General features: G+C 41.0%; 2 protein-coding genes, 1 long non-coding RNA gene and 1 pseudogene across 4 annotated transcripts; 1 reads left to right on the forward strand and 3 right to left on the reverse strand.

The window, feature by feature from the left end:
• Window positions 1–3,737: 3,737 nt before the first annotated feature.
• Window positions 3,738–17,429, reverse strand: LOC308534428. Its single transcript, XR_013997193.1, has 3 exons — window positions 16,755–17,429; window positions 15,230–15,307; window positions 3,738–6,088 (listed from the first exon to the last, which is right to left on the reverse strand). It is a non-coding gene; the product is annotated as an uncharacterized lncRNA (long non-coding RNA).
• A 6,556-nt stretch (window positions 17,430–23,985) lies between these two features.
• On the reverse strand, window positions 23,986–72,828 carry CHP1 (calcineurin like EF-hand protein 1). The gene is made up of 7 exons (XM_081112949.1): window positions 72,529–72,828; window positions 57,207–57,279; window positions 50,118–50,198; window positions 42,538–42,665; window positions 32,527–32,588; window positions 27,027–27,149; window positions 23,986–26,881 (listed from the first exon to the last, which is right to left on the reverse strand). The coding sequence occupies exons 1-7, from the start codon at window positions 72,593–72,595 to the stop codon at window positions 26,828–26,830; spliced, it is 588 nt and encodes a 195-aa protein (XP_080969075.1). The 5' UTR covers window positions 72,596–72,828; the 3' UTR covers window positions 23,986–26,827.
• A 390-nt stretch (window positions 72,829–73,218) lies between these two features.
• On the forward strand, window positions 73,219–120,911 carry EXD1 (exonuclease 3'-5' domain containing 1). Its single transcript, XM_081112936.1, has 12 exons — window positions 73,219–73,445; window positions 80,444–80,629; window positions 87,866–87,934; window positions 92,506–92,563; window positions 93,182–93,306; window positions 99,916–99,974; window positions 100,413–100,499; window positions 109,378–109,482; window positions 109,565–109,645; window positions 113,558–113,701; window positions 114,437–114,628; window positions 119,349–120,911. The coding sequence occupies exons 2-12, from the start codon at window positions 80,497–80,499 to the stop codon at window positions 120,003–120,005; spliced, it is 1,710 nt and encodes a 569-aa protein (XP_080969062.1). The 5' UTR covers window positions 73,219–73,445; window positions 80,444–80,496; the 3' UTR covers window positions 120,006–120,911.
• On the reverse strand, window positions 86,731–87,178 carry LOC308527574 (large ribosomal subunit protein mL42-like; annotated as a pseudogene). Its single transcript has one exon. The product of its transcript is annotated as a large ribosomal subunit protein mL42-like (transcript).
• Window positions 120,912–141,614: the final 20,703 nt, after the last annotated feature.

Below are 141,614 nucleotides of genomic sequence, written 5' to 3' on the forward strand. Positions count from 1 at the left end.
ATTCAAGCTATTGGTTTAAGTCTCTATTGCTTCATTAATAAATGCATATATAATTACTATTAACCACTTAATACTAGACATTTTCAATCATGCATTAAAATATTAGTACTCTAAAATCAGAGTTATGGGTCTGCCACTACTGCTTGCACTTTCATCCAGACTCAGTTTTAATAAACATGCAGAGTAAACCCCTTGATTTATAAGAATTAGAATAACAAAGATACATGCAAAATTTCAACCAAAAATGGATATTAATAAAGTGATTGCTTAGAAATGCAGGCAGATGCTCCACATCTATCACAATGCTACTTCAGAATCCAGGTACAAGAGTCACGCACAGAAGTTAAAATTAGGACTACTATTCAGTTATAAAGGCTTAATTGCAAATCCTGGTCCTACTGGGTAGAAAATAATGCAAAGCTTCTGGGAAAAGAAAGAGAATTGAGAGATGTACAGTCTTCTGGAATTTTCTTGGCCATTTATTGACTGCTATAGAATAGAGGAGCATGTGGTTTAGGGATGGTGAAGATGCTCTTAGAATAGTTTCTTCTTTTTTCTGATTCACATTAAGAGCATAACCTACACAGCTCCCAGGGGAAAAGGAGTTTAAAAATAGCAGAGCTAATATAATGTAAACTCAAAATCAATGCCCTGAAATTTAGCATAGCCCTCTGCTTCTAAAAACTGTTGATCAAGGGATCCTTCCAAATATGGTATGACTAAATAGCCAAGCAATGTTCTGAATAAACTAGAAATAATTTGCTCGCACCAGCAGCACCATGATAATGTAAACTCCTGGAGGCCAAGGGTCTCTTCATATTTTGCATATCACAGATACACTAAAGTAAACATGAGACCACAACACTGAAAACTAATTAACTGCATACTTTGAAACTACAAAAATTTGTAGCATATTTTAGCATTTGGAACTATTGGCTGTTAAGGGTAATCTTTAATTGTTTAAGTAACTAAATTGTTGACATCACAGTAATACACCTGGTGTCTCATGATCATGCAGATGTCTGAATATTGCTTGGTTATTCCAATGTTTTTAACACCAACTGATGGTTTAGGACATTTAAAAAGAAGCTATAATCAATTTAATATAGCCTCCCTATCCTTTGGAGTTGCCATGTAAGAATTAAATATTCAAGAGGCACTGTATTTGTTGATCTTCTCCACTTATATTTTAGTTGTTTTTCCCCTTGGAAAACAAGGGAACATAGACTACATCTTTTCAGGGATCTTCAAAGTGCTAAATGGCCAAGATGACATGAGGTAAAAGGGAGTAAGAAGTCACCTTCATTCTACTCTTATATCCTGATGTGAGCTGCATGATTCCTCATCAAGAAACTAGTTTGCTGGGTTCTTGTTAAAGTAAGTAGTCACAGGCTATTGGCCTAACACATCTACTTTAGACAAGGTTTAAAAACAAACAAACCCAACATACTGTCTCTGGCTATTTCCTTTAATCCTTTTGTTTTATACCTTTAAATCTTAACTCCCTAACCAGTGATGGCGAACATTTTGAGCTCGACGTGTCAGCATTTTGAAAAACCCTAACTTAACTCTGGTGCTGTGTCACATATAGAAATTGTTTGATATTTGCAACCATAGTAAAACAAATATTTATATTTTTGATATTTATTTTATATATTTAAATGCCATTTAACAAAGAAAATCAACCAAAAAAATGAGTTCGCATGTCACCTCTGACACACGTGTCATAGGTTCGCCATCACCGCCTTAAACTAACCATAGGCATGAGGTTACCAGCTATCCAAGTTCTTGTTAACCCTAAATACATATACACAACAAACTTTTCCTTTTTAAAAATGCACCCAGGAAACTAATGGAGAAAGATAAGGTGACAAAGCAAAAAGTATGCTATTAGTATGATGCTAAAAAAACATCATAAGCAAGATCCCCACATGATGGCTTCAGTGGGGTTTCTTCATCAATAAGAGAAGAAACATTTGTGTCCAGGTTAAGCAGTAGAAATAGTTCATTCAATGGCTCTAACCCTCTGTTCTAGAAAGCAAATAGGATCTTTAACCTTTAATTTACATAAAAGTTGCTATTTCTCACTGACATATTCATACACTCATAGTTTTTGAAAGTATCTTTTATATGCTCTTTACCTAGCATCTTTTTCCTTTTGTACAACTCTTGACCATAGAGCCTCACAAACTCTAGTAATACTTATTCTACTGTACAACCTTGCTAATCCAGCTTACTATACATGCTAAAATTGTTATTGCTAAAATTCTACCTCTTGAAATTATTAGTTCGTTTATGGCTTTTTTTTTTTCCAATAGGAAATATCCTTTCCTATATACTGTGCTATTTTGTATTCATTACCTTTTCAGAGGTATTAAAAAAGTATTTAAATACTTTTCAGAAATGGATTCTCGCAGGCACTAAACTACTTGATCCAAGAGTACAACTACTTAAAGTACACTATGAGCATCTAAATCTGGGTCCCTGGAGATCTGCTGCAGAAGAGTCTATCTGTCTAAGCTTGCTTCTACATCAGACACACATTAAACTAGTTTTGCATTTCCTATCATGCTAACTATAGAACCTGTGAATAAATCCTGGACTCCCCTAAGAGATTTAAAAATCACCTCAGAAAACTGCCATTTACAAGTTCTCAAGGCAGCTTTTAGAGGTAGGAATTTCTTTTCTACATGACGCTATCTTATGCTTTCAGAATAAAAATAACTTTTATATCTACAAGGAAAGTAGAAAAGTGAAAGCTGTCTGAGGAGGCTTACTATAACCAAGCAAACTTAGTTATTACATGGCAACTTAGGTAGGCTCTATTGGCTGTATTTCCAATTCCATGAAAAGGTCTAGAATCCCAACAATACACAATTCAGCAAATTTGGAAATAGGAAAAGCCCCTGACAAATTAATCTAGGACACTCTAAACTACTGACACATGGCATGCTGCAGACAGGAAGTGTAAGTAGACTGCAGATTAGAAAAGCACTCAAGCAATGAACACAGCATCTCAGTAAGACGTGCAAACTAATTTCCTGATGCAAAAGGAGTGGGAAAATTATAAACCTAAAAGACATAAAATGTGAAAAAAGCATAAGAACAATCTCACCTAAAACTGAGCAAAGCAGAATCATGAAATGGGGCCACATTTTGATTTGAGGTTTCATAAGACACACAGACAGCTGGTTTCCAGCTACCTCATGAAAAGCTTAAATATCCTCAAACACAGTATTTCACATTGTGACCCCACATTACTATTCATAAATGAGTCTTTTTGGCCTAATCTCCTCTCCCCAGGGAGAATATCATGGATACAGAAACTTATGAAAGAAAAGTTCTAAATTTTCCACTTTTTACACTATTGGTTATTATAATAATTCATCCTGAAGTTTAAATTGTTACTAGGCTCATGCACTAACCCCTAACATGGCACTACAATATGCTACCAAGCACTAATGCTTACAAAACTATACACATCTCAAAATGGAAGACATTGGTGATTTTGTTGTTCTGAAACAACTTGTAACATTTGTCCACAAGTATTAAAATATACATATATATATATTTCTATTGCACATATCCCGTTTTAAACTTAAAAAAAACAAAACAAAAACACAAAAAACAATTGCCAGCTAACGTGGATGCACAAAGGAAAGGAAGCAGGCACAGCTATCGATTGAGTCCTGCCGAAAATGATAACTTTTGCCATCAAGAAGGGGACCAAACCAGGAAAAAACCAATGTAGATGTATTAAATAAACACTGGGCAAATACAACTGGAAAATACGCGTTTTGTTAAATGCCATCTGCTGACAAGATGCGCAACAACTTGAAAGAACATTAAACAGTAGTTTCCTTAGCTATGAAATGAAAAAAACATAAAGCAACTAAGGAAGTTGAGTCTGATACATATTTCAAACAAGTGAGCCAGAGATGTTTTCACTGGTTCTGATTGTACAGGGTTCCTTATTTCTAGCCAAGTAGTTAGTTCTACCTAAAAAGTTGCCAAAAGGACACCAGGAAGATGGGTAATAGACAGCTGAAGATAGAAATTCTCCATTTGATATTCTCAATATACCAACAGGACCCAAATGGAATATGTAAATTCCATTCTGCCATTAATAATTCCAAAATATTAGGAATCAGGAAGTGGCTGGGAAGTTACGTAGAGAAAAATTTAAACTACCTTTATCCAGTTACTTCTATGCTTTACCACTCAGTAATTGCCCTCAATTAAGGAAAATCACATTTTATCTATGTAATTTTTACTCAAAAGTTTTCTTATGCCAATTCAGATTGGTTGACCAATTAAACTAATTATCAAGGGTGCTCAACATTTCTATTCTGGGCCAGTCCTATCACTCTCAAAATTGGTAAATCTGCCTGTTTTCAGTGTTAACAGCATGTATGGCCCTGGGCAAGCAGTCCCTAAATAACAGACATGACCTAAGATGATTTGTTCCTAAGAGGCTTTAAATTCTTTCTCAAATAACAAAGACCCATAATGGTTTCATTCTTCTCATGTAAAGACCTGACAATTCATACACTGGTCCTCTGCTGATCTTGAAGCAAGAACAGCTTTATACTATAGCCTATTCACCATATAGTGTAAGTTTTAAGGGAAAGGAAGATCCTTATTTCTTATTGGAATTATTTTTTTTTGAGGTTTTCTTTAGACCTGAATTTCTTCTAAATTTATACTGATCCAAAAAATGTTTGGGAACATTGCTTCTGAGGCCCATTCTCTGATGAAAATGGGGAGTTACCTGAGTCCCAGCCTTTTCTGCCTAACATTACAGCTATCATCTAGAAAAAGCAATCAAACATCCAAGTATTGATCTTGGGTCAAAGGAAAGTTATTTATACTTTTACAAAAAAACAGAGCTATGAATGTAAAACGCCATAAAGCCAGGTGGATGTATAAGCCTTTTTTGCTTCATTTTCTTAGGAGAAGGGAGTTATATGAAAATTTTCTCATTCCCTCCTCTCTCCTCCCCCCACCCCCCCATGTCCAAAGTTGAAGGCAGGTCATACAGGAGGGTCCATCACATCTTCTGAACAGAAAATCTACTTATGTCACCTTTCTTCCAGCCTTAGCAATAGGGAAAAAGTCCCAAGTGCTATATAAAACTCCACAAAAGAGAATGAAGTAATTTGTAATACAGCAGCCTCTCATCCCAAGGAGGTGAAAAGAGTTCCAACACTGGACTCAAAGCTTTTGTTTCCTTTATCAACCTTCAGTAAACCCAAGCATGCATTCATTGGGTTAGCACAATATGGTCCTTCCTTAGAAGAAAAAAATTTTTTTTACAATACCAAATGTCCAAAGACTTCTGAGAAAGAATAGGTTCCTTCTCTGGGAAGAAAATCCCTCTTCTCATTAAAAAAAAAAAAAAAAAAAGTGGATTTACATGTTAAAATATATATATTTATACAGAAACTGTGATGGCTTATTCATATATGAAATTAACTTTGTGATATTCTGTTTTTGTGCTTCTTTATCACATCAAAGGTTTCACTGCAAAGCTGGACCTTTGTTCTTATCCAGTTCATCTATGTCACAGGTTGAGCCAGGATTTACATATATATGTTAGCATCTCTTTCATTTCAAATCACAACACATCTGAAATTTACTGCTGCAGTCTCGACTGTGTTTATGATAGTGGCTAAAATGGGAAGACATTAAAAAAACCAAACAAATCCTGATGTCACACCCACACTAGCTATTTATATAGTCTTCTTGCTGGGAATAAAAGGTAAAGAATTCACAAATACCACCATCTAAGCACCAGTTTCAAATTAAACATCACCCTCCAGCTTGCAAAATAATTTCTTTACAAGTAAGCAATTGGCAGAAGAAACATGTCAGTTGCTTCTTTCTTCTTGGAGAAGTTGGCATGATGACTGCATCCTAGGAGCTTCTCTGTGTTAAATTTGAGAGGTGGGAAGAAAAAGAAAAGCAATCTTTTGCAATCCAAAACATGGAGGTAAAATGTAGAGGAGGGATATCCGCATTTCAAGATACGGAAGTGGGTAGACAGAAGAAGCAGGACTCCCCACTCCAGAAGACAACACAGAAATACCTAGAAATACAAAATAAAAACAGAAAGATTAAAACAGGTACTTCTGTATAAGCTTACTTTTAAAAATAGTATTTAACACAGAGAAAAAAAATACTTTGAATTATACACTGTCTAAAAGAAAATGTGCAACCATAACACCCAATTCAGTATCATCACCAGAAAAGCAGAAGCAGTAGCCAGAAAAAAATATGTAAGTATGATACAAAAAAGATTTATACAAAAACTTATATAAAATGAGATATACACATTAATTTCCTCTTATGCAAATAAAGTAATATACTCCAAGTTTTTACAGTCAAAATGATTTTATGGCTGTAAATATTTGTGTTTAAAAGCAGTATTGTGCCGAAACCGGTTTGGCTCAGTGGATAGAGTGTCGGCTTGCGGACTGAAAGGTCCCAGGTTCGATTCCGGTCAAGGGCATGTACCTGGGTTGCGGGCACATCCCCAGTGGGAGATGTGCAGGAGGCAGCTGATCGATGTTCCTCTCTCATCGATGTTTCTAACTCTCTATCTCTCTCCCTTCTTCTCTGTAAAAAATCAATAAAATATATTTTTAAAAGCAGTATTGTACTCCAAATTTGATGTCTAAATACTCAATTCTCAAAATCATATGAATCATCTTATTTTGAATTATCTTGAACTATATAAGACCAACTTGAACAATAAAATTTTATAAAATATAACCATACATAAAAAATATGTACTGGCCGAAACCGGTTTGGCTCAGTGGATAGAGCGTCGGCCTGAGGACTGAAAGGTCCCGGGTTCGATTCCGGTCAAGGGCATGTACCTGGGTTGCGGGCACAGCCCCAGTGGGGGATGTGCAGGAGGCAGCTGATCGATGTTTCTCTCTCATCGATGTTTCTGGCTCTCTGTCTCTCTCCCTTCCTCTCTGTAAAAAAAATAAAAAAAATAAAAAAAATAAAAAAAAAAATATATATATATATTTTTTGGTTTTGGCCAATAAAATATATTTAAAAAAAAAAAATATGTACTGTATGTATCACAATCACAAAATGCAAGCATGTAAAAACATTAGCAGTTGCCCTAACCGGTTTGGCTCAGTGAATAGAGTGTCGGCCTGCGGACTGAAAGGTCCCAGGTTCGATTCCGGTCAAGGGCATGTACCTTGGTTGCCCGCACATCCCCAGTGGGGGGTGGGCAGGAGGCAGCTGATCGATGTTTCTCTTTCATCGATGTTTCTAGCTCTCTATCCCTCTCCCTTCCTCTCTGTAAAAAATCAATAAAATATTAAAAACAAAACATTAGCAGTTCATTGCTGCTAAACATAACACTCATTAAATTGCAAATCTCGGCAAATGTCAGACAAAAAAGAACAAATATTGTATAATTCCACTTACATGAGGTACCTAGAATATGCAAATACATATAAACTGAGAGTGGAATAGAGGTTACTAGGGGCTGGGAGAAGTGGGATGGGAAATTACTGATTAACAGGTACTGATGTTTGGGATAATGAGTAAGTTCTAGAAATAGTGGTAATGGCTGCACAACAATGTGAATGCACTTAAATGCCACTGAATTGTACATTTAAAAATGATTACAATGACAAATTGTATTTTATGTATACTTTATAATAAAAAAGTCAGCCCAGGCCAGTGTGGCTTGGATGACTAGAGTGTGGTTCATATATCAAAAAGTTGCAGGCTCAATTCCCAGTCAGGGCACAGACAGAAGGCAACCAATCAATGTTCTCTTTCACATTGATGTTTATTTCTCTACTCCCCATACTTTCCTTCTTTCTAACCAATAAGTGTATCATCAAGAGAGGATTAAAATAAATACATAAATAAGTCAAATACATATCAAGAGCTTAAAGTACTTTGGCTTACAAAAATGGCCAATTGCAATTAGTCTTCCTAACCCTCTATTTTAAAAAATTTATTAGCTACCTTGATAGGATTGACCCTCCATTTGTAGTATGTCATATACAGGGTGTCCCCAAAAAATGTATGCACACTTTGAATAATTATAAAGGCAGTGTTTATTAAAAATACATTTCATTTTCAAAATGTAATAGAATCTACAGACATTGTGTATACATTTTTGGGGGAATACCCTGTATATATAACACCTCAGCTCTAAACTGAATTTGAATAACCTCTTTTGGTTGAAGACAAGACAGTTCTGATTCAAAACATATGACAGGCAATTGTAAATTAATTCAGAATTATATCTAAAGGAAGAGAACTGCAGAATTTGCATTTGTTGCCAAAGCAGCAGAAGGAAAAAATATAGCCAATACACAGGCAGGCCTTTAGAACCTTATGGGCAACAGGGCTATCCTATCTAATAATAGACAAACATGGTAATTGACCGTACCTTTGCTACACTTCCCATGGGCTAATTAGAGTGATATGCAAATTAACTGCCAACAAAGATGGCGGTTAATTTGCATACATAGGCACAATGCTGGGAGGTGAAAGGGGAAGGATGGAAGAAGCTGCCTGCCACTGACTGGTGATCGGAAACCCAGCCCGTGATCGGAGAACTGGGGCTGCCTTTGTCCGCCCCCCCAGCCGGTGATCCATGATCAGAGAAGCCGGGTGGGGCAGGGAAGAGGTGGCTGCCAGCAGCCGCCTCTTCCCTGCGCCCCCTCCCGCCCGGGCCAGTGTTCGGAGAAGTACCTGTATTTTTATTTTTTTTAAATATATTTTATTGATTTTTTACAGAGAGGAAGGGAGAGAGACAGAGAGCCAGAAACATCGATGAGAGCGAAACATCGATCAGCTGCCTCCTGCACATCCCCTACTGGGGATATGCCCGCAACCCAGGCACATGCCCTTGACCGGAACCGAACCTGGGACCCTTCAGTCCGCAGGTCGACGCTCTATCCACTGAGCCAAACCGGTTTTGGCGAAGTACCTGTATTTTATTTTTATTTTTTTATTTATTTATTTTTTTAAATATATATTTTATTGATTTTTTACAGAGAGGAAGGTAGAGGGATAGAGAGTTAGAAACATCGATGAGAGAGAAACATCGATCAGCTGCCTCCTGCACATCTCCTACTGGGGATGTGCCCGCAACCCAGGTACATGCCCTTGACCGGAATCGAACCTGGGACCCTTCAGTCCGCAGGCCGACGCTCTATCCACTGAGCCAAACCGGTTTCGGCATGTATTTTTAATAATTTCTTGACATGGTAAAAGAATTTGGGTCAAGGGCATGTACCTCGATCCCTGGCCCTGGTTGGGGCGTGTGAAGGAGGCAACCAATTGATGTGTCTCTTACACTGATGTTTCTCTCTCTCACCCCCTCTTCCACTCTCTCTAAAAATCAATGGAGAAAAAACAAAAAGAGATCTCAAAACAACAACCTAACTTTATATCTTATGTAACTAGAAAAAGAATAAACTAGCCCTAACCGGTTTGGCTCAGTGAATGGAGCATCGCCCTGTGGACTCAAGGGTCCCAGGTTCGATTCCGGCCAAGGGCATGTACCTTGGTTGCGGGCACATCCCCAGTGGGGAGTGCGTAGGAGGCAGCTGATCGATGTTTCTCTCTCATCGATGTTTCTAACTCTCTATCCCTCTCCCTTCCTCTCTGTAAAAAATCAATAAAATATATTTTAAAAAATAAAAAGACTAAACTAAATGGAAAGCTAGCAAGTAGGAAGGGGGAAAATTAGAGCAGACTTAAATAAAATGGAAAAAAAATACAGATTCAACAAAACCAAAAGTTGTTTTTGACAGGGTCATGGGAACCCCGAAATTTGCAGAGTTGAACAGAAATTCAGGTGGCCTGGGAATCCTCCAATGTGTAACTGGCACTTAAAAGAACAGTGCCCTGGCGACATGACTCAGTGGTTGAGTGTCAACATATGAACTAGGAGGTAATGGTTCAATTCCTGGTCAAGGCACATGCCCGGGTTGTGGGCTCAATCCCCAATGTGGGGTGTTGAGGAGGCAGCCAATTAATGATTCTCTATCATTTATGTTTCTATCTCTCCTCCCCCTCTGAAATCAATAAAAATGTATTTAAAAATAAAAAATAAAGGGAGGGCAGCCCAGCCAGTGTGGCTCAGTGGTTGAGTGTTGACCCAGGAACCAAGAGGTCACCAGTTTGATTCCTAGTGAGGGCACGTGCCTGGGGTTGCAGGCTCCATCTCCAGTAGGGGACGTGCAGGAGGCAGCCAATCGATGCTGTTTCTCTCTCACTGATGTGTCTATCTTTCGATCCTTCTCCCTTCCTCTCTCTCCCTTTAAAAAAAAAAAAAAATCAATAAAACCTAGCCTATCTAATAATAGAGAAACATGGTAATTAACCGTAACTTCGCTACCCTTCCCATTGGCCAATCAGGGTGATATGTAAATTAACTGCCAACCAAGATGGCGGCTGGCAGCCAGGCAGCTGAAGTGAACAGGAGGCTTGCTTGCTCCAGTAATAGAGGAAGCCAAGGTTCCCCACCTGCCTCTGCCGGTCTCTGAGCTTGCACTCTAAGCAACTATGTTGCAATTATAGAAGCTAAACAATCCCCAGAAACCTGCTTTCAGCCGTCAGAGCTGGAGCGAGCAGGACCGCAACAGTGTTACAATTATAGAACCCAAACAAACCCAGATACCTGCTTTCAGCAGCCGAGGTCTCAGAGCTGGAGCCGAACCTCAGAGCTAAAGCTGGCTCTCAGCTCCAGTGATAGCCATAGAAGGTAAATAAATCCCAGAATTAAAAAAAAGATAAAAAGGAGAGGTTGGGAGCTTCAGTCACCCGCCAGCCTGAAAACAGCCCTCAGCCCCTCACCCAGACTGGCCAGGCACCCCAGTGGGGACCCCCACCCTGAAGGGGGTGTGACCAGCTGCAAACAGCCATCATCCCCTCATCCAGGCTGGCCAGGCACCCCAGGGGGAACCCCCATCCTGAAGGGGGTGTGACCAGATGCAAACAGCCATCATCCCCTCATCCAGGTTGGCCAGGTACCCAAGCAGGACCACCACCCTGATCCGGGACACCCTTCAGGGCAAACCAGCCGGCCCCCACCCGTGCACCAGGCCTCTATCCTATATAGTAAAAGGGTAATATACAAAATGACCCTAACAGCAGAACGACTGGGAATGACTGGTCACTATGACACACACTGACCACCAGGGGGCAGAAGCTCAATGCAGGAGCTGCCCTCTGGTGGTCAGGGTGCTCTCACATGCGAGGAGCTCTGCTCAGCCACAAGCCAGGCTGATGGCTGCCAGTACAGTAGTGGTGGTGGGAGCCTCTCCTGCCTCCTCAGCAGCCCTAAGGATGTCCGCTGCAGTTTAGCCTGCTCCCCGCTGGCAAGTGGACATCCCCCAAGGGCTGCCGAGCTGCCAGAGGGATGTCTGATTGCGATCTTAGCCCCAATCCCCCGGGGAGCGGGCCTAAGCCAGCAGGTGGTCATACCCTCAGGGTCCCAGACTGCAAGAGGGCACAGGCCGGGCTGAGGGACCCCCCTCCCCTCCGAGTGCACAAATTTTTGTGCACCAGGCCTCTATTCTATAATAAAAGGGTAACATGCTAATTAGATCGGACAGCTGAACAACCTTCCGGATGTCTTTCCGGATAAAGCCACTGCAGCAGGGGCTAAGGCAGAGGTGGTTAGGGGCGAGCAGGCAGGCAGGGCCACAGTTAGGAGCCAGTGGTCCCGGATTCTGAGAGGGATGTCCGACTGCTGGTTTAGGCCCGATCCTGCAGGAATCCCTGTGGGATCTGGCCTAAATTGGCAGTCGGACATCCCCCGAGGGTTTCCGGATTGAGAGAGGATTCAGGCCAGGCTGAGGGATGACCCCACCACCACCACCACCACCACCCATGCACAAATTTCGTGCACTGGGCCTCGTTTTTTAAATAAATAAATTAATTAAACAAACAAACAAACAAACAAACAAATAAACTTTAGGGCAGCCCTGTCTAGCGTGGCTCAGTTTCAGGTTTGATACCTGGTCAGGCACGTACCTAGGCTGCAGTTCCAGTCCAGGTGAGATCAGGAGGCAATCTATCAATGTTTCTCTCTCCCTCTCCCCAACCCCTCTAGAATCAATGAAAAACATACTGTCTGGTGAGGAACAAATAAATAAAATAAATAAAGCAAGGGCAGTCTGTTTGGGACCATTCCCTTTAGACTTGTGGGGTCTGCATTAACTCCAAATGGTATCAGAATTGTATCAAAGTATACTAGTTGGTGTCAAAATAGTAACCAATAGACCAAGGAGAAGGAGGAGGAGGAGGAGGAGGAGGAGGAAGTAATAGTGAGTAACTTTTGAGGCAAGGTCATAGATGGAGAAGCCATATATTGTATTACGATGGCACCAAGCAACCCTGGAAGAGACCGACACTGGAAAGACCTGAGGTTTTCCATCACCAACATGAATTTGCCAGCCATGTGAATGAGCCACCATGGAATTAGATATGATGACTGCCACCCCAGCCAGTATCTAGACTGCAACCGTGTAAGATACCCTAAGACAGAAACCCTCAACTAAGCTGCTCCCTAATGTTTGACCCACATAAATTTCTGAGATAATAAATGTATAATGTTGTTTTAATCCACTAAATTTTGGACAATTTGTTATGTCCAATAAATAACTAATACACTTTGCTTCCTTTAATGACATGCGACTCAAGTACTCCTTTCTTACTTTTCTATGTAAATAGTAAATTTAGAACATCTCACAAAACACAATGGATATCATTGTCATTCAAATTCTATTTTTAAGTGTCTTATTAAAAAAAAGTACTAGGCTTGCTGGACAGTTTCTATTCCCAGATATGGATAGACTCTACTACTGTAAAATTACTGCCTAAGGCAAAAACTTAACTTCTCAGTCATTTATCAATTATTTATTGCGTGCTTCTTTCTTTGGGTATTTTTAATTATTTCCTTGAAAGATGACAAATGCACATGATAGGAAAAGGTGAAATAGAGTATACAGTTGTTTGTTTTATGTGCCCCAAGCATGAAAAAGGTGGATGTCTGATTTCTAAAACTGTGAGACAATAAGTTTCTGTTGTTTCTATTGGCCCCCAACATAGGCATCAAGTTAGTATGAACTAAAGACTACATATATCTACTTTTCCCTTGACTTATGTAAGAGCAACACTACCAACCGGGTGTCTCTTTACCCACTGCCAGGGGGTGGTATAGAGTATTTACTGTATATCCTTTTAGAGATATTCTATGGTTACATAACATCTGTATAAGTAACTTTATTTCTTCCCCACAAATGAAAGCACACTATACACCTGGTTCTGCACCTTTGTTTTTCCCTTAAATGTATACAAGATCATTCCGTATCCAGTATTCAAGCTTCCTGTGAGTACAGAAGCACCTACATCAGTTTCCTTAGCTGGGTATGTAAATCAATATTGTGCTATACCAATATCAAGTTGCTATTTCTATCGACCTGGACTTAAGGTTCTAAATCCAAGCAATAAAGCCTTCCCTCTAAAGGCATATGATAAAGATATCACCTAAAGGGAATTTTGCCCCATTAATTTTTATTCCTTTTCTTAATATTGACACATACAGTTGGAGTTTTTTTACTTACTTTTTTTACAATATTTTAAAATTATGGTACAATACATATAACATAAAATTTATCATCTTAACCTTTTTTAAGAGTTAGTGTTATTAAGTAAATTCATGTTGTTGTGAAGCCATCACCACCATCCATCTTCAGAACTCTTTCATCTCACAAAACTGAAACTCTGTTACCTATTAAATAACTCCTTATTTCCCTCCCTGCATCCCCTGGCAATCATCATTCTACTTTCTATCTCTATGGTTTTGACTACTTAAAGTACCTTATGAAAGGGGTTTACAAGATTTTAATCCTTAAAGCAGTTGTACATTGAATGATTTCATACAACACAATCAAGGCATATGACTAAGTAGATGCTATGAGCTAAACTGTGACCTCCCCAAATTCATGTTAAAATCTTAGGCCCCAGTACCTCAAAATGTGACCTTATTTGGAAATAACCATTGCATATGTAATTAGTTAAGATGAGGTCCTTATAAAAAGGAAAATTTAGAACACAGACACACACAGTAAGAATACTATGTGAAGACTAGAATTATAGCCCTGGTCATTTGCTCAATGGTTAGAGCATTGAGCCTGGGACCAAAGGGTCTGCAAGTTCAATGCCTGGTCAAGAGAACCTATCTCAGTTGCAGGCTCGATCCCTGGCCCCATCCCTGGCCCCAGTCAGGGTGTGTATGCGTGTCTCTCACATCAATGTTTCTCTCTCCTCCCTCCCTTCAACTCTCTCTAAAAAAAACAAAAACAAAAACACAAACACAAAATAAAATAAAAACAATGGAAAAAATATCCTTGGGTGAGGATTAAAAAACAAGCAAACACGTGTAGTTATAATGCCATACGCCAAGGAACTACCAAAAGCTAGAAGGCCTGGAACAGATCCTTTCCTAGTATCTGATTTCCAAAACTGTGAGATAATGAATTTCTGTTGTCCTAAGTCACTGTTTGTGGTACTTTGTTATAGCAGCACTAGGAAACTAACACAGTAGTTAAGAACCCTATTTTACAGATAAGATATTGTCAACTGAGTACATACTGCCTCTTGCTCTTTGAGGCAGTATGTTCTCTCATATAATACAGATGCCTGATAGTATTATACTTTGCAACCCCACCACATTACACAAATTACACTAATAATTCCCAAAACTCATTCTTTCCACAAAAAAACACACACCTACTTCTGCAGTAAATTCAGAAGATATCAACACTTGGCACAGAATAGACTCACACTAGGGGAAAAAAGAAGTACTGAAAAGCTTTAGAAATTAAATATTATAGTATCAATACTTACCTAAAATTAAAACTTAAGTGAATATATTCTAAAATTTGCCTAATAACATATTTTATTAGTCAAACTCTTTCAATCTAATTAAATCATTCTTTTTTACCCAGTAAAATGGTTTGGGCTAATGATTAAGTATCTCTTTTCTTTTTTTTTACTTAATACATAACCATTACTGAAAATAAAAGGTTAAGCTTGAATATCAATTATTTGTGGTCACTTTTGATGTTCATCTTCTGTTGGAGCCAATGGATTCTTGTTCCACTTCTATCTAGCTATTTTCAAGGTGATTAAACAGTATTTGGAAGCATTAGCCACTATTACTCACTTGCCAAATCCTGAGTTCAGAATTCTTTCTTTTCGAGATGAATATAAAAGCACCTGAAAGTCAAGGAAAATGTTCTTCCTGTGATAAGAAAAAATAAAAAGAGCATTACAGTAAGGATACAGCCCTCACTTGTGCTATAAGCATTCTTGTGCAAAATTACTCAAGTGAATCAAGCTTTTCTAAAAAACATAAAACATCATCACTATCAAACACTATTCAGAAGGAATCATCAGAAAGAAGTTACTACTGTCCACCTGCACGGGCATTAATTGGATAAATATGCAAAGCTCTTGGAGCAGCGGTTCTCGGGTTACTTCGGAACAATGTCCCCTTTAAAGATGATGCTGCGGACCCTCTTCCCCACAAAGGACCTTTGCTTCAGTGCAGATGGCCACTCCCCTCTGAAAGGCAGAGGGAAGAATGTTCCTCCTTCCTCTGCCCCTATCTTCTTGATGAAATGGAAAAAAAAAAAAAAACCCAAAAGAAAGATCTTATTTAAAAGTCCTTTACCCGGTATTTTCAGCTCTGCTAAAGCCAGGGCCGGCAAAGAGCACACCAGAAACATGCGCTTTATTATGACCTGTCATTTGAACTGGGCCCGACTCACAGGCCACTTTTCAACGAGCTTCACCAACTCACAGCCCCGGTAACAGGAACTCTCCCAGGAGTTCACCTCAACGACTGACCGCAGGGTTACAACAATCCAAATTACAACGAAGAGCTGCCCCATAATGTTAAACAAGAATCGAATACAGATGCCTGACAGTATTATACTTTGCAACTCCACCACGTTACACAAATTACAGTAATAATTCCCAAAACCCATTCTCTCCACACACACACACACACACACACACACACAAGTAAAAACTGTACGCTGACTCTAGTTCTGGAAAACAACAAGGAGAATTCCACCGAGACGCAGAGTCGGCCGCGATGAATGCGCCATCAGGGAGCCGTCAGGTCACCCAAGGACAAAGCTGCTGCCCGTCCTTCCCAGTCGGACGTGGGAGGGGGACGGACGGACGCAGGGCCGGCGGCCGGGGACGTGCGCCACACGGACTCCGATTACAATCCGGGGGCGACTCGTTCGAACCAAACTCAAGGTCAACGGACCACACACACAAAACACTGAGCCGCCACAGGCGCGGGTGCACGCCGGCGCCTCAAGCACAGCAGTGACTACGAAGCCGTGAGGGGGGACTCTAAATAAATAAAAAAAGCATATTCTTCGAAAGACAAATCGCCGGCCAACGCAGCGGCTGCCAGATATACATCTGCGTGGGCGCAACCATGCGGGCAGCCAAAGGCATGGTGCTGAGGGGAACGGCGGCGGGTCGAGGGCCGAGTGGTGATGCGACACACCTGGAAGGCGAGCGCGGTCGCCCTGGGCAGCTCGGGAGGAAACCCACGCCCGGCCGACGCCCGTGCCGGCTGCGGGCAGGCTCCGGGCGCTCCTGTACCCGCGCGGAGTTGGGCCGCGCCACTTCCTGCTTGTCCCCGATCGCTGGGCTCCTCGGCTTACCTCGCAGGAGCCAGCAGAAGCACTGGACCGGCCAGGAGCCGGCCCCCCGGCGCCAAGGCCGGCGCGCCGCGGCACGCCTCAGGCCGCCATCTTTGCTCCTTCAGAAGTCCGCCAACCCTGCGGGGTCCGTTTCCGCCAGCCTCGGCCCCTCGGCACTGATTGGAGAACGACTTGCGCAGGCGCGCTCTCCTTCCGTTGGAGGTTGGTTGTAACGCACGTCAATCAAGAGTCCTAGTGCACTCGTTCCATCCCTTTTTGTTGGATTGGTTCCCAGGGTTGAGGTAATAAGGAAAAATGCTTTTGTAATTCATTCGTTAGGAATGTAACATTTCCGCGTAGAAGCAGTGTCACTTGCTGGTAAAGTAGTTTGAGTAGGCCGCATGACTATTTTAAACCACCATTAGGCTAAACAGTAGCACTAATAATTTCCTTCTGTGGACGAGAAGGGGACACATGCTGACCTGAGGAGCTCAGGGAAGGCCTGTGTGGCGGCCTTGCAAAGTCAGAGACCTAAAGTAACCTCAAAGGATAGTCTGAAATTAAAACTTTTTAAACTAAAAAGCGGTCTATGGTGGGTAGTAATGTCCTAGGCTGGTCTCTTCTCTGACAAAAGTCCATGTTTATTTTGAGCCTGCCTATTGTCTTTTTGCATCTATGATAACATATCGTTGGTCAATGCAACATTAATGGAATATTTTGAAGACTTATCACCCCCTGCCCCCCAACACAGATATTATTCTTCTTGGGACCCAGGCAACTAGAGAAGAACCAAAAACAAAACCATAAAATAGTGTCAATGGAGATAATAGAGATTGTTCTCATTTATTTCCTCTTTGTTAACAACCATCTCCCTCCATGTTTAAAAATTCTCTCCAGAGCCCTAGCCAGTTTGGTTCAGTGGATGGAGTGTCAGCCTGAGGACCCAAGGGTCCTGGGTTCGATTCCATTCAAGGGCACATACTTTCGTTGCCGGCTCCTCCCCAGCCCGGGCTCTGGTTGGGGCTCCTGCAGGAGGCAACCAATCACCAAGCATGTGTTTCTCTCACATGAATATTTCTCTGTCTTTCCCTCTTTCTTCCACTCTCTCTAAAAGTCAATGGAAAAATATCCTCAAGATGAGGCTTAAAAATAATAAAAATTCTGCGGATCCAATGGTATTCCCCAAACCAACGACAAACACAAAAATTTTTGTAAAATGCTACTACTATATTTGCTTGGAGAAACTAGTAATTATATTATGAATCAACAAGCAGGAATCCTAGATCACCGAGGTAAACCTCTGTTGTAATTTAGAAAATCTGAAAAATTTCTGACAATAAAAAATGGTCAAAGACTTTGCTTAAGCCTGTGCAGCGACTGCTGGGTACCCCCAGTGTTCTTCTACCTTCTTCCTTATGAAAAGCGATCATATTTCCCAGGCTTCCTCACTGGTAAGGTGTGGCATGTGACTAACCAAGTGAAAAACGGTCATTCAAGATTTTGCCTAGCAACCAATAGCTAGGGAATGCATTAGCTTTGGGGATATCCTGTTCTTCATTTGAATAATTATAATTATTAAAATATTCTTCCTAATTAAAATAATTTGGAATCAGTCAACCTACCACTTCCACTCATCATTAATCTTATAGCATAATGTGCCCTGGTTGGGGGTTCAATCCCAGGTCAGGGCACATACAAGAAGCAACCAATGGGGAACATTATCTCAATTCGTTGAGGTTCTGTTTCCTGGCATATGTCTACAGTTTGGCTCAAATAAACTCACAAAAATTCAAAAAAAAAAAAAAGAAGAAGCAACCAATGAATGCATAAACAAGTGGAACAACAAATCAATGTTGCTCTCTTTCTCTCTCTCTAACAATAATAATAAATTAATTAAAAATATAAAAAGAGGGCAATATAATTCTATGGTGTTAAGTTTGAGAAATGGAGAAAGGCAAAATAAAAAAATTCTTGTATGTTTAGCATGTGTCAGACACTCATTTAATCCTCACACCAACCTATGACTTACTGTTATCATCATCATCATGACCCTTATTTTACAATTAAGAAAAAGGACACAGAAGAGTTATGTGAATTGCCCAGTTCATGTGCTTGGTTAAGTAGCAGAACCAGGATCTGAACCCACCCGATCTGTTTCCAAAGTATGTGCTCTTAAGTTCCACATTAAACTATCTAATTATTTCCTCTAGAAGAATACAGGTAACAGTGAGACTTTCAAGAACAGATCTTTAGCAATCTGACGATATATACTAAATATTTCAAGAGAGCTACTTTCTTTTCTCTAGGTTAAAGCCTCAATTCCTACAATTGCTCATGAAAATGTTACCCTGAACCTCTCACCATTTTGCATCTTAGCAGCAAATAATTTTATCGATGTCCTTCTTAAAAGGTGATGGTCTTTAAACTTGTGATATCTTTTTTTTAATTTTTTATTTATTTCAGAGAGGAAGAGAGAGGAGAGAGATAGAAACATCATTGATGAGAGAGAATCATTGATCGGCTGCCTCCTGCACGCTCCACCCTGGGGATTGAGCCTGCAACCCAGGCATGTGCCCTTGACCGAATTGAACCCAGGACCCTTCAGTCCTCAGGCTGATGCTCTATCCACTGAGCCAGACCAGCTAGGGCTGGTGTGAGGCAGAGGTCCAACTTCAATCCTTTGCATGAGGATATCCAATGGCCCCAGTTATACCAAAAGACTACTGTTTCCCCCATTGGATTGCTTTGGCAGCCTTGTCAAAGATCAGTTGATTATAAATGTGAGGATTAATTTCTGGACTCACAATTCTAGTCCATTGCTTTATACTCTGTCTTTGTGCCAGTATTGCAGTGTCTATTTTCAAATTGGGACATGTGAATCCTCCAATTTTGTTCCTCTTTTTCAAGACTATTGACATTGATTTTTAGATTCTTGTTATATGGTTATTCAACTGCCATCTTCAAATATGTCAGCTATAATCAACCCAATTTTTTCCACCTTAACTATATAAATATATGAAACATAGGCATGTGCTTTGCAGAACACTGTGTCTATCTCAGTGATCTGACATATAAATTTAATCAAGCCTTGAAATAAGTGAAGGGAGAGAAATCCAGCATAATTATTTGCCAAACACATCAGTATCCTGGTGATCATCACATTCTTTTCCATGGCTTCACAAACCATGTAATGACCCATTCTAGTAGTCTGCTGGGGAATAACGTCAAATAGGTGAGTGGATCATTTCTGAAATCTGCCCTTTTCCCCCTCTGCAAACTTTGCTAGTATATGCCTCTTTCTCTAATCTCTCCCAAATCTATGTCTCCATGACTATGAAGCTACCAAAATTGCCCCTGATCTCATGGGCACAAGGTGAGGAGTTTATAGAATGCGGCCATCTGTTAGAAACACAGAATGTTACTATTTCAGATTTTTTATTCTGGCTCTACAATGCCAGAAGAGGCAACAGGCAGCAAAAAATACATTTCAAATTTAGCACGTGCGTTCTGCTAAAATTGAGTTGTTTTTTTTTAAAATATATTTTATTGATTCCCCACAGAGAGGAAGGGAGAGAGACAGAGAGTCAGAAACATCGATGAGAGAGAAACATCGACCAGCCGCCCCCCGCACATCCCCCACTGGGGATGTGCCCACAACCCAGGTACATGCCCCCGACCGGAATCGAACCCGGGACCCCTCAGTCCGCAGGCTGACGCTCTATCCACCGAGCCAAACCGGTTCTGGCTAAAATTGAGTGTTTTTACTCAGAAGTTGAGTCTTGAGAAAATGTTTCATAAAATATGAATGTCTCCATGGCAGCCTTCTCCCAACTGACATCCTGTAGAAGTATTTTTCTCTTTTTCTTTTGTGCAGGAGATATTTTAATAGCAGCGAGAAATTTGTTATTCTACTGGCAAAGAAGACGAATTCCTACCCTCAAGAAATTTTGCATTATGGATAATATAACGCTTTTTGTTCCCATTGTTCAAAAGGGTATTTGCAAATATAAGCTTCTAATCCATGTTACATTTGATGTCATCAACAATTTCTTTTTCCAAAGTGATAAGGAAAAAGATGTGACATCTACAGAAAACCAGGCAAGAAATCACTGGACTCAAATCAGCACATGTAGTATTAAGTTACATAGATCCAGGTACAACTTGAATTACATGCAATTCATATGAATTTTATGAATTACATTAAAATAACATAATCTTAAAATTATCAGGAATGTTTCACTTAATTATTTGGTCTCTAGTGGAATGGCTGAGTTACTTGGTTTTCGTCTTGTCTTCTCCTTTGTGAGCTATCCTCTTTTTAAATAAAACTTATTGATGAAATATTGTTATTTATCCATTGCTGGTTGATTCTTGTATGTGCCCTGAGGATCTAACCTGCAACGTTGGTGGATCAGGACACTCTAACCAAACTGAGCTACCTGGCCAGGGCTCAGCTGCCCTTCTTGTCAACATACCTATTTATATATTTCCAATTTGTTATGGGCTGGTTGACCAAATTAATTAGAATTATTTCTAAAGAAATTGTGTATGTGTTTAGGGGCAAGAAAAATTTTCTTATGAATAAAACACTGAAACTCCTTAACAGTGTTTGCCTTCTGTTGTAGTGGCCCAGAGACATTCTTTAACAATTCACCTACCTGTTTCAGTTTGTTATTCCACTTATTTATGCATTTATTGATTAACTCCTAATATGTGTCCTGAGCAGGATCGAACCCACAACCTTGGCGTATTAGGACAATGCTCTAACCAACTGAGTACCTGGCCAGGACTATACCTGGTTAGGTTCTTGAACAGACTGCAAAGGGAGGTGGAAAGTGTCAAGATCATGTCTCCAAATAAATCGTCTTGCTAGTTTTGATGCACGATCAGAATCTAGTGCTTAGAACACTGTCTTGGCATCTCAAGACCAAGTCTTTGATTAGCTCTTACCTTATGTAAAGAAGTCAGGCTACTTACTTCATCTTAAAAGACATGAAATTCTTCATTGTTCTATGTTCCCTCCAGAGCTGTGTAGAAATAGTCTGCAGTACCTCACAAACTTAACAAGTAAATCTCCCATCACTGCTTGATGTAGAGGGAAGAGTAAAATCTCTAAATTGTTGTTTCTACTAGATGTTAAACACATATAGGGGCACATACCAGCCATCTGTAGTATGAATCGCTGGTTGATTCAAAGCTCAGCTAAAGTACTCTGAATTTAGAGGTCCATTAGTAATGATTTCTTTCCAAGCAATTCTGCTCTCAGTGTTTGAGGAACAGGATACATATCTAGTTTTTAGCATAAGAAATCCAGTTAGTAAAGATAGTTCTCTCTGAGGCATCTCTGCAGTAAATACTTTCTCTAAATCCCAATCAGCACAAACTATTCTACTAGTGTTTTAAATATAAAACTTGATATTGCCCTAACCCAGTGATGGCAAACCCATGACACGCGTGTCAGAGGTGACACGCGAACTCATTTTTTGGTTGATTTTTCTTTGTTAAATGGCATTTAAATATATAAAATAAATATCAAAAATATACATCTTTGTTTTACTATGGTTGCAAATATCAAAAAATTTCTATATGTGACACGGCACCAGAGTTAAGTTAGGGTTTTTCAAAATGCTGACACGCCAAGCTCAAAAGGTTCGCCATCACTGCCCTAACCAGTTAGGCTCAGTGGACAGAGCATCGGCCTGGGGATTGAAAGGTCCCAGGTTCGATTCCGGTCAAGGGCATGTACCTTGGTTGCAGACACATCCCCAGTAGCAGGTATGCAGGAGACAACTGATTGATGTTTCTCTCTCATCGATGTTTCTAACTCTCTATCCTTCTCCCTTCCTCTCTGTAAAAAAAATCAATAAAATACATTAAAAAAATAAAACTTGATATGATTGTAAAGTCAATTTGAAGACAAGTGACTATACAGGATATTCTAAAAAGGACATTCTAAAGGTAATACAGAGTAATTTGATAGCTTGTGGCATTCATTTATTTTGGAACCTATAAAAGCTGTAAGATATGGCTCAGTGGTTGAGCATTGACCCATGAACCAGAAAGTCATGGTATAATTCCTGGTCAGGGCACATGTCCCAGTGACAGGTTTGATCCCCAGTAGGGGGCATGCAGGAGCCAGCCGATTCATGATTCTCTCTCATCATTGATGTTTCTTTGTCTTCTTCTCGGAAATCAATAAAAAACATATTTAAAAAGAAAAAGAGCCCTAGCTGGTTTGGCTCAGTGGATAGACTGTTGGCCTGCGGACTGAAGGGCCCCAGGTTCGATTTCGGTCAAGGGCACATGCCTGGGTTGCAGGCTCGATCCCCAGTGGGGTTGTGCCAGAGGGCAGCCAATCAATGATTCTTTCTCATCATTGATGTTTCTGTCTCTCTCCCTCTCCCTTTCTCTCTGAAACCAATAAAAATATTAAGAAAAAGAAAAAGTTATATGCAGAAAGGCATTCATTGTATCATTTAAACAAAATTATTTTAAAAATTATTTTGAAAATTAATGGTTAAATAAATATTACATTAGTTGGTAAAATATAATGCAACCATTAATATAAACTAGAAAGAACAGATAACATGGGGAAATATAATGTTTTCAATTTTTTGGTTTTTTTAAAAATTAAATTTACTGGTTAATAAAATTATATAGGTTTCAGGGGTAAAATTCCATAATATACCATCTGTAAATTGTGTGTTCACCACCCCAAGTCAGGTTTCCTTCCATCACCTTTTATCCCTTTGCCCTCTTTTACCTGCCCCACCGCCTTTCCCTTTGGTAATAACCATACTGTTGTCTATGAGGTTGTGTCCCCCTACTTAATCCCTTCATCATTAAACAATATTTTATTTTTTATATATTTTTATTGATTTGAGAGGAAGGAAGAGAGAGAGAGTGAAAAAACATCAATGATGAGAGAGAATCATTGATTGGCTGCCTCCCGCACACCCTACACTGGGGATCTAGCCCACAACCTGAGCATATGCCCTGACCAGGAATTGAACCGTGACCTCCTTTCCATAGGTCGACGCTCAACCACTGAGCCATGCCGGCTGGGCCTCTTCATCTTTATACAATGCCAATTTTTAAAGCCAGTATAATCTTGTGGTATGTTACATTTATGTTCAAATACATAAATAGGTAGAACAGAAGGAAACAAGGGAAATAAAGTTGGTTAAAGAGATTCTTCTCAAACTGTACTTGTTTTTTGTTTTTTAAATATATTTTATTGATTTTTTTTTTTACAGAGAGGAGGGGAGAGGGATAGAGAGTTAGAAACATCAATGAGAGAGAAACATCGATCAGCTGCCTCTTGCACGCCCCCTACTGGGGATGTTCCCACAACCAAGGTACATGCCCTTGACCGGAATCGAACCCGGGACCCTTGAGTCCGCAGGCCAATGCTCTATCCGCTGAGCCAAACCGGTTAGGCCTCAAACTGTACTTAATGTTCGAATGATTTTATAATTTTTTTTTGCAGTATTGTTTTATTTTAGTCACAGATTGTTATACCAATAGACATGGTCAGTAACATTAAGGTTCTTCCAAAATTGCCTATATGGTCACTCCATTCATTTTGTTTTCCTAAACCCTAAAATTAGACTCAAAGTGAAGCAAAGATGAAACATCATGCATGTAATTTTGAATGGATTTTGAGGCAGAGGGATAGCAAAAGGAGGATTATCATGTTAGAATTTATATGACCAATGATTCCAGCTATTACTGCGTTGAGTCTTGTGGCATGCCACTAAACCTTAAAATAAGAAGAGATGCTCATACCCTGCACAGACTAAGTCACTAAAGTTTGGAGATGTGAAAATACCATCTCAGGTTTGCTGGGTGCAATATGTCACTGAGGTTGCACATGAATTAGGGGGGGGGGTAGATATCTTAATAACAAGCAATAGATAGATACCCCATTATTAGGTCTTTTCTACATTTAAGGAGCCAGGAGTCAAGAACAGAAAGTGAATCTTCCTTGAAGTGGTAAAAGGCTGACAAAGCTGTGCTCAGAGGCACACAGTGCTGGTCCCTAGATGAATGCCCCCACCAGGCAGACACTGAATAGACCTGCATTTAATAGCACAGACAAACCTAAGGGAAACACTGTGATTTCAAACTTGAAGAAGGTGGTTTACTTACATACAATTCTTGTAAAACACATGAGCAAAATCAACCAAGTTATATTGTTTTAACTACAAGAATTTATTATTGATGGATCGGAGAATACAGTTTCAATGGAACAGTAAGGCACAGCTGTGGATGAAAACAGTTTGCAATACAGCCAAAAGGAGGAAAAAGCCATAATCTTAGAACTTTAAATATGCAAGTCAAGGAGCCTTTGAAGTACCTCTGTAACAGATCAGTGTCTGTCCTTCCCTTTTATATGATTCCCATAACTACATCACTTGATCACAAAGTCAGACTGACACTTCACCCAGAATTTCTCAGTCATTTATCCTTGAGTCATGTAGCCTGGACACTCCTGTTCCCCACTCTGCCCAATCTCTTTGCATTTATTTTTAAAGCCATTTCCTTCCTAAAGTATTATGTATCCATCTTGGATAGCCTTCCAAAGCAAGGAAACAAGCAAGCATGCAATGAGTCAGACAAAATCAGCCAAGGGCAGTTATAAGGATGAGCAGACTGATAGACTGTTAAGAGATGTTAGGATGATAACAGGCTTATTCAACGAGGTCTATACTAAGTTGACTTAGGCAGAAAAGTTGTTCTGGCTTGTGCAAAGGGCTGTAATACCATCTCAGGTTTGCCACCAGTGCCAGACCCCTTGTTTCTAAAGGATTAGCAATGGTCTAAGAGAGGAGCTGGGAAATAAATGATACAATACACTCAAAGCTTTGGACCTGTATTAGGAGCTGACTATGGCTTCCAGCATTAACATTTGCCAAGTGTAAAATTCATAGAGAATTTTGTGCAAAACTTCAAGACACTGAGGACAAATTTTAAATATCTTGGATGGGAATAAGTAGGCACTTCTGTAACACTAACCTTTCTATTTGGAAGTGTGAAGTGAAAACATTTCAGGGCACATAACATTGACGCATAAACCATGCTGCAGAAGTGGGGCTACATGAGGCTTTTAGGGTGCCAGCCTCCTTGCTCAAAAAGCCATGGGAAAGTCCCCAAGCATATTGTCAGAGCAGCCATTCTGGTGGTGACAGTGTCCCAAAACTAAGCAAACCTGCCAGCATATGGCTGTTTTCTGAAAGTCAACACTGTACTAACAAGAGTAGCTACATAGATATCCATGTTGAGAATCAGAGGCCAGAGGTAGAGTGACCTGGGCAAGTCACCTGAAAGTCTTTGCTCTACAACTCTCACCACAGCACCACCTTTCAAGAAGAACATCTCTAATTCACAGCCCTTTGATGACAAAGCAGAGTACAGGGGACCAAGAGGCGATCACATTCTTCTGGGAGAAGTTCTCAGTATTGAAAAGCTCCTAGAGAGGCAACATCCCAGAGACCTATTTAAGAGTAAAGGTAGTTCAAAACGGCCAGACCACTGAACTATCCTGCCAACTCAGAAATACACTGAACAGGCATAGCTTGGGATGCTAAGTAGAAGAAATTGAAACTTAATAAAAAGTGGGGAGACTGAAAGATTAATGATGTGTTGGGTAAAAAAGAAGTAGAAAGCAAATGACATATAAAAAAAGATCGAGGAGCATGCCAAAGCCTTGAGGGAGGGAAGACAGCGTGGCTATAGTCTACCCAATGAAAGAGCTATGCTGGCTGGTTCTTGACATGATTCCGTCTCTGTCAGACGAGATGCACATGTGGCATTCAGCAGCCGAAGGGGAGTGGGGAGAATATTGAGAAATGGAGATAATCGGCAAATGATATGGAACAAATATAGACCAGGTGTACCATTCTGTAATGCCCTGTTTATATACCAAAGGCAGGTTTATGTTGGCAGACACATTGGGGGTTGTCATGCAACAGCAGTAGTACTTTGGGAGAAGACGAATGATGGGGTGGAGGTGGGGCTGGTGGACAGGAGGACTCCCAAGTTCCAGTTCTTAAATACTAGAAAGCAAGGAACAGTTTAGTAGTCTCAGTCCTTTAGTGAAGAAATCGGATGCTCATTTTCTGTTCTACGTCCACTTTCTCCAAAACCTGGGGGGGCGGGGGAGGGAGAGAGAAACAGTTACAGTTATGAAGGTCACAACAGGAGATACTGTCCCATGCTCTTATCTCAATGTTTTTCTCCCTCCCTCCTGTGCAGGATTTAAGTTTTCAAACCATGAGATGACTGACTGACCTTAACAAATTCTGTGAAAGATATAGCACTGTCCCCATCTTGATCAGCCTCCTGGATGGTCCTGTCTGCGATGCTGCCTAGCTGTTCATCTGAGATATTCACTCCGACCATCATGCGTAGCACCTGCAGGACCAAGAGCCAGGCTTACAGGGGACTTGGGGTCAGGGGGACACTTTACCAAGATTAAAGATAAAACCACCCCAACCCTCTTCTCCTTTTTCTTTTTTTAAAATCTATTTTATTGATTTTTAACAGTGAAGAAGGGAGAGGGATAGAGAGTTAGAAACATCGATGGAGAGAAACATTGATCAGCTGCCTCCTGCACACCTCCTACTGGGGATGTGCCCGCAACCAAGGTACATGCCCTTGACCAGAATCGAATGTGGGACCCTTCAGTCTGCAGGCTGACGCTCTATGCACTGAGCCAAACCGGTTAGGGCAACGCTCTTTTCCTTTGATGTCCTTAAATGTAACAGCCAGAAAGCTGAAACCCTTATCTTCTTATGTAAGCCATTCTATTTTTAAAAATATTATTTTTATTGATTTCAGAGAGGAAGGGAGAGATAAGAAACACCAATGATGAGAGAGAATCATCTATTGGCTGCCTCCTGCAAACCCCCTATAGGGGATCAATCCCTGACAGGGAATCTAACTGTGACCTCCTGGTTCATAGGTCATCGTCCAACCACTGAGCACCGAGTGACATGGGCCTGGATCATTTAGGCCATTCTAGACAATGACATGAACAGAACTCTGGCAAGTTCATTGAATAGGAAAGCAAACCTCACTGAGGGAGAGCCCTTTGCATTTTGTTTTTGCCCATTCTTCCTGCCTGGAATATAGAGATGCCTGGTGTTGTAGCAGCCATCCTGGGACCATGAGGTGAAAAGGCATATGCACTATGAATGCCAGAGCAATACAGAAGAAGCCTGGTTCCTGGACACCATTTAGTTACTGTATCAACCTGGATAATCTATGCCCAGACTTCTTATTGCATGAGGCAAACTAATTTTTCTTTCTTGTAGTGAAGGAGAAAACTATTCACTACAAAACAGCTCAATTGTGATACAGCACAGTTATGAGGCAGCCCTGGGGCCAGGCCTCTCTCCAGTTAGACAGCTCTGCTCTGCTCCTCCATGATCTGCTTAGCTCTGCACCATGCTGGTATGTTTTGCACTGTACCGTTCTGCTCTGCTCCGGTGAGACATCATCAGTGTTTCAGCTCAGCCAGGGAGCAAACTAGTTTCTTTTTGGATTTAAGTAAGTTTGGTAGGGCTTTCTGGAATCCCACCCAAATGCAGTCCTCTTTGAAGTGGTGCACTGACCCACTATCCCTAAAGTATGGCCAAGAAACATAAAGATCCTTGAAGGGTTAAATACTAAATCCATCCCCTCCCCTCTTTAAAAACTATTTTTTAAAATTAATTAATATTATTGATTTTTTTACAGAGAGGAAGGGAGAGGGATAGAGAGTTAGAAACATCGATGAGAGAGAAACATCGATCAGCTGCCTCCTGCATACCTGCTACTGGAGATGTGCCCACAACCAAGGTACATGCCCTTGACCGGAATCAAACCTGGGACCCTTCAGTCTGCAGGCCGATGCTCTACCACTGAGCCAAACCAGTTAGGGCTAAAAACTATTTTTTTAAAAATTGATTTCAGAGAGGAAGGGGGCAGAGAGAGAGAGGAGAGAGAGAGAGAGAGAGAGAGAGAGAGAGAGAGAGAGAGAGAGAGAGAGAGAGAGAGAAAGGGAAAGATCAATGATGGGAGAGAATCACTGATCGCTGCCTCCTGCATGCCCCACACTGGGGAAGGGAATTGTGCCGCAACCCAGGCATATTGAACCATGATCTCCTGGTTCATAGGTCGACACTCAACCACTGAGCCATGCTGGCTTAGCCTAAATCCCCCCTTTTAGAAAAATAACATTCTAAGTGCTATGAGAAGTGCAGTAAAGTAAATTTAACACAGTTTCACAAAATGTCTCAAGCAAAAAAAAATCCACCCCCTCCCAATTCTGCTAACATTTTTAGATGTGAATATCCTTTGAAAATTGCTACCTTAAGCAAAATAAACAACTTTAATCATATGAACCTTAGTATGAAATGGGGGAAAAGATGCTTTGTGATGCCTCACATCACTGTAGTCAGCCACCTCTGTCTTTAAAAGGTAAGAGCATAGCTTTTCCACAGGAAAGAAAGGCCTTCTAATCCAGCTGTTCACAGGTCTTCCTTTCCCCCACTCCTTTACAACCTTCTCCTATCTCATGAAATGATTTTAAAAAGTAAATTACAGCTCTAGCTGGTTTGGCTCACTGGATAGAGCGTCGGCCTGGGGACTGAAGGGTCCCAGGTTCGATTCCGGTCAAAGGCATGTACCTTGGTTGCAGGCACATCTCCAGTAGGGGGTGTGCGGGAGGCAGCTGATCCATGTTTCTCTATCATTGATGTTTCTACCTCTCTATCCCTCTCCCTTCCTCTCTGTAAAAAATCAATAAAATATATTTTAAAAAAAAGAGTAAATTACAGTTTCTCTGAAGAGTTAAAATAATGATTTGCATCAACACTAGTCATCCCCCTCCTCCCCCAGCAAATCAATTGTAGAAAATTGGAAGTTGTACATTTTGGCGACAAATATACACAAATTGAAGGAATAATAAAAAGAAGCAATGCTAGCAAAAATAAAAAGTAGCCAAGCCTTTGCCATCTTTCCTGATTGTGTATGGCCGACTAGACAAATCAATCTATCCTCAAACCTCTCTAACAGATCAGATCTCAGTCCAATTATTCTCGAATGTGTTTTTTATTTTTAGAATTATAAAACTGAATTGTGCATGTGTGCTGTGGGTGCATAAGGGTGGGGATAAGAGTGGTGGTGTCTTAAAACTCATTCACCCAAGCCCTAACTGGTTTGGCTCAGTGGATAGAGCGTCGGCCTGGGGACTGAAGGGTCCTAGGTTTGATTCCGGTCAAGGGCATATACCTTGGTTGTGGGCACATCCCCAGTAGGGAGTGTGCAGGAGGCAGCTGAATTGATGTTTCTTTCTCATCAGTGTTTCTAACTCTCTATTCCTCTTTCTCTCTGTAAAAAAATCAATAAAATATATTAAAAAAAAAACCTCATTCACCCAGTCCCTTAATAAGGACATGAGGGTCTCAAAGTGGCTTGATACAGGCCCTGAGCTGTCCACCAGGTCTCCATTCCGAGCCAGTGTGCTTTCCACCTCTCCACAGTATCACTTACAGGTCCAGTCAGAAGTTTATTAGCAAATGGGACTTTCATTATTACTATTTTTAATGTCTGGTGAGGTTTTTTTTGTATATACCCTTTACCAGTTAAGGAAAGCTCTCTCTTTATCTCTGTTTTTCTAAGACTTCTTTTAAAAATTATGAATGAATGATGAATTTTATAACATTTTTTTTCTATGGAAAAGATCATTGTTTTTATTTTTTAATCTGTTAACATGGCAAAATACATTGACTAATTTCCTCATTTTAAATGAACTTTGAACACCTGGTATAAACCCACATTGGTTATAATATATATATATTATACTTATGTATTCAGTGTGTTAATATTTTGTTTAGGACTTTTATATCTATGTGAATGAAAGAGAATGACTAATTTTCTTTTCTTATACAGTTTACAAAGATTCCACATCAAAGGTATGCCAACCTCATAAAATGATTACAGCAACTACCTTTATTGAAGTGTAACTGATATATAATAAACTATACACTATGATACGCTTTTTGACATATGTACATACCTATAAAACCATCATCACAATCAAAATAATGAATTTTTCCATCTCCCAAAAGTTAAACCAGGACTTTTAAAAAGATCATACCAGGCCCAGCTGGCATGGCTCAGTGGTTGAATGTTGACCTATGAAATAGGAGGTCACAGTTCGATTCCGGGTCAGGACAAATGCCTGTGTTGCAGGCTCCCTCCCTAGTTGGGGTCATGCAGAAGGCAGCTAATCAATGATTCTCTCTCATCATGAAGTTTCTATCTCTCTCTCCCTCTCTGAAATCAATAAAAGATATATTTTAAAAACATCATACCAGGAAACCATGACCACTCTTCCTTTCCTTAGGATAAACTGACCACAGACTTTTTAACATCCACTGAGTAGTTACGAACTGCATGCCACTAAATGTTTTAGAAATAGCAGTGTCTAGAAAGGTAAATTTTTTCTCCTCATTTTGGTAAAATGTTTATATCCTCTTCTTGCTAGGATAAAACTAGTTCACCTCAACAGTCCATGAGCATATATATCTTAAAGGCATTTCAGGCCTAACGAATATTCTAAGGGCACTGACTGGCACCCTGGCCACATGATCTCCTCCCCACTCCCTGCCTCAGGCTTTTTTAATCCTAATAATAGAAAAGAAATCAACCCTCCTGAAAGGTAGACCGTTTCAGTTTTTGTTCAGACATAGAAATGTAGGAATATCTTGAGTTGGTTTAATCTAGCCTGAGTAATCTTAATTTAGAGAGTTCTCAAAACACTGAATAAATTCAGATTTACTTTGGTTTGAATGAAAACCACTTTCCTTTTTAGGTGTCTCTTCAAACAGAGATATTTCCCCACAGAAAGTCCTGAATGTGTTAGCCTCCTAGCGCCCTCCAGGCTTATAAATAAAAATACAAAAGGGAAGAATTTTCTCTCCTTCTAAACTCGTATTTGGAGGAAGGGGGAGAGGAAGAATAGAAGGGCAATGACTAATAGGATGAAATGCCAGTCACTGCTGGTAGAGGACAGGGGAGCAACAAAGGACAATGAGCAATCAGCTTGGTGTAACCAACCCAGCAGCAGGTCCTTGACTCTTATGTCAAGGACAGGTGAAATAGCGGTGATTATCCCAGTGTCACCAGAATTACCCAGCTGCCAATAAACTGACTGGACACTAACAGAACATTTTAATCTAATTCATCTCACATATTTTAGTTCTGCCAGTCAGCACCTAAAAGACATTTAGTTTACCCTTTTTTGGGGGGTGGGGGGTGGGGGGAAGTTGATTAATCCTCATCCAAGAATATTTTTTTTCATTGATTTTTAGAGAAAGGAGGGGGGAGAAAGGGAAGGAGGGGGAAAGGATAGGGAAGGAAAGAGAGAGAGAGAAATAGAGAACATCAATATGAGAGAGACACATTGATTGGGGCCAGGGATCGAACCTGCCACCCAGGTGCAGGCCCTTGACAGGGAATCGAACCCGAGAATCTTAGGTGTGGGGCTTACGCTCCAAACACTGAGCAACAGTGGCCAGGGCAAACTGAGTTACCTTTTAAATAGAGACATTTGTCTTTGAGAAATCAATGAGCCATTTCAAGTTTCCCCAAATTATGTGCTCTTCCTTATATGTAGGATAGAACTGCACACAGCAGGTGTTAAGTAAATGCTTCCTGAAGGAAAGTATAATTCCTGCCCACATGAATAAGCAGGCAGGGCCCAAATACAAGCTCTCCATGTGCATGGGAGCTCTCCACATACCTGTAACAGCTCATCTCGGGAGATTTTGTCATCTTTATCCAAATCATATAGTCGAAAAGCAACTGGTAGAGAAAAATAAGAAGTTAGTGGAAATTCAGTAATGTTTTTCCCCTTCTCAAGAAACTAAATATGTAAAGGACACTAGACAGAAAACTGAAAGTGAATTAATAGTTTTTCCAAGAGCCACTGCTATTACTTGTAGAGCTTTTAAAGACATTGTAAATTGTAACAGTTAAGAAATTGAGATACATCTCATAATTGATGGCATCTTAGCTTTGATGAAACATGGAACCCTCCTGGAACAAAACAGAAAATGTCCTTTTTCTTTTGTTGTTAATCCTCACTGGAAAATATGTTTTCTATCACTTTTTACAGAGAGTGGGAGGGAGAGAGAAAGAAACATTGATATGAGAGATACACATTTATTGGTTGCCTCCCACATGCACCCTGATTAAACCTATGCTCTAACCACTGAGCAACCAGACCGGGACAAATGTCCTTTTTCTTATCTTAGAATTTAAAAAACCACCACCCAGCCTGGCCGGTGTGGCTCAATGGTTGGGTGTCCACCTATGAAGCAGGAGATCACCGTTCCATTCCTGGTGAGGGCACATCCCTGGGTTGCAGGCTCAATCCCCAGTAGGGGAAGTGCAGGGTTGATGATTCTCTCTTATCATTGATGTTTCTATCTCTTTCTCCTTCGCCCTTCCTCTCAGAAATCAATAATATATATTAAAAAACAACAACACATAAAACAAACCACCACCCATAAGTGATTCTGTAAATTAGGTCATCTCACACAATCCATCAAGTCTACTATGCACTGCTCAGGGGGAGCCAACAATCAGAGCCATATAGCTACCAAATGGCTGGCTACACCAAATATTGCCCTGGGAAAATGGTCACTTCGGCAAATTTGAGCAAATTTCAAATAATTTTCTACTACTTGGAGTTCTGTAGGTAAAGAGCTTCAGTTTCAAATAAAAATGCCAAGAATTTGATGGTCTTCTGACCTTATCATATTTCTTTTTAATAAGATGTAAATATTCCAGAAAGTAGGCTATATAAGAGAACTCAGAAGAGCAAAAATCATTCAGCCATAGTGCTGAAGGGCTACCAAACAAATCTTCTATAACAATAAAAGGGTAATATGCTCATTAGACCGGACATCTTCCGGACGTCCTTCCTGATGAAGCCGGGGCCGGAGGGAAGCAGCCTGGGGGGAAGGGCGGCCTACTCTTGCACAAATTTTCGTGCCTCGGGCCTCTAGTAGTGTGATAATGATGGATGATATTTTTTTTACTGTAAGAGAACATTTATTGGGTTCCTAGAAGAAATGGGTTACAAGTTATAGAGGTAAAGGAATGGCACTTGGAGATTGGAAGTGAGAAGCTAATGGTAATGTGAGTGGGGGGAGGGTCAGGGAAAGACAAGGGCGTGCTCCTGGGAGGGAGCGCGCCAACAATGAATGAATTTATAGGCACTGTGAGAAATCCTCACACTGAGGAAGTGACCGCCTCCGTTTTGAGGCTTTGAATCACTTCAAGTATGCCACTAAGATTTTTGGTTTTCAGTAGAGTGCTATGAATACTAAAAGGCCAAAGGCTCCAGAGTTATTATTTTTTAAGACACTCAGTGTTTATTTTTAATTTTATTTTTAATATATTTTATTGATTTTTTACAGAGAGGAAGGGAGAGAGATAGAGAGTTAGAAACATCGATGAGAGAGAAACATCAATCAGCTGCCTCCTGCACACTCCCTATTGGGGATGTGCCTGCAACCAAGGTACATGCCCTTGACCGGAATCGAACCTGGGACCCTTCAGTCCGCAGGCTGATGCTCTATCTACTGAGCCAAACCGGTTAGGGCTCAGTGTTTATTTTTATTTAATATGTTTTTTATTGATTTCAGAGAGGAAGGGAGAGGGAGAGAGATAGAAACATCATTGATGAGAATCATTGATTGGCTGCCTCCTGCTCGCCCCCCACTGGGGATTGAACCCGCAACCCGGACATGTGTCCCCAACTGGAATTGAACCCGGGACCCTTCAGTCCTCAGGCAAACGCTCTCGCCACTGAGCCAAACCAGCTAGGGCTCCAGAGTTATTAAGAAACACAGATTTAGAGCTTGTCTTTAGAAACTCATGATCTAGTGGAGAGCAACATGCACTTCTTACTTTATTTTTTAAAAATATATTTTTATTGATTTCAGAGAGGAAGGGTGAAGGTGAGGGAAATATAGAAACATCAATGATGAAAGAGAACCATTGATCCTGCACAGCCCCTACTGGAGATTGAGCCTGCATATGCCCTGACTGGGAATTGAACCGTGACATCCTGGTTCAAAGGTGGCTGCTCAAGCACTGAGTCACATAGGCTGGGCCGCATTACTTACTTTAATATATGCTAAGTGCTATCATATATCTGAAATTTAGGGGGACAAAGCAAGTAGCAGATATGCCTTTCTGATTCAATAACATTTGAACAAGTCTGACAAAGAGTGGCATTCCAGGCAGAGCTAGCACTAGGTACAAAAACATGAGCACATGGCTGAGCATTGACCCATGAACCACGAAGTCACAGTTCAATTCCAACGGTTGTGGGCTTGATCCCCAGTAGGGGGCATGAAGGAGGCAGCTGATCGATGATTCCCTCTCATTGATGTTTCTCTCTCTTTCTCCCTCTCTCTAAAATCAATAAAAAAGTATATGTTTTAAAAGGTTATATATCACACACCCCTAAAGGAGTGAGTTCTCTAAAAGTCAAAGCACTCTGGCCAGTGTTGTTCAGTGGTTGAGCGTTGACCTGTGAGCTAGTAGGTCACAGTTCAATTCCCAGTCAGGGCACATGCCTGGGTTGTGGGCTCAATTCCTGGTAGGTGCACTGCAGGAGGCAGCCGATCAATGATTTTCTCTCATCACTGATGTTTCTATCTCTCTCTCCCTCTGAAATCAATAAAAATAAATTTAAAAAATAAAAGTCAAAGTAAAATTTTAAAAAAAATCTAATTTACTCTTTGTAAGGTACATATTAGAATTCTGGAGGGGCAAGATTTTCTCTGATGTTGTCTGTTCTTAATTTGGTTAGTTGAGTAACTATCTTTACCAAATTTGAAAATTTATATGCTTAGATGGTTTAGAGCAATGATGGCGAACCTATGACACGTGTGTCAGAGGTGACACGCGAACTCATTTTTTTGGTTGATTTTTCTTTGTTAAATGGCATTTAAATATATAAAATAAATATCAAAAATATAAATCTTTGTTTTACTATGGTTGCAAATATCAAAAAACTTCTATATGTGACACGGCACCAGAGTTAAGTTAGGGTTTTTCAAAATGCTGACACGCCGAGCTCAAAAGGTTCGCCATCGCCGAAACCGGTTTGGCTCAGTGGATAGAGCGTCGGCCTGTGTGGACTGAGAGGTCCCGGGTTCGATTCCGGTCAAGGGCATGTGCCTGGGTTGTGGGCACATCCCCAGTGGGAGATGTGCAGGAGGCAGCTGATCGATGTTTCTCTCTCATCGATGTTTCTGGCTCTCTATCTCTCTCCCTTCCTCTCTGTAAAAGATCAATAAAATATATTTAAAAAAAAAAAAAAAAAAAAGGTTCGCCATCACTGGTTTAGAGTTTAAGGGAAAGGAGACAAAGATCATAAGTGTTCCTGCAGAAATGTATGTTTAATATATTCCCTAAACTAAACACACACACTTCTGAATATGTTGTCACCTTAAAGAAATAGGATAAAATGTGTTATCTACTAAGCTATCTTCAGGATGATTTTGGGATGGGAACCTGTTTGGTATATAACCCGTTAATATCTATTTCTGCATTTCTTAATTGGGTAACTGGAATATATATGCCTTTCTGCTAAAGTATTTACAGAAGCCTGAACTGCTAATTCTTTTTTAAAGTTAATTGGGGTGACTGGTTAAGAACATTATATGAGTTTCAGGCGTGCGATTCTGTAACATACCATCTGCGTACTGCATTGTGTGCTTACCACCCAAGCCTAGTCTCCTTCCGTGACCATTTATTTGACTCTCCTCATTCTTCCCCACCCTCCTCCTCTTCTGGTAACCACCAGATTGCTGCCTGTGTCTATGAATTGTTTGCTTACTGCTTTCTGTTTTATATCCCACATATGAGTGAACTCATGTGGTTCTTGTTCTTTTCCATCTGACTTAATCTGCTTAGTATACTTTCAAGATCCATTCATGTTGTTGCAAATGGTAGTATTTCATCCTTTCTTATAGCTGAGTAGTACTCCATTGTATATATGTACCATATCTTTATCCAATCATCCATCAAAGGATACTTAGGTTGTTTCCATTTTTTGGCTACCATGAATAATGCTGCACCAAACAGAGGGAAATATATACCTTTACAAATAAATGTTTCCAAAATTTTCAGGTTGATGCCCCAAAGAGGGACTGCTAAATCATGTGGTCTATTCTTATTTTCTTGAGGAACCTTCACACTGTTTTCCATAGTGGCTGTACGAGTTTACTTTCCCACTAGGAGTATATGAGGGTTCCATTTTCTCCACATCCTCTCTAACACTTGTTATTTCTTGTCTTATTGTAACAGCAATTCTAACAAGTATGAGATGGTATCTCGTAGTTTTGATTTGCATTTCCCTTATAGCCAGTGAAGTTGAGCATCTTTAATGTTTTTATTGATTTCAGAAAGAGAAAGGGAGAGAGACAGAAACATCAATGATGAGGGAGAATCATTGATTGGCTGCCTCCTGCATGCCCCCTATTGGGGATTGAGCCCATAATCAGGGCATGTGCCCTGACTGGGAATTGAACCATGACCTCCTGGCTTATGGGTCGATGCTCAATCTCGGAGCCACACCAGTCAGGCAGATTGAGCAGATTTTATAAATTTGTTGGTTTTTGTAGTGAACTGCTTATTTTGAAACCCAACTGCCATGGAGTAAAGATTTGTGTCCCCACAAATTCATGTTGAAGTCTTAACCCCCAATGCAATACTATTAGGAGGTAGAGCCTTTGGAGATAATTAGTGTTAGATTATATAATGAGGGTGGGGCCCTCATGATGGAAGGAGATAGATCTCTTTCTCTCTCTTTCTGTCTCTACCATCTTCTCTATGTGAGGATATAGTAAGAAGATGACTGTTTGTGAACCAGTAGAGGGCCTTCATCGGGAACCTGACCATGTGGCCCCCTGATCTTAGACTTCCCAGACTCCAGAACTATGAGAAATGTAACTGTGAGAAATGTCTGTTACTTTCGTCACCCAGCAATGGTATCTTGTTACAGCAGCCTGAGCAGACTAAGACACCAGCAGAGGAGTAACTGAAGAGATCACCCAGTAGGACGTTTTAGAAAAAACTGCAGCAACAGTAGTTATTTTTCAAGTGACTTGGATTCCTGTCAGTCAGCTCTGGCCTTGAAACAGAGGAAACACTTTCCTCAAGATAACGAACGGTCAAATGCACAAATGACTGAGCCATTTTGTTAGGTTCTCTCTTTCCGGATTCTTGGTCCATGACTCAGACTCTCGTCTCCAAAGCAGCCTTCTGGAATCTCCAGTTCCACGGCTTCAAATGCCACCTAATTCTGAATACTCCCAAACATGCAGCTCCAGTTAAGACCTCTTGCCTGAGCTCCTCAGTGCTATACAACACAGGGTTAAGACTCTGGCTCCCCTGAATCCTGGCTCTGTGATTAACATTGTGACTCAGTTGCCTGAAGGGTGCACAATAAGAACAGAATCCACCTCATAGGGTTCTGAAGACTGAATGAGTTAGCACAGGGAAGGCACTTTATTGTTGTTGTTTTTTAGCTAATGATAACATGCCTGGGGCAGGGAAGGGAAGAGGAAAGGGAAAGGCATGAGCTCCTGGGAGGAGAGCCATGAAAGGCACTTTAAATAGTGTCTGACACACAGTAAGAGCTCAATCAATGCCATTTACTTGCCATCACCTCTCTACCCTCCTCCCATACCACTCACTTCTTTCTTGATAATGCTTCTTTGTTCTCTGAACACACCAAGTACTAATTAAACCAGCTGTTCCCTTTGCCTAGAGCTCTCCTGTTCTTCACATGGTCAGCTCAGTCTTAGCTCATATTTCAATTCCTCAAAGAGTTCACTGACCACTCATTCGAAAATTATGACAGCCCCCTAACACTTTCTAATCTCACCTTATTCATTTCCTTCACAGAACTTGCCATGCTCTTAATCTTGTTTATTCATTTGTCTTTTTCCATAGTCTGTCTCCCATATTAGATCATAAGCTCTATGAAAGCAAAAACCTAATCTGATTTATGCATCATTATATCCTGGGCCTAAAATAGTGCTTTGCACATAGTAATTACTCATACATTTGCTTAATGAAGACCAAACTAATGATCTCAGTCAAACCTTTACCTTTTAATCACTGTTTATTCTTCTTTTAAATAAAATATACATAAAGCCGAAACCAGTTTGGCTCAGTGGATAGAGCATCGGCCTGCGGACTGAAAGGTCCCAGGTTCGATTCCGGTCAAGGGCATGTACCTGGGTTGCGGGCACATCCCCAGTAGGAGATGTGCAGGAGGCAGCTGATCGATGTTTCTCTCTCATCGATGTTTCTAACTCTCTATCTCTCTCCCTTCCTCTCTGTAAAAAATCAATAAAACATATTTAAAAAAATATACATAAAATTTACCATTTTGACTCTTTGTAAGATTAGTTAAGTATTTTCACATTTTGGTATAACCATCACCATGATCCATCTCTAGAACTTTTTCAGTTCTCCCAACTGCAACTCTAACTCATTAAACATTAACTTCCATCTCCCCCCATTCCCAGCCCCTGACAACTTTCTCTCTATGGAGTTGACTACTCTAGGAACCTCATATAAGAGTATTCAAACAATATTTATCCTTTAGTGTCTGGCTTATTTTAATTTTTAATTATTTAATTTGAGAGGAAGGGGCAGAGAGAGACTGATTTGTTGTTCCACTTATTTATGCATTCATTAGTTGATTCTTTTTTTTTTTTTAATATATTTTATTTGTTTTCTACAGAGAGGAAGGGAGAGGGATAGAGAGCCAGAAACATCGATGAGAGAAACATCGATCAGCTACCTCCTGCACACTCCCCACTGGGGATGTGCGCGCAACCAAGGTACGCACCCTCGACCGGAATCGAACCTGGGACCTTTGACTCTGCAGGCTGATGCTCTATCCACTGAGCCAAACCGGTTAGGGCTCATTAGTTGATTCTTATATGTGCCCTGACCAGGGAACCCACAACCTTGGCATATCGGGATGATGCTCTAACCAACTGAGCTACCCAGACAGGCCCATGCCCTTTTTTCCTTCAACAGGAAATTACTACTTTTTCTGAGACAGTCCGATCCATACATGAGTATGTCTCTTTTAAAAATTCTTCCTTCTGTTGAACTGAACTATATCCATGTCCTCATTGCATAAATTCTTCTCCACACCATAAACTTTCATATAGTTGAAGAAAAATCTCTAACCCAGTCTTTCCTTCTTCTGACTTTATGCCCACTTCTTTCAAAATCTTTTTATGGGGGGAAAAGGGGAATTTAGTGAGCACAGAGTTTCAGCTTTGCAAAATAAAAAGTTCTGGAGATATGTTTCACAATAATGTGAGTATATTTAACATTACTAAACTGGACACTTAAAAATATTTAAGATGGTAAATTTTGTTATGTGTTTTTTACCACAATAAAAGGACTCTTCCTTATGATAATGATTCATGTGGTTGTCAGTGCCTTCAAACTTCTAGTTGCTTTCTATATATACTAGAGCCCCGGTGCACTAAATTTGTGCATTGGGCAGGGGGTGGGGTGACTCTCAGCACAGCCTGCACCCTCTCCAATCTTGGACATCCCTCTCACAATCCAGGACTACTGGCTCCTAACCACTCACCTGCCTGCCTGCCTGATTGCCCCTAACCACTCTGCTGTCTGCCTGGTCGCACCTAACTGCCTTCTCCTGCCAACTTGGTCACCCCTAACTTCTCACCCCTGCTGGCCTGGTTGCTACTAACTGCCTCTGCCTTGGCCCCCACCACCATGGCTTTGTACAGAAGAATGTCTGGTCTAATTAGCATATTACCCTTTTATTAGTATAGATGCTCTAGTACAACCCCTTTGGCGGTCGAATGACCCTTTCACAGGGGTTGCCTAAGACCATCCTGCATATCAGATATTTACATTAAAATTCATAACAGGCCGAAACCGGTTTGGCTCAGTGGATAGAGCGTCGGCCTGCAGACTGAAAGGTCCCGGGTTCGATTCCGGTCAAGGGCATGTACCTGGGTTGCGGGCACAACCCCAGTAGGAGATGTGCAGGAGGCAGCTAATCGATGTTTCTCTCTCATCGATATTTCTAACTCTCTATCTCTCTCCCTTCCTCTCTGTAAAAAATCAATAAAATATATTAAAAAAAAATTCATAACAGTAGCAACATTACAGTTATGAAGTAGCAACGAAAATAATTTTATGGTTGGGTCACAACATGAGGAACTGTATTTAAAGGGCCAGAAGGTTGAGAACCACTGCTCTAGTATATCTCCAGAATCCAAACTAAAATATGGTTCCCAAGATGTGTTCTCTTTAGTACAGAGTGGGATTACCACTAGTCTCATTATGATACATTTCTCTACTCAAAGCCTAATATTATATTACTCTGATGGTGGTGGTTGGAGGTTTGGAGGGGCGGGGGGTAGGGATGCTGCAGGCCAGACAGTTGCAGTGCATGGTGGCTTCATTTAGTCTCAGACAGTATTTAGTCTTGAAAGAAGCAATTAAAATTCACCAATACAGTATCCAGTAAATTTGATCATAAATCATTAGAGTTCTATTTTCTTCTATATCTAGTTTTGTTTATATTTAAATGTTGTGCTCTTCATTAAGGTACATGACCTTATGTACAGAAGAACAGTATTTCATTATTTTGGTTAAAAAAATTTCCCTACCCTATATAACAATACTTATTTCAGTGCTTCTTAAACCCTTTTCCTGAATAAAGGAGTGAACTCATACTCCTATCCTATAGACAGGGAGACCAGGGTATGGGCCAAGGGCCACAAATAAAAAGTTTAAGTCTTACACACCATTTAAAAAATATATGTACATTTGGCATGATAGTCTATACTTCATCTATATTTGTTTCAATATTAAAAAGTCTTTTCACAGACCTCTCTGTATACCACTGTGCATCCTTGAAGAGAAGCTTGAATTCAATCAATTCAATACAATTTCAATCCCAACTGTGACTGTGTTAAATGAAAAGAGAAATTACATTTTAATTTCTTAGAGAAGTTTTGTAAGAGATTGGGCAATATTATACATGAACCAACAAGGACAGAGGGAAATCTAACAAACATCCAAGGAAAGGAGGCAAAAGGCATGGGGACAAAATTTAATCTTGCACAAACCCGGCTGTCTGCTCCCACTTGAGTCATATCTAATACCTATGGAATTCTAAGATGAGCTGAGGATTGTCATTCCTTACAGGTGGGCCTGGGTCTTTTTCCCATCCCAGCACTAACCAGGCCTGACACTGCTTAGCGTCCAAGATCAGAGATCAGGTGCATTCAGGGTGGTATGGCCGTAGACGTGGCTAAATCTTTTTCACTGTTGTCACCCTAGCACTTACTACTGTTCCTGGTACACAATAGGTATTCTATGATTTATAAGTAATATTAGTAGCTAACTCATTGCCAGGCACTATTTGAAGTACTTGACATATGCTAACTCACTTAATCCTCACAAACATCCCTAGGAGAAATCCTTTAATATTCCTCTTTACAAAAGAGGAAACCGAGGCCCAAAGAGTTGAATAACTTGCTCAAAGTCACATGGTCAAAAAATGGCAGAGCTGGGATTCAAACCCAGCCAGTTTAGTTCCAGGGTCTGAGCTCTTAATCACTATACTCTTATGTTTGTTAAATAAACGAATGAGTAAATAATTTGGAAGAAATGAAAAGCAAATGTTTTAAACCAGAAGACTTTAGCTCCTTACAGTGTAGTTTGTTGCTTCGGCTGTTGAGTGGTTCTGGTCCATTCACATCTTTACTCTTTTCATTATCCTCAATGGGTCGGAAATGAGCCAAAGTTCTCATGAATCCACGAAAGTTTACCTGGTCCTCTCTGATTGGGAAATATAACAAACAGAACACCATGTCAATCAGGGTGATAATTTCTTATGAATTCAATTTATTAGCAACAGCTTAAGCTAAAGTGGCAAGAAATTCCATCCAACGAGGTCTCTTTCCACATGCACAGTACTAGTACTTTAGTGTTCATATAATATCTTCATTTAAGTCTCACCTTAACTTTGTGAGGTGGGCATTGATGTTTCTATCTCTCACTCCCTCATCCTTCCTCTCTGAAATAATAATAATAATAATAATAATAATAATAATATATATTTTAAAAATATATCTTATTGATTTTTTTACAGAGAGGAAGGGAGAGGAATAGAGAGTAAGAAACATCGATGAGAGAGAAACATTGATCAGCTGCCTCCTGCACCCCCCCTACTGGGGATGTGTCCGCAACCAAGGTACACGCCCTTGACTGGAATCGATCCTGGGACCCCTCAGTCTGCAGGCCAACGCTATATCCACTGAGCCAAACCAGTTAGGGCAAAATATATATATTTAAAAACAAAATCACTGCTTTGGAATCTGCAGCAAGCAGCAAGGTGGTCATTTCAACGGAATGACTTCCAACCACCTCCTGTGTCTCCTCTGTAGTCACATATACCTAGTGATATTTTAAGGTTAAGGCATACCATGAAAAAACTTTTTTTAAAAAATATTTTTTTAAAAGGTGTTTTTATTGATTTCAGAGAGGAAGAAAGAGGGAGAGAGAGAGAAACATCAATGATGAGAGAGAATCATAGATTGGCTGCCTTCTGCACACCCCCTACTGGGAATCAAGCCCGCAACCCAGGCATGTGACCTTGACTGGAATGGAACCTGGAACCGCCTTCAGTCTGCAGGCCCACGCTCTATCCACTGAGCCAAACCAGTTAGGGCTGGAAAAGCTATTTTAAAAATAAATGTTACTTAGTTATAAAAGCAATAAATACATTTTTGGAAATTTGGGGGGGGGGGAGGGGAGTAGAAAAAAAAACAAAACAGTCCTAGCTCTACCAATCAATTACAACCATCATTAATAAATTTTCTTCCAGTAATTTTTCTATGCTGTTAGGATAATTGTGAACACACTGCACAAGTGATTATTTTTTCCACTGATTTTTAAAGCATGAAAGGGAGGGAGGCAGGTGGAAAGGGAGGCTGGGAGAGAGTGAGAGAGAGGGAGAGAGAGGGAGAGAGAGGGAGAGAGAGGGGGAGAGAGAGGGAGAGAGAGAGAGAGAGAGAGAGAGAGAGAGAGAAACATCGATGTGAGACACATTGATTAGTTGCCTCTCATTGTGCCCCAACCAGTGTCAAGGATCAAACCTACAACCCAGGCACAAGCCTTTGGACCGGAATCCAACCTGTGAGCCTTCAATGCCTGGGCCGATGCTCTTAACCACTGAACTACATAGGGCAGGGCTATTTATTTACTTTCTTTTATTTTTCAATTACAGTTTACATTCAATATTCTTTTGAATTAGTTTGAGGTGTACTGCATAGTGGTTAGACAATCATATACTTTACAAAGTGTCCCCCCGGATATCTCCAGTAACCAGCTGGCACCATACACACAGTGGAGCAAAAGTAGGTTTACAGTTGCTTGTATAGAAAATATAACAATTAATAAACAATAAACTCCGTTTCACTTACAATATAAACTTATTTTTGCCTCACCCTGTAATTATTACAATATTATTGACTTTATTCCCTATGCTATACTTTACATCTCCATGACTATTTTATAACTACCATTTTGTAGTTCTTAATACCTTCACCTTTGTCACACAGTCCTCCAACCCCCACCCCCCGTCAACTATCAGTCTGTTCTTTGTATGTATGAGTCTGTTTCTATTGTATTTTGCTCTTTAAAACTTTTAAGCATGTCTCCAATGAATCTTCTACAATAACAAAAGGGTAATATGCTAATTAGACTGGATGTCTTCCAGACGTCCGTCCTTCGTCCTTCCTGACGAAGCCGGGGCTGTGGGTGGCCCGGGGGAAGCCAGCCCGGGTCCTGGGTGCCTGCTGGTGGCTGAAGGAGAAAAGCCTGGATCCCGGGTGCCAGAGGGAAGCCGGAGTTGGCAGCTGGGGGAAGGAAGGCCTACTCTTGCACAAATTTTCGTGCATTGGGCCTCTAGTATAAATATAAAAGCATAATTGTGTGTCTGTATCATGATTCTATTATTCCCTCATAATTGGATAGATCACCCTTACCTCCTCATTTTTCATCATACAATGTTTTGAAAGACCTTTTTGTATAAAAAGCTTTTTTTTGGTAATCAGAGAAAAACATTTTTATTGTACTGCAGGCCACTCAATAATCCTTTAAGAAATAATTCTAAAATTTGAATAAATGAAGAATGTTCTTTAATATTAAAAAAGAATGTCCCATGTGACATAGTTATTTGCTTAGGGCAGTACTGGAAAGAACAGTTGCCGGTTCCTAAGAATAAATGCCAGTCTTTGTATGTCTCATTGGTCAGATGAAGCATGGAAGGTCTTTATAGACATACAGATCAGAGACCTGCTAAAGGTACAACCTTCTAAACCACCAACTGGTTTCCTTAAACCAGCGGTCGCCAACCTTTTGGACCTCAAGGACCACCAGTGGTCCACAGACCACCGGTTGGCAACCACTGTTCTAAAGAATAACCTTTAGTTCTTAAAAGTAGCTATACTACTAATGGAGCAGTATCTTGAAAAAATTTAAGATCTGCCCTAACTGGTTTGGCTCAGTGGATAGAGCATCAGCATGCAAACTGAAGGGTCCCAGGTTTGATTCCAGTCAAGGGCACATGCTGGGGTTGCTGGCTTGACCCCCAGTGGGGGGCTTGCAGGAGGCAACCAATCAATGATTCTCTCTCATTGATGTTTCTCTCTCTCTCCCTCCCTCTTCCTTCCTCTCTAAAATCAATAAAAAATATATTTTAAAAAAGTAAGATCTGAGGAATCAAGTAATATGAAATAAGATATGAGTTATATGCCAGAACAAACAGGTTAGTAAGTACATATTTTATTGCCATAATGTCTCTGAGTTAAAAGTAACTAAATACCACCCTAGCCCGTTTGGCTCAGTGGATAGTGTCGGCTCATAGACTGAAGGTAATTGGGTTCGATTCTGGTCAAGGGTACCTTCCTTGGTTGCAGGCTCGATCCCTGGCCCTGGTTGGGGGGGCATGCAGGAGGCAACCAATCGATGTGTCTCTCTCTGTCTTCTCCCCATCCCTTCCACTCGCTCTAAAAATCAATGGAAAAATATCCTCAGGTGAGGATTAATAACAACAATAAAAAATTGACTATATACCAATGTTCCACTTTCAAATAGAAACACTGATCTGCTGCCTCCTGTATGGCCCCCTCTGGGGATGAAACCCGTTACAACCCTGGTATGTACCCTAACTGGGAATCAAACTCCCGGTGCATGCATTGGATGACATTCAACCAACTGAGCCACACCGATGGGGCAAATCTCATTCTTTTAATATGTTTTTTTAATTGATTTTTCTTGAGAGAGGAAAGAAGGAGAAACATCCATCGAATGACTCCCACACATACCCTTGACCAGGGACTGAACCTGCAACCCAGACATGTGCCCTGACCAATTGACCTGGCGACCTTTCAGTGCACGGGATGACGCTCAACCAACAGAGCCACACCAGCCAGAGCTCAAATCACATTGTTTAAAAAAAAGATTCCAGCCCTGGCTAGTGTGGCTCAGTTGGTTGGAGCATCATCCTGTATACTGAAAGGTTGTGGATTCGATTCCCAGTCAGGGCACATACCTGGGTTGCATGTTCGATCCCCGGGCACGTAATAGGAGGCAACCGATTGATGTCTCTCTTGCATCAATGTTTCTCTCTCTCTCCCATAACTTCCCCTCTCGCTAAAAATCAATAAAACATGTCCTCAAGTGAGAATTAAAAAAAAAAATCCACTTGCATAAGACTAGACAAAAACATACCTTGTAAGCTAGATATTTATATCTTACTAGAAAGAGCAAGAAGCAGAGGTGCAGCTTGCTAAGAGCCCAGCAGTGCATCCCAGTGTGGGCCTCAGCTTCCTCATGTACATCTGCCTACTGTCCTTAGCAGCAGATCCCTGGGTAGGATGGTGGACGATACTGCAGTCACAACAAAGGTGGTTTGGCCTTACAAAACACTTTCCACAAGCTGCTGCTTCAAATAATCAAGGGTGCCTGAGGAACTTTGAAAAAAAGTTGGCAAAATGACTCTATAGAGTTTACTTTTCTCTGCAAAAGATCTGAAACATAGCTGTGAAAGGTCTCTCTGGAGAAGTTCAATGTTCTGCAAGAGCTAAAAGAAGAAGTAGAAAAACCACACCTAAAACAAACAGGGCAGTTCAGGGAGAGAAATGGGGGAAAATGAGGAAGGGTAGCAGATTACTCATGGTCAACATGAATCTGAAAGAGCAGGTCTCAGTCTTCATACTCCTGCCTTCATATAAATTGGCTGCTAGTGTTCCTCTGACTATCACTCAGATTTACCGAGTATCCAAATTCTCAACCTGCAAATTCCTTTGCTCTCAATTCAGAGTTCTAAAATTTCTCCAGGCATTTTATGTGATAGTGTTCTCACTGATACTTAGTCTCATTATTAAGAACTCGCAACCACATAACTTCTTAAAGTCCTTTGGGTCATACAGACAAGCCACAAGGAACCAGGAAGAGATTGTTTGCGATTACTTAAAACAAGATTATATGACTAACTTTATTCATGAAAAGGTACCTGATCAAATCAATAAATATTGACTCAGTACTTTGAAGGCAGTGTATTAGGTAGTGGAGCATATCAACAGCCTAGTTTTATATTAGACAAACTTTATATTTGAGAAAGTAAGTGCGTATGAGGTGGGGACAACTGTATTCTTAGTCAATGTTGTAAAAAAAATACTAACAAAACAAAATAAAACCCACAAAAAGAAACAAAGGCTGTGCAAATATTCCAAATTAAAGAAGGCTAAAGATACATGACAGCTGACCCACACTGCATTCTGTTATTAAAGGGGGCAAAAGTGCTATAAAGGAGATTATTGGATGAACTGATAAAATTGGAATATAAATAATATATTAAAACTAGAGGCCCGGTGTACGAAATTCATGCATAGGAGGTGGGTCCCCTCAGCCTGGCGTGCACCGTCTCGCAATCTAGGACCCCTTGGGGGATGTCTAACTGCCGGTTTAGGCCCGAACCCACAGTGGGATTGGGCCTAAACCGGCAGTTGGACATCCCTCTCACAATCCAGGATGGCTGGCTCCTAAGCACTCACCTGCTTGCCTGCCTGATCGCCCTAACCACTTGCCTGCCTGCCTGATCGCCCCTAACCACTCTGCCTAACTGATCACCCCTAACCACTCTACCTGCCTGCCTGTCTGATTGCCCCTAACTGCCTCTGCCTTGGTTCCTACCCTGGTGGCTTCATCCGGAATGACGTCTGGAAGGTCGTTTGGCTGTCTGGTCTAATTAGCATATTACACTTCTATTATTATAGATAAAATAGATAATGGGAGGAATGAGCAATGGTAATAAGATGAATAAGTTCTGGGTTGTAATGTACAGTATGGTGACTATAGTTAACAATACTATATGTTTTATATTATGTGTGTTTTTTAAAAATATATTTTTATTGATTTCAGAGAGGAAGGGAGAGGGAGAGAGAGAGATAGAAACATTAATAATGAGAGAGAATCATTGATTGGCTGCCTCCTGCACGTACCCCACTGGGGATCAAGCCAACAACCCGGGCATGTTCCCTGACCGGGAATCGAACCATGACCTCCTGGTTCATAGGTCAGCACTCAACCACTGAACCATGCCAGCCGGACTGTACTATATATTTGAAAGTTGCTAAGAGAGTATATTATAAAAGTTCTTACCACATACAAAAAAGTTAACTATGTGAGGTGATGAATATGTTAACTAATGTCATTGTGGTAATCATTTTGCAATAAAATCTATAAAATCACTGTTGTATATCTTAAACTTACACAATGTTATATGTCAATCATATCTTCAATAAAGCTGGAAAACAAAGAATAAATTACCTAATATTTTATATGATTATAGCATTTGGTAGGTGCTGTAAGTGTAAATTACACAATGAATTTCAAAAACGTATTTTAACACATTGTATGCGGGAGACGAATTTTATAGACGCGGGATACGTTTTTTTATAGACTAGCGGTAGAATGCGGGTAACGTATAAATACGTAAACTAAAGTTATCGTAATTTTACTGAACGTTGCCATTTGCGCAAAAAATTAGCAAAAATGGCCCGCGCCACCTGTTAGCGTGCAATAAAAACTACCAGCAATGTGTTAAAAAAGAATGTTGATATATTAATAATTTTAAAATACTAATTACATGTTGAATGATACTCTGAATATATTAGATTAAATAAAATATATATTGCTGAAGTTCATTTAACTTGTTAATTTTTACTTTTAAATGTGGCTACTAGAAAATGCATAATTATGTCTGTGTCTTGATTATATTTTTATTGGTTTGGACTGAAAGACAGAAAGTACATGCAAATGAAGCAACATGTTAACAACATAATAATAGATGTGTCTGGGTAAAAGATATACAGGTGTGCTTTGCACTATTTTCAATTTTTGCAACTTTTCTGTATATTTGAAATAATTTCCAAATAAAGTTTTTAAAGAGTTTAGTTTTATATCAAAGATAAACAGGGATTAGCCCTGGCAGGGTGGCTCAGCTGGTTGGAGTGTTGTCCTGTATACTAAAAAGGTTGGAGGTTTGATTCCAAGTCAGAGCACATACATAGGTTTCTGGTTTGATCCTTGGTTGTGGCATGTATGGGAGGCAACTGGCCAATGTTTCTCTCATATCGATGTTTCTCTCTCTTCCCTTTCATCTCTCTCTAAAAATCAATAAAAAAACATCCTCAGGTGAGGATTTAAAAAAATAATATAAAAAATAGATAAACAGGGATTAAAAACAGAATTTTAAAGACGGGCTTATATACCTGTTTAAAGTTTAAAAAGGGAGGAGGGTAGAAGAAAAGGCATATTTTAGATATGACCACGTTAGGGATGTTTAATATAATCAGGAGGATTGTGGTCTGAGATGACCCAACCAACATCATTATTCCAGATCAACCTCAGAAAGGAAGCCAAGCCGAAACCGGTTTGGCTCAGTGGATAGAGCGTCGGCCTGCGGACTCAAGGGTCCCGGGTTCGATTCCGGTCAAGGGCATGTACCTGGGTTGCGGGCACATCCCCAGTGGGAGATGTGCAGGAGGCAGCTGATCGATGTTTCTCTCTCATCGATGTTTCTAACTCTCTATCTCTCTCCCTTCCTCTCTGTAAAAAATCAATAAAATATATTTAAAAAAAAAAAAAAAAAAAGGAGTTTGCAAATTTAAAAAAAAAAAAAAAAAAAAAAAGAAAGGAAGCCAAATAACTGCAGAAACTCACCCCTCTGGAAAGAAGGCATTGATGATCCGGTCCCCCAATGGGTTGATGGCAAGTTCTGGAATCCGCTGGAAATCTTCCCGGCTGCCAAGAGAATCACCTTGAGTTAGAGACCATTGGCCCTTAGCATGAACTCCTAGCAAGGATATTACCTTCTGGAATTTACTTCTGTGGCAAATTATACTAAATAACTGCAAAGAATAGCACTTTAATGGCTGCCAAGTGTTTCTTGCACCAAGTTAGGAGTGGAAGAAGCCAGATTTAACTTTGCCACATTCCAGTGAATTCAGCACACAGGTTACGTCAATAAACCACCAACAAGCAAATACTCAGTTGTCCCTGTAAATGATTCCTTGAACATTACCATTTTGTACTTAGTTATTAAGTTTGGAGAATGAACAGGAAGATCTACAGCACTATGACATACAAATAACTCTTAGGCAATCCTTAAGTCCAAGGAAAGAATAAAATGTAACAAACTGATTTCCAGGCTTCCTTGCTCTGAGTCTGTTTTTTTCTCCATTATCTTCTACAGACTAGAGTTAGAGGACTATTTAACCTTCAAACATGGCAAGAGTAGTTATCTACTCACAACTTGGAAGTTATGTTGGTGTATTATTAGTTACCTCTCACTGTATACACATTCTGTGCCGCTCTGTTTATATACGTTATCTCATTTCTTAATGCTAACATTTTACCATACCTTCTAGAACTGAGGAAGTTGAGTCAGTGAGATAAAGTAACTTGCCCCATGCTACAAAGCCACTAAGTAGCAGAACCGTGATTTAAATCTAAGTCTGTAAGTTAAAGCACGTCTTTTTCTAAAAGCACATTTATTTCCAATATTAAACTTAAAAAAAAAATATCTTTATTGATTTCAGAGAGGAAGGGAGAGGGAAAGAGAGATAGAAACATCAGTGATGAGGGAGAATCATTGATTGGCTGCCTCCTGCACTCCTCCTCCTGAGGACTGAGCCCGCAACCCAGGTATGTACCCTTGACTGGAATCAAACCTGGGACCCTTCAGTCCGCAGACTGATGCTCTATCCACTAAGCCAAACCAGCCAAGGCTCCAATATTAAACTTTTTGAAAGAAAGGTGTTCTCCCAAAAAATGTTCAATAAGTATTTCAAAAAGAAAACTTGATTGATTTTCTGTGCCAATATAAAGCTATCTACAACATAACTGCGCTATACTTTTCAAAAATACCAACGTCATAAAGGACAGAGAAAGGAATGATTGTTTCAGATCCAAGAAGACTAATGAGCCATGTAATTAAACTCAATGCATGATCCTAGAGTAGAAGAAAAATTGCTATGAAGGACATTATGGAATCATAGGTAAAAATGAAATATGACCATACAGAATATAAAATATTATAAAATGGTACTGCATCAAAATGCTAAATTTCTTGATTTGGGTATGGGAAGGTCCTTGTTATAGGAAATACATGCTGAATTATGTGGCAAATGTTAACTGGTAAATCTGGTCATAAATATATGAAGAAATATAAACTCAACAAATCTGATTCCTGCCTTTAAGATGTTTACTAACAGAAGAGATAAAAGTTACTCTTTCACTCTCTTTGTACTAAATGCTAGTGTTTCTGTTTACCCGGGAGCCTTTAATACTGTTCCTCTTGTGGTTTAACATTTACAGTGCTTAATTCAACAAACTCATCGCCAGCACATCTGATGGTGACAAAGGTAGAAATAGGAGACTGAGCACAAAGCTCTGGAACAATAATCTGGATTCTAATCTTCCTTTACCTCTTAGGATAATACTTTTTATAGCAATGAATGAACCAGAAGTCATTCATAATATAACCTGGTGCTTAAGATAGACCTACAGGGTATTGTGCTGAATAAAATAAGTCCGACAGAGAATAAAATAATGCCATATGACTTTACTTATACGTGGAATCTAAAAAACAAAATAAACAAGCAGAACAGAAATAGATCCATAGATACAGAAATCATTTTGACATATAAATTAAGAAGTACAAATTGATAGTTACAGAATAGTCATGGGTTATAAACTATATCATAGGGAATAGAGTCAATAATATTGTGATAACTGTATATGGCATCAGATGAATATTAGATTTATTGGGATAATCACTTTGTAAATTATATAAATGTCTAATCACTGGGTTGTACATCTGAAACTAATATAATATTGTATATCAACTATAACTGAAAATTAAAAAATTATCTTAAAAAACATACACTGATACCATCTCAATTCAAGTTGAAAAAACATGTTTTGAAAAAGCTAAATAAAATTTTAAACTGTAATAAAAATTAAAATTAAAAAAATGGGCAGAGGACTTGAATAGGTATTTCTCCAAATAAAATATATAAACAGAGCACTGCTATGGAAAGAAACTGAAAGATCTACCTGAGCAAAACCTCAACCAAGTGTGGGAGGTTGGCCACCCAGAAACACAATCCTTTTATTTGGGGAAGAGGGTTGCAAATCTGTCCCCTTGCTCCTTGACCACATATCCTAGAGTGAGGCCTATCAACTTAATGGTCCTTCTCAGAGTACAGAAGGGAAAGACCTGTAGAAAAACAAACCACAAACCACAAACAAACCCATAACAGTTTTCTACAGTAATCCAGCCAGGCCTCTTATAAATCTGAATGGACAACCAAGGCTCACCAGACATCTTAGGAAAATTAGTAGCACAAAAGAGTAGAATTAAGATGAATAAGATAACAATTCAGGGAATGAAAGAATTATTAGAATGAAAGATTCTAATAAGTAACCCAATAGACATTTGATAAGTTTTGCAATGGTAAAACAGAAATAGGCTACTGTGAGAGAGCAGAGGGCAGAGAACAAAAAAGATTCTTAGAAATTAAAAATATGATTGTGGACTATAAAAGTTCATAAAAGGACTGAAAAATAAATTCAAGGTATCTTTCAGGAAGCAAAGGAAAAAAACAACCAGAAAACTGAGTCATGGTAGTCCAATAAAGAGAAATGCCATAAAGATTAATTTAATAATTAAAAAAAGGGGAGAAATGGATATCCTCAAAGACACAATAGAAGAAAACTTCCCAGAAAAGACAAAAACTTCTCAGAAAAGGACATATTTTTAGATTGTGAAGGTTCTCCTAATACTGAGCAATGAATAACAGAAAATAACCCATAAAAAGGTGCATCACTGTGAAATTTCAGAACATCAACAGGAGATATATGAAGCTTGAGAGAAGAAAAAAAAGATTATGTACCAAAAGAATGAGAATTAGATAGGCATCATGGTTCTCATCTGTGATACCACTGTGTACAGAATAAGTGCTTGTCCAGAATGTTGAAATCTGTCCTCTGGATAAAGTCAAACAGAAAATGAACCTCAAAAAGTCCTAGCGTGTAAGCAGATAAATGGCTGTCATTTAGGACACTATCTCTTAAAATTTACAGGTTATCGTTAAGCAATATGTAACAACACAGCCAACTAGCAATTCCCAGTAATAACTTCATTGCAGAGTTTAGCTGGTCTATATTGAAGCCCCTATTGTCAACTGAACCTGTAGGCTTTAATATCCAGGAACATTTTTCATCAAGGTATTATTTTAGAAAAAGTATTATCTGACAAAGACCCGATAATAAATTGTTCAAAGTAGAGGATATCTTAAAAGTAAACTTTTATTGAAGTGTAACATATATATTGAAAAGAGCACAAATCATAAGCATTCAACATGATGAATTTTCATGGTGAAGATTGTAACTGCCACCCAAGTCAAGAAACATTGATATTACCAGTACTCAGATGCTCCCTTTGTCTCTACCTGTTCCCTTCCCCAAAGGGTAATCATTATTTTGACTTCTAAGACCATGGACTAGATCAGCACAGAGGGTATTTAAACAAAGAAACCATCTTTTTTAAAAAAAAACAAACAATTTTTATTGATTTTAGAGAGGAAGGGAGAGATAGAAACATCAATGATGAGAGAATCACTGATCAGCTGCCTCCTGCACACCCCCTACCAGGGACTAAGGCATGTGCCCTTGACCGGAATTGAACCCAGGACCCTTCAGTCCACAGGCTGATGTGCTATCCACTGAGCCAAAACGACTATGACAAGAAAATATCTTTATATTCAGATATTGACTGAGCTCTCATCTTGATCTGCCCTACAAAAGACCAATTGAGGATCCCTTACCGGACTCCACTCCCTTTTCAGAAAGACCAATTCCAATAGCAGTGGTATATTCCACCCAATATAATGGCAGCTGAAGAAAGTAACATTTGTGAGGTTACAGTGTATATTTATATCCCGTGATATACCAATATGAGGTGCTCGGGCCCACACTCTAACCATTGAGCAATACTGTCCAGGGCGACTCAGAACTAATTTGAATCTATATCTTAGTGGTTAAACCTAAATTTATGAGGAAGATGCAATCCCAAGTGAATTATTCAAGTATTGGAGCTAAATGGAAAAAAAGTAGAGATTTCCTGTCCGGTTTATTTTTCAAGTGCAAATTTACATAGTCTCTTCAACAAATGGTGCTGGGCTAGGTGGACATCCACGCACAAAAAAATAATGTTTCACTCTTACCTCACACCATATATACACTATATATATATAAAATACATATAATAAGTCAAAATGAATCAGAGTTAAATATAAGAGCTGAAACTACAAAACTCTTAGAAGACAACAGAGGGATAAATCTTCATGACCTTGGATATCGCAATGGTTTCTTAGATATGACAACAAAAGCACATGCACCAAAAGAAAAATCTGATAAACTGGACTCATCAAAATTTAAAACTTTTGTGCTTCAAAGAGTGAAAAGATAATCCACATAGAGAAAATATTTGCAAATCACATATCTGTAAAGGTTCTAATATCTATAAAAAGAATTCCTGCAACTCAACAACAGAAAGATAAACAATTCAATTAAACAATAGGCAAAGGACATGACTGGAATTTCTCCAAAGAAGATATACAAATGATTAACCAGCACATTAAAAGATGCTCAACGTCATTAGCCACCAGGGAAATACAAATCAAAACCACAATGTTATACCACTCACACAACCGAATGACATAGTAAGCATTGGTGAGATTTGAATCCACATACATTGCTGGTGGAAATGTAAAATGGTACAGCTGCTTGGGAAACAGTTGGGTGGTTCCTCAGTAAATTAGGCATAAAATTGCCATGGACGCGAATTCTACTCCTACAGATATGCCCAAAAGAATTAAAACATACGCCCACACAAAAATGTTCATATTACTACTACTCATAATAGCTAGCCTAAAGGTGTACACAACCCGAATGTCCACCAAGTGATGAATGATGAAACAAAATGTGATATATACATACAATAGAATATTATTCAGCCATACAAAGGAATGAAGTACTGACACATGTTATAATATGAAAGTACTTTGAAAACATCATGCTAATTGAAAGAAGCCAGTTACAAAAGGCCACATACTGTATGATTCCATATCCTATGTAATAAAAGCCTAATATGCTAAGTGTCCAATCATTCGTTCTACCAGTCACTACGATGTGCACTGACCACCAGGGAGCAAGGCGCTCAGGCAGGTGGGTTAGCTTGCTGCTGGGGTCCAGCCTGAGCGAGATGGGCCAGACATGCTCTGGAGCCCTCCCACAGTCCCTCCCTGGCCCCAATCATGCACCAGTGGGGTCCCTTGGCCTGGCCTGTGCCCTCTTGCAATCTGGGACCCCTCAAGGACCCTGAATCCATGCACCAGGCCTCTAGTATTATATAAAATGTCCAGAGAGAGGAAGAAAGTAGATTAGTGGTTGCCAGAGGAATGGGAAGTAGACTGCTTAATAGGTAAGGGGTTTCCATCTGTGATGAAAATGTTCTAGAACTAGATAGTGGTTATGGTTACACAACATTGTGAACATACTTAATGCCACTAGATTGTACACTTTAGAATGGTAAATTTTACATGTATTTTTGCCTCAATTAAGAAAAAGCACTTAGTGTGATCTTTGCACATGGTAGGTATTCCATAGTCATTGATTTAATGACTGTGCAGCATGGTTTTGGTCAATCCCAGCTTCTAGTAAAGGCAGATTTTGCCTTGAACAAACATAGCTCTAGGAATATAGTTGCTAAGCCTTTGGACATATCCTCAGGCAGAAGAGCTATGAGGATATGTACAAAGGCTTAGCAACTATATTCCTTCCCACATGGGATATGCTATATCCCACATCCATACGAGAAGCCTCCCAAAGAAGTACTAAACTGCTTTCTGCCAGCCACCAGAAAGGAAAGCAGCTTCATTCTATACAGTCAATCAAAACAGGAACAACAGGAACAAAAGGTTGTACTGTACTGAGAGTTAGGTTGGGAGGTAGTGGTAAGGAGGTATTTTTTTTCATTTGACTTTGATAAAACAATTACAAATATGAAATGATAAAGCATTACATTACTCTGAGATCATATACTTACTCTAGACCAGTGGCACTTTTGATATTTAGAGCAGAATAATTATTTGTTGTAGGAGGATGTCCTATGCACTGTAGGATGTTTAACAGCATTCCTGGCCTCTACCCACTAGACAAGAGCAGCATTTCTCAGTCATGACAATTAAAAATGTCTCCAGACATTTTGCCACCCAGGGGCAAAATAGCTCTTAGTTGAGAATCACTGCTCCGGACTAAATATTGAACATCTTATGTAATATTAATAAACATAAAATGATGTACCCTAGGATTATGGATTGTATTGGGAAATACAAAACAACCTAACCATCTTGGATTGCTACGGGTCAATCTCATAAAGCTAATATTTTTGGGAAAGGACTGTGGGAAAATTCAAGCAGAGAACTGAAATTCTCAAATGTACATACATTCTTAGGACCAGAACAATGGCCACCCAAACTAAGGGGAGTTGGAGTAAACAGCAAGCACCTAGTGATAAATGTAATGCTGGTGTTCTGCTTATTTAACTCCCTTTTGGATCAATGATGCTCAAAGGCAACTGAAGATATGGTCCCTGCTCTGTATGCTAGATGCCTATCATGTTTGCCCTTGGGATAAAAGCATTTATTCAGACATTGCCAGAAAATAAAGAAAGGAACTGCCTACCTGAGAGTCCCATTCTCGCCTTTGTCCAGGCTGGTGAACCGGCTGTAGAGGCGGGTGATCTGACTGTGGGAAACTAAGGAACACAAAATTAGTCCCAATTGGAGAAGTTGCCCTCCACTCAAACAGCATCCCTGTGGCCCTTTGGAAGCCAGCTGACCGTTTGATCTGAGCTCACCACTGAATGCTTCAAAGTGAGCAAAATGGGAAGATGTCTCAACTCTAACTCATCTCTAGAATGTCAAAGGAGGAAATTTAACAGCTAAAAAAATGAAAGAAATTAGTATGCAAACTAAATCAAGAGCAATCAAAATAGACTCGGGAATGAAGTCTATGCTTAATTAAAACTATGTGTTAAATGTCAGGTAGTTAAGACTTAACACAAAACCAATTTTAGTTGAAAAGGAAATTGTGAAATTTTCCTTTCAGTCCCCTAACTTAGAAGCTATGAAAATGCATACTTTGATTAAAAGCACATACTTATTCATCAGTTTGAGGTTTCAGGCTGGCACTGTTGGGTAGGGAACTTGTAGTGAATTTAAGACTAGGCACTCAAACTGATTTTATTTTTTGTTAATCCTCACCTGAGGATATTTTTCCCATTGATTTTTAGAGAGAGTGGAAGGGAGGGAGAGAGAAACATCGATGTGAGAGAGATTCATTGTCTGGTTGGTTGCCTCCCTCACTCAGATGAAGGCAGGGATCTAACTTGCCCCAGACCAGAAATGGAACCCAAGACCCTTCAGTGCAAAGGCGGATGCTCTAACTGCTATAGGCAGTTAGCCATGAGCAGAGCAAGGACAAGGGGCCAGGTACAGAAGGTCACCAGGATGGAAAGCCCCAGGTGCCTAGCAATGGACAATCAAGTGTAGGATAGGACCTTGTCCCCAGGGTGACTTTTTCTCCCCTAGCATATTGCTGGTCATGAGGTTTGGACCCCCTGACCTTTCCTCCCTAGAGATAACATCTAGGCTTCAGTTGTATTTCAGCTCCAGGCCCAGATAAGCAACAAAACTAGCCACAGCTGACCAAAGAAACAACAGCATTGAATAATTACCCCTGCCCTGGTGCCAGCCAATCAATCAGTGGAGACCACAAACCTGAAAGGACACACCTGGAAAACTGCTGAATACTTTGAGATTTCCTGGGACCTCCCCTAAAATCTCCGCCCTTAAAACTGTTAGGATGGAGGACCCAGTCCAGAGCACTCTTCCTCCAGGGAGCACAACCCTGCTTTTCCCTTCCTTTTCCCTTCCCCCTCCCCAGGCACTTTACCATTAGCTTCCTCATGCCCAAGTTCCAAAGGACCCTTCCTTTACCTCTATAACTTGTTTTCTAAGCCCATTTCTTTAGGAATGACTTCCTCTACCTCTGTAACTTACCAAATAAATGTTCTCTTACAGTTTGGGTCTTGGCTCTGAATTCTTTCCTAACCAGAGCCCCAGTACCAAGGTTGCAGTACCAGGTCCAGTCTGACCCCCACCAATCAGACATATGGTGCCATTCCTACCACCTAAAACATAACCAATAAGCAACATTGGCCAGGGCAAACAGATTTTATCTTTAAAATGTGGTTCACCCCTGCACCAAGCATTAGTGGCTTTACCATTTCCCTCAGTAAAAGAACACCAGTGCCTTGGATCAGCTCTTTTCTGTGATTGCATGACTTCTACTGAGTTCCCAGTACAGGTGTTAGGGGCAGAAATAGAATATTGGGGACTAGCTATAGTTATAAGAAATATTGATCATGCTCTGTTAACCTTAACTTAGCCTAGTTGCTCAAACAAAAAGTCCCGCCCCAGCCCGAACAGCCTACTTCCCCATGCCTATAATAATACCCATTTTGCATACCCATTCTTTTTTTAAAAGTATATTTTTATTAATTTCAGAGAAGGGAGAGGGAGAGAAACATCAATGATGAGAATTATCTATCAGCTGCCTCCTGTATGCCCCACACTGGAGATCAAGCCCACAATCCAAGCATGTGCCCTCACCAGGAATTGAACTATGACCTCCTGGTTCATAGGTAGATTCTCAACCACTGAGCTATGCTGACCAGGGTGCATACCCATTCTTATTCCTTTTGACTATTTCCCCATGTAATCTTTGCCCTGCCCAATCTAAGCAGCTGGCTTGGGGGTGGGGGGTGTCAGAGCAGATTTTCGTGGATGACCTACCTGCTGCTCTCCCATACTGCTGACATTATTGGAATAAACGCTCATATGATACTAGAGTCCCAGTGCACGAATTTATGCATGGATGGGGTCCCTCAGCCTGGCCGGTGATTGGGGCTGATTGGGGCCAGCCAGTCAGGAGTAGAGACTGCAGGAGGTTGGCTGGCCAGGGGGAGGGACCGAGGGAGGTTGGCTGGCCAGAGGGGAGGGACCACAGGAGGCTGGCTGTGGGAGCACACTGACCACCAGGGGGCAGCTCCTGAGTTGAGCATCTACCCCCTGGTGGTCAGTGCACGTCATAGCTACCAGCCAGTTGTCTGGACGCTTAGGCTTTTATATATAGACTAGAGGCCCAGTGCACATTTGTGCACTTGGGGGGGAGGGGAGGGGTCCTTCAGCCTGGCCTGTGCCTTCTCACAGTCTGGGACCCTCAGGGGATGACCACCTGCTGGCTTAGGCCCGCTCCCCGGGGGATTGGGCCTAAGATTGCAATCAGACATCCCTCTGGCAGCCTGGCAGCCCTTGGGGGATGTCCACTTGCCAGCGGGGAGCAGGCCTAAACTGCAGTCGGACATCCTTAGCGCTGCTGAGAAGGCAGGAAAGCTCCCACCACCACCACTGTACTGGCAGCCATCAGCCTGGCTTGTGGCTGAGCAGAGCTCCTCCTATGTGAGAGTGCCCTGACCACCAGAGGGCAGCTCCTGCATTGAGCATCTGCCCCCTGGTGGTCAGTGTGTGTCATAGTGACCAGTCGTTCCCAGTCGTTCTGCTGTTAGGGTCAGTTTGCATATTACCCTTTTACTATATAGGATAGAGGCCTGGTGCACGGGTGGGGGCCGGCTGGTTTGCCCTGAAGGGTGTCCTGGATCAGGGTGGGGTTCCCGCTGGGGTGCCTGGCCAGACTGGATGAGGGGATGATGGCTGTTTGCAGCTGGTCACACCCCCTTCAGGGTGGGGGTCCCCACTGGGGTGCCTGGCCAGTCTGGGTGAGGGGCTTAGGGCCGTTTTCAGGCTGGTGGGCGACTGAAGCTCCCAACTGCTCCTTTTTATTTATTTTTTTAATTCTAGGATTTATTTACCTTCTATGGCTGTCACTGGAACTGAGAGCCAGCTTTAGCTCTGAGGCTCAGCTCCAGCTCTGAGACCTCCGCTGCTGAAAGCAGGTATCTGGGTTTGTTTGGCTTCTATAAGTGAAACACTGTTGCAACTCCAGCTCTGCGGCCGGGCTGGGTGAAAGCAGGTTTCTGGGGTTTGTTTAGCTTATGTAATTGCAACATTGTTTCTTAGAGTGCAGCTCAGAGGCCGGCAGCGGCAGGCGGGGAACCTTGGCTTCCTGCATCACTGGAGCAAGCAAGCCTCCTGTTCGCTTCAGCTGCCTGGCTGCCGGCCGCCATCTTGGTTGGCAGTTAATTTGCATATCGCCCTGATTAGCCAATGGGAAGTGTGTCAGAGGTACGGTTAATTACCATGTTTGTCTATTATTAGATAGGATAACCCTGTCTCTGTTTAATTGGCTCAAGTAGTGACAGGTAGCCCAGACCCATTGGTTGTCCAGTTTTAAAAGAATGGGCTCCAAGAAAACAAATTAGGCAATTTGTAAAATTGGCATGTTATCATCAGCTGACATTTACAAAGAACCTATTTTGCTCCTCATTTGGGAATAACCCAGGCATAAACTGACAAGTAAAATGAGATAATAAAAAAAATGATAAAAAGGAATTTCTAGGAAATAGTCTCCTGGCAGACTGGAGGTAGAAGGGAAAAAAGTTATCAAAAGAGAAAAGACCACAGCCAAAGAGGGTGTGGCAAGTGTGGACTTTGTCCCAGGCTCTTTTCCAGGTTTTAAAGGAGAGGCTGAAAGAGTTCTGATGTTGTCCTCCTCACCCCTGCTCTAGAAACAAAAATTTACTTGCAGTTTTGGGAACAATAGGACAAAAGTAAACAGGGGCACAGCAGGAGAAGCAGGAAGTGAGTGGTCCAAAGTTAGGCTGGGAGGACACACTAGGTGTAGCTGAGAATGCTTCAGCATCAGGTTTCATCCCCAAACTGGGCTCTGTTCTGTTCGCTAAGGAGAGCAGAGGAGGCGGAATTACCTACCCCCAGCCAGGGCAAAGCCAGTGGGATTTCAGGCACTGAGGAAGCATTGTGGACCTTTCTGCCAACCAGGCAGTTGTGAACAGCTCGGTGTAAACAGTACACCCCTGGGAGGAGCAGGTTGACAGAATGATTCCATTCATGGCACCAAAGCTTACCAGTTAGGGGTGCGTGAACAGGGCTGTGGAGTGAACTATGGTAGGCAGTTAGACAGACATGAGCAGAGTGAGGACATTGGGCTAGGTACAAAAGGTCATCAGAGTGGAAGGCTCTCAGTGCCTAGCAAAGGACAAAATATAGGGTGGGACCTTGCCACCAGGGTGACCTTTCCTCCCTAGAGATAACATCTAGGCTTTAGTTGTATTTCAGCTTTAGGGCCTAGAAGAGCAACCAAACCAGCCACAGCTGACCACAGGACCAACATCAGTGAATAATTACCCCTGCCTTGGTGCCAGCCAATCAATCAGTGGAGACCACAAACCTGAAAGGACACACCTGGAAAACTGCTGAATATTCTATTGAGATCTTCTCCTGGGAACTCCGCTAACATTTCCACCCTTAAAACCCTTAGGACAGAGGCACAGAGGACCTAGCACACTACTTTCCCTCCTGGGAACATGCGCAGCCTTTTCCCTTCCCCTTTTCTACCTACCAGGTGCATTACCATTACCTTCCTCACTACCAAGTTCCAAGGGCCCTTCCTTTACCTCTATAACTTGTTTCCTAAGCACATTTCTTCTAGGAATTACTTCTTCTACCGCTGTAATTTACCAAATAAATGTTCTCTTACAGTTTAGGTCTTGGCTCTGAATTCTTTCCTAGCTACAACCCAAGTACCGAGATTGCTGAATACAGGTCCAATTTGACCCCCATGGGTCTAACACCCAGTGCTATTCCAGCCGCCTACAACAGAATTAACGGAGTCCATGCAAGTACTTGGCAAAGTGTCTGGCACATGGTAAGCTCTCCAAGTCATTATCATCATCCTTACATTATGAGCTTGAAGGTACAGTTTTACTACTGCACTAGTTAATCTCCACCTTTCTCCTGACTCTGCCAGCCACAGCCATATTCTTCAGGAGGCTGAGGAGTTTACCTTAGCATTGGCCTCAGGCCTCAAAGGCTGCTCTAAAACTCAAGTTCCTTTTAGTTTAACAAAATTAGTTAATGAATGACTAACTTTCCCAAAAGATTTTTTGAGAAAGCCAAATTTGTTCACAATCTCAACAACACTGTTTTAATTTCTTCATATATCATATAATATCAGTTACTTGTATACTTTACATAGTTCTGATAGCTTTTCATTTATTAATTCATAATTTTTCTATACTGCTTTGGAGTCCTTTTCAATAATTGCATAATATTTAGTCAACTGGATCACTTTTTAGTAGAGTATTATATATTTCAGGTTACTTTTCTTTAACAAGGAAAACATTCAAATTGAAAAGTCTCCATAACTACTTAGTTCCCCAGTCTTCCTTGCCAGAGGCAAACACTATCACCAGTTACTTGTGAATCCTTCCACAAATTCCACATGTGTATACACAAGCAATTATAATGATTCGTACAATTTTTAAATGGGAAACAATGTTATCATCTAATCCAACCCTTTCAACTAATAAATGAACCATCAGTTATCCTTCTAATACAGATCACTATCTGAAAGAACTGGGCACTTGCCCTGGCTGGCATTGCTCAATGGTTAGAGCATAGGCCTGTGCACCAAAGGTCTCAGGTTTGATTGCTGGTCAACGGCAGGGTTGCAGGTTCAATCCTGCCTGCCGCCCCCACCCCTTCCTTTCCCATTGGGTGCATGTGGGAGACAACCAAGAGATGTCTCTCTCACATCAATGTCTCTCTCTCCCTCCCTCCCATTCTATCTAAAATCAATGAAAAATATTCTTGGGTGAGAACTGACAACAACAAAAAAGAACTGGCACTGAAACCTCATAGTATGGTTTTAAAAATGCCCTTAAGTAAGTACCACTATGGCACTTACACCCATATTTCAGACTAAAAGATCAGTTTATGGATTCTAGAATTCATAATTTACCAATATGTTCAAAACAAACATGTAAATAAGTAGCCAGAATCCCACAAAACTGCTATCTTCCAGGACAAACTGGGCTATATGGAAATCAGTGGACAAATATACAACCAAATGTTATTTAATACATATCAGTGAAATATATTGTTACACAGGGCTTTTTCTAAGGAGGAGGAGGAGGAAGAGTAAGAGAACATCAGGATGAGAGGAAGAGGAGGACAGGGGTGGGAAGAGGGAAAAGAAAAAGGAGGAGAAGGAGAAATTAGAAAAAAACAGAGGGGAGGGAAGGAAGGATTTTAAAGCTTTAATTTAGGTGTGAAATCCACCATAACCAAGAATATAAAGCAACCTTCAAGGCATAGTGCTCAGAGCAAGTTCAAGAAGCAGAAAGGTCTTGGAACTACCACAAATGAAGGCAGGACAAGTTTCCAGTAAACTATTCTCACCACGAGGCACTAAACTAGCAGGCAGGACAGGTACCCCAAACTTGCACAAGTCTTGGTAACTCAAAGGAAGTCTCAGGAGTTGCCAAATACTCTCAGAAAAAGCTGTGCACATGGACATGTCTTTAATAAAGCTATATTTTTCTGTGGAGAGTGGCTTCAGTGTTTGGACAGGTTCAAGCCTCGGACTAATGAGAGGGCACAGTCCTCTCATGGCCACGTGCAAGTCCCAGCTTGGAGTGCAAAGCCCTCCCAGCACAATTATAGCCAACAGCTATAGTTGTAAGCTTGAACCTATGGTCCCAACACGTGGTCCGATGTGTCTGAGTGATGTAGGTTTGATAGAGTTCAGGTGCATGTAATTAAGTAGGATTGGAAACCCAAGAGAATGTTGTAAACATCTTGACCACGCCCTTACTTTGCCTCATGGAATCTGGCTATAAAATAAAGACACAGCTTGTAGTCTGTGGCGCTGTCGCTAGCTCTCCATCAGAGAGGACACCGTCCCACCCAGACCCAGCTTTCTTCTCTTGTCTGTCTTTTCTCAATCCTTCACCACCCCCTCAGGCTCACCAAACCTGGCTGAGCTGGCGCGGCACATAAGGCGCCCAATGTGGGGCTGAGTATGCCATGGCCATGACGGCTCCCCACATTTTTCTGCAAAGTGGGCAAATAATTATTTTATATTGTTGAAAGATTACTTAGAAGACCCTGCTAATCTTCCAAACCTTTCTATCATCACTGCCTCGAGCTCAGAGGAGCAAGGCATTTCAAAGAAGTGCCAAACACTAAGGAGGAATTGGCAGAGGGGAAAAATAAAATAAAAACAGAGGAAGAAAAAAATTATTTTTCCCCTGCCTTTATCCTAAATCAGGGGTCCTCAAACTACGGCCCGTGGGCCACATGCAAATACAAATACTGTATTTGTTCCCGTTTTATTGTTTTACTTCAAAATAAGATATGTGCCGTGTGCATAGGAGTTTGTTCATAGTTTTTTTTAAAACTATAGTCCAGCCCTCCAACGGTCGGAGGGACAGTGAACTGGCCCCGTTTAAAAAGTTTGAGGACCCCTGTCCTAAATCTTAATGCAGAAGAGTAGACTGATAACCTAGGTAAAGCATACAACTGCAACCAAAAGTAGCTTTAGATCAGTGGTTCTCAACCTTCCTAATGCCTCAACCCTTTAATACAGTTCCTCATGTTGTGGTAACCCCCAACCATAAAATTATTTTCATTGCTACTTCATAACTGTAATTTTGCTACTGTTATGAATAGTTATGAAAATATCTGATATGCAGGATGTATTTAGGTGACCCCTGTGAAAGGGTTGTTTGACCCCCAAAGGGGTTGAGAACCGCTGCTTTAGATAAAAGACTGAGGTATTGAAGTCTGCACACCTATTTCCCCTGAACATTCCGCACCTCCTGACAAGACAAGAGCTGAACTATTCTCTTGGGGAAGCTAACAAATAAGAGACTTAAAAGACATTAAAAAACACCAAATTACCTTTTTACAATTGGGAAAATTTGAATATGGGTTAAATGGTAGGTAGTATAATAGAATTATTGTCAATTTTCTGAGGTGTGATAATAGTATTGTGATTACTTAGAAAAAAATCCCTATTCATGCAGAAGTATTTAGGGATGAAGAGTTCTGGTATCTAACTTTCAACTGGTTCATCAAAAAATATAAATAGACTAGTGGCCCGGTGCACAAAATTCATGCACATTATAAGGGAATTAATTAGAGGAAATATTTTAACCCTGACTCGACTGACCAGGCACTAGGAGCAGGTCCAACGTCAAGGCTGAGGTCGACACTGCAAACGGGTTCAACATTCAATCCCATAAATTAATTTGGACCAGACTGTTTGAATTCCAAAAATAAAATTGGACCGCAAAGGGTTAATATTGCTATTTGCCCTTTTTCCATAATAGAAGTACCAGAGATTAAAGAAAATTAATAAAATGTATATGAAAATCTTCCTCCTGTTAGAGTCTTGGGCACGCCTCGGGACCCAGAGTCAAGGCCCCGTCCACCCATGTGCACCTTGAAATCAAGTGAGACCCAGACCTGCCTGGCCAAAGGTCCCCCGTCAAGCCCTGCCAGGCGGGGGGTGCAGCCTCAGGTCCCCCGCCCTGACCCAGTGCCACGCAGCCTCAGGTCCCTGCTGATTGCTCGTTACAGCTTGTTATGGGAAACCCACCTTTTCTGTGGGTGCAGCCATCTTGTGATGGCGTGACAGTGAGGGCCAATTTGCTTATTACCTTTTTATTATATAGGATAAAGCAAATATAGCAAAATGTTAACAACTGTTGAATTAAGATGGAAGGTATATAGAATGTTATACTATTTTCTTTATATTTGAAATTTTTCATTATAATAAGTTGGGGGTGGAGAGAAGTACCAAGGTGTACAAATCACTTATTCCAAACCAGCTGCAGGTGCTAAAGTTATACCATCTACATTTCCATTTCTATTAAAGTCAGAAGACAGAAGAGTCTCTGTAGTGACAGAATCTTCAGGGACTATGGCATGACAGGTGAGGACAACGAAGGGGTCTTGCATTAGGAGGTAGTAGCGTCTGCAGCCTGAAGTTGAACTTCCACTTATATTCTAGCCTAAGAAGTCATTCTCAAGCAATTGCCTTTGCCAGGCTTGTGTTCTTTGTTGCAACTAGTTCTATCACTACACCCATCAAACATACACAAACCTCAACTTACTGCCTAAACCCATTCAACACTTTCCCCATACCAATGACACATCAGAAGTTAGGGACTAAAAAGAAATGAGCCCTAACTGGTTTGGCTCAGTGGATAGAGCATCGGTCCTGCAGACTGAAGGGTCCCAGGTTCGATTCTGGTCAAGGGCAGGACCTTGGAGGCAACCAATGTGTCTCTCTCACATTGATGTTTATGTTTCTCTCTCTCTCTCTCTCTCTCTCTCTCTCTCTCTCTCTCTCCCCCCCCACCCCCCACTCTCTCTCTAAAAATCAATGGAAAAATATCCTTGGGTGAGGATTGACACACAAAAATAAAGATTCCAATCTATTCATTACCACTCAGTTGGCATAGATTAATTCTCACAGATTAAATGGCTATTTTTTCTTGAGGATGTATGTATTGTGATATTTACTCATGCTTTGTATTAATATGTTTTACTTCTTATTTACACAATTTGTCTTAAGTGATTCTGGAATTCAATTTTTTCCTTACTTGAATCTAATTGGTTTTCCTTTTTATTTTGTTTCATTTACAGTTGACATCCAATATCATTCAGTATTAATTTCAGGTGTATAGCATAGTGATTATGCTCCCTACCATCAGTCTGTTCTCTGTATCTATGAGTCTGTTTCTATTTGGTTTTTCATTTATTTTGCTCTTTAGACTCCACATATAAGTGAAATCATATGGTATTCGTCTTTCTCTGACTTATTTCACTTAGCAGCATAATACCCTCTAGGTCCATCCATGCTGTAGCAAATGGTAAGATTTCGTTCTTTTTTATGGCCAAGTAATATTCCATTACACACACCACCACCACCACCATCATCACCACTTTTTGTTGTTGTTAATCCTCACCTGAGGATATTTTTTCCATTGATTTTTTTGAGAGAGTGGGAGTGAGGGCAGGGGAAAGAGGGAGAAACACTGATATGACAAAGACATGTTGACTGGGTGCCTCTGCAGGTGCTCCAACCAAAGCCGGGGATCGAATTTGCAACCCATGTACATGCCTTGACAGGGAATTGAACCAGAGACCCTTCGGTGCACAGGCCAACACTCTAAACCCTGAACAACATTAGCCAGGGCTGTACCACAACTTTTTTTATCCACTGCTCAATTGATGGACACAGGTTGCATATTTTGGCTATTGTGAATAATGCTGCAATGAACATAGAAGTACATATATTCTAAATGGCTATTTAAAAAAAGTTTTAAATAACTCACAGCCAGATTATTGCTACGGTTAGGTGAACTAAGGGTGGAGATTACAGAAACTCCCAAGACACTTGTGGCCTTTCCCCTAATGACAACTTTTATTCAAATGAGCTTTAATTTATGGAATGCTAATGTGTGAAAAAAGGTAAAAGAACAATGATAATATAGAAAAATTTTATGACAACACAAAGTGTTTTGTTTTAAATATATTTTTGTTGATTTCAGACAGGGAGACAGGGAGAGAGAGAGAGAGAGAGAGAGAGAGAGAGAGAGAGATGGAAACATCAACGATGAAAGAGAATCATTGATCGGCTGCCTCTTGCATGGCCCACACTGGGGATCAAGCCCGAAACCCAGGCATATACCCTGACCGGAAATCGAACTGTGACCTCCTGGTTCATAGGTTGACACTCAACCAATGAGCCACATCAGCCAGGCTTATTACTGCTTTTTAAACTGTTAGAAACACTGGGATTTAAAAGGAATAGAAATACTCCTTTAAAAGTTACATTTCCTTAGAATTGGGAAAACAATATTTGTACTTGATTCCTAATCCAATGCCCCCCTGAAATTAGGAAATGTATAAAATGCTGTCATCTCCCCAATTACACTGTCCTAGACATGGTTTGTATAACTAGCATATGCAAATGGTATCTTCCCTATAAGATGATTATTATCTACTAGAGGCCCAGTGCATGCATTTGTGCACCGGTAGGGTCCCTTGGTGCACGATGGGGGCTGGGGAGGGACCACAGGAGGGCTCCAAGGTGTGTCTGGCCCTTCTAGCCTAATCCTAATCAGCCAGACCCCAGCAGCAAGCTAACCTACCGGTCAGAGCGTCTGCCACCTGGTGGTCACTGTGTGTCATAGTGACTGGTCGAATGAACAATTGGACACTTTGCATATTAGGCTTTATTATATAGGGTGGTTCAAAATAATACAAACTAACACTTACCTGGTATTTATTATACACAAAGCACTATTCTAAGTAGTTTAATCCTCACAATACCCCTGTAAAGTAGATACTATTATTATTCCCATTTACAGATGATGAAACTAAGACTTATAGGTAATTCTTTCCTAGAATTACTTCCCTAGAATCACTTAGATTAAATTTCAAACACTGGCTAAACTAGTGATACATGAATTCTAATCAATTTACACTTAGAAAAAATTGTTTAAAAGCAATGCAAAGCTTTCATATGAAAAATAAAGTCAATTTTGCCCTGGCTGGTGTGACTCAGTGGTTGAATGTCTTCCCATGGACCAAAGGGTTGCCAGTTTGATTCCTAGTCAAGGCACATGCCCAGGTTTCGGGTTCGGTCCCTTTCATGGTGAGTACAGGAGGCAATTGATAGATGTTTCTCTCTCATATCAATGTTTCTCTCTCTCTCTCAAAAAAAACTCACAAAAAGCCCAATAAAAATATATTTAAAATATATATAAAGTCAGTTTTTCCCAACTACAATACATTTTCTTATAGGCAAAGGGAACAATAAAACACTCACACTTGAGTGTTTCTGATAGTTCCCCAAACTAGGAAGCAGGTGAAAAAAAGACAAATTCTACCTCTTTACTCCACTCTCAGATACCTGTTTTTATTCTTCTAAACTTTTATATTATGCTAAAATTAATGCTTTAAAAATCAATTCTGCAATAATATTGTAATAACTATGTATGGTGTCACTAGACTTATTGGGGTAATTGTACCATCCTATCTAATAAATAGGGAATATGCAAATTAACCATATTCACACCATAACAAAACAGCTGCATCCACAGCAGAGGCAGGTATTCCGTAACACAAGATGGCTGCACCCACAGCAGAGGCCTAGTTCCTGTAATGAGCCTTCAACGAGCAATCAGCAGGCACCTGAGGCTGCATGGCACTGGGCCAGGGCAGGGGACCTGAGGCTGTGCCCCCAACCTGGTGGGGCTTGACAGGGGATCTCAGGCCATGCCCCCCCACCCTGGCTCCGGGCCAGGTGACCTGAGGCTGCGCCCCCAACCTGGAGGGGCTTGACGGGGGTGAGGCCGGCAGGGTCTGTGTCTCACGCCATTTGGAGGTGCACGCGGGTGTCCGGGGCCTTGACTCTGGGTCCCGAGGCGTGCCCCAGACTCTGACAGGAAAAAGATTTTCATATACATTTTACTAATTTTCTTTCATCTCTGACACTTCTATTATAGAGAAAGGGCAAATAGCAATACAGTGGGGCCTTGACTTACAAGTTTAATTCGTTCCGAGAACGAGCTTGTTAAGGAGCTCGTTAACTCAAATTACTCTATCAACTCAATGCAAAAAATTGGCTGAGAGACAGCTGGTATCTCAAAAAACTCTTTAGTTGGGACACTCGTAAGTCAAGGCCCCACTGTATTAAAATATTTCCTCTAATTAATTCCCTTTTAATGTGCATGAATTTCATGCACCAGGCCACTAGTAAGTTAATAACTGCCTAGTCTGTTATATACCTAAAACTAATATATTGTATGTCAACTGTAATTGAAAAATTAAAAAAATATTTTAAAAAATAAAATAAAAATCAACTCTGCTGATGGGCACTAACTGAATAAACTGATGGCTTAACTCTCATGGAGGAGAAATTGTGTAGCAAGCTGGGGGATAATGCTCCTGGAATTATAAAAAATGCTTTAAGTTAATTTACCCAAATGTAATCCATTCATGCATGTATAAAGGCCCAATTCCTGTCCTCTACAAGGCCAGCCCACAAGGCTTCCCTGAGTCCTGCAGGTAGGTGTTACACAATTTCAGTTACCCTATCTCCTGATGCTAATCCTAACTCTTGTGGATTTATCTCCACCACCAAGTTGTGGGCATGTTTTGTCACCATCTGCTTTGAGTACCTAGCACAGTACTGAATACAGACATTGCAAAAATTCAGTAAGAACCTGTTTCATTGGTACTAGTTGTGGTTAAGACTTTCCTTCAAGCTTGCTTCATTTTTTGGCAACTAGGAAAACAGCTCTTACAGGAGTACTTAGTTCTGTGCGTTCACAAGTTACACAGTAAAATAACCCAGAGTCCTATGGCATCCAGGCTCCTATCATTGGTCAAATGCAAATAAACCAGAATGGGATTATTGCTCCCTTTATCTTGAGGCAAAAATCGCTTTTTCCCACCCCCACTATGCTTTATACTTCCTCATTAATGTGACTTTTTACTTTAAGCACAAATGCTTTAACCCTGGTGTCACCTTAGTCCTAACATAGGGGTATAGGCCCGAAATGTGATAAAATGCTTGCTAAATACAAACTGTTTATATTTCTACTCTTGGAGTTAGAGTGCCATAAGTAGACTATACGGTAAAGTGGCCAAATTCTGCACATTATAAATAACTACTTTCCATCATTCATCCAAAATCATGAAAAGGACAGCAGTGGGATGTGGTGAGCTCATCATCATTAGCCTTTATGGAGAAGCATAATGGCCATACATTAGGGGATACTGAAAGCAGTAAACCACTCAGACAAGGGCTGGGACTATGCAACATTCCTTCCAACTTGAAGGTTCCAGAAAGTTGAATTTGTCAGAAAGCAGTGGACAGCATTTAAGTTATCTCAGGTCACCATTGCCTGAGTAATTCTGCAGTTTCCCCCAGCATGCTCCAATATTACCTGCATATGGGCCACTGAATTACTTACTGGCCACCTCATTATCAAAAACAAGGGAGCATGAAGAGACAACACTCAGATGCTTATATAACTCGTGTAAGACACAAGTCATAATGTATTACTGAGAAGAGACAATATTATACGCATCATTAAGGACTACACAAACGTATGTGATGGTGTTTTACAGAGCTTCTGAATCCCCAAAGGCCCGTTGCCCTTTGTTCAGGTTAATGACGAAGAGACTGGACTATAAAAAAAAAAAAAATCAGCTCTTAATACAAATTCACACTGAGATTTTTGGGGCACATCCAATTTCCATAGCGACTGCATAAAGTACACCGGCACAGCAGAAATCAACATATCCGAGCCCGGGGACAGCGAGCATCCTCCGTGTAAGTAAAAACGGGTGGTCCCAGTATCCATGCTTTTCCTCCGCAAGTTCAGCATAGGTCTTACACCCTCAGACCCCTGATTATTTCAAGGCCTCCTGTCACCCGTACACGTATTTCAACGTCTTACTATAGAAGCTGACTTTCTGCGTTTCTTTTCCCAGCTGTGGCAAGTATTTGTGGTTTCCCAAAGATGTGAGTGGTTTTAAGCCCTTGCCCAGGGACGTCACGGTAAGGGATTGTATTTTCTACAGGGTCTACCCCGAGTTCCTGAATGGGAGGCTGGCGAGAGGGAAGACCGGGGAGTTCGGGGGCTCCCCTTAGCAGGGAGCGGAGAAAGGAGCGGTGTCTGTGTTCCCCGGGTAATCGCGACTCCCGCCTTTGAGGCGAAGAACCGTCCGCCAAGAGCCAGAACCCCGACCCGGGGAGCCGTGGCTGGACGAGCAGGTTCTCCAGCTCCCGAGCCCGAAGCTCAGTGCTGGAGGCTGCCCGGGATCCCCGCAACCTCCGGGCACCCCAGCCCCAGACTTCGGCGACATCTGCCCTCGGTCGTCCCGAAGCCAGCCGGAGGCGCCCGGCCGCGTTCCCACCCCCTGCCCCAACTCACAGCCAGTCTCCTTCTTAATCTCTTCCAGCTCTTCGTCCCGCAGTAACGTGGAAGCGCGAGACCCCATCGCCGAGCCGGAAACTCCTCCGCGAGCAGGAGCTCCTGAAGCGACGGCGGAAGCGGGAGGGAAAGAGGGAAGAGAGAAAGGGCCAGGGGTCAAGAAGGAAGAGGGCAGTGTTTCCACAGCGGACTGGGGAGGGTACCCAAGGGTGGTGCGCGGGCGAGGGCGTCCCCGAGGGCGGCCAATGAGGAGCGAGGCTGCGCCGGGCGCAGGAGACGACGTCGGCGCTCCCGGCTCCAGCCCCCGAATGAATCACCTCAGCACCCAGCCGGGTCTAGCTGGAAACGGACCCGCCCCCGGAACTGTGACGCAACAGTCCTTAAAAGGGCAATGCCACTCTGGCTCTAGCGACCGCAATTAAAGGGGCAACGCCATTTTGCTCATTTGACAAGCTGACCTGCGACACGTTTCTCACAGAACTCTAACATAGAAATCCCCACCCTACGGATGGCACAGAGAAACCATAAAGACAGAAAGACAAATGCTCGCTTGGGGGACCTCTAGGGTGTCTCCTGGGAACGGCTTGCTGGGAGTTGCGCTTCCTCATTTTCCAAGGCGGCCCTCTCTCCTCCTGGCCGCTGGGGGCGCTCTGCAATCGGCCTCGGGGCCGCGCGCTGATTGACTCCCGAGGAACAGCCGGGCCTCTGGTTGGCTCCGGCCGGAGGCCAACGGTAGCGTCCTTTTCTCGGGTCTCAGGTAACCGGCGCCGCGGGCTGGGAGTGGCCGAGAGTTCTTCCGTGATAGCAGCCCGTTTTCACAGCTCCAGGAACTCACCATTTGGCGAAAATTGGGACCGAATTTCCCAAACTTCCTTTGGCTAGAAACCCCTACGGACAAAGAAGAGTGAATTCCTAGCGTATGGCTCGCCTTTTCTTTGAAATTTGTTATTTTTTCTTAAAAACGAGAAATTTTGGATTTAATTCTTGTTTGTCACCCTCGCCCGAGGATATATTTACAGTATAACCGAAAAAAATGTATGCACATTTGGAATAATTACAAAGGCAATGTTTATTAAAGTACATTTTCAAAATTGAGCTATCAGCTCTTAAAGTGTGTGTACATTTTGGGGGGGGGGGCACCCTGTATTATTTTTTGATTTTTTTTTAAAATATATTTTATTGATTTTTTACAGAGAGGAAGGGAGAGAGATAGAGAGTTAGAAACATCGATGAGAGAGAATCATCGATCAGCTGACTCCTGCACATCTCCCACTGGGGATATGCCCGCAACCCAGGTACATGCCCTTGACCAGAATCGAACCTGGGACCTTTCAGTCCGCAGGCCGACGCTCTATCCACTGAGCCAAACCGGTTTCGGCTATTTTTTGATTTTTTTAAATTAGATCTTTATTGTTCAAATTATTACGTTTGTTCTTTTTTCCCCCCATAACTCCCCTCCACCTAGTTCCCACCCCACCCTCCTCCCTCACTCCCCACCCACTGTTCTCATTCATAGGTGCACGATTTTTTTTATCTTTTATTTTTTTAATTAAATCTTTATTGTTCAGATTATTACATTTGTTCCTCTTTTTTCCCCCCATAACTCCCCTCCACCCAGTTCCCACCCCACCCTCTTCCCTCACTCCCCACCCACTGTCCTCATCCATAGGTGCACAATTTTTGTCCAGTCTCTTCCTGCGTCCCCCACACCCCTTTCCCCCCCAAGAATAGCCAGTCCATTCCCTTTCTATGCCCCTGATTCTATTATAATCACCAGTTAATTCTGTTCATCAGATTATTTATTCACTTAATTTTTAGATTTACTTGTTGATAGATGTGTATTTGTTGTTCATAATTTATATCTTTACCTTTTTCTTCCTCTTCCTCTTCTTAAAGGATACCTTTCAGCATTTCATATAATCCTGGTTTGGTGGTGGTGAACTCCTTTAGCTTTTTCTTATCTGTGAAGCTCTTTATCTGACCTTCAATTCTGAATGATAGCTTTGCTGGGTAAAGTAATCTTGGTTGTAGGTTCTTGCTATTCATCACTTTGAATATTTCTTGCCACTCCCTTCTGGCCTGAAAAGTTTCTATTGAGAAATCAGCTGACAGTTGTATGGGTACTCCCTTGTAGGTAATTGACGGTCTTTCTCTTGCTGCTTTTAAGATTCTCTCTTTGTCTTTTGCTCTTGACATTTTAATTATGATGTGTCTTGGTGTGGTCCTGTTTGGATTCCTTTTGTTTGGGGTTCTCTGCACTTCGTGGACTTGGAAGTCTATTTCTTTCACCAGGTAGGGGAAGTTTTCTGTCATTATTTCTTCAAATAGGTTTTCAATATCTTGCTCTCTCTCTTCTTCTGCCACCCCTATAATTCTGATGTTGGTACGCTTGAAGCTGTCCCAGAGGCTCCTTACACTATCTTTGTATTTTTGGATTCTTTTTTCATTTTGCTTTTCCAGTTGGGTGTTTTTTGCTTCTTCGTATTTCATATTGTTGACTTGATTCTTGCGATCCTCTAGTCTGCTGTTAGGAATCTGTATAATATCCTCCATTTCAGTCAGTGTATGCTTAATTTCCAGTTGGTCCTTTATCATAACCTCAAGGGTATGACTAGATTTCTTGAGGATCTCACTACATTTATCGGTGGTCTCACCAGTCTTTTCGAGGGTCTTACTAAATTTATTGGTGGCTTCTAGAAAGTTCTTGAAAAACCTTATAACCGTGGTTTTGAACTCTATATTCAGTCGTTTGCTTTCTTCCATTTCTGTCATTTGTGTCCTATTTCTTTGTCTCCGCATTTTTTATGCTTCCCTGTGTTGATGGAGTGGCTTTCTGTGCTAGGTGTCCTATAGGGCTCAGTGGCTCAGCCTCCCCAATTACCTGAGGTGGACACTCTTGGTGCACCCCCTTGTGGGCTTTGTGCACAGTCTTGTAGTTAAGCCTTGATTGTTGTAGGTATCACTGGGAGGAATTGACCTCCAGGCCAATTGGCTGTGAGAATCAGCTGTGTCTGTAGTGGGAGAACTTCTGTGCTGGAGACACCCCTCCGGGGCAAGACTTGCTTCAGTGGGGCTTTGGTGCTCACTGAGTCTGCCCCCTGAGTGTGTCCCTTACGGGTCTGAGGAGCTGCAAACTGGATGGTCCCACTCTGACCACCGGGCACACTGGCTCTTGGATCTTTCAGGAGGTGCTAACCTAGCCTTTGCCTGAGGCTACTCAGCAGGAGCTCAGCTGTGAAGGAATGCAAGTTGCCCTGGGGCCTTGGGCCAGCTGCAAGTTTGTTAGGTAATTTTCAGATTGCAAAAGCCTCCATGCACAGCAAACAGCTATGGCTGATCGTCTGTCCTTCCCTAAGAGGCCCCGAGTCTCAGTGTCCAGGTAGTTGCTGCAAGCACTTCTGGGAGAAAGCCATCCTCGAGATGCAAACGATGCCAGACAGTCTAGCCCAGGGGTGGGCAAACTTTTTGACTCGAGGGCCACAATGGGTTCTTAAACTGGACCGGAGGGCCGGAACAAAAGCATGGATGGAGTGTTTGTGTGAACTAATACAAATTCAAAGTAAACATCATTACATAAAAGGGTATGGTCTTTTTTTTTTTAGTTTTATTCATTTCAAACGGGCCGGATCCGGCCCGCGGGCTGTAGTTTGCCCACGGCTGGTCTAGCCTCTCCCCGTATCAGTCAGGGTCCCCAGAGACTCGCCCGGAACTGGAGTTCAGAGCAGTTGGGAGCTTGAGACTCCCTCCCAATTGAAAAAGCCAACCGTGTCCTCAGCTGCCAGCCCTTTCTGCATCCGCCTCCGTACCTGTGCACTTAACTTCCACACCGCAGCTCCTCTGAGTCTCAGTGTGCTTTTCTCTTTCTTTCTAGTTGTAGAATTTCCACTCAGCCAGCCTTCCTGTGGTTCTGGAAGATGCCCGTTCTGTCTTTTAGTTGTATTCTTGAAGTGGTTGTGCGAGGCAGCAATCTCCGGTGTTTACCTATACCGCCATTTTGGTTTCTCTCCTATTTTTTGATTTTAGAAAGAGGAAGGGAGAGAAGAAACATCTACCCATCGCCTCCCTACACGCCCCACTGGGGACGGACCCGGACCTGGGTGTGTTCCCTGCGGGGATGGCACCTGCCGCCTCTGTTACCCCGCCTTTCTGCGGAAGGGACCACCAGCCAAGCAGCTGAGCCACGCGGGCCAGGGCTGCAGTTGATTCTCATAGCATGTGTGTGTTTTCTTGAAAACAAATGCACCCGGTAAATGAGTACAGGCTCTTGGGTGAACTGGTCCTTGGCCTGTGGCGTCAGTGCCTTGAGCCCTCCTCCCTGCCCCTCCAGTGCGGGTTTGTGCGGAACTGGTTAGAGACAGTTAGACCAGTGGTTCTACAGTGGGGCCACAACATTAGTAACAAAGAAACAGCATTTCCAGAGGATGAGGCCCAGAAATCAGTATTTTAAAAAGATTCCCAGGTGATTCTAATGTGCAGCCAAGGTTGAGAACCACTGGGTTAGACTCTAACCGTTAGAGCAGCGGTTCTCAACCTGTGGGTCGTGACCCCTTTGGTGGGCAAACAACCCTTTCACAGGGGTCGCCTAAGACCATCCTGCATATCAGATATTTACATTACGATTCATAACAGTAGCAACATTACAGTTATGAAGTAGCAACGAAAATAATTTTATGGTTAGGTCACAACATGAGGAACTGTATATAGAGGGCCAGAAGGTTGAGAACCACTGGGTTAGAGCGATGGTTAGATCAAACCCTGCCCTCCATCACTGAGTACCTGAGCACCCCGGGACTCGGCAAGCTGCATGAGTCAGCTTGGCTCACTAGTTTTAAGCTTCATCAAAGGCTCTGATAGCTTAGCAGGAGACCGAGAGAGTTCCCATTCTCCCTGAATTGTTTTCAGGACTGATTTGCTCTTGTCCGCAGTGAGGTCTGCCTTTGTATGCAGAGGGTGATCTTTTGGATTTGCCGGTCTGGAAGCCATGGGAGCTTCTTAATCTTGCAAGTATAGGTGTGTTAGGAAAGACTTGATGCCAGCCAAGTGAATGTCCCTTTTCCGACTCTGCCCTGAAGCCCATCTCTGGATTTTGACCTTAGTTTTTCCTTCCTAATCTTGAATCTACCGTTTGCAGCTCTCCTCTGTGAGAACTTTATTTGTGTTAATGTTTTTTTCTTACTTTAATGTTTCTTAAGCTTCCTTACGCTCCAAGCATTTCACAAACTTTTATTTCTTATGTATCATTTAAGAATATGAATTAATTTTTTTGCCTCTATTAAGGGCTGTTTTTTTTCCAGTTTTATGCCCCTTTTTTGTGTCTGTAAAAATTCCCCTTTTGTCTGTTTGGATTGCCTTGAACAATGAAGAATGATTTTTCTCAGACACTCTGGTGACATGTTTTCTCTGGATGCTTTACACCTGGCCTTGCCCTACATATGCTCTTCACTAAGGGCCTGGTTTTAGTTCAGGCTCCATTATCTTCTAAATGTGTGCCTTTGGGCAGGTGTTTTAAATCTTTAAGCCTTAGTTTCTGCATGTGTAAATTAGGTAATGGTTGTTGTAGGCAACAAATAAAATTTGTGAAAGTACTTGCTACATCTTAAAATATAAAAATATAGGTAATTTATCTGGCTAAAATTGCTATGTATCTTCTCACCTTCTTCCTAGTTGAATTATGCCTTAATTATTCCATCAATGTTTTATTTTATTGTTAAACTAGAGGCCCGGTGCACGACATTCGTGCATGGGTGGGGTACCTCAGCCTGGCCAGACTCTGGCCGATCGGGGCCGATCAGGGCCAGCTGGGGGAGGTTGGCTGTGGGAGTGCACTGACCACAAGGGGGTAGCTCCTGTGTTGAGCGTCTTTCCACTGGTGGTCCGTGCGCATCATAGTGACCAGTCGTAAAGGTCGCTTAGGCTTTTATATATATAAACTAGAGGCCTGATGCATGAAAATTCATGCAAGAGTAGGCCTTCCTTCCCCCAGCTGCTGGCAATGGCTTCCCTCTGGCATCTGGGACCCAGGCTTCCCTCCTCTGGCCGCCCACAGGCACCTGGGACCCCGGCTGGCTTCCCTCCAACCCTGGCTTTATCAGGAAGGATGTCCGTAGTGATGTCCATAGGACATCTGGTCAAATTAGTATATTACCTTTTTTTTTAATCATATAAATAGGTTGCAAATTCACTGGTTCACTGTTTGTAGTGTGGCAAAGGCAAGCAGCATTTATTTATTTATTTATTTATTTATTTATTTATTTTGTTGTTAATTCTCACGTGAGGATATTTTTCCATTGATTTTTAGAGAGAGTGGAAAGAAGGGGGAGAGACAGAGACAGAGAAACATCCATGTGAGACACACACATTGGTAAAGGCAATCAGCTTTTCAATTTAAACCACCAGAGAGGAAAATTTATCTGGGATTCTAAAAATAAGGACATTCAAACAGTAGGATTGTTCTAAAAGATACTATTAAAAAAAGATTCATCTTTTAAATTACAGTATTTCACTTAAGAATATGAGGATCTACTATGGCTAATAGTTATTTCTACAAGGTAAAGTTTTTTTGTACATTTCTGCATTATCATTTATAATGAGCATGCATCACCTTCACAAAAACAGTTGACTTTTACAAAACTAGTGTATGGCATTTGGCAGTTTAATCTGTTAGGCCAGTGGTCCGCAAGCCGCGGCTGGAGAGCCACATGCGGCTCTTTGGCCCCTTGAGTGTGGCTCTTCCACAAAATACCACATGCGGGCACACATGTACAGTGCGATTGAAACGTCATGGCCTATGCACAGAAGTCGGTTTTCAGAAAGGAGATAGACTAAACTAATATACAAGACGAGTGCGTATGGGAGAGTTGGAAGGGGTCGACCTCAGCAAATATACCTCAATCAGATTGAGGACTTTTTTGGCAAAGGCCAGCTTAGGAGTACCCTAATTAAGTTAATAACAATGTACCTACCTATATAGTTTAAGTTTAAAAAATTTGGCTCTCAAAAGAAATTTCAATCGTTGTACTGTTGATATTTGGCTCTGTTGAATAATGAGTTTGCTGACCACTGTGTTAGGCTGCAAATGACTGGTTGGTGATATTACAGCAGCCCAGTGACTGAATTGTGGCCAGAGTGGGATCGAATGGCCCTTGCAGTGAAATGGCAGCTGGAGTGGTAATGAATAAATTGTGATAGTTTTAAATCACTTATATTTTGGTTGGTTAAAAATGTCAAACTCTGGCCTAGCTGGTGTGGCTCAATGGTTGAGCATCAACCTATGAACCAGGAGGTCACGAGTCGATTCCCAGTTAGGGCACATGCTTGGGTTGTGGGCTTGATCCCCAGTGTGGGGTGTGTAGGAGGCAGCCAGTCAATGATTCTCCCTCATCATTGGTGTTTCTGTCTCTCTCCCTCTCCTCTCCTCTCTGAAATCAATAAAAATATATTTTTTTATAAAACGTCAAACTCTGGAAATGTTACTAATCTGGAAGAGGATAGATTAGAGACATTTCTGGGTAAATAGTTTGTATTGCAGATGTTTTGCCAATGTCAATTTTTTTCATTTGTTCTTTTAGTTTTTATGGTTGATATTAAAAAGATATATGTATCTGCCATTAAAAGTTTCTAAATATTCTGCTTATTCATTTAGCTAAGGAAGGAAATGTGGTATTACCCCATTTTATAGATGAAGTCATCAAGCCTACCTTACCTTAAGTCCTATGGTTTTCATTTCCCCATGTATAAATTAGAGTTGGTGCTTACAATGATCTTTTTCTCATTATCATTCTAAAAGGATAAACAAACTGAATTACTCTTATATTTTTAATTTTTCTTGTCTCTTACAGGTATAGAGAAAGAAAAAATAACCCCACTCCCCCACCCCAAAATATTTTTTAAATCATAGATCTCTTTTGTTTTCAAGTGCTTAGATACTTAAAGAAGATTTCTTGAAGACTGCTTTTGGAATAAAAGAGCATGGATCCCAGCAGTGACTACCATTACCTCAATCAGATTTTGTGGAGAAGGGTGAAACTCACGTTGGTTTGTGGCATCTTTGAGGGAGTGCTCCAGCATGTGGACCCTAACAAGATTGTTGTCTTGAAGAAAGGTCTCTTTTTATTTCTCATAATCTTCTGCCATTTAAGAAATTCATAGCTTAGTTTGGGTGATGACTGGGCTCCACTGGGATTATTAGTAGGCATCATTCCTATTTTAGGAAAGGGTAGGAGGAAGATTAGAATGCTATTTTCCCTAACAGCAACATGGCTGCATATGCTAGCTTGTCCCACTTCTCTGCTTTTATTAACATGATAGTAGAAAATTTCAGTATATTTTTTAAATTGAGTAATTCTTTTAATTTTTCTCCGTATGCATCTTGAAATTTAAAATAACTACTCTATTAGATAGAATTGCTTTTGGCTTTAACAGACAAAGTCACAAAGGCAGTTATTTTTCTCATGCAAAAAAAGAAGTCAGAGATAGGCTGCTTAGTAATAGTGCAAAGGCTCAAAGATACCAGGAGGGACCAGAGGTCTTGTGCTCCTGCTCTGCAACCTCAGTGATTATCTATTATCCTTTGTCATAAAGTAACTTCTATCTCTCCCAGCTGCATTTCTGGTTTATTATAAAGGATACAACTCAGGAACAGCCAAATGGAAGAGGCTCAGAGTTTCCATGCCTTCTCTGGGTGTGCCATCCTCCTCCCTCCTCCATGTGTTCACCTTGAAGCTACAATATTTTTTAAAATTGGTTTTAGAGAGAGGAAGGGAGAAGGATAGTGAGAAACATCGATTGGCTGCCTCCTGCACACCCCCTACTGAGCATGTGCCCTGACAGGGAATCAAATCCTGACTTCCTGGTTCATGTGGTGATGTTCAACCATTGAGCCACACCAGCTGGGCCTAACATGTAGTTTTTAATTAAGCCAAATTATGGACCTGCTAGGATAGTTGTTTTACTGGCATGATAAATTTCAAGTTCATAATTAAAACATACATAAATGGCCCCAGCCAGTTTGCTCAGTAGATAGAGTGTTGGCCTGTGGTCCAAAGGGTTCCAGGTGTGATTCTGGTCAATGGCATGTACCTTGGTTGCAGGCTCCTCCCCAGCCCGGTCCCTGGTTGGGGCTCCTGCAGGAGGCAACCAATCAATGTGTTTCTCTCACATGGATGTTTCTCTCCATCTTTCCCTCTCTCTTCCACTCTTCCTAAAAATCAATGGAAAAATACCTTCAGGTGAGGATTTTTTTTAAAAAAAAGACATAAATGGCATTTGAGATTAGTTTTATTGTTAAGCCACATTATGACTTTTGTGGGCTAGGAATAATTCATTCAGTAACCATTTATTGATAGTTGTATATACCAGGTACTGTGCAATGTACCAGGGATATAGATAAGAATGACATAGTCCCTATTCTCAAAAAACTTAGTCTGGTAAGGAGACATAAGCAAGTAGAAAAATATACAGTAATGTAGTGTTATATCCTTTTTTTATAGAGGGACAAGATGCTATGGAAACACAAAAGTTCAGCTAATTTCCATCTGAGCGTGGTAGGATTAGTGCAGTGGGGAAGGCTTCCCTAATGGCAGAATTGATGCAGAACTTCATTCAGGTGAATAGGAATTAACTGGATGGGAAGAAAGGGAGGCTGTTTTAAGTCAGTGGTTCTCAAACTTTATCTGTGCATCAGGATCACATGGGAGACTTGTTAAAACACAGATTGCTTGATCCCCCTCCAAGAGTTTCTAATTCTTAGGTCTGGAGTGGGGATCAAGAATTTGCATTTCTGAAAAACTTTGGAGGAAAAACCAAGATGGCGGCATAGGTTAACGCCGGAGATTGCTGCCTCGAACAACCACTTCAAAAAACAAAGACGGAACGGACATCATCGAGAACCACAGGAAGGCTGGCTGAGTGGAAATTCTACAACTAGGAGGAAAGAGAATATCATACCCAGACTCAGAGCAGGCGCAGTGCTGAAGTGAAATACTGAGGTGCGGAGTGCACGTGGAGCGGGCTGGCGGCGGAGGGCGCGGTTGTTGTTTTCAATCGGGAGGGAGTTTCAGACTCTGAGCTCCAGATCTGGGCGAGTCTCTAGGGACCCAGACTCAAATGGGAGAAGTGGGACTATCTGGCTTCGGTCGGAACTCGAAGGCAGCTTTCTCTCTGAGGTTTGCAGCGGTTGCTGGGACTCTGTGAGGCAGAGCCCCTAGGGTCAGAACTGAGAGCAGCCATAACTGCTCGCTCCGGCCCGCCCTGTAGATCCCCGGGGACCTGCCCCGCCCAAGCCCTGCGCAGAGCCATTTGCCGAATAGCCTCAGGCAAATGCTAGATTAGCACCGCCCTAGAGATCCAGCATAGAAGCTCTCCCACTGCAGACACAGTGGACTCTCATAGCCAGTTAGCCTCAAGGTCAAATCACCCCCACTATTGCCGACAACAATCAAGGCTTAACTACAACAAGACTGCACACAAAGACCACTAGGGGGTGCACCAAGAAAGCATAAAAAATGCGGAGACAAAGAAACAGGACAAAATTGTCCATGGAGGATATAGAGTTCAGAACCACACTTTTAAGGTCTCTCAAGAACTGTCTAGAAGCCGCCGATAAATGTAGTGAGATCCTCAAGAAATCTAATGAGACCCTTGATGTTGTGATAAAGAACCAACTAGAAATTAAGCATACACTGACTGAAATAAAGAATATTATACAGACACCCAACAGCAGACCAGAGGAGCGCAAGAATCAAGTCAAAGATTCGAAATGCGAAGAAGCAAAAAACACCCAACTGGAAAAGCAAAATGAAGAAAGAATCCAAAAATACGAAGATAGTGTAAGGAGCCTCTGGGACAGCTTCAGGCGTACCAACATCAGAATTATAGGGGTGCCAGAAGATGAGAGAAAGCAAGATATTGAAAACCTATTTGAAGAAATAATGACAGAAAACTTCCCCCACCTGGTGAGAGAAATAGACTTACAGGTCCAGGAAGTGCAGAGAACCCCAAACAAAAGGAATCCAAACAGGACCACACCAAGACACATCATAATTAAAATGTCAAGAGCAAAAGACAAAGAGAGAATCTTAAAAGCAGCAAGAGAAAGAAGCTCAGTTACCTACAAGGGAATACCCATACGACTGTCAGCTGATTTCTCAACAGAAATTTTGCAGGCCAGAAGGGAATGGCAAGAAATATTCAAAGTGATGAATACCAAGAACCTACAACCAAGATTACTTTACCCAGCAAAGCTATCATTCAGAATTGAAGGTCAGATAAAGATCTTCACAGATAAGGAAAAGCTAAAGGAGTTCATCACCACCAAACCAGTATTATATGAAATGCTGAAAGGTATCCTTTAAGAAGAGGAAGAAGAAGAAAAAGGTAAAGATACAAATTATGAACAACAAACATGCATGTATCAACAAGTGAATCTAAGAATCAAGTGAATAAATAACCTGGCCATCATAATAGAATCAGGGACATAGAAAGGGAATGGACTGACTATTCTTGGGGGGGGGGGGGGGAAGGGGTGTGGGAGATGCGGGAAGAGACTGGACAAAAATCGTGCACCTATGGATGAGGACAGTGGGTGGGGAGTGAGGGCGGAGGGTGGGGCGGGAACTGGGAGGAGGGGAGTTATGGGGGGAAAAAAGAGGAACAAATGTAATAATCTGAACAATAAAGATTTAATTAAAAAAAAAGAATTTGCATTTCTGACGTTTCCCGGTGATGCAGATGATGGAGAACATGGAGGGAACTATTGTTTTAAGCAGAAGTTGCCGTATGTACAAACACACAGAGACATGAAAATTTGGTGCATTCAGAAAACCTAAGTAAATTTCAGTATGAAGATATGAGAAATAGGCATAGACAGATGAGAAGGACCTTACATGTCATAGCATTTGGACACTTCTGAAAGCAATGAGGAACAATCTGAAAATTTTTAAGTGGGAGGCATATAAGTTTTCAAGTTAGTTGCTTGAAATTTTTAATGCTGTGTTATTAGGAACCATGACTAGGTGCTAGAAACAGATTTGTTTCCAGGGGCTTAAATACATTTGGAGTTTATTCTCATATTAAAGAAGGTAGACATCCCAGGCATACTCCCCAAAGTTGGCAAGGATCCAGGATTTTTCATTTTCTACTCTGCCATCATTTTAGCGCATGGCTTCAAATCTCAGAATAATTGATGGAGTTACAGACAGGAGGAAGAGGGAAGATGGGGAAACCGGTGTTCTATCCAGCTGAATCAGTCCCCTTAAAGAGGTGCCCTGGAAGCCCAGTAGGTCACCACTCTCTGCAGGGAGATTGAGCACGTTTCTAGCCTGAATAAATGGCATTGAATAGACAACAATCTGTAAATGTCTCATGCTTGTTCAATAAGCCTTCAGTCCAGATGACATATTTTGGTATATATTTTTTTTTTACACTAAGCAACCTACAGGGTTGTTTTTTTCTGATATACTTCCGGAGCTGCCTTTCTACCTTCCCACGCTGCCCAGAGGCCCAGAGTGGCTGGGGACGGTGCGGAAGGCATGGCGATGATGCAGGTGTCCCACCCCGGCCCCGGCCGCTCGGCACCTGTGTATGCAAATTTACCGGCCAGCTTTGTTGGGTTAATTTGCATACTCCTGATTGGCTGGTGGGTGTCATGAAAGTGGTCAATTTGCATCTTTCTCTTTTATTAGTGTAGATAGAAATGGGAAGAGGTGCAGGTTTATTGGTTACTAGGAGAAGATATGATTTCAGTTTGAAAATCTTAAGTATCTTATTAGTCAGTTGAAAACGTGAGTGGAATTCAGAGAAATATTCCATATTGGAGAAATAATGCATGTCAGGACAGCTACAGCTAGGAAGTTGATGTGATCATTCAAGAAGAAGGAAAAAGGATGAAGAACATAACCCTGGAGACTATCAATGTGCAGGCAGAGATGGTAGAGGCAGCTAAGGAGACTGGAGGCAAACCAGGGTGACAGTGCAACACTGGTTATGAGGTGCATATTAAAATCATTGAGACCTGGGTTTGAATTCTGACTCTGTCTTTTGCTAGCAGTGTGACTTGAAGCACGTTATTCAACCTTTCTGAGTCTTAGATTCCTCCATAATAGAGATAATGAAATGCCTGTCTTATTATGTTACTGGATAATTAAATGTAGGCAAATAATTAGCATGGTGCCTGGCATGGAATAGGTGCTCAGTAATTAGCATGGTGCCTGGCATGGAATAGGTGCTCAGTATGGTAGTTCTAGGTAACTAGTAGGAAAGAACTAAACAAAGTGTGTCCTGTAAAGCCAAGAAGAAAGGAGAGAATAGTATCAAAGGATGTGTGGGAGCCAAGTATGTTAGTACTGTAAACGTTCTTTTTGGATTTGAGAAATAGGCAGTTGGTGATCTTTGACCTCAGTAAAAATATATTCAGTGGAATCATGGGGTGAAACTCAATTATTTTGGATTGCTGAGAAATGTGGAAATACACAACTGCTGTGAGCACTTTCATCTAGAAAAATAACACCATATTGTAGTCATGAGATCTTGACTCCTAATTCCCTTATGTGCTTGGAGAAGAGCCCTGTATTTGCGCCAGGAATTGAATTGTTATTCCTGACAGTATTTTTGACCATGTAGCATGAAACAGAGTGTGGACTCTAGAAATAGCTGCCTGAAATTTTTTCTGGAGTTAGGTGGACTAAAATTCAGTGGAAATATAGTAAATAGATATAATTCTTGGCCCTAAAGGCCCCTGCATATTATTGATAGAAGTTTAAGTTTTTAGAGAGAGGAAGGGGGAGAGAGAAACATCAATTTGTTCTACTTATTTATGCATTCACTGTTTGATTCTTTTTTTTTTTTAATGAAAAGATATTATTATTTTACTGTATAACATAATAGTGAATAGCCCTGACCAGTTTGGCCCAGTGGATAGAGCATCAGCCTGTGGACTGGAGGGTCTTAGGTTCAATTCCAGTCAGGGGTATGTACCTTGGTTGCAGGCACATCCCCAGTAGGGGGTGTGCAGGAGGCAGCTGGTGGATGTTTCTCTCTCATCGATCTTTCTAACTCTCTATCCCTCTCCCTTCCTCTCTGTAAAAAATCAATAAACTATATTAAAAAGCAACAAAAACATAGTAGTGAATATACCTGATTGCATTTTCTCAAATGGCAAATGAGACACATGACAGCATTTCTCTTTGAGTACTGAAAACCTCAATATCAAATGTCTTGATTTTCAAACAAGGGCTTTGGAGGATTCAGTTTCTTATGACATGTATGATACTGTCCATGAGGATACCAACGGTGCTTAGTAGTAAAGAACATTTTGTTAAGTTGTTCTATCATGGGTCCTTGCTCAAAGTATTTATCTTTTTCTTCTAATCTGGTTTTTAATATATGATCCTATGTTTCTTCATAGTTATATGCATAGTATCTGGCTGAGAGATAGGTTTGGTGTGTTCATGTGGAATACCCACAGAGGATGGCAGCAAGCTATCATCCTGCCATCAGATGTCAAAGCAAGTTCTGCTTGGCAATCACAGTCATCTGGAAGAGAAGAGTATGTGGATTTATGACAAACACAATATAAAGCTCCATTTTGAATTGGAAATAAATATTTCAAGATAGTTCTGCTTGATATTGCCTGTTTCACTGCTAATACGGCCATGGTGAATGGAGATGCTCATCAGGTGCTATGGAAAAAGATTAGAAGAGAAAATGCTTTTGAAATTGGCTCAGTGGATAGAGCGTCAGCCTGCGGACTGAAGGGTCCTGGGTTCGATTCCAGCCAAGGGCACATGCCTGGGTTGTGGGCTCGATCCACAGTAGGGGGCATGCAAGAGGCAGTCGATCAATGGTTCTCTCTCACCATTGATGTTTCTATCTCTCCTTCTCCCTTCCTCTCTGAAATCAATAAAGAAATACAAAAAAAAAAATTTGCTTCTAGGCATACCTATTTTCATCCCTTGATAGCTGCTCACTGCAAGCCCGCCATCTTGCCTCCCACAGTTTGATTCTTGTATGTGCCCTGTCAGGAGATTGAACCCAGAACCTTGGTGTGTCAGGATGATGCTCTGACCAACTGAGCTACTAGTCAGGGCTTCTTTGGAGAAGTTTAAATTCATTGCACTACCATTGCCTTTTTAGTTTCTCTAGGTTCCCCTTGTTCTTTATACTGCTTGTTTCAAGGCTATAGCTTTGTAATTTGTTACTGACTCTTCATTCTTTGGGGGAGAATGACTTGGGAATTTTTATAAAACTCAGATTGAGCACTTTTGAGAGATATAATACTTTTTTTTAATAGTTTTAGGGCTCATTCTTTTTTATTAACCAATTGAATTATTTTCTATAACAGTGAAGAATGTGGAGACTGGTCGAAGTGTCCCAGGAGTGAAGATGTTTTTTGGGCATGAGATTGTGAATGGTGAGAACTTCATTGTCCTTGAATGCTGGTATTGGGATTTGCAGGGGTAAACTCACTGCACTGACTCATTCCAATATTTGAAAAAAAAATGATTGTTCTCTTGCCTTTAATATTGCATTTATGAACTCTTAAATAAGTTAGTATTTGAGAATTGATCCTTACCTTACTGTTTCAATGGATATTATGAGCAAAAATAGTCTTAGAGAATTTTAGTCATCTTGGTTTTTACAATGTGAGAATTGCTAGTGCTCATTATAAGAGACTCAACCAGAGGCAGAGTTAGGAATCTGAACAGAAAGGAATTGTCACCCTAGCCAGTTTGGCTCAGTGGATAGAGCGTCAGCCTGCGGACTTAAGGGTCCCAGGTTTGATTCCGGCCAAGGGCATGTATCTTGGTTGTGGGCACATCCCCAGTGGGGAGTGTGCAGGAGGCAGCTGATCGATGTTTCTCTCTCATCGATGCTTCTAACTCTCTATCCCTCTCCCTTCTTCTCTGTAAAATATCAATAAAATATATTTAAAAAAAAAAAGAAAGAAAGAAAGGCATTGTCTTGCTCAGCAAGCGAGTTTAACACTACAGGTTCACAGTACATTCACGAGCTCTTACCTGAAACCTTGGGGCCAAATTTTTCAGAATCCAGAATTGTACTGGACATTTGGAAAAACCTAACACAGAGTATATACTGTTCATCTATACCAGTGGTCGGCAAACTCATTAGTCAACAGAGCCAAATAGCAATAGTACAACGATTGAAATTTCTTTTGAGAGCCAAATTTTTTAAACTATATAGGTAGGTACATTGTTATTAACTTAATTAGGGTACTCCTAAGGCTTAGGAAGAGCCACACTCGAGGGGCCAAAGAGCCACATGTGGCTCATGAGCTGCAGTTTGCCGACCACTGATCTATACTAGTAAAAGGGTAATATGCTAATTAGACCGGGAGACCTTCTGGACAAAGCTATGGTGGCAGGGTCGAGGCAGAGGCAGTTAGGAGTGATCAGGCCAGGAGGGGAGGGCAGTTGGGGGTGATCAGACCAGCAAGGGGGCCAGTTGGGAGCAAGCAGGCTGGCAGGGGGTGGTAATTGGCGGAGATCAGGCCGGCAGGGGGTACAGTTGGGGGCGAGCTGGCTGGCAGGCAGAGTGGTTAGGGGTGATCAGGCAGGCAGGCAGGTGAGTGGTTAGGAGCCAGCAGTTCCAGATTGGGAGAGGGATCCCAGATTGGAGAGGGTGCAGGCCAGGCTGAGGGAAACCACCCCCCCCCCCCCCCCGCTCCATGCATGAATTTTGTGCACCGGGCCACTAGTATTACATAACACCTCAAGCAGATCTAGGCAGCACTCTATAATTAAAACACATTTCTACAGAGAAATGTGTGCATAATCATACTAAGTGGAATAAAATAGGACTATAAGTAGTATGTCAGTTTAGGTTTTGCTGCCAAAAGAGTCACAGGAAAAATTTTTATCAGAGCTTTTTGCGTTTTGGAATCACAGGAAGCAGTTTTGTTCTTTATTTCTGCCAACAAAAGCCATTTAGCAAGAGTAGGTCCAATTGTTTGCCTGAAATAGTATAGAAGCTTATCTGGTCAGTGTGTTTCAAACAAACCATATGGACTAAGAAAAGGGCTGGGAGAAAGAACTGTTACTGCTTTTAAGAACTCAAAAGCAGAAATCCCTCCAAGGAGGAATAAAGATAAGTGCAGGGAAGAGAAGGTGGTGGAGTCTGAGATCTGGGACTGCATAGAGCTCTGCATTTCTTTTTTTTTTTAAATATATTTTATTGACTTTTTACAGAGAGGAAGGGAGAGAGATAGAGAGTTAGAAACATCGATGAGAGAGAAACATCGATCAGCCGCCTCCTGCACATCTCCTACTGGGGATGTGCCCGCAACCCAGGTACATGCCCTTGACCGGAATCGAACCTGGGACCTTTCAGTCCGCAGGCCGACGCTCTATCCACTGAGGCAAACCGGTTTTGGCTAGAGCTCTGCATTTCTTACCATTGGGGCAAATATGAGTAAAGGAAAGGACTTCTGTAAACAAGAAATTATTGCTGCTTGAAAGTTTACTTTGTTTTGTGAGAGAAGTAGAATTTAGGGAGAGGTGAAAATCTCACCAAATTAATGACTGCCAGTCCAGATCCACTTCTAGCCAGCTATCTAACTGTCCTTTTTCACTGAGTATTCTACTGTAAAACTCGGTCCCTTGACCACCTTTTTATAATCTCAGTGATGGTGGTGGCAGTAGTGGGATTCTTTCTTTTCTTTTCTTTTCTCTTCTCTTCTTTTCTTTTTTTTGGTTAATCCTCACCCAAGGATATTTTTTCCATTGAATTTTAGAGAGAGTGGAAGGGAGGGATAAGGACAGAGAGAAACATCAATGTGAGAGAGACACATCAATTGGTTGCCTCCTATATGTGCCCTTCACTGGAATTGAGCCCACAACCTTTCAGTCCACGGGCCTATGCTGTAACCACTGAGACAAACTGGCTAGGGCAGTAGGGGGGCTGGTCCCATCTGGGTTTCTGAAAAAAATTCTTTTGATTTCAGAGAGTAAGAGAGAGCTAGAAACATTGATGATGAGAGAGAATCATTGATTGACTGCCCTACACTGGAGACTGAACCCGCAACCTGGGCATGTGCCCTGACTGGGAATCAAACTGTGATCTCCTCGTTCATAGGTCAATGCTCAACCACTGAGCAACACAGGCTGGGCTTCTTAAGTGTGTTTTAAGTATTAGCCTTTGAAGAGAAGCACAGCTCTGATCTGGCACAAAGCTAGGCTATGGATGGGTTTATAAAGGGAAGTGAAGGAATCACTACTACCATCTCCTAACTCGGGAGAATACTAACCACTGATCAGCTTTATAATCTGTACACATGGATCTCATCTCCTCCTAAATTCTTTCTCAGGGCTTAGTCTTTGTTCATAACTTTTAGATGCAAAAGCTGGCCTTCTCCTCCTTTGTCCTGTGGCTCACTCAGACATGGATGGGTCTCCCTGAAAAGCACCTTGAATAGAAATTGTCATGATGAAGGATAATAGTTGGTTTTAGTGTTTTTAGTGAATTTCACTTTCTCTGACCCAGACTCCACATTTCCAGGTAGTTTAGGGGAAAGAGACATTTGAGAGTGGCCCTTGAGAGCCTTTCCCCCTGAAAAGTAACTAATGCATACAATTGAATCTAAGATGCCATTAATTTTAAGGTACACTATTACTTTCCCACCCTAAGAAAAAAAATAAAGGCTTTCAATTATGAGTCATATCCAATTTCAGAGCTGTTTAAAATGTGCATTTTAGAATCAATGATATATAACATTTCCCTACGTTCCTACACTGCTAGGTTAAAAATAAATGGTTTCAGAATCTCATGGAATGTTTTCTCTCATATATCTTTTGTGATTTTGAATCTAGCTTTTATTACTTTTCATGTCACTGAAATATTAATGTACTAGCTTGTGAGAATTTGAAAGGGATATATTTGTAAGTGATTTTATAGAAAACCCCCAAGCAGTACATAGTGTGAAGAAAGATGCATTGGAATTGGAATGAACAGAAAAGAAAAGATATTTCTAGAACCAATCTGTGTGACCACAGAGGTGCCCTGGAACAAAAAGGGTAAACAGAACATGTAGAGAGTTTCCTAATCCTGCTGAATGGCCAAGGAAGCTACAAAGGGACATAGTATTAGGAGTCTTTACAACCTAAGTGTCCATTGATAGACATTTGGATAAAGAAGATGTGGTACATATATATACAATGGAATATTACTTGGCTATAAGAAAGAATAAAATCTTACCATTTGCAACAACAGAAACAAATTCAGAGAACCAATTAATGGTTGCCTGATGGGGTAGGAATTCGGGGACTGGGTGAAAAAAATTGTGAAAAGATTAAGAAGTATAGATTGGCAGTTACAAAATAGTCACGGTGATGTAAATTACAGCATAGAAAATATAGTCAACAATATTGTAATAACTAGAGGCCTGGTGCATGAAATTTGTGCACTGGTGGGGTCCCTAGGCCTGGCCAGCGATCAGGGCCGATCAGAACCTTCCTTCCCCTGGCTGCCGGCTGCCAGCTGCCAGCGGGGGCCTTCCTTCGTTGCACACTGCCCCCTAGTGGTCAGTGCACATCATAGTGGGTGGTCAAACTCCCGGTCGGTTGAACTCCTCCCAGTTGGTCAAACTCCTCCTGGTCAGTCAAACTCCCAAGGGGGCAATTTGCATATTAGCCTTTTATTATATGGGATTATGTATAGTGCCAGGTGGGTACTAGACTTATTAAGGTAAACACTTCATAAGATATAAATGCCTAACCATTATACTGTACATCTGAAACTAATATAATATTGAATGTCAACTATAATTGAAAAATAAAAATATTAGGAGTCATCAGTACTTTGGATAGTCTTTTCTACTCTATTACTAGCATATAAAGGCCTCTGAGGACTAATATTTCATTTCCAATTATTGTTTGTGGTACATGGACAAACTGTGGACAGGGGCAGATGGGGGTGTTAATTGCTTTTAGATTGGAAACTGTTGGAAGCCATTTGTTTCTTTTACAGTGGAACTACTGGATGAAGTGGAACAAGGTACAATGGGAGAAAAAGCATCCTCTGTTAGGTATGATAGAGTAATTTTCTTAATTATTATGTTACCCAAATGTACACATTAGAGTAGAATACCTTGACTCTAATACACTAGTTGGGTAATAGAAATGAGAAAAAATAGATGGATATTTTCTTCCATCTGTATTTTATTATCTTTCAAATCTTTTTTTTAAAAATCCTCACATAAGGAGTGAGAATATTTTTTCCATTGATTTTTTTTTTAAGAGAGTGTGTGGAAGGGAGGGGGGAGGGGGAAAGGAAGAGAGAGAAAGAGAGAGGAACATCGATGTGTCACATTGATTGGTTGCCTCCTACACACACCCCATCCAGGGGCGGGGATGGGACCTGTGACCCAGGTATATGCCCTTGATTGAGAATAGAACGGGCAACCCTCCAGTGCCTGGGCTGATGCTCTAACCACTGAGCATGCTGGCTAGGGCTTCTTCTATCTTTAGACGGTATATTCACTGAACCAAATAGACGGTATATTCAAATGAGTATAAGCAGTGGATGAATGGGGTCCTCTATGAAATGGAGATCTAGAGTTCTTATCATTGATGTGTGGCAAAATCTATGTATGGTATTAGCAACAAAGAATAGTTCACCTGAATATTGTTTTTTGTAAGTATAGTCTAAATACAGAAAGAACCAGGTTGGATGAAATGAAAGATGAAGACTTAAATATATGTGAACCTCCTCCTGCCCCTGAGGCATCAACCACCTCTCTTCTGAATGACCTCAGGTACAGCCCATCAGGTGAGTACTGGGCTTTCTATTTGTTTGTTTTTTTTGTTAATCCTCCCCCAAGAATATTTTTTCCATTGATTTTTTAGAGAGAGTGGAGGAAGGGAAAAGAGAGAATGAGAGGGAAAAACACTGCTGTGAGAGAGACACATGGATTGGTTGCCTCCTGAACATGCCCAGACTGGTGCCAGGGATCAAACCTGCAACCCAGGTACATGCCCTTGACCAGGAATCAAACCTAAGACCTTTTGGTCCCAGGACCGATGCTCTAAACCAGCCGTGGGCAAACTACGGCCCGCGGGCCGGATCCGGCCCGTTTGAAATGAATAAAACTAAAAAAAAAAAGACCGTACCCTTTTATGTAATGATGTTTACTTTGAATTTATATTAGTTCACACAAACACTCCATCCATGCTTTTGTTCCAGCCCTCTGGTCCAGTTTAAGAACCCATTGTGGCCCTCGAGTCAAAAAGTTTGCCCAACCCTGCTCTAAACACTTAGCAAAACTGGCCAGGGCTGGGCTTTCTTTATTGTGGTTCAGCACTCTTCAGAGTTGGCATAATCCTAAGTCAGGGTTCCATATGGAATGCTCAGCTAAGCCATTGCTTCTTGGTCCTGAATTAAGATAAAATATCATGATTCAGTTGTTTATTTAATATTTGAGTGCACACTATATTTAGACATTGGGTATACTGTTACCTCTTTGAGCTCTGGTGGAGGAAATAGACACTAAATAATTAAAATAAATAGTTTAATATATAGGATGCCAGTGCCAAATGCTATAGAGAGAAAAAACAGAAGAAAGAATAGAAGTCTGGCCCGGCCAGTGTGGCTCAGTGGTTGAGCATCGACCTATGAACCATGAGGTCACGATTCGATTTCTGGTTAGGGCATATGCCCGCGTTGCAGGCTCACTCCTCAGTGTGGAGCATGCAGGAGGCAGCAGATCAATGATTCTCTTCATCACTGATGTTTCTATCTCTCTCTCTCTTCCTCTCTTCATCTCTGAGATCAATAAAAATATATTTTTAAAAAAGTAGAAGTCTGTGGAGAGGGTGGTTTTATAATTTAGGGTGTCCAGGACAGGCCTTATCGAAATGGTGAGATTTGAGCAATGGCATGGAGAAGGTGAGGGATGGAGCTGTATAGATATCTATGGGAAATATTTTTTAGGCAGAATAAAGAACAAATACAAAGGCCCTGAGAAAGAAACATGGCAGGATCTTGACATAACAGCAAAGAGATCAGTTTCGCTGGAGCAAGGAGAGCAGTAGGAGATGAAGTGGGCTCAGTGGATCATGGAGGAAGTTGTAGGTCACTGAAGGGACCTGTACTCAGAAGTGAGAAGAGAAGCCACTGGAGGATTTCTTGGCTTTATCTAATGAGTAAGGTTGTAGAGGATCTTTTAATGTGCTTATTTGCCATTAAATATCTTTGGTAAAATATCTGTTCATATCTTTTGCCCATCTTCTTTTTTTTAAAAAAAATATATATTTTATTGATTTTTTACAGAGAGGAAGGGAGAGGAATAGAGAGTTAGAAACATCGATGAGAGAGAAACATTGATCAGCTGCCTCCTGCACACTCCCTACTGGGGTTGTGTCCGCAACCAAGTACATGCCCTTGACGGCAATCGAACCTGGGACCCTTAAGTCCACAAGCCGACGCTCTATCCACTGAGCCAAACTGGTTAGGGCTGCTCATCTTCTTATTGAAGTACTAGGGGCCCAGTGCATGAATTCGTGCACCTTGAAAGGAATTGTGGGCTGCGAGGCTGCAGTGGGCACAGGGGCGGGTCTCTGCCATCCTCTGTGCCCCCGCCTGGCCCCTCCCACCAAGACCCCTGGTCCCCTGTTTGCTAGCAGCCCACCACTCCCACACGCTGATGTCACCAGCCCTGCTTGCAACCACTGATGGTGCGGAGCAATTGGGGCCGGCACCAGCAGCAGGTGTGAGCTGGGCCAGTGCCGTCAGCAGGTGCGAGTGGCAGCTGCTGCCCTGATCGCCCCTCAGGAGTAGGGGGAGGTGGAGAAGCCCTCAGGGGCAGTCAGGCAGCCACTGCTTGAATCCGCTGATGGTGCCGAGTGATCGGGACTGGTGCCAAGCACTGGCACTAGCTGCAAGTGTGAGTGGGGCCAGCGCCAGCGGCATGTGTGAGCACTGGGCGGGCCCGGGGTGTGCAGGAACAAAGAATTTTCAGCAGCCACCAGAGGCTTGCCCCAATGACAGTGACCGATGCCCCACCTTGGTCTGGCGCCCCCACTCACCTGCTCCACTATTCCACCATGGCCAATGCCTGCCATGTTCCACACACATCCCCTGGTGGTCAGTACACATCATAGCAACCAGTTGTTCAGTTGTTTGGTTGTTCCTGTTGTTCTGCCGTTCAGTCTATTTGCATATTAGCCTTTTATTATATAGGATTTTATTCAATTAGAGGCCCGGTGCATGAAATTCATGTACTGGGGGGTGGGGGTCCCTCAGCCCAACCTGCCCCCTCTCACAGTCCAGGAGCCCCCAGGGGGAGTGGGCCTAAGCTGCAGTCTGGCCATGGAGGCTTGGAGCAGGTGCCCTGTGTGTGTGTGTGTGTGTGTGTGTGTGTGTCCACTGGGGGCCTGTCCCAAGCCGTGCCATGGAGGCTTGGAGCAGGCACCCCGTGTGTGTGTGTGTGTGTGTGTGTGTGTGTGTGTGTGTGTGTGCGCGCGCGCGCGCGTGCGCTGGGGGTCTGCCCCCAGCCGTGCTGCGCCCTCTATGTTGATCATTCAGGCTTGGGCGGAGCCCGGCCGCTCCTCCAGAGCTGGTCGTGACCATGAAGGAGTCTTGACCTCATTTGCATATTACTTCTTTATATATATAGATGTTAGGAGTTCTTTGTAAATTCTGAATACAAGTCTTTTCTCAGATAAATGCTTTGCAAGTATTTCCTCTAAGTCTATGGTTTGGCTTTTCATTCTCTAAAGTATCTTTCAAAGAATAGACTAAAAATTTTGATGAACTACAGTTTTTCCATGTTTTCTTTTATCGGTTATGCTTTTGATGTTATATCTAAAAAATTTTATCACAACTCACAGTCACATGTTTTCTCCTTGATGTTTCATAGCTTTAGGTTTACATTTAGGTCTATGATTCATTTTCAGTTAATTTTTATATAAGATTTGAGGTATGGATCAAAGTTCTTTTTTTGCATGTGTATAACTTTGTTGAAAAGACTATATTTTCCACTTAACTACTTTCGTACCTTTTTAAAAAAATATATATTTTATTGATTTTTTTACAGAGAGGAAGGGAGAGAGATAGAGAGTTAGAAACATCAATGAGAGAGAAACATTGATCAGCTGCCTCCTGCACACCTCCCACTGGGGATGTGCCCACAACCCAGGTGCATGCCCTTGACTGGAATTGAACCTGGGACCCTTCAGTCCACAGGCTGATGCTCTATCCGCTGAGCCAAACCGGTTAGGGCTACTTTTGTACCTTTGTGAAATATCAGTTGCCTATAAATGTGTAAGTTTATTTCTCGACACTCAATTTTGTTACATTGATTTAATTTTCTATCTTTACACAAATAATAGACTGTTTTGTTTACTATTGATTTATTCTTGAAATGAGGTGGTGTTAGTTCTTTTTTCAAAGTTGTTTTGGCTATTTTATGTCTTTTGTATTTCCCTATGAACTTTAGAATCAGCTTGTTAATTTCTACCAAAGAAAGAACCACCACACTCAAAAAACAACCCTGCTGAAATTTTTATTGGGATTGCATTGAATTGCTAGATTGGGGAATATTGGCATCTTAACAATATTGAATATTCCAATCTATTAACCTAGTATATTTTTCCATTTATTTAGATCTTTATTTCTTAGCAATGTTTTGTAGCCTTCAGCATGTCTTACATATCTTTAGCCATAATTACCCCTAAGTATTTCATATTTTTATACTGTTGTTACTGTCTTAAAGTTTTTATTTTTCCATTGGAGAGGTTATTTTGTGTGGTTTATGTTTTTTTAAAAAATGTATGTTTTTATTGATTTCAGAGATGAAGGGAGAGGGCAAGAGAGATAGAAACATCAATAATGAGAGATAATTATTGGTTGGCTGCCTCCTGCATGCCTCACACTGAGGATTGAGCCCGCATCCTGGACATGTGTCCTGACCAGGAATCAAACCATGACCTTCTGGTTCATAGCTCGAAGCTTAACCACTGAGCCACACTAGAAGGGCCCTATTGGAGAGTTTTGAGCAGAAAAGTAACATGATCTGACTTCTCTTTTAACAAGATCAGTCTAAATCAGTGGTTCTCAACCTTCCTAATGCCGTGACCCTTTAATACAGTTTCTCATGTTGTGGTGACCCCCAACCATAAAATTATTTTTGTTGCTACTTCATAACTGTAATTTTGCTACTGTTATGAATCATAATGTAAATATCTGATATGCAGGATATATTTTCATTGTTACAAATTGAACATAATTAAAGCATAGTGATTAATCACAAAAACAATATGTAATTATATATGTGTTTTCCGATGCTCTTAGGCGACCTCTGTGAAAGGGTTGTTTGACCCCCAAAGGGGTCGCGAGCCACAGGTTGAGAACCGCTCGTCTAAATGCTTTTAGAAAGACTAGTGTCCTGGTCATGGATTAGTGCACATTGAAAGTAAGTTAATTAGAAGGGGGCCAGCAGGGTGGGACTGGGCGAGATGGGCTGGACACGCCCCCTCCCCCAATGTCTGCAGCGTGAGCGGAGTTTCTCCAGCAGGTGGGGTTCCTCAGCCTGGCCTGTGGAGATCAGGCTGAAACCAGCTCTCTGGCATCCCCTGAGGGGGCCCAATGTGCAAGAGGGCACTCTGCAAAGTTGCTGTTGTACAGGCAGAATAAAGGACAAATACAAGTGTGCAGTAAACCAGATTCGGGGCCGACAGTGCCCCAGCAACAACATAACCCACGGCTGAAGGCAAAATCGTGTGGCCCTGTGAGGAATCGGGCTCCCTCCTCTCTGGTTTCAAGGTGCATCACCCGAGAACTGCTGCTGCCAAGTCACTGCAGCTCGGCAGCTCCTGCATTGAGCATTTCCCTCTGGTGGTCAGTGCACATCATAGTGACAGGTTGGTCGGTGGAAAGGACACTTAGCATATTAGCCATATATATGTGTGTGTGTGTGTGTGTGTGTGTGTGTGTGTGTGTGTGTGTGTGAAAGCATGAATACCCCTTAGGAGGCTATTGAAATAATTTTACAAGTGAGTATGGTGAAACTTGGATGGTAGTGGTGGCAGTATGATTGGTAAGAAGTGGTGGAATTCTGGGTGTATGTTGAGGTGAAGCATTGACAATTTACTGGTAAGTCAGATATGGATGTGAGAGAAAGAGAGGAATCAAGGATGATATCAGGGGTTTGGGCCTGAGTATCCTGAAGTATGGTGTTGCTTAAACTGAGATGGGAAAGACTGGATGGAAAAGGTTTGGGGAAGATAATTAAGAGTTTAGTTTCTGTTAACCTAAGTTTGAATGTAAGTCTAGAGATGAGGAGAAAGGTCTGAGATGGAGGTACATATTTAAGAGTTAGCCTATAATGATATTTAAAGCCTTGAGATTAGGTGAGATAAGTCACCAAGAGAGTGAGTATGGATAGAAAAAAGAAAGAGTTCATGGACTGTATCCTATGCCACTCCAAAGATTCTGAGGTTGAGAGATGAAGAATTATATGTTATACTATATCTATAATCTTTTAAACATTTTTAAAATATATTTTTATTGATTTCAGAGAGGAAGGGAGAGGGAGAGAGAGATAGAAACATCAATGATGAGAGAATCATTGATTGGCTGCCTCCTGCACGCCCCCTACTGGGGATGGAGCCCGCAACCCGGGCATGTGCACTGACCAAGAATTCAACCCTGACCTCCTGGTTCATAAGTCGACACTCAACCACTGAGCCACACTGGCTGGGCTACCCAATAATTTTTTAAATTACATAATTAAAAAGTAATTAGCCCTAACAGGTTTGGCTCAATGGATAGAGCGTCAGCCTTCGGACTGAAGAGTCCCAGGTTCGATTCCGGTCAGGGGCATGTACCTTGGTTGTGGGCACATCCCCAGTAGGGGGTGTGTGGGAGGCAGCTGATCGATGTTTCTCTCCCATCGGTGTTTCTAACTCTCTATCCCTCTCCCTTCCTCTCTGTAAAAAAATCAATAAAATATATTTTTTTAAAAAAAGTAATTAACTTTCAGAACCCAGAGAATCCCAAAAGTGTGGACATTGGCCCATCTCCAGGACTAATTTATTTAAACTGATATTTTTTTATTTTGAACATGCTTTTAAAAAATGTGTGTCTTGAAGTATTTAAGACATAAACCTATAAGGAGGGAAACATTACTGGGTTATTACAAGAAATGACTAAATTGTCCAATTCATAAGATTATCACTAGTGAGGCTTTTGTTTATTCTCAGTTGATAAACAGGATGCTAATAGTGTTCACTGTGTGATGGGCTGGCACGTGACAATGAAATATCATTAAACATTTGAGTTGCAATAGAGTAGGATTCTATTAATATGGCTAAAATTAGTGGGAGAGCTATTCTATTTCCAAGAAAGATAAATATATCTAATACCATCATTTCCCTGCAGAGGAAGAAGAGGTGACATACACAGTCATTGATCAGTTCCAGCAGAAGTTTGGTGCTGCAGTAAGTTGCCTTCAATCATTCCCAGTATTGTCTACATATGGGTATCATGTCTGTGTCTCACAAATTTTTCTCTTATAAGATCATTGATGTTTTCTCTACTAATTCAACAAAATATCTGAGTGCCTGCTACATGTCAGGCACTGTTCTGAGGTGTGGGGTAGAAAAGTCATCAATTTCCAGCCCTCAAGAAGCTGGAAATTTTACATTTAGTGTAAGGAAATAAACAAATAATTGTATATAATCAGTGATGGTGTGTGTGTGTGTGTGTGTGTGTGTGTGTGTGTGTAGCAGACACCTGTTTTGGATCAGTTATATTTTATGAGTTTAAAAAATATGATCCACTTTGTTCACTGCTAGCTATTTTACTTGTGTCATTCATGATGTTATAATTGCAAAATTAACTCCCTGGAGCATTCTATTTTCTTCTTTTTTTACCAGATGCTCCACATCAAGAAGCAAAGTGTTTTGAGTGTGGCTGCAGAAGGAGCTAATGTGTGTCGTCATGGGAAACTATGTTGGCTTCAGGTAAAACATAGTTATAAAGAACTTTTTATTTTGGAAATAATTATAAATTCACTTGGAAACTTATATTAATTGTCTTCGTTGTATCACCCACATGTCACTGTACTAGAACCTGTTTGCAATGTCTTTCATTCTCTTACTACTCAGTTTATTCTTTTCAAAAGAAAAGAGCTTCTGTCTCTTTATAGATTCACTTTTATAATCATTACTAGGGGCCCAGTGCATGAAATTTGTGCAGGGGGTGGGGGTGGGTCCCTCAGCCCGGCCTGCACCCTCTTGCAATCCGGAACTGCTGGCTTCTAACCACTGGCCTACCTGCTTGCCTGATGGCCCCTAACCACTCGCTTACCTGCCTGATCGCCCCTAACTGCTCGCCTGCCTGCCTGATCGCCCCTAACTGCCCATGCCTTGGCCCCTGTGGCAGTGGCTTCGTCCAGAAGGATGTCCGGAATGATGTCTGGAAGGTCGTTCAGCTGTCTGGTCTAATTAATATTATGCTTTTATTATTATAGCTTGCTGACTTACAGATTATGCTTGAGGTCTTTCCCAGTTCTATTCTCTTGCCTTAGCTCTATGAAGAGTTTCTCATCTTTCCTTTTGTTTGCTAGCTTTCCACAGTGGGTTTCTACCACATCATTTTTATTTTCCTGGACCTCAGGTGAGGGTCCCTACTATATCCAAAGAACTTTGTAATGAGCTTTGCATAGCTAGAGGTTGGGTAGCCACCTTTGGATCACACTCAGCAGCAGCAGCATTTAAGGGGCTGAATACCCAAACAATGTCTTCTATCCTTTGAGTAGAGACCTACCTCCAGCTACTGAAAAGATATTTTATTAGGATTGGCAGTCTGCTCTCTTGACCTTCTCTCACTGAAGTATTCATCTTCTCAAAGGGAAAGAAATGGAGATATCAAGCCCAGTTTTGCACAAGGATTAGAGTGCCTCTCTTATTTCATGCATTTTCATGGCAAACCTTAGTTTTTAGGTGGCTAGGTTTGAGTTAGCAGCACAAATGCAAATTTCTTTCTTTTAATACATATATTTTTATTGATTTCAGAGAGGAAGGGAGAGGGAGAGAGAGATAGAAACATCAATGATGAGAGAGAATTATTGATCGGCTGCCTTTGCACGACCTTTACTGGGGATCGAGCCCACAATCTGGGCATGTGCCCTTGACCAGAATCAAACCCAGGACCCTTCAGTCTGCAGTCCGATGCTCTATCCACTGAGCCTAACCAGCTAGGGCTATTTTTCTTTCTTTTTTTTTCAGATCATCAGCATAGTTGGGTTCTTTTTTTATTCTCCTGTTACATCTGTATTTATACCCTTCTTTCTTGTTTTTATTTATTGATTTTGGACAGAGAGAGGAAAGAAAGAGAGAGAGAGAGATTTGTTGTTTCACTTATTTATGCATTCATTGGTTGATTCTTGTATGTGCCCTGACCGGAACCTTGGTGTTTGGGATGACACTCTAACCAACTGAGTTATCTGGCCAGGACCTATTTGGTACTTTCTTTTTTGTTGTTGTTATTTAATACTTTCTTATATTTCCCATCTCTTTGCTAAAATTCTCATTGCATTTGTCCATTCTTCCCAAACTGGCTAGTACAACAATTACTTTAAATGCAAATGGATTAAATGCTCCAATCAAAATACATAGGGTGGCCAAATAGAAAAGAAAATCCTTACATATACTGTCTACAAGAGACTTACTTCAGAATGAAGACATACAGAGACTGAAAATAAAGGGATAGAAAAATATTTCATGAAAAAAAAAAAAAGCTGGGGTAGCAATACTTATACCAGACAAAATAGACTTTTAAACAAAGTCTACAACAAGAGACAAAGAAGGGTCCAACAATCCCACTTCAGGGTATTTACTGAAGAAACCCAAAACACTAAAACGAAATGACATATGCATCCATTAGTTCATTGTAGCGTTATTTACAATAGCCAAGGTATGGAACCAATTTGAAGTGTCCATCAACAAGTGAATGGATAAAAAGATGTGGTGCATATATACAATGGAATGTAACTCATCCATTAAAAAAAAAAATAGCCCTAGCCGGTTTGGCTCTGAATAGAGCGTTGGCCTGTGGACCAAAGGGTCTTGGGTTCAATTCTGGTCAAGTGCCCATACCTTGTTTATAGGCTCCTCCCTGGCCCAGGCCCTGGTCAGGGCGTGTGCAGGAGGCAACCAATCGATGTGTTTATCTCCCATCGATGTTTCTGTTTTTCCCTCTCTCATCCACTCTCTCCAAAAAATCAATGGGAAAATACCCTTGGGTGAGGATTAGCAAAACAAAACAAAATAAAAAATCCTGCCATCTGCCATCTGTGACAACATGGATATTGCAACAACATGGAGGGTATTGTGCTGAGTGGAATAAGTCAGAGAAAGACAAATGCCTATGATTTTATTTATATATGGAATCTAAAAAACTAAATGAACAAGCAAAATAGAAATAGACTCATTAAGAGAACCTTTTGACAGTTGTCAGATGGGAGAGAGGTTGAGGGAATGGGTGAGAAAGGTGAAGGGATTAAGAAGTACAAATTGGGCCCTGACTAGGTAGTTCAGTTGCTTAGAGCATCATCCTAATATGCCAACATTGCCGGTGGGTACCTAGTCAGGGCACATACAATAATGAATGCATAAATAAGTGGAACAGCAAATCAATATTTCTCTTTCTTCTCTCTCTTTTTAAAAATCAATAAATAGCTGAAACCGGTTTGGCTCAGTGGATAGAGCGTCGGCCTGCGGACTGGGGGGTCCCGGGTTCGATTCCGGTCAAGGGCATGTACCTGGGTTGCGGGCACATCCCCGGTGGGGGATGTGTAGGAGGCAGCTGATCGATGTTTCTCTCTCATCAATGTTTCTAACTCTCTATCTCTCTCCCTTCCTCTCTGTAAAAAATCAATGGAATATATTTAAAAAAAAATCAATAAATAAAAATAGGATGTACAAAAAAGTTACGGAATAGCCATGGGGATGTAAAGTATAGTATAAGGAATATAGTCAAGTAATAACTATGTATGTTGTCAGATGGGTACAAGTTTTATCAGAGTAATCACTTAATAAGTTATATAAATGTCTAATCACTGAATTGTACACCTAAAACTAGTGTGTGTGTGTATATATATATATATATATATAAATTGTAATTGAAAATATAAAATTTTTTAAAATTTAAAAAATAATAAGATGGGAGAAACCAAGATGGCGGCATGGGTAAACACCTAAAATTGCTGCCTCGCACAACCACTTCAAAAATACAACTAAAAGATGGAACAGACATCACCCAGAACTACAGGAAGGCTGGCTGAGTGGAAATTCTACAACTAGAAGGAAAGAGAGAAGCATACCGAGACTCAGAGGAGGTGCGGTGCGGAAGTAAAATACTAAGGTGTGGAGGTGCATGCGGAGTGGGCTGGCGGCTGGGGACGTGGTTGTCTTTTTCAATCAGGAGGGAGCCTCAGGCTCTGAACTCCAGTTCTGGGCAAGTCTCTGGGGACCCAGACTCAAACGGGAGAAGCGGGACTGTCTGACATCGGTCGGAACTGGAGGGCAGGTTTCTCTCCAAGGTACTTGCAGCAATTGCTGGGACACTGAGAAGCAGAGCCTCTGAAGGCAAGACTGAGAGCAGTCATAACTGCTCGCTCCTCCTGCCCTGTTGATCCCCTGGGACTCGCCCCGCCCAAGCCTTGCACACAGGCATTTGCTGGATAGCTTCAGGCAGAGGCTAGATTAGCACCTCCCTAGAGATCAGGACAGAAGTTCTCCCACTGTAGACACAGCTGATTCTCACAACCAATTGGCCTGGAGGTCAAATCCCCCCCCAGTGTTACCTACAACAACCAAGGCTTAACTACAACACTGTGCACAAAGACCACAAGGGGGTGCACCAAGAAAGCATAAAAAATGCGGAGACAAAGAAACAGGACACAAATGACAGAAATGGAGGAAAGCAAACTATTGGATCTAGAGTTCAAAACCACACTTATAAGGTGTTTCAAGAACTGTCTGGAAGCCGCCGATAAGTTTAGTAAGGCCCTCGAAAAGACTGGTGAGACCACCGATAAATGTAGTGAAATCTTCAAGAAATCTAGTGAGATCCTCGATGTTGTGATAAAGAACCAACTAGAAATTAAGCATACACTGACTGAAATAAAGAATATTATACAGAGATCCAGCAGCAGACTAGAGGATCGCAACAATCAAGTCAAAGATTTGAAATACAAAGAAGCAAAAAAACACCCAACTGGAAAAGCAAAATGAAAAAAGAATCCAAAAATACGAAGATAGTGTAAGGAGCCTCTGGGACAGCTTCTAGCGTACCAACATCTGAATTATAGGGTTGCCAGAAGAAGAGAGAGAGCAAGATATTGAAAACCTATTTGAAGAAATAATGACAGAAAACTTCCCCTACCTGGTGAAAGAAATAGACTTCCAAGTCCACGAAGTGCAGAGAACCCCAAACAAAAGGAATCCAAAGAGGACCACACCAAGACACATCATAATTAAAATGCCAAGAGCAAAAGACAAAGAGAGACTCTTAAAAGCAGCAAGAGAAAGAAACTCAGTTACCTACAAGGGAATACCCATACGACTGTCAGCTGATTTCTCAACAGAAACTTTGCAGGCCAGAAGGGAATGGCAAGAAATATTCAAAGTGATGAATACCAAGAACCTACAACCAAGATTACTTTATCCAGCAAAGCTATCACTCACAACTGAAGGTCAGATAAAGACCTTCACAGATAAGGAAAAGCTAAAGGAGTTCATCACCACCAAACCAGTATTATATGAAATGCTGAAAGGTATCCTTTAAGAAGAGGAAGAAGAAGAAAAAGGTAAAGATACAAATTATGAACAACAAATACACATCTATCAACAAGTGAATCTAAAAATCAAGGGAATACATAATCTGATGAACAGAATGAACTGGTGATTATAGTAGAATCAGGGGCATAGAAAGGGAATGGACTGGCTATTCTTGGGGGGCGGAAAGGGGTGTGGGGGATGCGGGAAGAGACTGGACAAAAATCGCGCGCCTATGAATGAGGACAGTGGGTGGGGAGTAAGGGTGAAGGGTGGGGTGGTAACTGGGTGGAGGGGAGTTTTGGGGGGAAAAAAGAGGAACAAATGTAATAATCTGAACAATAAAGATTTAATTAAAAAAATAAGATGAAGGTAGCAAATCGTTGTTGAGACTCAAAGATTTTTTTATATCCTTTGGCCTACTTCTCAGGGCCACTTCTAGGAATCTGTCTTCAAAATATGAAGAAAAATATGTGAGTATCTATTCACCCTGGCATCATTTATGACAATAAAAATCAGAAACTACTTAAATGGTTAATAATAGAAGTTACAGTATATTTTATAACTTCTTTATGGATGCCAGAAATTGATGACAAATGCAATATAGAAAACTATTTGAAAGTTCATGAATGGAAAAAGCAGGCTATAGATTTGAATGCATATTATTGGAGCCATGTACGTTTTTTGCATATGAAAAAAAAAGGAAAGGAGAATTGTATGGCATGCGTTGATTCACTGAAGAAATGTATAACGCCCATCCATGTGCCTGACTCTGTTCTAGTTGCATGTATACTGGTAAATTTGACATAATCTCTTCTCTCATAGAGTTTAAAGTCTAGCAGAGAATTATTTTCTAAACTTTTAGTGTCTATTCAATTTTTATGTTTAAAGATGTAGGGGGAAAGAGCAGAGATTGATTATTTAGGTGTCAAATTCTAGCAAACATCATGAAGGATTTGAGAATGGGTACAGGTAGGTCTGGCAATTGTAGCTGTAACAATAGTTAGCTCCTGAAATGACAAAGATGGCATCAAAATGTCATGTGGTTGCCTCTCTAGACCTTCTTAGATCCTTTTTGGCCTTTTACTCTCTGACTCAGTTGATTATCCAGCTGTACAGCTTTTGTGGCTTTTATGAAGAAAAACAATCTAGAATTCTTACGATTGTATAAAATTGATGTATAAAAACAGTGTTCCTGCCATTTGTGCCAGTGTATTTGTTGCCTGTTTTATACTGATGAGGAACAGGGATCTTCTCTTATGAGTAATTTCATGTGATACCTAGCACATTCATGATTACTATGGAACTAAAAAAATAAAATGCATTTTGTGTTTTAACAACAAAATATATTGTTCATATTCCCCTTAAACCTGTAATCCCTAGGGTATTAGAATGCTATAGGTGAGATTGATAAAAATTAAAGTTGGGATAGTAAAAAGTGAAAGGCTAAATAACCAGATTGTCTGTTTCATTTCTTTTGAAAAATCACAGTTATAGTGCCTTTTTAAAAAAAAATTAAATCTTTATTGTTCAGATTATTACATTTGTTCCTCTTTTTTCCCCCCATAGGTCCCTGCCACCTGGTTCCCACCCCACCCTTTGCCCGTACCCCCACCCCAACTGTCCTCATCCATAGGTGTACAATTTTTGTCCAGTCTCTTCCCGCACCCCCCACACCCTCCCCCCCCCCCCCGAGAATTGTCAGTCCACTCCCTTTCTATGCCCCAGATTCTATTATATATTCACCAGTTTATTCTGTTCATCAGATTTTTTATTCACTTGATTTTTAGATTCACTTGTTGATAGATATGTATTTGTTGTTCATAATTTGTATCTTTACCTTTTTCTTCTTTTTCCTCTTCTTAAAGGATACCTTTCAGCATTTCATATAATACTGGCTTGGTGGTGATGAACTCCTTTAGCTTTTTCTTATCTGTGAAGCTCTTTATCTGACCTTCAATTCTGAATGATAGCTTTGCTGGGTGAAGTAATCTTGGTTGTAGGTTCTTGGTATTCATCACTTTGAATATTTCTTGCCACTTCCTTCTGGCCTGCATAGTTTCTGTTGAGAAATCAGCTGACAATCGTATGGGTACTCCCTTGTAGGTAGGTAATTGTTTTTCTCTTGCTGCTTTTAAGATTCCCTCTTTGTCTTTTGCTCTTGGCATTTTAATTATGATGTGTCTTGGTGTGGTCCTCTTTGGATTCCTTTTGTTTGGGGTTCTCTGCACCTCCTGGACTTGGAAGTCTATTTCTTTCACCAGGTAGAAGAAGTTTTCTGTCATTTTTTCTTCAAATAGGTTTTCAATATCTTGCTCTTTCTCTTCTTCTAGCACCCCCATAATTCGGATGTTGGTACGCTTGAAGTTGTCCCAGAGGCTCCTTACACCTTACACTACCTTCGTATTTTTGGATTCTTTTTTTTTTTTTTTTTTTTTTTTGCTTTTCTGGTTGGGTGTTTTTTGCTTCTTTGTATTTCAAATCTTTGACTTGATTCTTGCGATCCTCTAGTGAGCTGTTAGATCTCTGTATAATATTCTTTATTTCAGTCAGTGTATGCTTAATTTCAAGTTGGTCCTTTTTCATATCCTTGAAGGTCCCACTAGATTTCTTGAGGGTCTCATTAAATTTATTAGCAGTTTCTAGAAAATTCTTGAAAAACCTTATAACCGTGGTTTTTAACTCTATATCCAGTAGTTTGCTTTCTTCCATTTCTGTCATTTGTGACCTGTTTCTTTGTCCGCATTTTGGCTGCTTTCCTGTGTTGATAGAGTGGCTTTCTGGGCTAGGTGTCCTATAGGGCCCAGTGGCTCAGCCTCCCCAATTACCTGAGGTGGATACTCTTGGTGCACCCTTTTGTGGGCTGTGTGCACAGTTTTGTTGTAGTTAAGCCTTGATTGTTGTTGGTATCACTGGGAGGAATTGACCTCCAGGCCAATTGGCTGTGAGAATCAGCTGTGTCTATGGTGGGAGAACTTCTTGCTGAAGACACCCTTATGGGGCAAGACTTGCTTCAGTGGAGCTTTGGTGCTCACTGAGTCTGCCCCCTGAGTGTGTCTCTTATGGATCTGAGGATTTGTAATCTGGATGGTCCCACTCTGACCACTGGGTATACTGGCTCTTGAATCTCTAAGGAGGTGCTAATTTAGGCTCTTCCTGAGGCTACCCAGCAGGAGCTATGGAGAGATATGCAGATTCCTCTTCTTTATTTGGGATTTGGAGGTGCCCAGATGAGGCCCAGCTGTGAAGCAAGGCAAGCTGCTGTGGGACCTTGGGCCTTCTTTTGGATGTTCTGGGTCTCTCTGATCCAGCTGCAGTTTGTTAGGTAATTTTAGATTGCAAAGGGCCAGGCCATTCATATGCAAAAGCCGCTGCACACAGCTAGGGTGGGGCGGGGTCTCAGGGAGTCAACAGGGCGGAGCAAACAGCTATGGCTGATCCTCAGCCCTGCCCTAAGAGGCTCCGGGTCTCAGTGTTCCAAGGTAATCGCTGCAAGCACCTCTGAGAGAAAGCCGCCCTCAAGTTCCACCCGAAGCCAGACAGTCCAGTTTCTCCCCATATGAGTCTGGGTCCCCAGAGACTTGCCCAGAACTGGAGTTCAGAGCAGTTTGGAGCTTGAGACTCCTCCCGATTGAAAAAGACAACAGTGTCCTCAGTTGCCAGCCCTTTCCGTGTGCGCCTCCGTACCTCTGCACTTTACTTCCGCAAGTCTCAGTGTGCTTTTCTCTTTCCTTCTAGTTGTAGAATTTCCACTCAGCCAGCCTTCCTGTGGTTCTGGATGATGTCCATTTTGTCTTTTAGTTGTATTTTTGAAATGGTTGTGCGAGGCAGCAATTTCAGGTGTTTACCTATGCCGCCATCTTGGTTTCCTCCTTTTTTATTTATTTTTTTATGTAGGATCAATTTAAACCCATTTTTCTCTAAGAATATTGAATGCCTATAATTTACTTTAAAAGTGAGGATGTTAAATATTTTATCACATGTCTTTCTTGATCTTCAGATCCCTTTCCCTAGTTCTTCCTTATGCTAATAACATGTGTGACTGCATGATTTATTGTAGGTGGCCACAAACAGCCGTGTCTATTTATTTGACATTTTCCTTCTGGGAAATCGTGCTTTCAACAATGGACTGCAGATGGTATTAGAAGACAAGAAAATTTTGAAGGTGAGTGTGTAAGCTGATTGCTCTGCTAATAAAACTAGTAGCCAGGTTCTAATTACTCTGTCTCTGTCTTCTAATGCCTTAGGTTATCCATGATTGTCGTTGGCTTTCTGATTGCCTCTCTCATCAGTATGGAATTTGGCTGAATAATGTCTTTGACACACAGGTACATGCAGGGAAACATTGGATTTAATCTACTGTACGTAGCTCCTGTAGAAAATAGGCCTTGTCTGATGAGTTGTTGAAAGTCTTTATGTGTCTGTGCCCCATTCCTGTTCATTTCTCATGTAAGATGTTTGTACAATGTGTGGGATCATTTGGTGAACTATAAAATTACTGCAGAAAAGTTACTTAAAAGTATTTGGTATTTTCCCCTCATTTTGCTCCAGAATTTGCTCTGTACTCTAGTAAATAATATTCAGAAACAAACAATTGTGGGGTCATTCAGAAGTCTGAGATGAGACCTTCAGTATGAGGTGAACAATCACACCTCTGCCTTTACCACATATGTACCAGTTAAGGCTAGTGTCTAGTTGGCATCTAGCTCAAGGATGCAGGTCGTCCTAGATATGTGAAAAAGCCTCTTTTGGCACAACATAGCCTAAAGATATATGATTTTCCTCTGCTCTAAAGGACCCTAGATAAATGAGAAATTCTTAGACAATACTATCTCTTAGGGCTGGTTTGGCTGTGAGAGCAGGAAAACCATTAGTTTTCATTATGCTTTCTTAGGTTCTTCTAGGTTTATGCCAGTGAAAGTGAAATAGTGAATATATAAGACCTAGAGCCTTTGGAGAGGGGTTAAACTATTGAGTTGGCCAATTTTTAACAAATTCCTAAAATTTTAATTTTTTGTGTTTTTTTGTGTGTGACTCAGTTTGCCCTGTGTATATCAGCTCATTTACATGTTCTTTTGGGCCTTCTTTCAGGATCTTTCACTCTATAGAGATTGCTTTTGTGCTTATTCCAAAACGTAAGAGAATTGCTCATTGTTCCCTTGAGGCCATCAGGCTTCTTGATTGTGTGTAATAAAGACACTGGCATATATTTCCATACTTTTCTTCTTAGATTTTCATAGTGAAAGAAGCAGGTATTGAGAGTTTTTCTAATTTGTTTTCCTTAGCACAATGTATTAGTTTCCTGTTGCTGTTGTAACAAATTCAAATTTAGGGACTTAAATAACATTAATTTGCCCTGGCCAGTGTGGCTCAATTGGATGGGTGTTGTCCCATGCATGAAGAGTTGCCAATTTGATTCCCAGTTAGGGCACATGCCTGGGTTGTGGGTTAGAGTGTAGGATTAGGGTTAGGTCCCCAGTGGGGGGCATTTGGGAGGCAGTAGATTGATGTTATGCTCTCACGTTGTTTCTCTCCCTCTCCCTTTCTCTCTCTAAAAATCAATTTTTTAAAATCTTTAAAAAAACACAACAACATTAATTTACTCTCTTACAGTTCTGGAGATTAGAAGTCTGAAATCATTTATATTGGGCTATAGTCAAGGTGTCAGCAGGGCTGGTTTCTTCTGGAGACTGATGGGGGAGAGACTGATTTCTTGCTTTTTCAGTTTTCACTTATATTCTTTGGTTTATTCTTATTGCATCTTAAAAGTGCATCACTCCAAAGTCTGCTGCCATAGTATGATCTCCTTCTGCTTCCCTCTCATAAGAACACGTGATTACATTCAGGGTCTATCCTGATAATTCAAGATAATATTCCCATCTCAAGATCCTTAACTTATTACAGCTTCAAAGTCCATTTGTTGCATAAAATAACATTCATATGTTCCAGTAATTAGGATGTAGATATCTTTGGTGGCCATTATATAACCTATCACACACAGGTAAATAATTATTTCACATTTTTAAAAATATGTTTTTTTATTGATTTCAGAGAGAGGAGGAAAGAGGGAGAGGGGGTTAGAAGCATCAATGATGAGAGAGAATCATCTATTGGCTGCACACTCAGGCATGTGCCCTGACCAGGCATTGAACTGTGACCTATTGGTTCATGAGTTAATGCTCAACCACTGAGTCATACCGTCAGGGCTTAATTCTTAATTTTTAAGCTTTCCTTACCAAAACTTTACCACAGTTGCTAATCTATATATATAAAAAGCCTTAGCGACCATCCAACCATTTGACTGTCCAACCGGTAGCTCTGATACACAATGACCACCAGGGGCAGACACTCAACACTCAACACAGGAGCTACTGAGCTGCAGTGACTTGGCAGCTGCAGTTCTTGGGTTATGCACCCGGAACCAGAGAGGAGGGAGATCGATTCCAGGGTGCATCACCTGAGAACTGCCCTCTCACAATCCGGGACACCACGGGGGATGTCAGAAAACTGGTTTCAGCCCAATCCCCGCAGGCCAGGCCGAGGGACCCCACCAGTGCATGAATCTGTGCACCAGGCCTCTAGTATGTAATAAAAATAATTATGTTTTTTTGAAATCCTCACCTAAGGAGATGCTTAGAGAGAGAGAAAGAGAGTTTGCCGAGGGATTGCCTTCCATATGTTCCCCAACATTGGATCAAACCCACAACCCAGGTATGTGCCCTGATCAGGAATAGAAGCAGCAACTTTTTGGTGCATGCTGGGGTCCAACCCCAGCGGGTCCAGGGGTCCCCAAAGGTGTGGACGGAGTCGGCGAAGAAGGAATGACACGGAGACAGCGTTCAGTTGATCAGCAGCCTAGCCAGGATCTCCTGCCAAGTTCTGGTCTGGATCTCCAGCGAAGTTCTGGTTCGGATCTCCAGCCAGGTTCTGTGTCCATGGTCTCTTGCTAGGTTCTCCAGCCAGGTTCTCCAGGTTCTCCAGCCAGGTTCTGTAGCCATGTTCCCTCGCTAGGTTCTCCAGCCAGGTTCTGTCCAGGTTCTCCAGCCAGGTTCAGTCACCAGGTTCTAGTCAGGTTCTCTTGCCAATTTCTGTAGTCAGGTTCAGTCCAGGATCTTTTGCTATGTTCTCTCGCTAGGTTCTGTCTCTAGGTTCTGAGGCCAGTTTCTGTCCAGGATCTTTTGCCATGTTTTCTCCAGCGAAGTTCTTCTGTCTCTAGAGAACGTTCTGTGTAGGTTCTGTGCCAATTTCTGTCTCTCTCGGTTCTGTCTTCTAAGTCCTGTGTTCCAAGTTCTGTGTCTTGCTGTCTTATTACATCTGTATTTATACCAGTTGATTCAATCCTATCAATCTCTATTTCAAAGGTTAGGGCGTTTCTTATCTCCATTCCAGGGAGTAAAGATTATGTAGCTTAAGCATGATTGTTCGTAGTTAAAGTGATTAATTACCCACCTGGCACTTAGTTAAGAGGTTTTATTCCCTCCCTAACTTCAGGGGAAAATCCCTACCTGGGGAAACAACCTTTCTCAGAGACCTTGGTTAAAACACATAGTGCCTAGAAGGTGAGCAAACATATTAAGAACAGTATGCCATATATGCCAGGTCCCTTGAAACAGCAAGCATGGACCAGCTCCCGGCAGGTGCACAGGATGACACTCAACCAACCGAGCCACTGTGGCCTGGCAAAATAATTCTTGAATTTTATCTTCCTTTCCCCATTTCTCAAAGGCACCAAAAAATAATAAATAGCCCTGGCTGGTTTGGCTCAGTGGCTAGAGTGTCGGCCTGCAAACTGAAAGGTCCCAGGTTCGATTCCGGTCAAGGACACATGCCTGGGTTGGTGGCTCGATCCCCAGTGGGGGACTTGCAGGAGCCAGCCGATCCACCATGATTCTCCTCATGGATGTTTCTATCTCTCTCTCCCTCTTCCTTCCTCTCTGAAATCAATAAAATTATATTTAAAAAATAATATTAAATAACCGTAAGGCAGTCAAATAAAAGAAGTGGAAAAGAAAGTAGACAAGTACACATTAAAATTGGGTAATCATTTTTCTTTTTCTTTTTTCCTCCTACTTTTCAGAATAAGTTGACTGTACAACTTTAAATTTTCATGTGGGTCATTGGGGAAAATGGTATTTAAAGACATTTATCTAAATACTGTATACTTGTACTATTTCTGCCAGGAGATAGCTCTGTGTATATATTCTACAGATTGGTCTGTTTGTCTTTTTTTAATGCCACAGGTGGCAGATGTCCTTCAGTTTTCCATGGAAACAGGCGGCTTTCTTCCAAACTGCATCAGTACCTTACAGGAGAGTTTAATCAGACATCTTAAAGTAGCCCCTAAATATCTCTCCTTTCTGGAAGAGAAACAAAAACTGATTCAGGTGAGTATTAAAGGATGTCCCATATGAATTAGTTTTTTTCAAGTGCTTTCTGAGTGAGGTCATTAACATATTCTATAGAGAAATGACAGGTGCCATGTAAGCATATGAGCATTGCTAAAATCTTAGTTGTTCCAAATGGGAACAGTTCGTTTGTGGGCTTAAGTGGATAAGAGCCAGGATCCAGATTTGTTGTCTGTCAATTTAAAAGCATTCTGAAATACATTGTTAAACGGACAAGAGGGTGATTAGGTTGGGAATTTGGACTAAGTGATAGGACAAAAATAATTCCAATTATTTATCCCAATGTAAGGTAGATTTTATTTAGCTCCTGATTGTCTCTCATGCTAAACTGGGATCTAGATCATTTGGCTATAGTTTTGGCCATGTAACCAAATCTGCTGCCTCCAGTTTTAAATAAGTCCTGATTTATCTTTCTCTCCTTCTCCCTCCTTCTTATCTTTTCTTCCTTCTTCCCTCTTCCCTCTCTCTCTCACTCTCTCTCTCTCCCCTTCCTTCCTCCCTCCCTCTGTCCTCCCTGAATCATAAAGTGTGTATGTGTGTGTGTGCTCAGAAGGCTAGCCATAGTGTGAAAGTAGAAGGTAATAATTGAGGGAAATGACAGTAATAGTATTTTAAGTTAAACAGCACTTACATAAACAGTTATTTTCTTTCCTTACAGTTATTTTCTTTAACGTTTTGCTTATTATTCAGAGAAAATTGTTTTGATGCCTCTAGGAAAATACGGAAGTGTGGTTCACACGACCTCTTTCACCCTCCTTGCTAAAAATTTTGGCCCTAGAAGCCACCTACCTGCTACCCCTTCGCTTGGTACTCCTGGATGAGATGATGTCTGACCTAACCACCCTGGTAGATGGGTACCTAAACACCTACCGAGATGGGTCTGCAGACTGGCTGGGAGGCATGGAGGTAGGTGCAGCTCTTTGTGGCTGTGTCTTGAGGACTTCTGCTTCTGCCTTATTCCTCATGGAGTGATATCCACAGCCACAGCAAATCTCACCAGGCAGACTTGGTGATAACTATTTTTTTAAATATATTTTTATTGATTTCAGAGAGGAAGGGAGTAGGAGAGAGAGATAGAAACATCAATGATGAGAAAGAATCACTGATCAGCTGCTTCCTGCACGCCCCCTACTGGGGATCGAGCCCACAACCTGGGCATGTGCCCATGACCGGAATTGAACCTGGGACCCTTTAGTCCGCAGACTGATGCTCTATCCACTGAGGCAAACCGGCTAGGGCAGTAATAAATATTTTTGAAGAGGCTATAGCTTGGGCTTAATCCATGTCCTTGAGCATTTTTCACAATATTATGTTTCCAATGAATATTTCTATCAAAGAATGATTAAATTTAAGATTTCATTAGTTATTTTTATGATGCCAGTACAATATAAGAAAAATTATAGACCAGGAGTTGAGAAAATGTTGCCCTTAACACCTAACTTAACCCCTGGCCTCTTTTGGTATAGCTCACAAACTAAGAATGGTTTTTACAGTTTTAAGGGATTATTTAAAAAAAAAAAAGTATGCAATGGAGTTGGTTTGTGGCTTAGAAGGCCAAAATATTTACTGTTTGGCTCCTTACACAAAAAAGTTTGCAGGTTGTTGGATTCTCCGTTAGAAATTCTGATGCAGAATCTTAAATACAATATTAGCATTTTGGGTATGAACCCCACTAGATGTATTTCACTTTTCTTTTAATGTGTTGCTGGATTCTATTTGCAAGCATAGTTTAATGTTAGGAAATTCTCCATTTTACTAGAGCCAAGAAAGTCTTATGACTATCTCATGAATGCCAAAAAAAAATAAAAAATAAAAATACAACTTTTTTGTATTCTGCTCTCACTGTTTAATAGCAACAGCAGCAACAAAACATAAAAATCCTTGCATACCTTGTTTTACTGGATAATTTTAATGTTTTTTATTTATCATGTAAAACCAACAACAATTTTATAACTTTTTTGTATTTTGCTCTCACTGTTTAATGCTAGAAACATTTATATTACTTTACATACAATATTAATTAAAGTTGGAATAGATACTTCAACATGATAAAATTTTCTCAAGCAAGAAGACTACATAATGTTTAGGAACACTAAAAGCATTCCCATTAATATAAAGAAAAAAATTTAAATGGTGAATATTACCATTACTTTAATATTTTTAAAGCTTTTTTAAAATACATTTTTTTTTATTGACTTTAGAGAAGAAGGGAGAGGGAGAGAGAGAAACATCAATAATGAGAAGTGTCTTCGATCGGATGCCTCCTGCTCGCCCCCTACTGGGGATTGAGCCCTAAACCTGGGCATGCGCCCTGACCGGAATCAAACTGTGACCTCCTTGTTCATAGGTCCATACTCAACCCTGAGCCATGCCAGCCATACTACTTTAATATTTTTTGGAGTTATTAGGCAATGGAATTTAAAAAAATCTATAAACTATAAAAATTGAATAGGAGAAATTAGAATTATGACATGCCTATGATACACAGGAAACCTGAAGAGAATCAACTGAAAAAAAACACTCCAAACAAAAAGAGAATTTAGTAAAGTGGTGAAAAAGTATGACATAAAAAATAGCTTTCTCATACCCATATACACAGCTAGAAAATGAAAGAAAACATCAATTTGTAATTGTAACAAAAAAGGTAGATTACCCAGAAATAAGTCTAACAAGAAATGTGTAATATAGAGATGAAGAAAATGTTAAAATATTACTGAATGAGATAAAAGAGAACTTGAATGGAGACACTAAATATTTTTAGTTATCTAAATTAACTTTTAACTTTAACTCTATTCCAATAAAAATATTAACAACAGTATTATTTAGGCAAACTGATTATAGAGTTTATAGAGATCAATAACCATAAGTAAAACATATAAGTCTAAACCAAATAAAACAGTTTGCGACAGTACCGGTTTAGGAAGACCAGTGGAAAAGAATAGAAAACCGTGCTCGCTTCGGCAGCACATATACTAAAATTGGAATGATACAGAGAAGATTAGCATGGCCCCTGCGCAAGGATGACACGCAAATTCGTGAAGCGTTCCATATTTTTTTTTAAATATATTTTATTGATTTTTTACAGAGAGGAAGGGAGAGGAATAGAGAGTTAGAAACATCGATCAGCTGCCTCCTGCACACTGCCCCCTGGGAATGTGCCTGCAACCACGGTACATGCCCTTGACCGGAATCGAACCCGGGACCCTTCAGTCCGCAGGTCAACGCTCCATCCACTGAGCCAAACTGGTCAGGCGCGTTCCATATTTAAAAAAAAAAAAAAAAGAATATAAAACCCAAAAATAGATCCAATTTATATCTGCCAAGATGGTTATGATAAAGGTAGACTTTTCAATCCATGAGAAAGAAAGATAATTATTCTGAAAATGACCTTAGGCAAATGACTAACCACTGTGGGGGAGGAGAATTCAGAATTGAATTGCTATCTCTTTCATTACACTGAAACAAACTCCATGGATCGAGTATTTTTGTAAAAAATGGAATTATAAAATTGGGGGGGAAAACAATTTAAAAAATAATCTTACATAAGGAATACTTTTCTTTCTTTCCCTGCAATTTTATTGAGAAATAATTGAAAAAATTAATGGTATATATTTAAAGTATACTAGTACATATACGCTGGTGGAATGCTTCTGAGATCAAGATAATTAACACATCCTTATCTCACATTGTTACTTAGTGTGTATGTATGCTGAGAATGCTTAAGATCTACTCTCAGCAAATTTCAAGTATACAATATCGAATTATTAGCTATAATAAATAACCATGCTGTACATTAATTAGAAACTACTTATAACTGAAAGTTTGTACCCTTTGAACTATCTCTCCATTTCCCCCAACTCCTGGCAACCACCATTCTATTCTCTGCTTCTATAAAATTTAGCTTTTTTTAAAGATTCCACACATTTAAGTAATAGCATACAGTATTTGTCTTTCTCTGTCTGGCTTATTTTACTTAGCACAATACCCTCCATGTTCATCCACATTGTCACAAACGGCAGGATTTCCTTCTTTTCATTGTATGTACATATAGACACATCTTCTTAATTCATTCATCCCTTGATAGACACTTGGGTTGTTTCCATGCCTTAGCTATTGTGAATAATGCAGTGTTAACGAGATTGCTGATATCCCTTCAAGACAGTGATTTTATTCCCTTTGGATATATACCAGATGTGGGATTGCTGAACCATATGGTAATTTTAGTTTTAATTTTTTGAGGAACTGCCATACTGCTTTTGATCATGGCTATACCAATTTACATTCCCATGAACACTGTATGAGAATTCCTTTTTCTCCACATACCACTCCCCCCACCCCCAAGCACTATTATCTCTTATCTTTTTTATAATAGCTATCCTAACAGGTATGAGGTGATATCTTATTGTGGTTTTGATTTGCATTTTCCTGATGATTAGTGTTATCAGAGCATCTTTTCATATACTTACAGCCATTTGAATGCCTTCTTTGTAGCCCTAACCGGTTTGGCTCAATGGATTGAGCGCCAGCCTGCAGACTGAAAGGTCCCAGGTTTGATTCCGGCCAAGGGCATGTACCTTGGTTGTGGGCACATCACCAGTGGGAGGTGTGCAGGAAGCAGCTGATCGATGCGTCTCTCTCATCGATGTTTCTAACTCTCTATCCCTCTCTCTTTCTCTCTGTAAAAAAATCACTAAAATATATATTTAAAAAAATGAATGCCTTCTTTGGGAAAATGTCAGTTCAGGTCTTTAGTTCATTTTAAAAAAATCCTCATCCAAGGATATGTTTTATTGATTTGAGAGAGAGAGAGAGAGAGAGAGAGAGAAGAAAGAGACATAGATCGGTTGCTTCCCAGACTGGGATTGAATCTGAAACCAAGGTATGTGCCCTGACCTGGAATGAAACCTACATGAAACCTACAACCTTTTGGTGTATGGGACAACCAACTGAGCCTCCTGGCCAGACTCTTTGCTCATTTTTTATTTGGATTATTTGCTCTTTTGCTATGGAGTTGTAGGTGTATGTGTTTTTCTATGCAACAAAGAAATACTCAGAACTCTTAAATAAAATTTAATAAATTTGACTTACAATTTTTTTGTATGGTGAAAAGATAGTGAAAAAAGGCAAAGGCAGGCAACCTGGGAAAATTATTTACCTCCTGCAACAAAGAGGGCATTTTCTATTTCTTTTTAAAAAAAATTTTTTATTGATTTCAGAGAGCAGAGAGAGAGAGAGAGAGAGATCAATGATGAGAGAGAATCATCGATTGATTGCCTCCTGAACACTCCTTACTGGGGATCAAGCCCACAACCTGGGCATGTGCCCTGTCCAAGAATTGAACCGTGACCACCTGGTTCATAGGTCGACGCTCAACCACTGAGTCACACCAGCTGGGCTCACTGTATAATCCTGATACATACACACACAAAGACACACACAAAACTGGATTCAAAATATTTGTTACTTGAAAAGTAGTACTACTACAGTTAAAGACACTAGAGGGTACTATAAGAATACATTTGGATAGAACTTAACTTGCCAAATACTGTTAAGTATAGCAGAAGTGATTTTAAGGCATGATCAGAAGTTTAATTATAGGAGATTTGTGTTCAATTTCTTTTCTTAGCCTACGTGTATGGAACTTCCAGAGGAACTGCTTCAACTCAGGGACTTCCAGAAGCAGCGCAGAGAGAGAGCTACAAAAGAATACAGGATGAATGCACAGGGCCTCCTCATAAGGACACTGCTCCATCCAAAGAAATCCATGACAGAGACAGCAAAGAAAGAGGAAAAAGTAAGGGGTGTCTTACTTTGTGAAAAATCTAGGCTAGATAAAGCTCCAAGTTTTACATCTCATGAGAATGTACATTTGCTGAAAGAAGAAGCTGAGAGTAAGCAAATTACAACAGAGCCTCCACATTTACCTCACATAGAGCAGGAAGTCCATGAGGATTCCAGTAACAAAGTCGTTTGCCCTGAATCAGAGGGGTTGGAGGACCAGAGAATAGGCCAGAAAGAACACCTTATGATACCCAAACAGGAATTTCAAGCAAGTTTATCTTTGAAAGAGGAGATAGAACAGCTACTAATGGTGGAAAACAAGGAAGATCTAAAACGCACAAAACAAGATGTCTCAGTGTCTCCTTCCCTTCCTCAGGAAACCAGAATGACTCTGAGTGACACCTTTCATCCTTTTAGAAAAGCTGTGTTTCCCACACTTCCTCCCTGTCCAGCTTTGGAGGATACTGATTCCTGGATAAATTCTTCTTCAAATCTGCCTTAGAGATCTAAAATTTGTTCTTTAGGCCAAAAAGTGGCTCATTTTCCCCTACCATCAGGACTTTCCTAAGTGCTTAAATTTCTTTTCTTTTTTAAAAATATTTTTATTGATTTCAGAGAGAGGAAGGGAGAGGGAGAGAGAGACTGAAACATCTATGATGAGAGAGAATTATTGATTGGCTGCTTCCTGCACACCCCCTACTGGGGATTGAGCCAGCAACATAGGCATGTGCCCTTGACCGGAATTTAACCTGGTACCTTTCGGTCTGCAGACTGATGCTCCATCCACTGAGTCAAACAGGCTAGAGCTAAATTTCTCATATTATAAATTTAATTATGCCTCAGTCATAGGCTTCTGCGGAAATTGTATCCTCTTGCTTATTCCTGGGAGTGAATAAGTTAAATAATAGAAGAAATAAATTTTCTGATTATGTCACTGGGCAGAAGAAATGTTCCCAGTGGCCAGAGTGAATTATTTCTCATAATTTGAATTTAGAGGATTTGAAGAAGGGAGAAATCTTGGGTTTAATATCTTGAAAAATCTATACTTTTAAAATTTTGTTGTGTTTTTTGGTTTGAAGAGTGTTGGTAAAACTCTTACCTATAAGTTTAAAAATAATTGATACCTGACAACTTTATTAGTTCTTTTTGCCTTTTCTTTCTTTTTTTTTTAATGCCCCATAATTCTTTTTAAAAATTATTAATTAATTTAGAGAGAGAAGAAGGGAGAGAGAAAAAAACATTATTTTGTTATTCCAATTTGTGCATGCATCGGTTGATTCCTGTATGTGCCCTGATGGGGGATTGAACCCGAAACCTTGGCAACACTCTAACCAACTGAGCAACCTGGCCAGGGCTCTTTTTACCTTTTCAAAATATTTAACTTGTCAATTATACTTCAATAAAGCTGAAAAAATATTAACTGTTTTTGAATTTTGAAAGTTTTGTCTGTCTTATGTCGTAAACAAACAATAGTTAATGTTTTATCAGAAGCACTATTCGAGTTTTAATTTCAGTCCATTTACTTTTAGGAGATTTTGTCTATTTTCTAATAAAGCTAGGGCTTCCTTTGAGTATATCTGTTATGTAAACATGAAGTTTGATTCTACTCTATTAGCTTGGAATTGGTATATTTTCTAGGCTGAAAGGAAGGCAGCTTGTACCAGGCCTTTTATTATATTGACTAAAGGCCCAGTGCATGAAATTCGTGCACTGGGGATGGGGGGGGGCACCCTTAGCCCCGCTTGTGCCCTCTCACAGTCTGGGACCCCTTGGGGGATGTCCGACTGCTGGCTTAGGCCCGACTGAGGCCTGGCTTAGGCCTGGGGGATTGGGCCTAAGCTGGCAGTCGGACATTCCTCTCACAGTCGGGGATCCCTCGCTCCTTACTGCCTGCCTGCTCACTCCTTACCGCTCAGCTTGCTGCTTCTTAGCGGCAAGCTCCTTACCGGTTGGCTCGCTGCTCCTTAGTGCTGCCATGGAGGCGGGAGAGGCTCTTGTCACCACTGCTGCACTCACCAGCCAGCCATGAGCCCAGCTTCTGGCTGAGCAGCACTCCACCTGTGGGAGTACACTGACCACCAGGGGTCAGCTCCTGTGTCGAGCATCTGCCCCCTGGTGGTCAGTGTGCATCATAGTGACAAATCATTCTGCTTGTTCAGCTGTAATGGTTGCTTAGGCTTTTTTTATATGGACTAGAGGCCTGTTGCACGAAGAGATTCGTGCAATAGGCCTTCCCTTTCCTTGGCTGCTGGCACCAGTTTTTCTCTTGCACCTGGGACCCAGGCCTTCGCTCTGGCTGGGCTCTGGACAGAGCCCCCCGCCCCCAGCCATCAGGCTTCGCGGCTCCGCTGATCCCGGGGTGGTGAGGCCTCCCGGCTCCGCTGATCCCAGGGGCGTGAGGCCTCGTGGCTCCGCTGATCCCGGGGCTGTAAGGCTCCGCTGCTCGGCAGGCTTCAGGTACGTTTGGCTTTGCTCCACTACTTGGAGCCTAGTATGCAAATTAACTGCCATCTTTGTTGGTGGTTAATTTGCATATTGCCCTGATTAGCCAATGGGAAGCATAGCAAAGGTACGATCAATTACCCTTTTTGTCTTTTATTAGATAGGATACTTGTAAGTTGCTCACATTCTTTTGTGTACAATAACCAGTAAACCTGTTTTTACATTAGGTTATCTCTTACATTTCTTTCTTTTTTTAAAAAAAAATATATATATTTTATTGATTTTTTACAGAGAGGAAGGGAGAGAGACAGAGAGTTAGAAACATCGATGAGAGAGAAACATCGATCAGCTGCCTCCTGCACAACCCCACCGGGGATGTGTCTGAAACCCAGGTACATGCCCTTGACCGGAATCGAACCTGGGACCTTTCAGTCCGCAGGCCGATGCTCTATCCACTGAGCCAAACCGGTTCCGGCATCTCTTACATTTTTTAATTGGGTCAGGGTAAATAAATTGGAATATGTCTGGATTTATAGGTTCAGAGTCCAGTTTAGAAATATGTAATTATATTTTTACAGGTCTCTATTATTTATTTCACTTAGGGACAAGCTATGATTAGGAACATCCTTGTCTGCCTGCACCAGCTGATTCAATTATGAATTTCACTGAAAGCAGAGCTATGCCCTTCCAAACTCCAGAGCTCAGATCTAGTCTAAGGTTAAGATTAATTAAGGCTAGTGTTGGTCAGTAGTTAGGGCATCAGCCCTCAAACCCAAGCATCATGGGTTCAATTCCCAGTCAAGGGCATGTACCTGTGTTGTCAGGAAGGGCTCCTACGGGAGGCAACACAGTATTTTGACTCCCAGACTAAATGAATCCTTGGGTTTCATTACAGTATTTTGTCAGAGAAACACTCATAGTCCTGAAATTGCATTTTTCTCCACATCCTTATCTAGTGTAAAGTGCCTACCTAAATTCCATGTGTACTGTCAGATCCTACCTGTCCTTTGCTAGATAGAGTGTAAAAAATCTCTAGGTTGTTCAAGCCCTGTTGCTAGTACTCTGCACCATTACTCATATATCTTATCTAAATTTTGCCCAGAATTTGGGGAAATGCTGGGTGTTTATCCCAACCCATAGTTGAGTTCTTTTTTTTTTTTTAAACATATTTTGCTGAAACCGGTTTGGCTCAGTGGATACAGCATCGGCCTGCGGACTGAAAGGTCCCAGGTTCGATTCCGGTCAAGGGCATGTACCTGGGTTGCGGGCACATCCCCAGTAGGAGATGTGCAGGAGGCGGCTGATCGATGTTTCTCTCCCATCGATGTTTCTAACTCTCTATCTCTCTCTCCCTTCCTCTCTGTAAAAAAATCAATAAAATATATTTTAAAAAAACCCAAAACATATTTTATTGAGTTTTTTTTTACAGAGAGGAAGGGAGAGGGATAGAGTTAGAAATATTGATGAGAGGGAAACATTGATCAGCTGCCTCCTGCACACCCCCTACTGGGGATGTGCCTGCAACCAAGGTACATGCCTTTGACCGGAATCGAACTCAGGACCCTTCAGTCTGCAGACCAAAGCTCCATCCACGGAGCCAAACTGGTTAGGGCTCGAGTTCTTTACTGACTGTATTTTTCTAGTTGAGAGCTCATAAACCGTACTGCCTGCTTTCTCAAACTCTTGGGGTTTTGCTTTAGTCTACAAAAATTTCCTGAGTCCTACTCAAGTCTGACCTTCCCATACATGAACTACAATTAGAGATTCTTACAAATAATCTGACCTTTTTAGTTTGGGATTTAGAAAACAGAGATAAATGACTTCCTTGAACAAAAATGCACCACGGGGAATAGAACCAGTGTTTCTTGCTACTTGGTCCATTAAATGTTCTTTCAACTATAGTAAGAAAAATCACTGCAGCAGCTTTGCTTCCAGTCTGGCTGTGGGCTCGATAAATCTTAACACAATAGAATTTTAACTCACTATTGGTGTGTCTCATTGTTTTGACACAAGGTAAGTGCCAACAGCAAACTGAGATGAGGCCTAGGGCAAACCTAGGGTACTTGGGGGCGAATAGCTAAGTATACTTATCAAAAAGGCATTTATAGCCCCACTGGTGTGCTCAGTGGTTGAGCGTCCACCCATGAACTAGAAGGTCACGATTTGATTCCTGGTCAGAGCACTTGGCTGAGTTGCGGTTTGATCCCCAGGAGAGGGCTTGCAGGAGGCAGTGGATAGATCAGTGATGGCGAACCTTTTGAGCTCGGCGTGTCAGCATTTTAAAAAACCCTAACTTAACTCTGGTGCCGTGTCACATATAGAAATTTTTTGATATTTGCAACCATAGTAAAACAAAGATTTATATTTTTGATATTTATTTTATATATTTAAATGCCAATTAACAAAGAAAAATCAACCAAAAAAATGAGTTCGCGTGTCCTCTGACACGCGTGTCATAGGTTCGCCATCACTGGGATAGATGATTCTCATCATTGATGTTTCTGACTCTTCCTCTCCCTTCTTCTCTCTGAAATAAATAAAAACATTTTTAAAAGGTATTTATACAGTTATAAAAATAAAATACCTTACTTAAAATTTAGAAAATAAAAAGAGAAAAAAGATTTAACTATCATCCCACATTATACAACCCTTCCTAGCATTTTGGTATTTTCTTTCAATTTTCTCATTCTCTCTCCACATACACACATATCTGAAATATAATCACTACTATACAGTAAATACAGTTAAAAGTGCTTTTTACATCATGTATTTTTCCTTTTTATAATCCTAACAACTAGCATATTTAATAGATTTTAAAAAATATTTTTATTGATTTCAGAGCGGAAGGGAGAGGGAGAGAGAGAGAGAGAGAGAGAGAGAGAGAGAGAGAGAGAGAGAGAGAGAAACATCAATGATGAAGAGAGAATCATTGATCGGCTGCCTCCTGCACGCCCCCTACTGGGGATAGAGCCTGCAACCCAGGCATGTGCCTGTTGACGAAAGGGGCCACATGCTAACCTGACAAGCTCAGGGGAGGCCTGCATGGCAGTCTTGCAAACTCAAGACCTAAAGTAACCACAAAGGATGGTCTGAAATTAAACTTTAAAAGCAGTCATGGTGGGTAGTTACATCCTAGGCCGGTATCTTCACTGACAAGATCAATCTTTACCTTAACTGAGCCTATCTGTCTTTTTGCATCTATAATAACATACCCTTTGAAATGTCTGGGTAATTTGTAACTTCCCTTTTTCTGGACCCCTTGGGGCACAACCTAATGTGCTGGGCGCCAGGACAGATACCACAAATTCCTTCATTATCATGTTTGTTTGGTTTTTTTGTTGTTGTTTTTTTAAAAAATATATATTATTGATTTTTTTTATGTATTTTATTGATTTTTTACAGAGAGGAACGGAGAGGGATAGAGAGTTAGAAACATCGATGAGAGAGAAACATCGATCAGCTGCCTCTTTCACACCTCCTACTGGGGATGTGCCCACAACCCAGGTACATGCCCTTGGCTGGAATCGAACCTGGGACCTTTCAGTCTGCAGGCCGAGGCTCTATCCACTGAGCAAAACCGGTCAGGGCCTTCATTATCATGTTAATTGTTCCTGCACACACCTAAATATGTGTCTATCATTTTACTTTTTATCCAATCCCAGGGGTTCCCGCTCTCCCCCCCTCCCAACCCGATGCTTTCTCCTGCCTCTCTAGTCTATCACCAATGGATTTCATGTAACCCACCTAGGTCCCTTTCCTTTGATTACAATGTATACATACAAATGTAACCCGCCATTCTCCAGAGCATTATCTCAATTCATTGAAGTTCAAATAAACTCACAAAATCCTTTACAGGTTTCAATGGTTTTTTATGTTAACATGCCCTTGATAGGAATCCAACCTGGGACCCTTCAGTCTGCAGGCTGACACTATTCACTGAGCCAAACCAGCTAGGGCTAGATGTTTTATTTAAAATTCATATGCTATTAAGTAGAATTTGGAAAATATGGACAATAAGAAAAATTACTGTTATTTCTCTAACCTGGCAATAAGGTAACATTTTTGTTAATTCCAGTGTTATGCATAGGTGTTTTTCCCCCTACATGGTTGTAATCATACATGCATATATATGAAAGGGCGAGGGCTACGCCCTCCATCATGCCCCGAATCCTCCATTTTGGGGCAGAGCCATGTGCTCAGCAAAGAGCTCCTTTCCGGAAGAAGTCCAAGCCTCTGCTAGCCACACCTAGGATTTCTTTAAACTGACCAATGATAATCAAGGGAAGTGCGCGCCATAGATACGACCACGTCCTGTGTAACAAGGCACCAACTTGCGCCTGGCCAATCGGCAGGGCCCACAGTCCTCTCTCCTCCCCTTACTATAAAACCCCTCTCCCCACAGGGCTGGGTCTCTCTGCCACTTGCTGCTGCGTCAGTAAGGAGGGTAGGGGAGCCAAGCCTGGGTTTGAATAAAAGACTCTTTGCTTTTGCATCAGACACGGCTGGCTCCCTGGTGTGGTCTCTTGGGGATCCTGAAATCTGGGCATAACAATATATATCCCGCCTTATGAATATTTTCTTATACTGTTACACAATCTTTGTAAAGATTTTTATTTTTTTATTTTTTTTTTAAATATATTTTATTGATTTTTTACAGAGAGGAAGGGAGAGAGATAGAGAGTTAGAAACATCGATGAGAGAGAAACATCGATCAGCCACCTCCTGCACATCTCCTACTGGGGATGTGCCCGCAACCCAGGTACATGCCCTTGACCGGAATCGAACCTGGGACCTTTCAGTCCGCAAGCCGACGCTCTATCCACTGAGCCAAACCGGTTTCGGCTGTAAAGATTTTTAATGACTACAAAATATTTCTTAGAAGAGGCAGTACAGTTTATTTAACTGTATTTTGGCATTTTGAGATGGTTTTCAATTCCTTACTTTATGCTTTTTTCAAAGCTTATTTAAAAGTTTTCCCCATGTTTTAAATCATTTCGTTAGAATGAAATTCCAGAAACAGAAATAACAGGTCAAAGAAGTTTTCTTGTTTTGGTTTCTAAAGAAGCTTTATAGCTCTTGCTAAGTTATTTTACAATAAACTTAGTAAATTATATGCCTGCCACTAATTTTTGTGGTAATGATGCACCATTGACAGCATTAGATTTTTATCTTGTGTGGCATGGCATACTTTTTTGGCTTTCAAAAGTCTTCATCCATAAATCTAAAGGTTTCTTGTCATTTTCTGTAGCTTACTTGCATTGAATACTATGGTGGTTAATGAAAACATAAATATTGGGAATATTTGAATCTCTGATATCTAAGTTAAGGACAATATTATGGGTAAAATATTTAACTATAGAAACACTAAAATAAAACCAAAGTCTAATATACTCATGATAAATATCTTCAGAGCTCTCATCAGGAATAGCATAGAAAATTATATTGTTATATAAAATAAGAATCTTAGCTAAATTGCTAGGTTCACCCTAAGATAAAGTTTAATATAGTTTATTCTACATACTCATAGGATTTGAGCTTTTGGCTTATAAGACCTCTTCAAACAGGAAGTGCTGTTAAATTGTAATGAGAGCATAATGAGCAACCAATTTAAAATAACATGTTATTGCAAAAAAAAGTCTAAACTGTGCTTCAGTTTAATCAGTCATGAACAGCATTTCTTAAACCACAGAATAGAAAATATCAGAGTACATTGCACATATTAAGAAAAAGTATTGTTCTGTGAAACTGTTCTTTCTCATTTGTAGGCCTGGGGCATGTGTGCTTTTACTGTTGGTTGCAGTAAAATCAGCTCAAGATAAGCATAGAAGGCCCTAGGCGGTTTGGGTCAGTGGTTAGAGCATTTGGCCCTCAGACTAATGGGTCAATGGTTCCATTCCAGTCAAGGGCACAAACCCCAGCCTGGGAGCATGCTGGAGGCAACCAATTGATGAATTGTTTCTCTCACATCTTGTTTCTGTCTGTCTCTTCCCCTCGCTTCCATTCTCTCTGAAAATCAGTGGAAAGAATATCCTCAGGTGAGGATTAACAACAACAACAACAACGATAAGCATAAAAGGAAATTTATATACTGATACAATAAAATAAGATCTAAAACCAGTGATCTCAGCCTGTACCTTAAGGCAGAAAAAGAAGAGTAAACTCGGAGTAAGTAGGAGGTGAATTGAATAATGATAAGAATGGAAACAAAATTAAAAGTAGATGGAGAAAAATGAATAAAACCAAAACCTGGTTCTTTGAAAAGATCAATGAAATTGCTAAGCCTTTAAAGTTTAACCATACAGACCAAGAGGGGAAAAAAGACACAAATTACCAATATCAGGAATCAAAGAGAGATTATCTTTACAGAAACTATCCTATATAATAAAAGGGTAATATGCAAATAGACCGGACAGCAGAACAACCGAACAACCAATCAAAGTATAATATGCTAATGATATGCTAAGGCTGCTCAACCACTCACTATGACGTGCACTGACCACCATGGGGCAGTCAACCTGTCAACCAGTCGCTATGACATGCACTGACCACCAGGGGGAAGATGCTCTGACCAGTAGTTTAGCTTGCTGCTGGGGTCTGGCCAATCTGGACTGAGTGAAATGGGCTGGACACGCCCTGGAGCCATCCTGTGGTCCCTCCTCGGCCCAATCATGCACCAGTGGGGTCCCTCCTCCTGGCCTGCACCCTCTCTCAATCCAGGACCATTCAGGGGATGACAGAAAGCTGGTTTCAGCCCAATACCGCAGGCCATTCCCCTTGTGAGGGCGCCAGACACAGGGCTCATGGCTGGTGAGAACTGCTGTGGCAGCGAGAGCCTCTCTGGATTGGGATTGATTGGGCAGGAGCCCGCAGTAGGCACAGTGGGGCCAGGATGAGCAGGAGCAGCATGTAGGAGCTACAGGCAGCGTTAGACTGAGGGTTTCAGCCCAATCCCTGCAGACCACCCAGAGGGACCCCACCAGTGCACGATTTCATGCACTTGGCCTCTAGTATATATTAAAAGGATAACAAAGGGCTACTTTAACAATTCTATACCCACAAATTGAAAAACAGTCCAAATAGACAAAAATCATTGAAACACAAATTACCAAAACTGATTCAAGAAGAAATAGAACCCCTGAATAGCCCTAAATCAATTAAACAATTGAATTCATAATTTAAAACCTTTCCTGAAACAAACTTTGTACCAAGATAGCTTTACTGGTGAATTTCTATCTAGGAAACACTAATAACAATTATTCCAGGAAATAAAAAAGGAGGGGTCACTTCCCAACTAACTTTATAAGGCCATCATTACCCTAATACCAAAACCAGAAAATGACATTTCAAGAAAACTATAGACCAATATCACTTGTGAAAATAGATATAAAAGTCCTTAACAAAATATTAGCAAATGGGATCCAGAATCATGGAAAAAGGATAATACTTAATGACCAAATGAAGTTTATTCCAGCAATGCAAGTGTGGTTTAACATGAAAATGTAATGCATCATATTAATAGAATAAAGAAAAAAGACCATTTGATTATCTCAACAGCTACCAACAATTTTTTGTTTTTTAAAAATATATTTTTATTGATTTCCTAAAGAGGATGGCAAATCAGAAAGAGCTAGCCCAGGTTATAACCTGGCTATTTCTTAAAAGTTCAATATTCACTTACCATACCATCCAGAAATTCAACTCCTATGTGTTTATGCATTAATGAAGTTTATTTTTTTAATTGAAAGACTGGAAATACCAAGGGTTTCAGGATGTGGAGCAACCAAAACTATAAAATACACAACCACTTTAGAAGACTGTCTATTATGAATTTATTACCCCATAATCCACTCCTAGGAATTTATTCCAAGAGTAATGAAAACATGTATTTACACAAACACTTGGACACAAATGCTCATGATGGCTTTCTTCTCCTTTTTTTTAAGTTTTATTTTTCAATTACATTTTGCATTCAATATTATTTTGTATTAGTTTCAAGTGTACAGCATAGTGGTTAGACAGTCAGACTTACCAGGCAGGGGACGTACCATGATCATGATGGCTTAATTCTCAGTGGCCCTAAACTGGAGTACAAATTTCCCAACAATAGGCAAATGGATAAATAAATAGTCTACTAGTACTCAGCAATAAAAAGGGACAGACCGTGATGCACACAGCATGGATAATTCTCAAAAACTTTTGCTGAGCAAAATAAGCCAGATGCAAAAGAGTCCAGAGTGCTATTACATTACATGAAACTCCAGTAAAAACAAACCTCATCTATGGTGATAGAAGGGAGGTCAGGGGTTGCTTGGGGCGAGGGACACAAGGGAATTTTTTCAGGTGATATGAATGTCCTGTATCTTGATTGTTGTGGTAGTTAATCCTGATGCCCATGTTCATCAAAACTCATTGAACTGTACACGTATTTTATTGTGCATAAACCACATCAATAAAGTTTATTTTAAAAGCATTTGGAAGCCACTGATCTCATGTGCATAGGGGCAATAATAGAATTATAGCATTTTGTTAAATGCTATCAATGAACAGAAGAAGCAAGTATATGTTGCTAATATAGTCAGGTAAAATTTAATCAAAATTTAAGAAGAAACAGTAATACATGCACATGGTTATGAAATAAATAGTACACAAGGGATTAATAAATATTAATGAAAATAAATATCCCTCTCCCCCATTCTTTCCCAGCCTCAGGAATTTTCCCCAGAGGTATCCACTTTTAATATTTTAACCCCTCCCCCCTCATTTTCCTCAAAGAGCTAGAGTATAAACTGCTAGATATGGAACAGTTGATGAAAGGCATTGAACTGTGATATAAACCGGGAGGGCCAGTAACTTAAGCTTAAGGCTGCTGATCTCTCCACATGGCAATAGTAGCTTCTCTGATTTGTATGAGATACTTCCACATTCTGGAGTTCTCAAATTCCCCAAAGTACATTTTTGTTTATAACTTGAAAGCCACCTGATGGCCAAACCCTGAATGTTTTAAATAAAAATCTGTGTAATGGAAACAAATTCTAATGAAAACATCCCTTAGGAAATGCCAAAACTGCAAGTTCCAGGAATGAGGGAAAGAAGAGAGAGAAGTTCTGTTGATTATTGTGTAACTTGTTGGGATGCCATCCATAGTTTGTTTTTCGAGAAGCTATTGAAATAGAAAAATCAATATAGAGGAAAGGAAACCCTTCTTCAGCTCTCTCTCTCTCTTTTTTTCTTTTAGAAAGTGATCTTAAAAGAAGTAAAAAGTAAATGAAAATATTGTGTGTATGAGGAGCACGTACTCATACTTGCCTTTAAAATAGAGAATACTGAACTGTGGCTGTAAAGCTGCTTCACTGCAGTGTCTTACATAGTAGACTTCATTTGTGCCTTCATTAGCAACTACAGTGGGGCCTTGACTTACGAGTTTAATTCATTCCGTGAGGGAGCTCGTAACTCAAATTACTCGTATGTCAAATCAAAAAGTGTGCCGAAACCGGTTTGGCTCAGTGGATAGAGCGTCGGCCTGTGGACTGAGGGGTCCCAGGTTTGATTCCGGTCAAGGGCATGTACCTGGGTTGCGGGCACATCCTCAGTGGGAGATGTGCAGGAGGCGGCTGATCGATGTTTCTCTCCCATCGATGTTTCTAACTCTCTCTCTCTCCCTTCCTCTCTGTGAAAAATCAATAAAATATATTTAAAAAAAAAAATCAAAAAGTGAACGAGTGAGACATGTGATGCTGGGCTGATGTTGTGGCGTTCACTGTGACGTTTGCTGCGCCAACTAGCGGTGGGGTATCTTAAGCTGGCTCGTAACCCGAATTTTAGCTCGCAACTCAAAGCAAAAAATCGGCCAAGGGACGGCTCATATCTCGAAAAACTCGTTAGTCAGGACACTCGTAAGTCAAGACCCCACTGTATTTTGAAGCCCCTTTTTGGAGCCAGGTGCTGGCATGGAGAATCAGAGGTAAAAAGACACAGTCTTGCTCGGCCAGAGTGGCTCCATGGTTGAGTGTTGACCCATGAACCAAGAGGTGAGGGTTCAATTCCTGGTCAGGGCACATGCCCAGGTTGTGGACTCCATCCCCAGTACAGGATGTGCAGGAGGCATCTAATCAATGTCTCTTTCCCTCTCTCTCTCTCTCTCTCTCTCTCTCTCTCTCTCTCTCTCTCTCTCATTGATTTTTCTATCTCTCAAATCCTCTCCCTTTTCTCTCTCTCTAAAATCTATTTAAACCAAAGTAAGTACTCTATAAGGGTTGACGATTATTCCACTATTGTGTCCACCCTATTAAAAAAAAGCAAAGAAAAGAGATAGTCCTTCTTCTCAAAAAACTTAGTCTAGTGGGAGACATGTACAAAAAATTAAAATAGAAACAATAGTTATGTTCAGGGTGTACAGTGTATTGGTGGGATTGGGGCCAGACAGGGAAGGTAGAATAGCCTTGGAGGGGACATAGCACTTGGCCTATAACTGAGGTGTGTGTCAATGGGCTTCTTAAGAGGTAGGGTAAAGGTGTGTTTTGGGTAAGAGAACTACAAGGAGTTCACTATTACAGAGAGGAAAACATATAGTATGTGATGGTGAGAGGTAAGGCTGGAATATAGTGCCCTTGTGCCTGTTACAGTTTTTGGTCATAAGCAAAAGTACTGACTTGGCTAATGTAAACAAGAAAAGAATTTATTGGAAAGATGAGTAACTCTCAGAATTGATGGGAAAGCTGGAGAGCTAGGTTTGGAAATAGGATCAAGGGCAGCTGTAGAACCCTAGGCAGCAGGAACTACCCAACTGTCTGTCAGAGTGAGTGATCGCCAATACATTTTTCTATCCCTGCATAGTTTTACTCAGGGTTCAAAATCCGGAGAGACTATAATTGACCTCATATCCTGGACCCAACCGTGTAGGGCACTCTAATTAATTGTCCTACCAACACTGCTCACAATGGGGGAAAGGTAATTCCCCAAAGAAATCTAAGTGCACCACCAAAGGAAGGGGGAATTAAGGACATGCCTTGTGTGTTTGGGTTTTATGCTATAGACCAGTGATGGCGAACCTTTTGAGCTCGGCATGTCAGCATTTTGAAAAACCCTAACTTAACTCTGGTGCCGTGTCACATATAGAATTTTTTTGATATTTTCAACCATAGTAAAACAAAGACTTATATTTTTGATATTTATTTTATATATATATATATATATATATATATATATATATATATATATATATATTTTTTTTTAAATATATTTTATTGATTTTCTACAGAGAGTAAGGTAGAGGGATAGAGAGTCAGAAACATAGATGAAAGAGAAACATCGATCAGCTGCCTCCAGCATACCCCCCACTGGGGACGTGCCCGCAACCAAGGTACATGCCCTTGACCGGAATTGAACCTGGGACCCCTCAGTCCACAGACCGATGCTCTATCCACTGAGCCAAACCGGTCAGGGCTATTTTATATATTTAAATGCCACTTAACAAAGAAAAATCAACCAAAAAAATGAGTTCGCGTGTCACCTCTGACACGCATGTCATAGGTTCGCCATCACTGCTATAGACTGTGGGAAACCATTGAAGAATTATGAATATGAAACTAAGATAATCAGAAATGTAGATTTTAGGTCATCTGTAAATTGGAGGATGGACTGAAATGATGACAAGAATAGTATGAGGATGACTTGGATAAAAACTCTTACTTTGATTCAAGTGGGAGATGGTGAATGCTTGAATTTGATAGGAATACAGAAGTAGTTAAGATGGAGAGGAATAAATATACGAACGATATTTAATCTACTACATACTATAATCTTTTTGAGCTTCATTTAGTCTTCGTTCTATAACAGCCGTGGGCAAACTACTGCCCGCGGGCCGGATCCGGCCCTTTTGAAATGAATAAAACTAAAAAAAAAAAAAAAAAAAAGACCGTACCCTTTTATGTAATGATGTTTACTTTGAATTTATATCAGTTCACACAAACACTCCATCCATGCTTTTGTTCTGGCCCTCCAGTCCAGTTTAAGAACCCATTGTGGCCCTTGAGTCAAAAAGTTTGCCCACCCCTGTTATAAGGAGCTTTATAATTAATGTTTACCACTGGTTCTAATGCCAATGACTCTAGTCATTTTGATCATCTCCAACTCTTCCTCTAGTAGATTCATTATCAGGGGCTCATAGGAGCAATATTCCCTGAGTACTTTCATGATGTAAAAATTTATCTGTGTTCTTTATATATGAAGGTTAGTTTTGCTAGATATGAAATCCTTGATTTGTATTTTCTTTCCTTGGGTGTCTTAAATATGTTATTCCATTTCTTTCTGGCATAAAATGTTGCCATTGAATCAAAATATACTAATCTAATTTTATTTCAAATTTTATGTCATATGGTCCTGTATAGACTCTCCAAAGATTTTCTTTTCTTTTTTTAAAAGCCATATAATTTTACTAGAATATATCTTGGTATTGGTCATTCTATATCACCGTTTTTAAGATGTACAATGTGCTTTTTCAATATGTAGTTTTAAGAAGTTTTTTACATGTTAGGAAAACTTTTTTGAATTATATTTTTAGTATTTATTCTTTTCTTTGTTTTTATTCTTTAAAGACATCTGTTATCCATGAGTCAAATTTTCTTTGCCTGTCTTCAATATTTACAACTTTCTCTCAAATTACTTAGTTTTATTCATTTCTTTTTTATTCAAAGAATGCTCTTCCTTTTCATCTTCTTTTTCTTACACTGTGTTCATTTGCTCTTGGGTTCATTCTAGTTTAGTCTTTTCTTTTTATTTTTTTTAAAAAATATATTTTATTGATTTTTTACAGAGAGGAAGGGAGAGAGACAGAGAGTCAGAAACATCGATGAGAGAGAAACATCGATCAGCTGCCTCCTGCACATCTCCCACTGGGGATATGCCCGCAACCCAGGTACATGCCCTTGACCGGAATCGAACCTGGGACCCCTCAGTCCGCAAGCCGATGCTCTATCCACTGAGCCAAACCGGTTTTGGCTAGTCTTTTCTTTTTAAATGGTTTTAATTTTTTTGTATTTCTAATTCTTTTTGTTGTTATTGTTCTGTCACCTCATTTCTGAATATTTCTAATGTTGACATATGTTATTTGATATTCTTTTTTTAAGGGTAAAGAATTATTAATTTATTAGGTCATCTGGAAAACCAGATGGGCTGAGCCACCAAATGGCACCAGCTCGTGCTTTCATATTCTTTTTTTCAATATATATTTTATTGATTTTTTATAGAGAAGAAGGGAGAGGGATAGAGAGCTAGAAACATCAATGAGAGAGAAACATCGATCAGCTGCTTTCTGCACACGCCCTGCTAGGGATGTGCCCGCAACCAAGGTACATGCCCTTGACTGGAATCGAACCGGGGACCCTTGAGTCCACAGGCTGACGCTCTATCCATTGAGCCAAACTAGTCAGGGCATATTCTTGATGCCTTTTAGTAATTTGTGCAACAGTACATTAGCATGTTAATATTTTTTTTCGGTATTTCTTTCCAGCATGATTCCATTGGGATGTGATTCTGCTCATTATTTTCTCTCTCTCTCTTTCTATTTTTTATTATAAGCTTGTCAGGGATTTGAGTAGCAAATTCAAATATGGGATTTCTATTGCCCATATTTATGTGAAATTGGTAGTCCTAAAATTTTGGAAGGAGGCTTGGTTTGATTATCTTTTTTTAAACATCGCAGAGCTCCCTCTTTTGTTGTTTTTGTATAATGTTAAAACAAAGGTGGTTTATGAGATTTCCTGGCTCTATTTTCCTGCCCCACTTTCATCTGGAATGTTTCCTTCCTTTTTCCTTGTTGGCCCTGCCCTGCTCATTTTTTATTTCATTTCTAGCAGTTTCTTCCCAGTGTGGGACCCTATCCTGGAAAGGAGCCATGGTTGGTTATTTCCTAGAGTATAGGTTCTAACCTGCTCCGGTCTATATAGACTTTCATACTGTGACATCCTTGCTAGTGGGGTTTGCCCTTAACACTTTCTAGTGAATACCTATTAGCTATTTTAGGGTTTTCTTCTTAGGGCTGTCAGGTACCTCATTGTTTCCCTCTACCTTTTTTTCTTACATGGATGACAGTAGCTCTTGGTGGTTTGTTCCCTACATGCTTGTAATTTCAGGTTTATGGGATACTTGGTCACCTAGTTTTGTGGTAAATATTGTTCAAGAGTTTTGAGTTTTGCTATCTAATCATTACATTTTTGTGGGGGAATTTGAGAAGCTCTAAAAGCTATGCCACCATAACCATTGCTGCCATCTTCCCAGAATCTTGGTATATACTTTTATTTTCACTGAGAGGTCTAATATTGTGGCTTCCACTCTGGCAGGTGTGGCTCAGTAGGTAGAGTGTCGGCTCGAGCACAAAGGGTCATGGGTTCAATTCCCAGTCAAGGGCACAAACCTGGGTTGCAGATTTGATCCCTGCCTTGGTCAAGGCTTGTGAGGGAGGCAACTGATGGATTTCTCTCTTTCTCTCTCTTTCTTTCTCCTCTCTCCCTCTCTTACATTCACTCTAAAAATCAATGGGAAAAATATCCTTGGGTGTGGATTAACAACAAAATAATCCTATACAATAAAAGGCTAATATGCAAATTGATTGAACAGCAGAACAACCAGTCACTATGATGCACACTGACCACCAGGGGACAGAAGCTCAACACAGGAGCTGCCCCGTGGTGGTCAGTGCACTCCCACAGGGGGAGTGCTGCTCAGCCAGAAGCTGGGCTCACAGCTGGTGAGTACAGTGGTTGTGGTGGGAGCCTCTCCTGCCTCTGCAGCAGCGCTAAGAATGTCCAACTGCCGGCTTAGGGCTGCTCCCCTTGGGAAGCAACCCTAAGCTATCAGTTGGACATCCCCTGAGGACTCCCGGTCTGTGAGAGAATGCAGTCCAGGCTGAGGTCCCCCCCGCCCCAGTGCACAAATTTCATGCACCAGGCCTCTAGTAACAACAACAACAACAATAATAATCTATATATATAAAAGACTAAGCAACTGGACGACCCCACAACTGGATGACCAGATGACCAGCTGGTAGCTATGATGCTCACTGACCACCAGGGGGCAGACGCTCAACCCAGGAGCTGCTGCTGGTGGTCAGTGCACTCCCACAGTGGGAGCACCGCTCAGCTGACCAACAGGCGCCAGACACTGGGCTCACGGCTGGCTGGCGAACGCAGCTGTGGCAGCGCAACCCTTCCACCATCTGGACTGGGACTGGGATCAACACTGGTATCCAGACTAACTGGGCGTGAACCCGGCTGCTTCTCTGGTGCCACATGAGGAGCGAGACTGTGATGACAAGCAGTGGCTATGTGGTCATGGGTGAGCCGGTATCACCCTAGGACGGGCACAGCGGGCTGAGATGAGAGGGAGCGGTGTGGCGCCTGGTCTGGGCTCGGCTCCTCCCTGGCCACCTGCCACTTCACGCACTACTTCGTGTGGGATTGACGGGGAGAGCAGACGGGAGCCTGATGAACTGGCAGGTAAGGCCGGGCTATGGCGGTGCAGAGGTCCACTGATCCCCACAGGCCAGACCAAGGGACCCCACCAGTGCACGAATCCGGGCAGTGGGCCTCCAGTAATACTACTAAGAAAAAATACCGGAGCTTCCTTCATACTCTGTCTTTCAGATCACTCGTTCTGAGGGAAGTCAGCTGCCATGTTGGGACAATACTCAGACAGCCAGTGGAGAGGTCAACCTGGCAAATAACTGAGGACTTCAGCCAACATCCTATGAGGAACTATGTCCTGCCAACAACATTAGTGAGTGTCGAAGAGCATCCTTCCCACTCAAGCCTGCAGATGACTGCTGGCCCAGCTTGACTGAAACATCATAAGAGACTTTGAACCAGAACTATCCAGCTAAACGGATCCTGGATTCCTGATCCTCAGAAACCGTGAGATAAATGTTTGCTGCTTTAAGTGCTAACTTTGGGAATAATTTGTTACTGAGTAACAGAGAATAAAACATTTATGAACAAATGATCCCACTTTGTTTTTGTTTTTTGTTTTTGTTTGGTTGGTTTTTTTTTAAATATATTTTTTATTGATTTTTTACAGAGAGGAAGGGAGAGGGATAGAGAGCAAGAAACATCGATGAGAGAGAAACATCGATCAGCTGCCTCCTGCACGCCTCCCACTGGGGATGTGCTCGCAACCAAGGTACATGCCCTTGACCGGAATCGAACCCGTGACCCTTCAGTCCGCAGGCCAACTCTCTATCCACTGAGCCAAACCGGTTCTGGCATGATCCCACTTTGTAAGCCTATGTTTTGCTGACTTCAGTGATGGTTTTTCAACATTTTATTATAGAAAATTTCAAACATGCAATAAAATCACAAGATTTTACAGTGAACAGCCATATACCCACTACCTAGATCCTATCAAAAATTTTCTGTGGCTTTTAATGGCATCATATAGAACTTGTAGGAAAACATTTCATTTGAAACATTCCAAAAAAATTTAACAAGTTATAGACTCCAAGATTGCCACTTTTCAAGGCAAATTGTTCCCCTTTTTAGGCAGTTCTGTTTATTCAAATATTCTTCCTTATTTTGAGTTTAGATTTGTTTTACTTAACTCCTTATCTGTTGATCCTCCCATGGTGCCATGGAACATAAATTCATTCCCTCTCCCAAGTGATAGTCATTTGACTATTTGGAGACAAGTGTTATGATTTCTCTGAATCCCCTTTTCTCTAGTCCCTTCATTTCTCAAGCTTCCCCTGTTCTCCCGCTATGGCTGTTTTCCAACTGATTCCAGCTAGTGGGAAGCACTGGTAGAAGATTGGAGGGAGGGAGAAGCCAGGATATTCACACAGCACCCTCTCTTTCTGTCCCGGTTGATATCTCCAACAGAGACTATGTCCGCTACATGTCTCCATTGCCAGCTAGACAGTCCTGCCTGGTTTCAGCTTTTTTAGGGAATCCTGGCCTCAATAATACTACTGCCTCTCTTTGTTCCTCCAGCATAAGTGTAGTAGAGTCTTCCTTCTGTTGGCATTTACTTCCTTCTGTAGTGTTTATGAATTTATCTGTGATTTCTCCCAGAGACAGGAAATTATATTGCATGGATATGTTGGCTTATCTGTTCCCTGCCACCCAGGTAACACCTGGAGGTATAAGAGAAACCATGTTTTCAAAGCAGTTGGAATTAGATGATGAAAACTTACAATAATGATATTTTGGAAAATGACTTATTAATGAGTTGTAACTATAGGAAAGGAAGTGAGTGGTCTTTGGAATGATATCCTGTAAATGAGATTAGAAGAAACTTGATACCCAAGGAGGAACTGGGAAATTAAAGTCAGGCAGGTGACTGAAAAGCTGAATGTACATTGAAAGGCTCCTTTCAGTTAGAAAAAAAGAGACCTAGTCATAATGAAATGTAAACACCAGTAATGCTGTATGACTCATTGCTAACGTTTAAAAAAACAGCAGGAAAAAATCAAAGCATCGTCCATTAGTAGTGCTTCTCATTATATATACATAGGTTAAATGTTCTATTTATTGTCATTTTTCTAAAATTTCAACAGGATGTCATTGTGATTTTCATGCGTTTCCATCTACACTGCAGGTCCTGAATACATTTAAGAATTAGAAAAGAATGAGGAATAAATACGTGAATTTCAAAAAATGTTTCTGGAAATCACCATCATGCAATGATGATGTCAACATTAAATAGTGGAATAAATATTTAAAAAGAAAAAATGTGTAAGCCTCTAAAGGGTGAAGGAATTCTGATTAATCAACAGCAGTGATGAATTATAAATAGCGGACCTTGCCAGATTGGTGTGAATGGTTTTCTGGGGAGTTTTTGGATTATGAATTCCAGTAACAAGAGAAGAGATGTGTTGAATATTCTAGATTGACTATCAGTAAAACATTTAGATCTAGCATCTTGTGAAATCTCAATTACGAAATTAATTTATAGTGATTTCCAGGTGAGAGTGGTAACTGGAAACTTTCAAGGAAGATTTAGAGGAACAATGAGCAATGACAGGGAATTTTTAAAAAAAACTTTTTATTGTGAAATATATATAGAAGTTTATATAATGAAAATGCATTGTTTAAAGAAAAATCTAAAGTGAACACTGAGTGCAAGAGCTAGAACATTGCCAGTACCATAGAATCTTATGTTGTATTTGTTTTCCATTCTAACAATTCCCTTCTAAGTCTCCAACTCCAAGACAGCCATTATCCTAACGTTTATGGCAATCATGCCCTTGTGTTGTTTTTTTTAATCCTTATTGTTCAGATTATTACAGTTGTTCCTCTTTTTTCCCCCCATAGCTCCCCTTCACCCGGTTCCCACTCCACCCTCTGCCCTTACCCCCCCCCCCCCGCCCACTGTTCTCATCCACAGGTGTACGATTTTTGTCCAATCACTTCCCACACCCCCACACCACTTTCTCCCCAAGAATTGTCAGTCCACTCCCTTTTTATGCCCCTGATTCTATGATATTCACCAGTATATTCTGTTCATCAGATTTTTTATTCACTTGATTTTTAGATTCACTTGTTGATAGATATGTATTTGTTGTTCACAAATTTTTAAAAATATTTAATTGATTTTTACAGAGAGGAAGGGAGAGGGATAGTTAGAAACATCGATGAGAGAGAAACATCGATCAGCTGCCTCCTGCACATCTCCTACTGGGGATGTGCCTGCAACCAAGGTACATGCACTTGACCGGATTCGACCCGGGACCCTTCAGTCTGCAGGCTGACGCTCTATCCACTGAGCCAAACCAGTCAGGGCCATCATTTTTATCTTTACCTTTTTCTTCTTCTTCCTCTTCTTAAAGGATACCTTTCAGCATTTCATATAATACTGGCTTGGTGGTGATGAACTCCTTTAGCTTTTTCTTACCTGTGAAGCTCTTTATCTGACCTTCAATTCTGAATGATAGCTTTGCTGGGTAAAGTAATCTTGGTTGTAGGTTCTTGCTATTCATCACTTTGAATATTTCTTGCCACTCCCTTCTGGCCTGCATAGTTTCCTTTGAGAAATCAGCTGACAGTCGAATGGATACTCCCTTGTAGGTAACTAACTGTTTTTCTCTTGCTGCTTTTAATATTCTCTCTTTGTCTTTTGCCCTTGGCATTTTAATTATGATGTGTCTTGGTGTGGTCCTCTTTGGATTCCTTTTGTTTGGGGTTCTCTGTGCTTCCTGGACCTGTAAGTCTATTTCTTTCACCAGGTAGGGGAAGTTTTCTGTCATTATTTCTTCAAATAGGTTTTCAATATCTTGCTCTCTCTCTTCTTCTGGCACCCTGATAATTCGGATGTTGGTACACTTGAAGTTGTCCCAGAGGCTCCTTACACTAGCTTCATATTTTTGGATTCTTTTTTCTTTTTGCTTTTCCAGTTGGGTGTTTTTTACTTCTTCGTACTTCAAATCTTTGACTTGATTTTTGTGATCCTCTAGTTTGCTGTTGGATCTCTGTATAATATTCTTTATTTTAGTCATTGTATGCTTAATTTCTAGTTGGTCCTTTTTCATATCCTTGAGGGTCCCACTAGATTTCTTGAGGGTCTTACTAAATTTATAGGCGGTTTCTAGAATATTCTTGAAAAACCTTAAAAGTGTGGTTTTGAACTCTATATCCAGTAGTTTGATTTCCTCCATTTCTGTCATTTGTGACCTGTTTCTTTGTCT

Source organism: Myotis nattereri (assembly GCF_964212035.1).
Source record: "Myotis nattereri genome assembly, chromosome: 1".
In the NCBI taxonomy this organism is placed as follows: Eukaryota; Metazoa; Chordata; class Mammalia; order Chiroptera; family Vespertilionidae; genus Myotis; species Myotis nattereri.

Coding starts and splice junctions, on each gene's coding strand:
- CHP1 (XM_081112949.1), bottom strand. CDS start 72,595: ATGGGGTCTCGCGCTTCCACGTTACTGCGGGACGAAGAGCTGGAAGAG. Junction 50,199..57,206: donor GGCGAGAATGGGACTCTCAG/GTAGGCAGTTCC, acceptor TTCTCTTGGCAG/CCGGGAAGATTTCCAGCGGA. Junction 26,882..27,026: donor CTTTCACAGAATTTGTTAAG/GTCAGTCAGTCA, acceptor CCGCCCCCCCAG/GTTTTGGAGAAAGTGGACGT.
- EXD1 (XM_081112936.1), top strand. CDS start 80,497: ATGGATCCCAGCAGTGACTACCATTACCTCAATCAGATTTTGTGGAGA. Junction 93,307..99,915: donor CCTCAGGTACAGCCCATCAG/GTGAGTACTGGG, acceptor ATTTCCCTGCAG/AGGAAGAAGAGGTGACATAC. Junction 100,500..109,377: donor GGAAACTATGTTGGCTTCAG/GTAAAACATAGT, acceptor GATTTATTGTAG/GTGGCCACAAACAGCCGTGT.